At 43.5% G+C, this 127,386-nt stretch overlaps 1 protein-coding gene across 1 annotated transcript; it reads right to left on the reverse strand.

Moving 5' to 3' along the window:
* Positions 1-25,796: 25,796 nt before the first annotated feature.
* On the reverse strand, positions 25,797-121,674 carry DAW1 (dynein assembly factor with WD repeats 1). Its single transcript, XM_077488508.1, has 13 exons — positions 121,577-121,674; positions 113,967-114,039; positions 107,898-108,042; positions 83,771-83,829; positions 80,633-80,755; positions 79,293-79,392; positions 70,634-70,741; positions 51,094-51,200; positions 49,029-49,131; positions 40,331-40,445; positions 36,815-36,891; positions 27,038-27,200; positions 25,797-26,115 (listed from the first exon to the last, which is right to left on the reverse strand). Exons 1-13 carry the CDS (start codon positions 121,614-121,616, stop codon positions 26,081-26,083), a joined length of 1,248 nt encoding a protein of 415 aa, XP_077344634.1. The 5' UTR covers positions 121,617-121,674; the 3' UTR covers positions 25,797-26,080.
* Between the last annotated feature and the right edge of the window lie 5,712 nt (positions 121,675-127,386).

The following is a 127,386-nucleotide window of genomic DNA, read 5'->3' on the forward strand; positions in this document are numbered from 1 at the left end:
CATCGGTCCACAGAACTTGTTTCCAAAATGCCTCAGGCTTGTCTATATGTTCATTTGCAAAGTTCAAACACTGATTTTTGTGGTGAGGACGTAGAAGAGGTTTTCTTCTGATGACTCTTCCATGAAGACCATATTTGTACAAGTATCTCTTTATAGTGGAATAGTGTACCACAACTCCAGTGTCTGCCAGATCTTTCTGGAGGGATCGTGCAGTCAAACGTGGGTTTTGAATTGCTTTTCTCACAATCCTGCGAGCTGTTCTGTCTGATATTTTTCTTGGTCTTTCAGATCTTGCTTTAACTTCCACTGTTCCTGATGACTGCCACTTCTTAATTACATTCCGAACAGAGGATATTGACATCTGAAAACGCTTTGCTATCTTCTTATAGCCTTCTCCAGCTTTCTGAGCGTCAACTATTTTCAGTTTCAGTTTTCTAGACAACTGCTTAGAAGAACCCATGGTGCTGATTGTTGGGGCAAGGTCAGATGAGTCTTGACATCACCTGGTCTTCCCAGATGATGATTGAGAACAATCCATGACACTGGCAGGTCTCAGCTTTGCAAAGGGGGTAGTGCATGCTATAAATTCTGCAGGGTGCCCAAACTTTTGCAGACGCCATTTATTTGTTTTCTGTAATTTTAAAAGTGTAAATGATGTAAATAAAATCTAACTTTTTTTGACATATTATAAGAATGTCTAATCTGTAATTTGATGCCATTTGGAGATTTTTCCATCTTTCCTTGGCTTCGTTATGCACATTAATACACATTTTTACCTGGGGTGCCCAAACTTTCGATCCCCACTGTATATCCTAATGGGGCCATAATTGGACCAATTTAAGTCATAATAGAGCATTAATGGGACCATTATATATCATAATGAGGCCGTTTTATGGCATAAGGAGTCCATTATATGGCATAATGGGGCCATAATAGGACCATAATCATAATGAGCCCATTATATGTCATATTGGTGCTTCTATATGTCATATTGGGCCACTATACCTCATAATGGGGCATTAATGAGGCCATTTATGTCATAATGGGGCCAGAATGTTATGTGGTCATTATATGCCATAAAGAGATCATAGTGGGGCAATAATGAGGCCATTATATGTTAAAATGGGAACATTATTTGTCAAAATGGGGCCCTTATACAGTATGCCATAATGAGGCCATAATAGTGCCATTATATGTCATATTGGGGCCATTATATGTTATAATAGTGACATTACATGTCACAATTGGGCCACTATAAGTCAAATTGGGGCCATTATATGACATAAAGGGGTCATAATGGGGCCAATATGTGTCATAATGGGGCAAATAAATGTTGTATTTCATGTCACATTGGGGCCAATATACTGTATGTCATAATAAGGCCATAATGGGTCCATTGAATGTCATAATGGGGCTATTTTATGCCATAATGGTGCCATTATATGTCATAATGATGATATGAGGTCATTATATGTCATAAAGGAGTTATTGTATGTCATCATAGGGCCTTAATGGTGCCAATATACAGGGGTTTCTACAAAATTATGGAAACAAGTATGGTAAAAGAACAAAATTGCTACCTAATATGGTGTTGGACTGCCTTTGCCATTCAAGACGGCCTAAATTCTCCAGGGAATTGACAAATATAAGCCTTGGATGGTGGATAATGGAATCAGATACCACTCTTCGTGCAAAAATCTGGGTCACAATCCTGCACAATGTCCTTTTGTCTCTTTTGCTCAGTTGGTGTTTATCAGATGTTGTTTTCATGGAAACTGTTTATGCCGTTATAACTTTTAATACTATACCTCACAACACCACAAATAAATTGGAAACTTCGGTCTAAGAGGCACCAGCTAAGTGGACACCAACAATTTGCCCTCTTTGAAACTCAGTAAGCTCTGACATGACTCCATAGTACTAGAAGCGCACGTAGTGAATGACGAAAGTGAGGCTTCCCACCTGTTAGCTAGGTGTCTCATCACACAGCAGAAGCAAAAGAATGTTACATCACTTCTGCTTTCAACATGAAGCATGTCTTCACTTTCACACCTGCAAATCATGTAGTGTTTCCATATTTTTGTCCAACCCCTGTTATAATAGGGATATTACCGTATATACTCGAGTATAGGCCGACCCGAATATAAGCCGAGGCCCCCAATTTACCCCCAAAAAAACTGGCAAACTTATTGACTCGTGTATAAGCCGAGGGTGAGACATGCCTGTCCATCCCTGTGTGTGTGTCCGTCCATCCCTGTGTGTCCGTCCATCCCTGTGTGTCCGTCCATCCCTGTGTGTCCGTCCATCCATCCCTGTGTGTGTGTGTGTCCATCCATCCATCCATCCCTGTGTGTGTGTGTCTCCATCCATCCATCCATCCCTGTGTGTGTGTGTCTCCATCCATCCATCCCTGTGTGTGTGTGTCTCCATCCATCCATCCCTGTGTGTGTGTGTATCCATCCGTGTGTGTGTGTGTGTGTGTGTGTGTGTGTGTGTGTGTCCAGCCTACCTGTGTCCCGAGCCTTTGTCCCGAGCCTCCGTCCCGTGCCTTGCCTCCTTGCCTCCGTCCCGTGCCGTGCCTTGCCGCCGTGCCTTGCCTCCGTCCCGTCCCGTCCCGTGCCGTGCCTTGCCTTGCCTCCGTCCCGTGCCCTCTTCGTCGGCGCCTCGGCGGCCATTGTAAAATTCAAAAGCTGCGCCGCCGCCTTCGCCTGTGATAGGCGGAACACTGAATTTCCCAGCAGCCTGTGTTCCGCCTATCACGGACATCGTATCATCCTCGTCCGTAGTACGAGGATGATACGATGTCCGTGATAGGCGGAACACAGGCTGCTGGGAAATTCAGTGTTCCGCCTATCACAGGCGAAGGCGGAGCCGGAGGCGCGGCTTTTGAATTATAGAATGGCCGCTGTCTGTCTGCTCGACACGCTGATCGAGCGGGCAGACAGCGATGACTCGAGTATAAGCCGAGGGGGGCACTTTCAGCCTCAAAAAAGAGGCTGAAAATCTCGGCTTATACTCGAGTATATACGGTAGTTGTCATAATTAGACTTTGGAAACTTAACATTAATAGATCACCGGGACCAGATGACTTGCACCCAAGGCTACTTAGGGAACTCAGTCAAGTAATTGTCAGACCATTGTTTCTAATTTGTTCTGACAGTCTACTGACTGGAATGGTACTAGCTGATTGGAGAAAAGCCAATGTAGCACCAATATTTTTGAAAAGTTTTATTTATTACTTTTTAAAAATAACAGGCACACACAAGACCCAATGGGCCACACGAAAAGAAACTATTTACATCTCTTCAGCTTTGACTCTTCCTCCTCCTCCCAGACCTTCGCTCAGTGAAAGATCAAAATAATAATAATAAGGCCACCTTTTCTCAACAAATAGTCAATGGTACATTTAGATATGTCAGATAGTTACATACAGGATAAAAAACCCACTGCAGGTGCATTCTATTAGATATCACTAAATCAGCCACCGTAGTTTCACTATTCAGCCAACTGCCCCACACTTTATCAAATTTTTGTGGTATGCCCCTGCTAGTTAATGTGGCCTTGTATAAAGGTGCAGCCCTATTAACCAAACACGTTCACGCTGATACAGATAGAGGATTCGGCTTTTTCCATGATGACATCATTTTCCTAGCGTAATAGATTAGGATCGTCAGCAAAGTACGAGTTACTCTCTTTGGGGCTAGATTGTCCACCAGTCCCAAAAGGCACACCTCTATAGTGGGCTGTATAGGAATGGCTTTTACTTCTGCTATATATTCTGTGACCCCCTTCCAAAATACTTGAATGTTCAAGCAATTCCAAAAGTTATGCATGAAATCGGCAGTGAGGGAACTGCACCACCAGCAACGAGGTGACTGGGTAGGGAACATCTTAGCCAATCTAACTGGAGTAAGATATATGTGATGCAGGAATTTAAATTGAATGAGTTGGTCTCTAGCAGAGACCAATCTAGTAAAATTAATGTCCCATACATCGTCCCAGTCATCCCCATCCATCTGGGAGAACTCCTCACCCCACACCGCTCTACACTTTGCAAGGAGATCTCCCCCCTCACTGAACAGTTGTTTATATATTGTAGACACGGCCTTGTCCAAAGTGTCCTCCCTCAGTAAAGACTCAATATCACTCATTTTCAGGGTGATACCAATATCTCCAAATTGGGCATTGTATGCATGTCTGAGCTGAAGATAACGAAACAAGTGAGTGTTGGGAAGATTAAACTTAGTTTTCAGGGCGTCAAACTGTAGAAGTTTCCCACCGCCGTAGCACCAATATTTAAAAAGGCTCCAAAATACATCCCTGGGAATTACAGACCAGTTATGTCACGTACACATGATCGGACTATCCGGCGGACCAGCGTCCGCCGGACAATTCAACCATGTGTGGGCTCCGGCTGACTTTTTCTTCCCAAAAGTCGGACTTTGAAAGAAGTCTTGACTCAAAATTGTCCGCCGAACTCAGCTTTCTGGCGGACAATCCACTCGTCTGTGTACTAGCCTGCCGGACTTTCCAAATGAATGGACTAGCCCACACACGGACTAAAGTCCGTTAATTTTGAACGTGACTTCAGGTACGACGGGACTAGCAAGATTGACACCTCCCAAGCCCCGTCGCCTGGCATGGGTTTTAAGGGTAACCCCTATGCCAAAAAATGGCGTGGAGATGCCCCCAAAGTCCATACCAGACCCTTATCCGAGCACGCAGCCCGGCCGGTCAGGAAAGGGGGTGGGGACAAGCGCGTGCCCCCCCTCCTGAACCGTATCAGGCCACATGCCCTCAACATAGGGGGTGGGTGCTTTGGGGAAGGGGAACGCCCTGCGGGCCCCCCACCCCAAAGCACCTTGTCCCCATGTTGATGAGGACAAGGGCCTCTTCCCGACAACCCTGGCTATTGCTTGTCGGGGTCTGCGGGTGGGGGGCTTATTGGAATCTGGGAGCTCCATTTAATAAGGGGGCTCCCAGATTCCAGCCCCCCACCCTATGTGAATGAGTATGGGGTACGATGTACCCCTACCCATTCACCTAGGGGAAAAAAGTGTAAATAAAAAACACACAACACAGGTTTTTAAAGTAGTTTATTAAACAGCTCCGGGGGTCTTCTTCCGACTTCGGGGGTCTTCTTCCAACTTCTCTGCGCTCTTCGGTTCTCTTCTCTGCTATTTTCTTCCAGCTCTTTTACTAGCCTGGTCTTCTCGTTCGCCACTTCTTCTTCCTTCTTCTTTCTTCTTCTCTTCTTCCGATGCTGACACAGCGCTCTCTTCGGCTGTAACGCGTTGTGCGGTGACTTATATAGGCATAAAGGGTGGGGTCACCGGGTGATGTCACATGGTGACCCCGTCCCTTATGATGTCACAGCCCCAGGGGATGCTGGGACTCTGACATCATAATGGGTGGGGTCATTAAATATCATAAGGGGGCTATAATGGGGCCCAATAATGTCATAAAGGGACCATTATGGGGCCATTACATATCATATTAATTTTATTTGATAATAGAACCATTATATGTCATATTTGGTTTCAATGCTCCCATTTAATGTCATAATGGGGCCATTATATGTCATAATTGAGACATATACTGTATGTCATATTGAGGCTATTATATGTTATAATGGGGCCATAATGTGGCCATTATATGTCTTAATGGAGCAACTATATATCTTATTTTAAGTCATAATAGGGCCTTTATATGTCATTATAGGTCTATAATAGGGCCATTATATGTACGGCATGCGCCGTAGACAGCTGTGACTCTCTTTTAGTAAATATCTCCTAAACCGTGTAGGTTTAGGAGATATTTCTTGGACCTACAGGTAAGCCTTAATCTAGGCTTACCTGTAGGTCAAAGTGGTTTGTAAGGGTTTACAACCACTTTAAGTGGTTAATGACATTGGCTGTATGTTTAGAATTGTTGTCCTGCAGCAGAATAAATTTGGGGCCAATCACACACCTCCCTGGTGGTATGGCATGATGGATAAATATCTGCTTGTATTTCTCAACATTGATTCTGACCAAATCTCCAACTTCATTTACAGAAATGCAGCCCCAAACTTGCAAGAAACCTCCACCATGCTTCACTGTTGCCTGCAGACACTCATTATTGTACTGCTCTCCAGTAGGGATGAGCCGAAGACCCCCCAGTTCGATTTGTAGCAGAACATGCGAACAGGCAAAAAAATAGTTTGAACACGCAAACACCGTTAAAGTCTATGGGACACGAACATGAATAATCAAAAGTGCTAATTTTAAAGGCTTATATGCAAGTTATTGTCATAAAAAGTGCTTGGCGACCCGGATCCTGCCCCAGGGGACATGTATCAATGCAAAAAAAAAGTTTTAAAAACTGCTGTTTTTTTGGGAGCAGTGATTTTAATAATGCTTAACCACTTGCAGATCGGACCATTTTGCTGGTCAAAGACCAGACCACTTTTTGCGATTCGGCACTGCGTGGCTTTAACTGACAATTGCGCGGTCGTGGGACGTGGCTCCCAAACAAAATTGACGTCCTTTTTTTCCCACAAATAGAGCTTTCTTTTGGTGGTATTTGATCACTCCTGCGGTTTTTATTTTTTGCGCTATAAACAAAAATAGAGCGACAATTTTGAAAAAAACGCATTATTTTTTACTTTTTGGTATAATAAATATCCCCCAAAAATATATAAAAAAACATTTTTTTCCCTCAGTTTAGGCCGATACGTATTCTTCTACATATTTTTGGTAAAAAAATCGCAATAAGCGATTATTGATTGGTTTGCGCAAAAGTTATAGCGTTTACAAAATAGGGATAGTTTTATAGCATTTTTATTAATCATCTTTTATTATTTATTTTTTTACTAGTAATGGCGGCGATCAGCGATTTTTATTGTGACTGCGACATTGTGGGGGACCCATCGGACATTTTTGACACATTTTTGGGACCATTGTCATTTATACAGTAATCACTGCTATATAAATGCAGTGATTCCTGTGTAAATGACACTGACAGTGAAGGGGTTAACCAGTGGGTGGCAGTGTAGGGGTTAAGTGTTCCTAGGGGTGTGTTACTAACTGTGGGGGGGTTGGGCTTTCATTTAGTGAACACTGATCTCTGCTCCAATCACATGGAGCAGAGATCAGCGTCACTAGTTGCTAGGCAGAATGGAGAAATGCTGTGTACTCTGCATTTCCTCCATTCGGCCGCTCCGTGAGACGATCGCGGGGATGCCCACGGCGATCGAGTCCGCGGGTCCCGCGACCGGACTCACGGGGGTCCCGACAAGTGCGGGAGCGCGCTGCCGGCGGCGCGCTCCCGATGGCAGGGCGGCATTGAATATTGGACGTACCTGTACGCCAATATGCCTGCCCGTGCCATTCTGTCGACGTACATCGTCTTGCGCTGGTCGGGAAGTGGTTAAAGTGAAAAAATAAAAGTGAAATTTATAAGTACTTGTGGCTATAATGAATTGTCGGTCCAGGCAATACACATAAAAGTCACTGAAAAAAATGGCATGGAATTCCCCCACAGTTCACAGGGGAATTCCCCCACAGAATTCCCCCAAAGGGTCTGGTAAGAATATTAAAGGGAACCCCCCAAATTACATACCAGGCCCTTCAGGTCTGGTATGGATTTTAAGGGGAACCCCGAGCTAAAATCTAAAAGAAAAATGGGTGCCCCCCCAAAAATCCATACCAGACCCTTATCCAAGCACGCAACCTGGCAGGCTGCAGGAAAAGAGGAGGGGACGAGAGAGCGCCCCCCCCCTCCTGAACCATTCCAGGCCACATGCCCTCAACATGGGGAGGGTGCTTTGGGGTAGCCCCCCATAGCACCGTGTCCCCATGTTAATGGGGACAAGGGCCTCATCCCACAACCCTTGCCCGGTGGTTGTGAGGGTCTGTGGGCAGGGGGATTATCGGAATCTGGAAGCCCCCTTTAACAAGGGGACCCCCAGATCCCGTCCTCCCCCTTGTGTGAAATGGTAATGGGGTACAAATGTACCCCTACCATTTCACAAAAAGAGTGTGAAAATGGTAAAAATGACATGACACAGCTTGGGACAAGTCCTTTATTAAAAAATAAAAAAATAAAAATGTCCCACTAAGACTTCTTTTTCTTCTCTTGCTCCGCCGAGCAAAAACAAAGAAAAGAATGCGACCGACCTGCCTCCGCACGGGAAATTCTCTATGGCTTCCCCGTAGTCAGAGGGGGTGGGGCCACCCAGTTGCAGTTATAAAAGAACTGTCAAAGCGGAGACTCATCATATGGCGATCTGGTAATGGACTGTGGGGGAATCCAATGCCTTTTTTTCAATGACTTTTATGTGTATTGCCAGGATCGACAATTTATTATAGCCGCAAGTAGTTTTAAATGACCTTTTTTCCTTTAGAAATTTAATTTGGCTCTCGGACTGTTCTAAACACAGGAAACATGCACCACTTTACAGGCATAATATAGACACCCTCTAGGTACGAAATTTAAAGGAATATTTCACTTTTATTGTTTCACTTTAAGCATTATTAAAATCACTGCTCCCGAACAAACTGCTGTTTTTCAAACTTCTTTTTGCATTGATACATGTCCCCGGGGCAAGACCTGGGTCCTCAAGCACTTTTTATGACAATACCATGCATATAAGCCTTAAAAATTAGCACTTTTGATTTCTCCCATAGGCTTTTAAAGGTTGTTCTGCGGCTTTCGAATTTGCCACGAACATCCCAAATTGTTCGCTATTCGGCAAACAGGCAAACACCCGATGTTCGAGTCAAACTTATGTTCAACTCAAACATCAGGCTCATCCCTACTCTCCAGCCCCGTGGTGAACAAACTGCCTCCGGCTAGAGCCAAATATTTAGGATTTTGACTCATCAGTCCAGAGCATCTGCTGCCATTTTTTTGCACCCATTTTACTATGTTTTCATGCACAGTTGATTGGCTTAGCCTTGTTTCCACATCAGAGATATGGCTTTTTTGCTGCAATTCTTCCATGAAAACCACTTCTGGACAGACTTCACCGGAAAGTAGATGGTGTACCTGCATCCCACTGGTTTCTGGCAGTTCTATGCTAATGACACTGCTGGACAACTTCTGATGTCGAAGGAATGTAACCATGATGTGTCTACCATCTGCTGCATTAAGTTTCCTTGGCCAACCTCTACATCTACGGACTTCAACGTTGCATGTTTCTTTGTGCGTCTTCCAAAGAGCTTGAACAGTACATCTTGAAACACCTGTCTGCTTTGAAATCTTTGCCTGAAAGAGACCTTGCTGATGCAGTTTAACTTACCTTGTGTGCTCAGTCTTGCCATGATGTTTGATCTGTGATATGAAACTATCTTCCACAACCTTAACTAAGTAGCAGAGTTTGGCTGTTCCTCACTTAGTTTTAAGCCTCCTACACAGCTGCTTCTGTTTCCGTACATGACTGTGTTTCAACCTACTTTTGAAATTGATGCTTGGTGTAACTGGTTAATCCAACACCTGAATTTAATCCTACAAAATCCCTGATTTTGTGCAAGTGTACAAAGTATGCAAGTGTAGGAATTGCTACTGGTTTGAAGCCAAAGGGAAGTCATACCAAATACTGATTTGATTTAGATTTTTTTCTTCTGTTCGCTCACTTTGCATTTTGTAAATTGATAAAAATAAACATTAAAATATATAATTTTTTAAAGCATTCTTGCTTTACAGCATTTTTTCACACCTGCCTAAAATCTTTGCACAGTACTGTACTAAATTAGGCCATAATGGGGCCTTTATTTTTATAATGAGGCCATAATAGGGCCATTTTATGTCATATTGGGGCCATAATGGAGCAATTATATGTCATAATGAGGCAATTATATGTCCTATTGGTGCTAATATATGTCATAATGGGGCCACTGTATGTCATAAGGGGGGAATAATAGGGAAATAATATGTCATATTGGTGTCATAACTGTGCCATTATATGTCATGAGGGGGTCATAATATAAAAAACGGGGCCTTAATGTGGCCATTTTATGTCATTATATTATGTCATTGTTGCCAATGTCATAATGGAGACATATTTTTATCGTGACACTATAATGGGGCTGATATATCTCAATATGAGGCCATTACATGTTATAATCAGGCCATTCAATTTCACAATGGGGCCATTATATGTCATATATTTACCTCAATGGGGCAATTATATGTCATAATGGGGCCCTAATGAGACCATTATATGTCATAATGGGGCCATTTGATATCCTAATGGGGCAATTATATGTCATAATGGGGCCAAAATGTGTCCATTTCATGTCACAATGAGGCTATTATATGTCATAGTGCCACCATGATGGGGCCATCACATGTCATATTGGTGTCATAACTGTGCCATTTTATGTCATGAGGGGGCCGTAATATAACACAATAGGGCCATTATATGTCTTATTGTTGCCATTATATGTCATAATGGGGAAATTTTTTGTCATAATAAAACTATAATGGGGCCATTATATGTCAATATGAGGCCATTGTATGTTATAATCGGCCCATTGAATTTTACAATAGGATTATTTTATGTCATATTTGAGCCTCAATGGGTCCATTATATGTCATCACCGAGACATATATGTCATAATGGGACTCTAATGAGACCATTATATTTTATAATGGGGCCATTATATATCATAATGTGGCAATTATATGTCATAATGGGGCCAAAATGTGGCCATGTTATGTATCAATGGGGCCATTATGTGTCATAGCGCTGCCATTATGGGGTCATTATATGTCACGAGGAAGCCATAATATAACACAATATGGCCTTACTGGGGCCATTATATGTCATATTGAGTAATATTGTTGCCAATGTATGTCATGATAGAGCCATTATATGTCATAATGGGGTAACTATGATGGGACCATAAGGCTGGATACACACCTATGCATTTTTAGTGCTTTTTGCAGATTTGCAATACAGTCCAGTTAACATGGTTTCCTATGGAACACGTTCTGTAGTACAAATCTGCAAAATGCACTAAAAATGCATAGGTGTGAATCCAGCCTAATAGGCCAAATATTTGTCATAATGGTACCATTATACAGTATGTTATAATGGAGACATAATGGGGCCTTGAAGAACTATCTGCACCTAATTCATGCCAGCATTTGTACCTGTGTCAGTAACATTACCAACATATGCGACAAATTCAGGTAGTCCTTACTATCACCACTATAGGAATCTGTTGCTATGAGAGCAACACATTCTTAAAGAATTACCACCAGCTATCAGATTAGTAAACTTCTGGTAATTAAGACCAAATCTGAGCTTTTGTACAGATGTATGGCAGTACTCACAGTGCTGTATCCCCAGCCCCATTTACTGTAGCTGTCAGGTGAGACTTTCCAACCAAAAGCTAAGCCTAGCACACAACAGGCGATTGAAAGCTTCAGATGTGCATGTTCCACAATGGGACTTTGTAGAGGGGGGTGTCTATCCCCTCCACATAGGTATAAGATTACACACAGCTCTCTGCTGTGCAGTCCATCATGTCAGATCCCTCTGCCTTCCGAAGGCTGGGAAACATCATCTGATTTGTGTTCTATGGAAGAGAAAGGGCTGCAGATAAACAGGTAGAGTTTATGGGGGAGGATTTGCTTCATTACATTGTTTCACCTGGGATTAGCCACTTCCTAGGGGTTATATAGGAGAATATAACTTTAATCAACATGGGGTGACTTCAAAAAATCAAAAGCAGGTTCCCTTAGAGTTTGTAGCACCACAGGATCCCTGCACCCCAGTGGTCTAATATGTAGACCTCAACTTTTGCAGATAGAGTCAAAGTCTTTCCTGGTCCTGGTTGATCAAACAGCAATCTCTAAAGGATGGTTTTGGTGTCCAATATTAAACTGTGGGACTGGGGCAGACTAGTGCCAGATTTGACCGAAGGTCAAGATTTACTTACCAGAACTCAGGATTATGATTCCCAAGGTAATGCCAAACTCTTCATATATGTATGTGCAGGCATTTCAGGGTGCCTTCTTTTGGTTGTTGAGGCCACACTAGCTATTGTAGTGACAGATGCACTTTACACTATGTCTGCTAACATCTGTGCCTTTATGCAAACCTTTAGTTATTAAAACTACATAGAATGGTCCAAATTATATTGGGTATTTAGATTTTTGTTGTCAATCCCCTTTAAGCACCAAATACAACTTTAGGGGCATAAATAATAATATAGCTAGTTTACTTTAAAGTGCCAGTCTATGCAGTTTTAACAATATCTGATACCCTACAGGTTGGCTCATCTCCTTATCTGATGGACTTCTGTGCTTGGGCTGGAGGAGAAATATGCATTTTAATGGTATAGAAAGACCTCCGTAATGGACCGGACCTGGCTAGCTGCAACAAATGTTCCAAATGACTGATCAATCACAGTTTAGATTACTTGTGTTGTAGGGCTGCTTGCTTGAATAAACACCATCATGTAGTAATGAGCAGAAGTGTAAGCAATGATGCACATCTTTTATTGTGAATTCAGCTTGTATATTAACCTTGTCTCCCCTTACAGTTATCTGGTTGGAAACGGATAAACAAAATATAAGAAATGTAAAGAGGAATATATTTTCTTGAGTTGTAAATTCAAAAGCCTTCAAAAGTATACAGATGGATTGATAAAGAGATATTGTGCATTTGGACAACGTTTTAACATGCCTCTACACTCCAGTCAACTGGTATTCAAGGTTTTAACGGTCATGTGAAACACATTCTAGTAGAACTTTATAGAAACCACTGTGGTGATAACAGAAAAGGTCATAACATCAATCAGTAAGGACCGGGGGGAACTTAAGGCTCCTGGGCCAAGTTGTACTTTTTTGTCATCAAGTTGAATTAGGTGGAAACAGAACAGGAATGGGGCAGTAAAGAGAAGGGAGAAAAGGTTGGTGAGTAGAAATATTAATAATATCATTAAAGAGGGATTTAAAAAAATTATTAAAAGCCAGCAGCTATAAAATACTACAGCTGCTGACTTTTAATAAATGGACACTCACCTGTCCCAGGGTCCAGCGATGTCGGCAGCTGAGGCCGATCGATCGCTCAGCTCTCGGCTACTGCCGCTGCCATTCTAGGTGAGGGAATCAGGAAGTGAAGCGTTGCGGCTTCACTTCCCGGTTTCCTACTGTGCATGCGCGAGTCGCACAGCGCAATAGGAATGGTCTGCGCTGTCTCTGGGACCCGTGTGTGTCCCAGCAGACAGCACGGCGGGACAGAAAACGGCATAGACTCCCGTGGCAGTCTATGCCCGGAAGTGGGTGCAAATACCTGTCTTAGACAGGTATCTGCACCCCCCTCCCCCTTGAAAGGCGCCAACTGTGATACCAGAGGGGGGGGGGGTTCGATGAGCGGAAGTTACACTTTAGGGTGGAACCACGCTTTAACTGTCTTAACCCACTGTCCCACTGTGAGAGTAGAAATATCTTCCCACTCGGCTAGTATGCAAATTCTTGCACGGTTTAGGAGGTGGATTAATAGGGAATATTTATAAGGTTTGCATTAGAGAGAACTGAGATGTAGAACGCAAGCAGCAGGGTTATCCACCAAGGACAGGCCTATGACATTCTGAATCAGGATACACACCTCTCACCAAAAAAGGACTTCATCAGTGGGCATATGGTGGCAAGAACCCACTGATTCCTCACATCTCCAGCTGGAGGGGTCGGTCTTGGAAAATATCCACTGCACTCTAACAGAAACCCTATACCACCTAGTTACAGTGAGGGAAAAAAGTATTTGATCACCTGCTACGTATGCCCACTGACAAAGAAATGATCAGTCTATAATTTCAATGGTAGGTTTATTTTAACAGTGAGACACAGAATAACAACAAAAAAACCCCCAAAAATACGCATTTCAAAAAAGTTATAAATTGATTTACATTTTAATGAGTGAAATAAGTATTTGACCCCTTCGCAAAACATGACTCAGTACTTGATGGCAAAACCCTTGTTGGTAATCACAGAGGCCAGGCATTTCTTGTAGTTGGCCACCAGGTTTGCACACATTTCAGGAGGGATTTTGTCCCACGCTTCTTTGCAGATCCTCTCAAAGTCATTGAGATTTCGAGGCTGACGTTGGCAACTCAAACCTTCAGCTCCCTCCACATATTTTATATGGGGTTAAGGTCTGGAGACTGGCTAGTCCACTCCAGGATCTTAATGTGCTTCTTTAGGAGCTATTCCTTTGTTGCCTTGGCCGTGTGTTTTGGGTCATTCTCATGCTGGAATACCAATCCATGACTCATTTTCATTGCCATGGCTAGGGGAAGGAGGTTCTCACCCAAGATTTGACGGTACATCGTCCCTCTGATGTGGTGAAGTTGTCCTGTCCCTTTAGCAGAAAAACACCCCCAAAGCATAATGTTCCCACCTCCATGTTTGATGGTGGGGATGGTGTTCTTGTGGTCATAGGCAGCATTCCTCCTCCTCCAAACACGACGAGATGAGTTGATGCCAAAAAGCTCGACTTTGGTCTCATCTGACCACAACACTTTCACCCAGTTTTCCTCTGAATCATTCAGATGTCCATTAGCAAATTTCAGATGGGCCTGTATATGTGTTTACTTGAGCAGGGGGACCTGCGGGCACTGCAGGATTTCAGTCCTCTATGGCGTAGTGTGTTACCAGTTGTTTTCTTGGGGACTATGGTCCCAGCTTCCTTGAGATCATGGATAAGATTTTCCTGTGTAGTTGTGGGCTGATTCCTCACCATTCTCATGATCACTGAAACTCCACAAAGTGAGATCTCGCATGGAGCCCCAGACCGAGGTAGATTGATAATTATTTTGTGTTTCTTCCAATTGCAAATAATCGTACCAATTGTCTCCCTCTCACCAAGCTGCTTGGTGATGGTCTTGTAGCCCATTCCAGCCTTGTGTATGTCTACAATCTTGTCCCTGACATCCCTGGACAGCTCTTTGGCCTTGGCCATGGTGGAGAGCTTGGAACCTGACTGATTGCTTCTGTAGACAGGTGTCTTTTATACAGGTAACAAGCTGAGATTAGGAACACTCCCTTTAAGAGAAAAATTAAGAGGAATTGGTAGGTGTATGTTCAAAAGCCTGGTCTGTCCAATCCAAAATTAAACAACAGAAAAAAGACCTAGTGCTCGAGGCATGGTGTAACCCCTCCCCCTCAGGATTTTTAATAGGCAAACCAGGTAATTGATTTTTACCAAATCACCTGGTCTGCCTATTAAAAATCCTGAGGGGTTACACCATGCCTCAAGCACTAGGTGTTTTTTTCTGTTACTCCCTTTAAGAGAGTGCTCCTAATCTCCGCTCGTTACCTGTATTCAGGGCAGGACTTAGGGTGGTGGGGGCCCCTGGGCTTGAGTCACTTTCAGGCCCTACCTTCTATACATTATCATAGTTAAGGGCGTATAACATGAGCCAGCGTATAACACGCACACCACAAGTTTAGGCGGGAATTTTAAGGAATAAAACTTTTAGGAGGGAAGTTTAAGGAGAAAAACTTACATTTAAATGCCCATCAATGCAGCCTTATCAGTGTCCATTTGCAGCCTTGTCAGTGTAGCCTCGTCATTGCAGTCCTGAAGTTTAAAAATGGCGCCGCTGAGATACAGAGTCCTGTGTAGCTCGGCGGCTCTCGGGTCCTCTTGGCGGCTCCGAGCGGAGCCGGGACTGCAAGAGGACCGGAGCCGAGAGTAGTGTACTCAGCCCGGCACACACTCACGCTCAGTCCCTGTGTTATGTCCATCACAGTTCGGGACTGGACGTGACTGTGAGCGGAGCTGAGCAGAGTACACTCGGCTATGTATCTCGGCGGGGCCCCCTATTGGGCGGGGCCCATGGGCTTGAGCCCAGTCAAGCCCAATGGTAAGTCCTGCCCTGCCTGTATTGTAGACATTTGGGAGCCAGAAATCTTGCTGATTGATAGGAAATGAAATACTTATTTCACTCATTACAATGCAAACAAATGTATAACTTTTTTGAAATGCATTTTTCTTGATATTTTTGTTCTTATTCTGTCTCTCACTGTTAAAATAAACATACCATTAAATTATAGACTGATCATTTCTTTGTCAAATCAAAATCAGCAGGGGATCTAATACTTTTTTCCCTCACTGTAGTTTGTATCCTGACTCTTAAAATCTACAAAATCTACTAGATACAGGGGAATTGTTAGCAAAATTCACTCAAAAGCCCATATTTCAGAAGCAAAATGTTGGTTAAAGCAGTTGTAAACACTCACATATACCCAGTGAAGTGAATAGCCTCAGATGATACACAGAGATGAAACAAATCCTCCTACATTTTACTTGTATGTCTGCTTTCTACACTCTTTAGAAATTGCAGATCATGTTAACAATCTTTCTCCCTCTTTCAGCAGCACATATGGGTGGGTGTGGAGGGACACTGGCCTTACACTGTGTGAGCTGATTATTGGAAAAGGACACACCCCCCTATACATAGGCAGAGGAACAATGGAACATGCAGAGTTGCAGTCTGAATAGACAAGCTCCCTGCTTATCTCCCTCTAAGCTCCATCCCTGACACATATTTTAAGCTCATGTGTCTGAGAACTTGTCAGAAGTGACTCATGCTGATGACAAAGGAACAAAGAATCAGAGAGAAAACACACTTAGAGCTTTGGACAGAGATAAGTAAACACTACATGTATATGTGCTTAGTTCAAATTTCATGAATGGAGTTTACAAACACTTTAAGGTCCCTTTCCCACTTAAGGAGGAAAGAAAGCAGCCCTTGAATACTAAGGAAAGGAGTCCTTGAATACTATATGACTGGCAGTTATCTGAGAAAAATCAGTATGCTGGGATTTTAGAGAGCTCAGAAAATGTCTGACTTGCATAACTGGCCAATGAGGGATCCATGTATGTACCATCAATGATTTTCAATCTTCTCAGGGAGAGAAAGTCCTATAGTCTAATACCCTGTTGAGTGAAAGGGTAAAAACATGGGTTTGTGTAAACCAGGGAAAATTCCAGATTACCATCAGAAAGATATTCCAGGAGTTCAGAGAGATGCAACACAATTTTGCCAAAATCCTCAACCATAGAGCCTATCAGGGGATGTTTGATTGCCTCATGGCTAGACGAGAGGAGGCAAGGGAAGAAAAATGAGTGGTGACATCTCCTGCTCCATAGTCACCCATCCTTTGGTCAAAGCATGCTTACAACAGTCAATCACCCTGGAGAGATGCAAAGCTTGATGATAGAGAAGTAGGGTAGGCCAATGCCCCCCCTTGTGTTTCTGCTGGGTGAGAACTGTGTGGTTTGCATGACTGAACATGCTTACTGGGTGATATTTTTGTTTACCCAAAAAATTATTGTCAGCATACAAAACACTAAAGTCCATTTGTTCATTAAACTAAAGGCAAAGTAGTCTTTGTTCTCTAAATTAAACACACAACCAAGAATACATGTAAAACAGTGCTGCAAGTCCCAGCAATAATCATCCACGGTGAGTGCATAAAATCCGTTTTGTTATGCTGGTGAAAAAAGGAGTCTCATTCAAGAATATGTCTCATCGAAGCATATGTCTCATCTTCAACAAAGTGTAGACAATGTAGCTAAACCTCTCCGTGATAACTCTATGGTTAATTCACACACTGTCTAAATACAATGTAACCACTACAGCCTCCGATATATATATAAAGGATAAATTGAACGAATCCCCCATATAGATTCACTTCTTACCGGACCGCAGTGGGTTAATCATCGTATCACACTCTGGCAGTGTTGGACTTGTGTATACCATTTCACCTCGTGTTCACCGGCTTCTCCTCTGAGACACACACTGGTAGTGAATTGCTAGCAGGTGGATCGGAGCTCTGATCCTGCAGACTCATTCATATGGGGATGGGAAAACAAACACTTCATAGCGTAATCCCATTGATAACTTTTATCAAAATACATCCCCCCCCCCCGTAGCAAGTACACTTACAATCTCAAACAGCAAGTTAGAGCACTGAGCACAGTTAAAACTTCTGAATAAGATCGTGGTGTTTGACATCAGCTTGACGGCGAGATTATTCAGACTTTGGCTTGACTTCATAATAGATCTAATTCCAGGATAGTCGTATAGCCACGAACTGACGCGTTTCGTCATCTAGGACATCATCTGAGGGCATTAGATCTATTATGAAGTGAAGCCACAGTTTGAATAATCGTGCATCAAGCCGATGTCAAACACTGCGAGACATATGCTTGAATAAAACTCCTTTTTTCACCAGCATAACAAAACGGATTTTATGCACTCACCGTGGATGATTATTGCTGGGACTTGCACCACTGTTTTACATGCATTCTTGGTTGTGTGTTTAATTTATTTCATATATGATATCCTTCTATCTTAGGAGGAGCTTTTTGACAACCGCTCAGTTTTTTCCTTAATTCGGACATATTTGTATGTATTATAGTTGCTATTTATTAATAATTTAGTCAGGAGGGCTTAATACTTGTAGTCAGTGATTTTGGGGAATCTACAGTCTTTTTAAGTCTTTGTGCTCTTAAAAGTTGCATAACTCTTATAATTTGCATATCTTGTAAAGTAAACAGTATTATTTCTATGTCATCCAGGAGACCTCAAAACTATTTATAGCTGCATATTGATATAAAGAAATTAGGTCAGACACGGATTGCAAGTTGAATAATCAAATTTTCACTATCATACGGCCAAATACAGGTGATGCAGCTGACACATTAATTGTTTGTATTAATTAGTCCATATAGAGGTTAAAGTAGATGTACCCTGACTGATGAATATTTAGTTTACTGAAGCATTGTGTATTATGAACTGCCATGAAAAAAAAATGATAAAAAAAAGGAATTTTAACTTACATGGAAATTCCTTATCTTGGAGTACAGTGCAGGACCGAGGACTTGGCACAGGATCCTGGCAAAAACCTGTTGGGACTGCCCCTTGTGTCCATATAACCCTGCTCACTCTAATATTTTAGCAAGCAATAAGGAGTGATAAAGACACAGAGAGGAGGAGCCTGTGTTCTTTACTGTACTTCAAGATAATGAATTTAAAAGGTATGTTGATAAGTGGGAAAAATTTTAACTCTGTTTTGTACCCCTTTGAGATGACAGACTGGACCCAGAGGGTCAAAATGTCTCCAATCCAGACTGGTCCAAATGCCAACAATGTCCCTCATTCTAAAGAGTGGGGGCACCCCTTCATTGTAAGGAGGGCTTCTGACTAAGCTTGGTGAACCTAGCAGCCCATGGCTTGCAAGGAAAGAAAGAGTCAACCCTTGGTTTTAACGTTGATGCCTGGGGAGACCAAAGAGAACTTTTTAGCTGAGCAGAAGTAATAGCCGTAAAAGTAGGGATAGGAGTACATTTCCCCTAGTGACATCCTTGATAAATGTATCAAGGGATTCCCACAATAAGTGTTCAGCATCAAAAGGCATACATAAAAGGTACTTTTCACAAGCAGGTTCAGCAGACCAAGCTTTTAGCCACAAAATCCTTTGCATATGCACGGATAAGGGACTTGGTGAAACACATTCTCTGGAGCATTAAAGTATTACTAAAGGCAAAACTTTTTTTAGTTTTGGGATGAGTGGAGGGGTTTAGAGCACCTGTCATATTGCTGCTCCTCGCTACGGACACCGAAAAGGCGTTTGATAGGGTGAGCTGGCCTTTTCTATTTGAAACCCTAAGATGCATAGGATTGAAAGAGTGAATGATGAGCTGGATTTATGCCATCTATTCCTGCCCATCGCCCCAAGTCAAGGTTAATGGTTATCTCTCGTCCACATTTAACATAATGAATGGGACGAGACAGGGGTGTCTTCTGTCACCACTATTTTTATTCTCACCCTCGAACCTTTTTTGTGCACTATCAGAAACAACCCAGATATCGAAGGCCTTGGTCTAGACGCCACCCTGTCCCCAAAAGTAGCAGCTTTCGCTGATGATCTACTCTTCTTCTTGGCGAAACCCCTGGTGTCCATCCCAAACCTGCTCAAGGAATTGTAGACATACAAGGAATTATCACATTTCCCAGGGGGGCGGTCCCTTTGGCTATAACCCCTCACCCTGCTTCCTGCAGCTCAGTTCGTAAAAAAGCAGCACAAACATAAATAGGAGGGGAGGGTGCTGTGTCCCTCAATTAACTTCAGAGAAAAGGATTTTGCGGTGAGTACAAAAATTCAATTTTCTCTTTCATTCATTGATGGACACAGCTCCTTTAATTCTTGACCTTAAGGACGTCCCCACGCAGTGTCAAAAAATAAGGGGTGGAAACAGCAAAACATAACTTCACCCACAAAAATAGGAACACCTCAACAGAGGAGTTGCCATCTTAAATGGCCACCATCAAAACCAGCAGCCAACTTATGCATCAAAAGACAGGTTTACAACAAACTTGTAACTTAAAGAAAGTGTAAATTGCAACCTTACACAGCCGCCTGCAAAACCTTGCGGCCAAAGCAAGCATCCGAAGATACGTTTACGTCAACTTTGTAGAATTTAGTGAAAGTGTGAACGGACGACCAAGTTGCCACCTTACACACCTGGGAGACAGAATCTTGATGTCGGAAAGCCCAGGAGGTTCCAATCGCTCTGGTGGAATGAGCCGTGACAGTTAAAGGGGGCACCTGATCAACCGAGAAATGGTGGACGACGAGACCGTCAGACCTTTTTTCGGACCAGCCACTGCTACTGCTGAGTCTGACTTCTGAAAGGGAGCCGTAGCAGACAGATACACCCGTAGAGCCCGGACCACGTCCAGGGAATGTAAGGCAACCTCTTTCGGGTGTGTCGGCTTAGGACATAAGGATGGTAACACAATGTCCTCATTTAGATGGAATGTCGAAACCACCTTTGGAAGGAAAGAGGGCTGCTGACATAGCACCGCCTTATCCTTGTGGATGACCAGGTAGGGAGACTTGCATGACAAGGCCGCCAACTCAGAAACCCTCCTGGCAGATGTAATAGCCACTAGAAAGACTACTTTCTGAGAAAGGGTTAACAAGGGAATCTCCCTAATGTTCTCAAATAGTGGTTTCTGAAGCGCCGATAGCACCAGATTCAGATCCCACGGAGGTAGCGGTGGTAAAACCGGAGGGACTACGTGTCAAACCCCTTGCACAAAAGTGCTCACCAGTGAGTGTGTCACCAAGGGACTTTGGAAAAAGAGAGCTAAGGCTGATATCTGTCCCTTGATGGTGCTTAAGGCAAGTTTCTGATCCACTCCTCGCTGCAAAAGCAGCAGGATCCTGGAAACCGAGTATGTGCACGGACGCCACCCCATCTCCTCACACATGGAGATGTAAGCCTTCCACGTACGATAACTCTTTCGAGAAGATGACTTCTGTGCCCTCAGCATAGTGGAAATTACTGAATCCGACATACCACTGTCCCTTAGTACCTGATTTTCACTGGTTAATACCAGTGACGGTAAAGCAGGATGAAGTATCGGACCTTGAGATAGAAGGTCTTCTCACATCGGCAGCCGCCAAGGAATTTCCGCCAACAGTCGTACTAGGTCGTTGTACCAAGGACGTCGAGGCCAATCTGGAGCAATCAAAATTACCATAATCCTCTCGGCCTCCACTCTGCGCAGTAGACATGGTAGAAGTTTAAGTGGGGGAAGGCATAAATCAGTCAAAAATACCTTCATGGAGCCATCAACGCGTCTGAAGCGTCCGCCCAGGGGTCTCTTGCCCTGGACACAAACCTCTGCACCTTCTGATTGAGCTGAGAGGCCAAGAGGTCCACATCTGGTGTGCCCCACCTTAGGCAAAGGACCTGCAACACCTCCGGATGCAACGACCATTCCCCTGGGTCCAGCATCTCACGACTTAGGCAGCCTGCCTGCCAGTTTTCTATGCTCGGAATGTATATGGCCGACAGGGCCGGCACATGCCGCTCTGCCCACTGGAGGATGTGAGCGGCCTCCCATGCTGCGGCCGAGCTCCTCGTTTCTCCTTGATGGTTGACATATGCCACTGCCATGGCGTTGTCCGACTGGATCCTGACCGGACGCCCCTGTAGCCTCCTGGACCATGTGGAGAGGCACCATCCGGTCGCCCGAAGCTCGAGCACATTGATCGGCAGTTGGGATCCTTCCCGCAACCAGAGGCTCTGGGCTGACTGTACACCCAAAACTCCCCCCAACTGGTCAGGTTGGAGTCTGTTGTGATCACCGTCCAATGGAGAGGAAGGAGTGATCTCCCAAAAAGAAGTGCTGGAGACCTCAGCCACCAGAGAAGGGAATCCCTGACTAACTGGCTCACCCAAATTTGACAATCCAGGGATAATGGAGATTTGTTCCATTTTGACAAAATCTTCTTCTGCAAGACTCGAGTGTAAAATTGAGCGTACGGTACGGCCTCGAAAGTGGCTACCATGAGGCCCAGAACTCGCACGCAGAAGCGCAGCCATGACCACCTGCTGTTCACCCACAACTTCACCGCAGCTTGAAGAGTCTGCAGCCTGTCTGGAGGGAGAAAAATTCTCGCTTTCGAGGAGTCCAACAGTAAGCCCAGGTACTCCCAGGTGTTGAGTCGTCACTAACACCGACTTCTTTAGGTGCAACACCCAACCAAACTCCCTGAGAGTCTGCATGGTGATCACAACATCCTCCTTTAATTCCAAGGCGGAAGCTGCTCTCAGAAGGAGGCTGCCTAGGTAACCCACGATTGCGATTCCACGTTGCCTTAACAGCACCAGAATTGGAGCTAATACTTTGGTAAAGACCAGGTGTGCTGATGCCAGGCCAAAAGGGAGAGCCACAAACTAGTAGTGCTCTTCCCAAATCGCAGAAACTTCTGATGCCTGAGGCATATGGCTACATGTAAGTATGCGTCCTGGATATCCAGGGACGCCAGGAAGTCCCCCTGATGGAGTGCAGCGACCACAAAGCGAACTGATTCCATCCTAAACCTTTGCACTTTCACAAAGCTGTTGAGGGCCTTCAAGTCCAGGATTGGACGTACCCCTTCCTTACAAACAGATTGGACTACAAACAGATTGGAGTAAAATCCCTGAAACCTTTCCAGCGTCAGTACAGGTACATCAACCCGCGCAGTAGCAGAACCACAAACAGGGCTTCCCAAGGAGCCGGAAGTAGAGGTAGGTTGGAGGGAAAAAATATGTTTGATGGACAAGAAAGAAACTCTATCTTATATCCCGATGAAACCAGTTCGCAGACCCATTGGTCGAACAGTAGAGAGGTCCAGTCGAGCAGAGGCAAACCTTCATGCGGTAACATTTTTGCTTGCAGACTTGTTTGGCTTATGAAACCAGGGACGCTTTTGTCCTTCAGCAGTCACCTTGTCGGACTGGGAACACTTACCTGCCGACCGGGGTGGGTGAAAAAGAGGGAACTTGCCTGCGGCGTGGCTCCTTACCCTTCCTGGAATGTGGGAGCAACGTGCTCTTCCCACTGGTAACATTTTTAATAATGTCATCCAGCAAAGCTCCAAAGAGCCTCTCAACTTGGAAGGACATATCCGCCAGTGCTTTTTTAGATGCCCGGCCCGCAGACCAGCATTTCAGCCAAATCAGGTGCCATAGCACCACTGTTGATATTGATGCTCTAGAGAGCATGTGGACCGTATCCAGGGCTACATCACAGACATACTTAATGCCATACACCAACTGGTCTGCCAGCTCTACACAGACCGGGGGAGACTGTTCTCCAATTCATGGTGCAACAACTTTGCCCATTCAGTAAGCATCTGCGTCACCAAGGCTGTGGCCAGCACAGGTTGTAATTCTGACCCCACTACCATAAACATGGACCAGGCCACTGCCTCAGCCCTCCTGTCGGCAGGGTCCTTGAAGGCAGGAGTCCCTTCTACCAGAATCATGGTTACTTTAACCTGGATACCGGGGGGTCAATGACAGGAGGAGACGTCCATTTTGTCAGAAGGTTCTCCTCAAAGGGGTAAGGCACCGCCATTCTTCTTGGGACTGAAAAGGCCCGCTGCAGACTTCCCCATTCCTTGTAGATGAACTTATCAAAATAAGTCAAATACAGAAACACCTTAGGCGTGCGGGCCGGTTTGCGGGACCCAAAAGACAGAGGTTCCTGCTGCATCCTGTATCTTCAGGGTATCCCGCACACAGATCCCACCCTCTTAGCTGCTCACAGACTGAGGGGCCCCTCCGCAGGACTCACCACCCTGACCGAGTGCTGCCCTGTGCTGCCACTGACCGCTCTGCCCTGTTTCATGCTCAAAGTGATCAGAGTGAAAACCACGCTGTTCTGAGGTACAAAGACCCAGCACTAGAGGTAAAAACGAGCTGAGGCCGCCGGCTGTCCTTAGCAGAAAAATCAACCATGAAAATGGCTGCCGAACCTTCTAAAAAATGGCTGACAGCCCATACACTGAAGAAACTACAGGAAAATGGCTGTGTCTCCTGAAGTAAATTTTTACTCAGGCGCCTCACAGCGAAGAAATAAGGGACAGAAAAGTGAAAACGGACCCTAACAGACAGCACAGCCCCCCCGCCAAAGCCCCTCCGAAGGACCCCCGGCCTAGGTACATACACCGCACCTCATGCCCAGTCACACAGCGGCCCCAGCAGGGGAAGGAGGGAATGAGGGATGGGGAGAGAGGAAAGGGAGAGTGAGAGACCCTCTAGTCGACTTCCCAGGGAATGCCCAGCTGGTCTATCTTGCCCGAGGCAGGGAGAGCCGTACTTATCCTTCCTGTCTGGATTGCTGGACGCATTCCACCACAGACCCATCACCCGAGCAGTATGGGGTGGCTGTTGGCCATGGCACACTGTGACACGGACAGCAGTAGCCAGGTCATATGTGTGCCCCAGAGCATAAAGCTCACCAGCCGCCCCTGGAGCAGAAGGGCCATGTCATGGCTAACCCAGCGCATAGCTAGGGTCTGCTCACGCTTGATGGCCAGGCTGGAGAGACTACAAGGATCTATATTATCCAGCCTGTCACCCAGCTGGCTGTGGATTGTAAATCACAGGATCAAAAATTGTAGAGAAAATGAAAAGAATCCCAGGACCAATGGTCCCCTCAGGGAGCCAGGTCCTTCTCCTACACTAAGCAGAATAAAACGGAGCTGCAGGAAGCATGGTGAGGGGTTATAGCCAGAGGGACCGCCTGAGCGGTGCTGTGCAGTCTTGCCGTTTTTACATGTGCTACATGTTCTGCCTAGTCCTCTCCTGAGGTGGCGTGATAACCCTAAAGTCAAGAATTAAAGGAGCTGTGTCCATCCATGAACAAAAGAGAAAATAGTTTTATGTATATATTTCTGTAATTTTTCTTCACCAACTTAGGCTATTGTGTTCTGATCCATAACATATAATTCAGATTAATAAAAACATTGAACTAAAGGCTGTAATGTAACAAAATAGGTAAAAAGCCGGGGGGGGGGGGGTGAATACTTTGGAAGGCACTGCATGTCTCCACAAATGGTCGCCCTTAGTACATATCTAATAAATAAGGGTGCTAATACCATTTGAACATCCTGCCTCAGTTGTCAGCTTTAGAGGGGAGCCAGCAGTCAATGACTGTTATTTAAAGTATGTTATTTTCAATTCAGAAGATGGTGGCCAGAGACAGATATTATTGATCGTTGCTTTATGACATTACTGTATGCTGAGAGAACTGGGGAAATCTCCCAGTAATCTCTGCAATGCATACACTGAGCACATTTAGAACGCATGAGCAAGACCTGACCCAAGTTACTAGATTTTCCAAAAATGTTCCATCACACTCTGACTTTTCAATTTACTAATTTACTAAATCCAACTTTGTATGTTGTTAGTAAACTCTTGAAGAACAAATGCAAGTTACATCCAATTTAAATATGTTAAGATATTTTAATGAAAAATAGTTTTAAAACACTAATATAAAAAGTCAGCTTTGCAAAGTAAAAACATCAATATACAGGAGCACAAGCAATGTCAACATAAAAGATCCAGACAGATCTTCTACTGGAGTAAATAACTGGAACACTCTGTGATAGTAAATGTAATACCACTCATGGAGAGGATGCTGGATGAGGTCAAGATTCAAGATGAAACAATCATTATGCGTGTCATATTTTGGCTTGCTATTTTAGATGGAGGATACAGAAACAACACCTAACGCCATATTCTGCAAGTGTTGTCCTTACTCCCTGTCAAGAAAAAAAAACATATATTGTCCATTAATACATTATATGAAATCATATACTTTTATTAAAATAAATACTATTTTAAACTATTGTCCTGGAAGAATATATTTCCATCCAGTTAAATGTCTGTGAAAGTTCTCATTTACCCAGGTCATGGTACTGTATATCTAGTTGTACTTATATTCAACTGGACTTGTTCTGTAATGTTAAAGACTTTTTGTAGATTATAAAAGCCACTTCTTCCATTCTAGTAAGTGTCAGGAAAATGCCCCAGCATTTGTATACACACAGGTAGCACAAATACCTTAAATCCACCTCCATGGAAAGGCAGATGTGATTGTCCAAGAATAAAGATAGAAGGTGTGAAAATTTTGGATCCCCACTGTTCTAGTTACATAATCTCATCCTTTGGTGTCAAGAAGGCTTCAGAACAGTTAGGCCCCTTTCACACTGTGCAGACTCAAGTTAGGTCAGCAAGGGGATCTGTCTGCTGATCCCCTGCTGATTAGAGTAGAGTAGAGTGGACAGATGACAGGTCTGTGTCTGCTCAGTTTCTGCAGAGTGGACATGGACACAACCTGCTGTGCTCTATGGGTGGTCAGGTGTAAACAGACTCCACGGTCTGTTTACATCCGACTGCCCTCCGATCCAATCTGCTTAGACGGAATGGGGCAGATCCCCTTCCGTTTTTGTTTTTTTAACAGACCGGATCGTATTTGGAGGTAGGCAGGGGTAATATATATATGAACTGTTCTTTATATCAGATGAGTCACCTTTAGCTTGCCACACATTTCTGATTGTGCAATCTCCTTTAGATCTATAGTATGTAGTACAATTACATATTACATACATTACATGTTGCTAGAGCTAAAGGAGAATGCAATAAGATTGTACGTCCAGGTTGGAACATAAACAGCAGACTTACCTGTAATGATGGTGTTTCCTTCATAGTTGAAAGCACAGGAGAAAATCTCATCTGTGTGCCCTTCTAGTACCTGAACACATTGTCCTGTCTGAGGGTCCCACAGGCATGCAGTCTTATCTGAACTGGCCGTTAAGATGCGGGAGCCCTGGGCATTGAAGCAGATCTGGAAACACAAAAACAAGGTGATGGTATTAATATGTACATTTTACATGTTAATGTGCACTCTGAACTAAACACATTTCTATAATTATAGAACTCTTTCATGACAATCTGGGATAATAAATCAGCAAGATTTCAAGTTGTAGTCCACCAGGGGATAGCCTAAGGGTGCAAAACAGCAAGGTAGGCAGTAACCTGCAATTCACAGCAGGGAAGGCTAAACACTGCATTAGACAAAATGAGAAACAATTGTGACCACGTTATGGAAAAAACATAACTAAAGCTACAGTGCCTTGCTGCAACACCATATATCCCATAAAAAAATATTCAGTCTAACTGTAAGCACTTGGGCTTATACTTCTCATCAGAACAGGCTATACTTTTATCTGTTTTAAGCAAACAAGTATCGCAGACCATAGTGTAGGTATTGTGGATAGGAATAGGAGGAAAATTGACTGGCACCATTATCCATCCCTTAAATGTCAAAGAGAACCAGTAAACATGTATTGGATGGGATTTTTGAGGTGCAAAATTATCAAAAAAACATGAAGCTGTTTAACTGGTAAATTATTATTTACAATTATCATTAAAAACAATTGATATGACAATGCTGTATACATGTTGTAAAAATTGAGAAAAGATCCCTTTACATGTAATCTTCTACACATTTCACCACCATAGCTTCATCAGGAAGTACATGTAAAAGATGTTACTAAGCAGAAAAGAAAATGACAAAAATTCTAAAATTATATAACTTGAGTACAAACTGATCATGCACAAATATAATTTTTGAAAACAGTCAAACCCACCAGGAAAGCATTAATCCATCAAATCAAGACCTGGCCCACGCACCATACATCCGATTGAAAAAAAATGTCATTTTATTTTCTGCTCAGTTACATCTCTTACCTGTACTTCCCGATGAAGCTATGACGGTGAAACATGTAGAAGATTACATTTAAAGGGATATTTTCTCAATATTTACAACATGTACTGTATATAGCATTGTAATATCAATTTTCATTGTTTCTAAGGATAATTGTAAATAAAAATGTACCATTATAACAGCTTTAGGCTTTTTTGAGAAATTTGCACCATGAAAATCCCATCCAATACATGTTTACTGGTTCTCAATTATCTCAGACAGCACCCACTGGTCACTGTAAAATGCTGACAGTTACTTGCTGCTTCAGTATTGCTGGTAACACTCTAGTTTGTTGTTTATTGTCTTCTAACCACACATATGCTGCTTTCATGACTTTAGTGGCAAGTATGATTTCACACCGAAACAGTATTGGCCAATCTATTCAGTGACTCTCTCACATATAGAAAATATCATGTCAGTTTCTGGCTCTTACCTTGCCTACAGCTCAACAAATACATATGATGTCCATGACTCAATATTAGTCAGATTGGACAACACTGTCACATCTACAGCCGTAGAAGAAAGATCACAGCACACTGTACTGCACAGTGGTAGAAATGAATCTGACATCCCAGAACACACAATACCCTTTGGTTATGATTGCAATTTGACCTTTAAAGTCCGTCATTCTGGAAATTCAGTTCCCTGGTATTGCTCAGAAGTGCCACTCTGGGAATCAGATTTTCTATGTTAATTTCTGGATCTCCAATTGTTATGAGTTCTATTCATATAGATATTGAAAATGTTACTTATTTCTCTTGTATGAATACGAGATTTCTAGTTTTGTATATTGCCTTCTTTCTTGACATCTTTCTTTACACCCAAAAAAAAAGATTAATAAGCAGATTGAACTATAAAAATGAATCTGACACATCTGAAAACCTTGATCGTTTCTTAATCCTTCCTTCAAGATGATCCAGAGGAAAGGAGTTGTCCACTCACCCCTCTCTCCTGCTCATCTGCCAATAGACATTCCTCTGAACAATTTGCCTGTTCTTTCAGGATCCAGCCTTATTGTATACCTATGCTTACACTAAGCTTCTCCATCCTAAAGGTTCTTTCACACAGAGCAACTCTGCTCCGTGAGCGGATCTCCTGCTGAACTGGAGCCAAATGGGTCAGATATCGGTGTTTTAAAATCCATGCCCACTCAATGTGTGTGTCTGCATTTACACAGCGGACACAGGTGGACTTGTGATGGCTCTATGGGAGGTCAGATGTAAATGAACTTGTGTCAATTTACATTAGACTACCTCCGATCTGTCGTGTTTAGGTACTTTTCTTCTTCTAGACCTAGACGGACTCAGAAATAAGTGGGTGTAAATGAACACAAAGAGCTGCATAGAGTTTTTGATTAGTCCACCTGAAAACCAAACAGATGGAGCTGATAGAATGCCCATGTGAAAGGGGCCTTAGAACCCACTCTGATCAGCAGGGGATCTACTCATAGATCCCCTGCTAATTGGACCTGAGCTGGACAGATGTCACATCAGTGCCCATTCAGTTTATGCAGAGCAGACACTGTTAGACACCACTGAGCACTATGGGTGGTCGGGTGTAAACAGACTCCGCTGTCCGTTTACATCAGGCTACCTCCGATTTGGTCCTCTAGAGCTAAGTCCCTTCTGTTTTTTTTTTTGTGAATCTGATCGGATACGTAGGTAGCCAGGTGTAAACAGACACAAATCTGTCCGTCATTCTGGTCAGGTCTGTCTGAAAAAAAAAACTGATAGGCGAACCTGATCCAAATGCCAGTGTGAAAGGGGCCTAAAGCTCCAAGCTGTATTAATGATCATCCCCTTTCCCTAAAGCAGTGGTTTCCAAACTGCGTCCTTGGTGCCAGACACAGCCCTTTGCTTGCTTTTATCTGGCCCTTGAGGCATTATTCCTGCCACTGACATCAAAAATGGGGCACTATTGCACTACTGACACCAACTTTTTCTCCCCCTAATACCAAAGATCAGGCATGGTTTAGTCCCACTGGGCACACTCTGGCCCCAATAGGCACAATCCAGCACGTTTAAGTCTGAAGGACAATAGCCTGGCCCTTTCTTTAGACAGTTTGGAGACCCCTGCCCTAAAGGAAAGAAAAAAACAATTTGTATATGCCCGGAAAAAGAGCAAAGGAAAGAAATCATGTGGTCTGTTTGGCAGTGCAACATTCAATCACATTCAATTAGAAGATCTCTTATTGCTAAGAGACGCATCATATATAACTTTTTCTTTTAGCTGTACAAGCGGCCATAGAATAATCCTGTTGTAGCTCACAGGAATTTTCCATCAGAAAAACCTCAGCATACCAATGTATGTGTAAAAAAAACCCTGCAGTGGCCTTGTCTCTTTTACATATTATATTTATGAGATGATATCACAATAACCTTGTAGATGAAGCGCTTATCAAGTATGTTTGTTAGATCCGTAGCACAGAACAACTCAGCATTAAATTTTAATTTAAAAAATGATTTTTTGATGGCAACAAGAAATGGAAGAAAAACACTCATGGTAGACTAAGCAGACAGTAAGCCTGAAGTAAAAACAAAATCGATGCCAGTATTAACCAATCTTATTCACCGTTTATTGCACCTTTGGTCCAATTTATTAATCAGCTACACAAGAGGGAAGCACAGAGCTATTGTCCATACTATCTAATCAGGATACTTGTTTTATATTTTCAAAATGGTCTGGATGGGTGTTATAGGTAGAAGCTCCACGTCTGTGAATTTTCCTTTTAAAGTCTGTAGGTGAGCAATATGACTAATTTTTAATACTTTTTATAAAAAGTCTTTACAAGTACCAGTCAGGTGACAGTGTGTAGTGGCTGGTTATTTGGGGTGAAAATTACAGAGAAAGAGGGAACGCCATCATTCCTTTAGGATAGTTTTTATCCATGTAAAACTGGCAGAAGCAGTAACAAATCTTCTTCAGATCTACTTCAAACAAAAAGGCACAATTAGTAGCAAAGACGAATATAGAACAAGAATGTAGCTCTTTCAGACAGATTAAACGATGCTGGCTCTCCTTAAAATCCAACTCCGTGGGTTAGGACAGAGGAAGATTTCTAAAAAAAGAAGAATCGCCACAAGGGACATATCGTACTAATAGGAAGTTATGTCCTTCCAAAAATCCTTTTATTGAAGCTTATATGACAAGTGGCTGACAGATGGAGCAGGAGACAAAAAGGTAGGCGCATTTCACGCAAATGTTAGCGCTTAGTCATAGCACTAACATTTGTGCGAAGCGCGTCTACCTTTTTGTCCCCTGCTCCATCTGTCAACCACTTGTCATATGAAGCTTCAATAAAAGGATTTTCGGAAGTGCAGCTGCCCGGAATCATTTCCTCATGTTACACAGAATGCGAGCTGGGCTAGCACCCGACTAGTGTGTGTGGGAATAACCAGAGACTCACTCACCAGCTTTTCTTGTTTCAAGGAAGTTATGTCCCTTGTGTTGACTTTTCTGTCTTTAGTTTTAGCGAAACTTAGGCTTTTAACGTTATCCCTTGCAATGCTGCTGCACCCACATTGTAAGCGTTAACAGCTTGTTTATTTCTAGGTGAGAGAAGCACTTTTACCTACCTAAACCCACCCCCCACCCCCAAGCAGGAGGTGCTCCTCCATTCTCCAGTGGCAGACTGTCCCGCCATAACATCCAACGCAGGGCTATAGACCCTGCATCACTCTTGATAATGTTGGCACCTTAAAATGCTGGTGCTTGGGAAAGAAGATACCATGGAGAGCTATGTAACACCACAAAGGAACAGGGAATGGGTAAATAAATCTTATTTTCTGTGCATCAAGACCTTAACAAGCATTTAACCCCTGCTGGAGTTGTGCCTTAAGCTCTTGAAAGGATGATCTTATTGGTCACAGTAACCCTGCAAATAACTGATCTTTTGATGGGTGGCAATAGAGTAATCATCTGATGGAACGCCTGGCACTTTCTCTCTCAAAGTCCCTAGGGCTCTAATGTACTGTCAGCTGAGGGGGTGAAGCCTGGCTGTCCCTAATATAACCAGTCCCTGTCTCATTTATTTCCTTATTTCAGGACCCCCATTGTGATGCACATTGTGCTAGTTATATCACATCTACAACTAAAATGACCACCGAAATCTCACAAGTACTGTCAGAACTACACACAGGCACTTCTAAGATGGTACCCAGATCCCATGGCAGAGGATACAAGTCCTATGCTAAGCTTCCTCTAGCACCAGTAGTAAGCAGCAGTAGTTTACTACAGAGAATTAAAAGGAATGGGATTTAGTGCTCACATCATTTTCCAGCATTGCTAACCTGACGCAGTGGCATCAGTGCTCCTTGGGCCTACCTTCCAACCACCTACCTACAAGCATCCATGCTCACATACGCAGTGAGTACATGGCTTGCGGACAAGTAAACTTTCCACAGCACATGTACTGTTTATAGTAATGAGGAAAGAATAGGCATTCAATGTGAATTATTGATAAGTATGTTCAGAGATCGGTACACAGTATATTCTAGAGTCATCCCAAAATTCACATGACAAACCTACAAGTTAGCTTTTCCTCAATACACACATAATCAGCAATTTTTACATATCACAGCACAGGTTGAACTTGCAAACAAATCAGCAGTCGCCTGATTCCTTGAATGAATCATTTATTATTGTCAGTTTACACAGAAAGCAAAAAACAGTCTGTTAGCAGAGTACGGTATATGGGACATTCTTCAGAGCCTGCAAAAGATAAGTGGATGCTTACAGAAAAGAAAAGAATGGCTGACTGAAAAGGCTCAAAGGTAAGGAGAAATATCCTGCATGCCGTGTTCACAAAGCAGAAATAAATAGGATGCTGCAGCATACCATTAAACTAAACCAGCATAAATAATGGGTGCCACACGCCAGGGATGCCCCCCTTCCCCCCTAATTTTTGTACTCACTCTTGAACCCATACTATGCAAAATAAAAGCAAAGCCTGACATTAAGGGCATAAATGTTCTCAACAAAACCTGTAAAATTGCAGTATATGCGTATGATATTCTTCTCTTCCTCACTGATCCCATAACCACCATCCCCAACCTGCTTAAAGACTTTATCCTCTTTAAATCTATCTAACTTGCAGATAAACTTTGCAAAATCAAAAGCACTAAACATTCCCCTTCCTTCCACACTAGTTTCTCAGTGTCAGACAAATTTCCAGTTTGAATGAGAACCACAAGCCCTTAATTATTTAGGTATACAAATCCCAGCGAAACTGACCGAATTGTGCGACAGAAATTATGTACCAATAATCAAAAATATCCAACAAGACCTCCATAAATGGACATCAGGGAATTTTTCATGGTTTGGTCGTTTAGCGATCATAAAAATTAACATCTTGCCCAGAATCTTATATCTTTTTCAGACAGTCCCAACTAAAATCCCCTTGTCTTTCTTCACTAATTACAAACAAATCTGCAGGAGTTTCATTTGGGCGACTGGATCCCCAAGAATTAGTTGGAACCAAATGACTCTCCCCAAATCGAAAGGGGGATTGGGCCTCCCTGATCTAGACAAATATCAATGGGCATGCCATCTCACCAGAGTGATAGATTGGCATATCCATATATCCACTAAAGAACGGGTTACACTTGAGGATTCCTTTATGCGAGTACGCTATAAATTGTACCCTGGATTGACTTCAAGTCAACACCGAGGGCAAATCTCATGCACCCGCTTACAGGCGCCACACTTCTTACTTCCAAAGCAGCTTGTAACACTTTGGAGCTTCACCCGTCACCTGGTCCAATGACACCTTTAGATCAAAATCCTAACTTTCTGCCTGGCTTCTCAGAAGAGATCGGGTCTCTCACTTACTTCGAATCACCACTTAGAGCACAACAAACGTTTCAGAACAATGCTATAGTCACCTACGCCACTTTATCCTCTCGATTCCCAGAATAAAACATTCCCTTCTACAAATTTTTACAAATCAGACACTTTCTAAACGACACCAAACCTCTCACACATTGGTCCAGAGACTATACCCATTTTGAAGCACTGTGTGCTTGCACAGACCGGAAGGACACCTCATCTCTTCGGTATACACCCTTTTATTCGACAGATATGATCCTAAATCCAACCCGATCAGCCAAAAAGGAGAGAGAGAACTTACCTTAGGCCTACCCAAGGACAAATGGGAACAAATTTATGAACATATTCATAATGGATCCATTAACAGCTCAGCCCAAGAAAATGGCAATAAAACGTACTCGCGTTGGTATCGCACACCTAAAAGAATTCAGGCATACCACCCTAGTGTCTCCCCACTATGCTGGAGATGCAACTCGACCTTGGGCACACTACTGCACATCTGGTGGGTTTGCCCACACCTACAACCATTCTGGAAAAAAGTCCATGCCACCATTATCCAAATCACTACGTACACACCAGATTTTTCGCCGGCCTAATACCTGCTCCATCACACATCTATCCCATACTTGGCATACAAAAAATCACCAACACTCCACCTCATTAACGCCGCAAAACAATGTATACCTGTACTATGGAGAAGCACCACTCCTCCCAAAATTGCTGACTGGCTGCAATGTGTAGAACGCATAGCAGACATAGAAAACCTAATACACCAAGCGAGAGAAAATCCAACAAAATATCGGAAAACGTGGGCTTGCTGGATACACTTCCGTGAATCCTTGTATTTTAAGGGGCTACAACGCAACGCATGACTTCTTCAAGTAGTGAAATAAACACTTATACCATACTTAAGCTTACATGTTCCACTGAGACTAAAGTTCCGCCCCCCCAAACCTACCTCTCTTTCTCCTTCCCTAATTTCACATGATAACCCTCCAGGCAGTATGGAGAAACTATCTACACATAATACTGCCCCAAACTTCATAAGCAGGACCTACCTAAAGGTAATATGAAAAAATACTCTGACGGCCCCCTATCTACGGCTTATTTTACCAAACCATCCTACTTATGGTGAAGGCCAGTTTAGCCAACGAGTAAACCATTGCTATGGATTTTAATCTTAACATCTACAACCTTCCATCCCTAACACAGTATGATTCCTTTTGGGGTGTTGGGGATGTGAGACGGCCCGCTTTGGTTTACCAGATGCTCTGGTACAAGCCTTCTGAGGACTACCCTCCTATTCCTGTCCCTGGAATAGTAGAGAGTGATATTTCACAGCCTGCAAAGGGTTTTCTAGCCACTAATCAAATTCTTTAGATTTAGGGTATGGGGTACAGTTGCAGTGGTCACTTTCTGTACCCTATACCCAGTACACACCACACAGCACCCCACACACCATACCCAGTACACACCACCCCACACACCATACCCAGTGCACACCACACTGCACCCCACACCATACCCAGTACACAACACAGCACCCCACACCATATCCAGTACACATCACACCTCACAGCACCCACACCATACCCAGTACACCCCACACAGCACCCCACACCATACCCAGTACACACCACACACCATACCCAGTACATACCACACAGCACCCCACACAGCAAGCCCACACAATACCCAGTACACACCACACAGAACCCCTGACCAAACCCAGTACACACCACACAGCACCCCACACCATACCCAGTACACACCACACAGCACCCCTCACCATACCCAGTACACACCACACAGCACCCCTCACCATACCCAGTACACACCACACAGCACCCCACACCATACCCAGTACACACCACACAGCAGCCCACACCATACCCAGTACACACCACACACCATACCACACCATACCCAGTACACACCATACAGCACCCCACACCATACACAGTACACACCACACAGCAGCCCACACCATACCCAGTACACAAACATAGGTTACAAATCACTGACAAACATCAGAGGGATAACAGCATAACAGCAAGACTAAGCAGAATCAAGTTTCCCACTGTGAAATCTTCCCCCCTACTCAATGAATAAAGGCCACATCTGTGAAATAGCCTCAGCTGGAAAAAACAGAACCCACTTGATAAGAGCCCACCACCCCTCCCCCCCCCCCCCCCCGAAGTGACATCACAATAGCAAAGGAACACATTTTGCGGAAGCCTATTGGGTATTTAGGAGAAGTAATAGTCTGTGAGGCAGGCTGAAGAAGGGGAGTTCCCTGAAATGCACTCTTGTGCTATTGTGACGTCACTTCTAGGGGGCAGGTTCCCATTTAGCAGACTCCAGGGTGGATTGGGATGGCGGTTGCTGTGACACGCTGCTGCTGTCATTTTCCAGCTGAGGCCAACAGGTGTGGACTCTGCTCACGGGCCAGGGCAGAAGGTTTTACACCAGGACACTGGATTATTCTGAGTTCTGCCGATATGCCGCTATCCCTCTGATGTTTTTGAGTGATTTTTAATCTATTTTTTTTATTATTAAAATCATTATTCCTTTACTACAATATTAGCCCATTCTATATTGCTTTTCCCTGTGCTTATATTTTTAATCCAGATTCAAGAGTATTAATGAAACCAAAAAAACAAATACTTTGGTCATAAAAATAGAAGACAAGATTCAGTAGAGAGGATCATGATAAAATGATAGAATATCATGGGAATAGGCACTGAGGTAGATAAAGGTGCTGCTAATAAACAAATGAACTTGCACTAGTTCAGGGAGTGGTGCTTTAGTCCATGAGGTCTCAAGGAATTGGATTTGACTGAACATGTACGCATAACACAACTCACCTTGGATATTTCACCATCATGCCCTTCTAGCTTGGCTAGACATTTCCGGCTGGCTGCATTATACACTCTAGCTGTTCCTGTTAAAACAGATTACAGGTATAAATACTATATAAAAAAGACAACATCTTCAGATCAAAGTGTGTTCTATGAGTAGTAACATAGTACTCTTTATATCGTTATGGTTCCCCATCATTGCACGGTGCTGCAAAAAAGAAAAATATAACCTTTTTCAATTTCCAATGACTGTATCAAATAATCCTAGCCTTCAGCTAAAGATTAACAGAACATATTAATCCTTAGAAGCTTTCTTAGTCCGCTATCAGCAAAGTGCTGAAAATTGCATGTAATCGCCATATAAACATTTGAAAGGCACTTGACTGAGTCAGGGGCAGATAACTGCAGAGTACTCAACATGAATCATACTATTCTCACTGTATGTAATTCTGCTATTTACAGGAAATTATAAGGTTATATAGAAAGGGGTTATTTTTATCATTAAATGTATATACATGACTAAATTTGGAGGAACTTTGAAATTCTTTTCACTTTCTTGTTTGACAGCTCTTACCATTATATGCTTGGCTCCCTGCACCAACAAAAATTATGTTATTTTTGCAAATGGTAAGCATACAGCTTTCTTAAATGTGCAGTGTTCCTGAAAATGTTTTTTCATGTATTTTTTTGCTTTTAACCAATCCAAGACCAAGCCTATTTCTGACACTTGCTGTTTACAAGTTAAATCAGTATTTTTTGCTAGAAAATTACTTAGAACCTCCAAACATTATTTTATCATTTTTTTAGCAAAGACCCTAGAGAATAATATAGTGCTCATTGCAATATTTTATGTTTTGTTGGAAAAAATACACTTTTTTGAATTCAAAAATAAGAAAACTGTAAAGTTAGCCCAATTTTTTGGCATATTGTGAAAGGTGATGTTACACCGAGGCTTTAAAATTGCACGCACTTGTGGAATGGCGACAAACTACGGTATTTAAAAATCTTCATAGGTGATGTTTAAAGTTACCAGTTTAGAATTACAGAGGAGGTCTTTTGCTAGAATTATTGCTCTCTCTTTAACGATCGCAGCGATACCTCACATGTGTGATTTGAGCTCTGTTTACATTTGTGGGCACCGGCTACGTATGTGTTTTCTTTGGTGCACGAGCAAGTTGGGATGGGGGCGCTTTAAAACATTTTTTTTTTTTTTTTTTTTTTTTTATTTAACATTGTCCCTTTAAAACAAAAAAAAAAGATTACTTTTATTGCTGTCACAAGGAATGTAAACATTCCCTGTGACATTAATAGGCAGTGACAGGTACTCTTTATGGAGGAACCTGGGGTCTAAAAGTCCCCAAACCCTCCTCTGCACTTTAAAGTATTCAAAACGCCAAAATCGACATTTTTTAATACTTTGACATTTTTTAAATCAACGCCGTTTGCAGCCAATTAAACCAGGTTACTACATCAGAGATATGATCAAAGCCGATTTTGTCTTCGTTCGGGGTCTCCGGCCAGGCGGCAGATGTGGTTGCTCGGTTCTCCCGGTGGGACAGGAGACCCAGGCGGAGTGTCGGAAAGGGACATATAGCATATAGCAGCATTATTTTTATAAACACGGGGCATATTACATTAATAAATAGAGAGGATGGTGTAATTTCAACTATAAATTAAGCAGCAGGTAGGAAGCAGTGCCGCACAGACACAGAGCTGACAGGCAGGGAGGTGGGGGGGAGAACACAGAGGAAGACAGGAGAGGGTTGCGGATGATGGAGACACGGTGTCAGGCTCAGCAGCCATGATACACCATGGTCAGTTTATGGGGGAGGGTATAGCAAGGCAGGATCACCAAGGTATTACAGGTGTTAGAGGGGTCCAAATTACACAGCGCATGCACTGTGCTGTATAAAATGCTTTAAGGGAACAGGATTTGTCATTTTTTGGGGGTTAACAAACACTTTAACCCTTAGGGAATAACTCACCAAAAATGATTTTGTTTTGTTGCAGAGGATGCCTAAAATCTGATTTGTATCTTAGTTCTACACACAAGCAGGAAATTACATTCTTGGAGGTGTTCTGTTCACCAAGGGTGTACAGAAAGCCTGCAGGCTGCCATATTGCATTGAATTATACAGAGAATTACAGTGCTGCAGTTTGAAAAGGAAATAAAAAATAATTTTAAATAATATTAATATGGCTTGTCTAGAAATAGTATTTACTATAGATCACTTGGCTCTCTGTTTTCATGGTTGCTCTGAGCTGGGTACGCACTTACACATCTGGTGGAGTTGCCCAGTGTGTGCAAGAATGCTCGCTCTCTCACACCAGACCAAGCAATGGCCCTCCTAAACCTAAGACCAGAATTATTAACACATAAACAATTTAAACTACTCATTCAGCTCTTAACAGCCACGAAATGGACGATATAGCTAAAGCTTGGAAATCACCTACATTGAAAATAGCACAGACTAAGCACAGAATGACCAGCACTGTGTTACGCAAAGATGGATGCTCTGGATAAGGAAAACCTTAGCATATTTGACAATTTATGGACACCGTGGATTACACACTGTCTGCCGTCAGGCTTCGAAGAATAGGTACTTTTACTTTGGTGTAAGAAACTGAACTGTACGTCCTTACCAGAGTACTATTGGGGTTAGTTCTACCTTCGGGGCATCCTCTGGGACTGTGACATCATAATGGGCGGGGACATCATCCGGCGATGTCCATATATAAGTCGCCGCACGCCGCATCCCTGTCATTGTGACCAGAGACAGACCCCCGAAGTCGGAAGAAGAGGGCTGCGGCGAACAAGAAAGCCGAGCTGTGCAATAAACTATTTTAACCCTTGTGTGTTGTGTTTGTTTTACATTTTTTTCACAGGTGAATGGGTAGGGGTACATTGTTATACTCATTCACATAGGGTGGGAGGCCGGGATCCAGGGGCCCCCTTATTAAAGGGGGCTTACGGATTCCGATAAGCCCCCCGCCCGCAGACCCCGACAACTAACGGCCAGGGTTGTCGGGAAGAGACCCTTGTCCTCATAAACATGGAGCTAAGGTGCTTTGGGGTGGGGGGGCGCACATTGTATAAATGATCAAATACTCTTTGTTCTCAGCTGCATAAGGATCTGAGGAAAGAGAAGCAACAGCAGCACATTGATCTTCCCAATAACTGGCTGTGCAAGGGGGAGGGGGAGTCTGATCATTGGAATAGAGCAGGTCGAGTTCCTAGCACAGCTAGGGAATACTGACCATGCAGAGCTCTCATGCCTAGCATGGTAATTTTTTTAAAAGGAAAGCAGAGGGACTGGCAGGAACACCAGGAATTTCACACAAAAAAAGCAATACAAAGAGAGCAGGATACTTTTTCATAAAAGTACATGGTACAACAGGCACATATCGGGGGTATAAAATGTTGGGTTACATCTTTTAAAACAGGTATAACCTGCACTCAGGGATTAACACATAGGATTGAGAACATTTAATAGAATAAGGATATTTATGAGTCAGACTAACCATCAGCAGAGGCTGTAGCAATCAGCTGGCCAGTGGAATCAAATGAGACATCCAAAACCTCATCTTCATGTCCAGTCAAGGTAGCCACACATTTACCACTCAGGGAATCCCAAAGCTGTGGAAAGAAAAAACATTAACATAAAATGTGGGAAGAACAATACACATCAAATTTCTTCTAGTTTAACCAACAAAAAAATCCTTTTAAAATGTGGAGCTGTTGAAATACTGCCTTTGCTTACCATCCCTTCAATAAGAGAGAAGCTACCTTGCTGAGCTCTCCTGTTTTTTAGGCTGCGTTCCTACTAGTGCGAATTGGATGTGGGTTTCCCCGCATTCCAATTTGTATTACAGGAGATTGTGACCGGCTCTCAATGGAGCCAGTTCACATATCTCCGTTGCGGCTGCAGGGCGGCTTGCATAGGAGTCCTCTACGTCTTTGGATCCATTTCAGGGCCGAATTCAGGCAACAATGTGTCCCTGATTTGTCCCTGAATCGGAGAACAGGAACGCACTGGACCCCTGCTATGAGCCGCATGCAATCTTAGTGTGAACCCAGCCTTAATATCTTGTGCCTGTGGTCAGCCCCTCTACTTGAACACATTACCTGACACATCATACCCCAGTGGTGGTCTAACTGAAAAGGGCCTCAAGTAGGTTTCCCTGAAATACTCCTCAAAAGACCCCAAATGGTTTACTGGTAAATTCTGATTCAGCCATTCTCTTATATTACTATGCACGGTTTCATATTAGACTTATTATTATATTATATTATTAATAAACTTTGGGAAACAATGCTAGTTCAAGCCTACCTGTAAGGCCTTAGTTTGTCTATAAGAAAGCATGGAATCTGGGACAGTTAATTGCATCAACAGTTGTAAAGAGGGCTGAATACATAAGGGGTCCTGTTAGATGCAATACCTGCATGACATGCTAAAAGGTCATAAACATGTACATGATAGTTACCTTTGATATATGTAGTTATTCTTAAGCCCCCCCCCCCCCCATTTTTTTCCCTTCAATTCCCCTAATCCCCCCTAATATCCTAGTCGCATGTCCTTGCAGGCACATTTCTTCTCCTATCTCCCTGTCTTTTCCTTCTTGCGGGTTGTTGTTTTCCCACACTTTTCTCTGATAAAAGAAAAATTTACTGCAGGCGGATACCCCATCTGCATACATTATCCTATGTGTCCCATACCCTTTGTGTCGAGGTGATTCAATATAATATATTTGTTTCATATGTTGGAAGGGGTTTCGCTTACTGATGTTATTTACCTGCAATCTATAACTCTGTGGAAGGATTCAATAAAAGCTTAAAATGAAAAAAAGGACGTCATAAACACCCATTTTTACAACATTACAAGGATTTTCACAACAAGAGTTTAAAGGGTACCAATTTTGGGGGGATGCAAATGGTTAAACCAGATTGGCGATTACATTAAGAAGATGACCAGAACAGAATGAAAATGGATATATGAATTGAACAGTATTGCACCAGCAGGACTGAATACAGATATTGAGCTGTATGCATTTGGATTATTTTATCATACTTTTTTTCCTATATATCCAAGATTTAGGAGGAAACAATACAGGGGCTTATTTTACAAATTTGTTTTGCAATACGCTTGGATATCACTTTATGTTGTCATTTTTGTATAAAAGTTTATTGCACTTTGAGAAGGGCTAGTGGTGTCACCATGACAGAATTGGCACCTCTGATATTTATTTAGTCTATAGATAGCAATTGCAGGCTGATCTATTATTTGTAATAAACCTAAGCACTGGTACCCGTGACAACAACATCCCAGCATTGATACCTGTAACCACAATATTAACCCCCAGCATTTGCGTCATTCACTGCAATTACAACCCCCAGCATTGTTGGGGGGCATCCGGGTAGATGCTGTTACCCACTGCCACATCCTGCACCCTTTTGCAGACTAGAATTAGCAATGAGTTATCTAAGATCTGCACCAGCCAATGACTGTAAAATGAAGAAGCAGCAGCAAACTGCAGAAATCACTCTGCTTTTTTTCCCCCTATCAGGAACCTTACAGCAGCATACAATGCAGTAGAGCCTGTCTGGCTTAGAGAGCTACCATTCTTTCTTCAGTGCCATTGTGCTCAGGGATTACAGGAGAATGTTACAAAGACAGATTTGGGTACATTTTGCAGCTCTATTTAAACATATACCTTTCCAGAGAGAAATCTGGAGTTTGCCATTGCTATTTCCTATTCTGCAAATGCTAGCTGCCTGACTGTCATTTATTTATTTCAGGTACTTATATAGTGCCATCAATTTACGCAGCGCTTTACATATACATTGTTCATTCACATCAGTCCCTACCCTCAAGGAGCTTACAACCTAAGGTCACTAACCCACATTAACTAGGGCCAATTTAGACAGGGATCTGTTTTACCTATCAGTATGTCTTTAGGAAGCCCCTGACCAATTTGCAGCCAAAGGACCAGGCCCCTTTTTGCGATTCTTTAACTGACAATTGCGCGGTTGTGCGGCGTGGCTCCCAAACAAAATTGGCGTCCTTTTTTTCCCACAAATAGAGCTTTCTTTTGGTGGCATTTGATCACCTCTGCGGTTTTTATTTTTTGCTCTATAAACAAAAATAGAGCGACGATTTTGAAAAAAATTCAATATTTTTTACTTTTTGCTATAATAAATATCCCCAAAAATATATATAAAAAACATTTTTTTTCCTCAGTTTAGGCCGATACGTATTCTTCTACATATTTTGGTAAAAAAATATCGCAATTAGCGATTATTGATTGGTTTGTGCAAAAGTTATAGTGTTTACACAATAGGAGATAGTTTTATAGCATTTTTATAATTTTTTTTTTACTAGTAATGGCAGCGATCAGCTTTTTTTATTATGACTGCGACATTATGGCGGACACGTCGGACATTTTTGCCACATTTTTGGACCATTGTCATTTATACAGCAATCAGTGCTATTTAAATGCACTGATTCCTGTGCAAATGACACTGGCAGTGAAAAAGTTAACCACTAGGGGCCGAGGAGGGGTTATATGTGACGTTGTGTTTTTGTTTTTTTTACTGTAGGGGGGCGTGGCTTGGCATGTGACGTCACTGATCGTCTTTCCCTATAACAAGGAACAGATGATTGGTGACAGCCACACTAGAAAGCACGGGGAGAGGTTTGTTTACACAGACCTCTCCTCGTTCTTCAGCTCTGTGACTGGATCGTGGGACACCAGTGGCGATCAAGTCCCGCGGCCACGGTCACGGAGCTCAGGACCGGGTCGCTCACGTGCCGCCGCCGGCTCGCGCGCGACCAATGGCTGGGTACTTAAAGAGCAACATACAGGTATGTGCTTGTGCCCAGCTGTGCCATTCTGCTGACGTAAATGTGCAGGAGACGGTCCTTAAGCAGTTAATAAATCCTTCATTGTTTGCAACCTTTTCATGGACATAACAAAACTCCGCCCTGCTGGCCTAAATACTTACATTACAACCTTGCTAGCTAGCCAATGTAAAAATCCAAAGGCCTTGGTTCCATTCACTATCTACATTGTTATATACACTATATCAGAGATATGCAAATAGCAGACCTCCAGCTGTTGCAGAACTACAAGTCCCATGAGGCATAGCAAGACTCTGACAGCCACACGCATGACACCCAGAGGCATGATGGGACTTGAAGTTTTGCAACAGCTGGAGGTCCGCTAATTGCATATCCCTGCACTATATTGTGAAAAGTATTGGGACGCTTGCCTTTACACAAGAACTTTAATGGCATCCCAGTCTTAGTCTATAGGGTTCAATATTAACTTGTCCCATCCTTTGCAGCTATAACAACTTCAACTCTTCTGGGAATGCTGTCCACAAGGTTTAGGAGTGTGTCTATGGGAATGTTTGAACATTTTTCAAGAAGCGCATTTGTGAGATCAGGCACTGATGTTGGACGAAAAGGCTGGCTCGCAGTCTCTGCTCTAATTCATCCCAAAGGTGTTCTATCAGGTTGAGGTCAGGACTCTGTGCAAGCCAGTCAAGTTCCTCCACCCCAAACTTGCTAATATATGTCTTTATGGACCTTGCTTTGTGCACTGGTGCCCAGTCATGTTGGAACAGGAAGGGGCCATCCCATAATTATTCCCACAAAGTTGGGAACTTGAAATTGGCCAAAATGTCTTGGTATGCTGGCACCTTAAGCGTTCCCTTTACTGGAACTAAGAGGCCAAGCCCAACCCCTAAGAAAACCACCCCACACCATAATCCCTCCTCCACCAAATGATCTGGACCAGTGCACAAAGCACGGCCCATAAAGACATATATGAGCGAGTTTGGGGTGGAAAAACTTGACCGGCCTGCACCTCAACCCGATATTACACCTTAGGGATGAATTAGAGTGGAGACTGTGAGCCAGGCCTTTTCATTCAACATTAGTGCCTGACCTCACAAATGTGCTTCTGGAAGAATGGTCAAACATTCCCATAGACACACTCCTAAACCTTGTGGACAGCCTTCCCTGAAGAGTTGAAGGTGTTATAGCTGCAAGCGGTGGGCCATCCTAATATTGAACCCTACGGACTAAGACTGGGATGCCATTAAATCTCATGTGCGTGTAAAGGCAGGCGTCCCAATACTTTTAACAATATAGGGTATATATATGTGTGTGTGTATGCGTGTGTCCACAAATACCCTTTGATGTCATGCACTACCCTGTTTTTTTTTTTCTATTCCCCCTCCTTGCTCCATTCTTTTTTTTTTTTGCTTGTAACCTTATGCTCAGATAATACTAATTTCAGCACAATCAAATACAAATTTTCCAGCCTGAAACAAAAACCTGATATAGCAATTGCCTTTACCTTTGCTATCCATGAGTATACTTGAGTATTGCAATGTACCTTTAAAGGTGCGGTGTCTCATTTTATGTTGTTTTCTAGGCCTTGCACTTCATGGCTAATATAACCTGCCTTGGTTCAGCTAACTGGGCTCTGTCTTTTGTATGACCCTCAACTTCCAAATGAATTAAAAAATACCACATACGTTGGTAAGATACCACAAAAAATACCACATTTAAAATTTCCACTAATGACACAAATGCCACCTCTAATTTGCTAATGCAGTCTTTCTATACAGATGATTGAAGGTACATGTCTCATTCCAACAACATATCCCAAAAATAACAGGATTATCCTCTCCTGAAGGTGGCGTAATAACCCTATGGTCAAGATTAATGGAGCTGTGTCAGTCAGTGAACGAAAGAGAAAAAAGGATTATTCCTAATTTCTGGTCAGTGGGTGGAATTATGTAAATGATGTTTATATACATAATGTGCAAAGTACTGCTTAGTATTATTAAAATAGGAATCATTTTATGGGGAAATATGATGGGATAAGACAAGTGAATACCTTATGTTCTAAGAAGGATCTACCATGCTATGCACTGGTCCAGTTGGTATACAATGTTCAATTACACAGGCAGATTATCAGATTTTCCATTGTTACAGACTGAATAGCAATGGGAATGATCTATGTCCCTATGTAAAGAGATTATCACAAAATATTTCAATCAGAAAATACACTCATAATCACACCTTGCTTTGCAGCATCAATACACAAGGAAACAAACCCCTTATTCTTAGAAAAGCTTTATAACGGTCTCACACTGCCTGTTTTATGGATGGGCGAACAGTCAATTTACAAGCTTAATAAAGAATTCAGTACCGTATTTTTCTAGCATTCATCTAATGTACTATGCCCTGGTCGGCTGCCAATATGAAGAACTAATAAATGACTTCGGAGAATTTCCATTCCATTCAGACAATTATTTTCTCATGTGATGCCAGGAGAGTTAAACAATGAAAAAGGCCTGTGTACATCCTGGGATGGAAGACGCAATGAAGTGATCGCCTCTACTTACTGTTTTATGAGCTGACTTAACACTATAGGGAAATGTGAACACTGATTATTTCAAGCAAATTTCCTCCTACAAAAAGGAACCCTGCTCTTGACTATACATCCATCACAGCTATCACCTGGACTGCGGTCAATACAATTATTATTAGTATTGACCAGAGCTTCAGTACACATTCCCAGTCTCGTTTCTTCTGCACAAGGTCAGAATATATTGTGGAAATAATGAAGTCAATTTGTGGCTGCAGTTTTCCAGTGCCTGCTATCTTTTACAGAGTCATAAACTTGAGTTATCTGCTATAAAGTGCTTAAATCAAGGCAGTATTTCTAGAGGTAGATCAAGCAAATCCACTTGATTTGCTTAAGACTAAAGGTGTCCAAAGGGAGGGATTTAAGAGAAGCTGGAAGGGCACAATAGCTTATTACCCTCAGGGACCTGTGTCTGCCTAAATGTGGTGGGCACATCAAGACACTTCCCAGTATACTCTATACCTGTCTTAGGGATACAGGTATAGTGTATACCTATCTTAAGGAGGTTTGTACTGAAAGCCCAGCACTCCCTTGCTATTGCCCTATATGTAGTTTGTATGTAGATTCTCTACCATGTATAGTAGTAGTAGATGTGAATATTGGGTATAGAGAAGCTCATCCAAAGATCTGCTTGTTTATTTGCAAATAATAATTTCTCCCCATGTCTATATGAAAAAAATAAGATAATTTAGAGGTGGGGAGAATACCGGGAAAATATTATAATGATATAGTTTGCGATTTCTGGCTTAAAGTGGTTTTGAAGCCTTAAGGTTTTCCACCTTAATGCTTTCTTTACATTAAGGTGAAAACCCTTCTGTGCTGCAGCTCCCTCCAGACCCCCCCATTTTCTTACCTGAGCCCAATCTGATCCAGTGATGTGCACAAACCCAGTATCTCTCTCCTCACTGGACATGTTGATAGCCTTTGGCTCCCGCTGATATCAATCAAATACTGTGACACAGGAAAGGAAGGCAGGGCCGTCTCCTGCTCTCTGTGTCAATAGATGCAGCAGTGGGACTCAGGAGCGAGACCGCACAGGTGACCCCAGGGAAAGCGGATTTCCGTGGGGGCATGGGACCCCAGAAGTAGAGGATCAGGGCTGCTCTGTGCAATCGTTTTGCAAGTATAGGCATGTTTGTTTTTTTATGAAAAAAAAAAACCCCAAAGGTTTACAACCACTTTAAAGCAAATTAGGCAACAGGAGATATGCTTAGTCATCATTATTCAAATAGTACTGCTGAACCTCCAAGACTGCATTCACACAAGCTAAAAGGAGACGCTTAGATGGCAGTGTACAATGTACCCCATACTCATTCACCTAGGGTGGGGGGGCCAGGATCTGGGGGCCCCCTTGTTAAATGGGGCTTCCAGATTCCGATAAGCCCCCGCCCGCAGACCCTGACAACCACCCGGCAAGGGTTGTCTGGAAGGGGCTCATGTCCTCATCAATGTGGGGACAAGGTGCTTCGGGGTGGGGAGCGCAGAGCCCCCCTGCCCCAAAGCCTCCACCCCCTCATGTCGAGGGCATGTGGCCTGGTATGGTCCAGGAGGGGGGGGGGACCCTCGTTCCCCCCTTTCCTGACCTGCCAGGCTGCGTGCTCGGATAAGAGTCTGGTATGGATCTTGGGGGGGACCCTCACGGCATTTATTTTGGTGTGGGGGTTCCCCTTAAGATCCATGCCAGACTAAAGGGTCTGGTATCATCTTGGGGTGTAAGCTCAAGAAATTTTTTTTTTACATTTTGCCGGGGTTTCCCTTCAAGATTCTCAGCACACAAGTCACACCACAAGTCGGATCATCTTGATCCGACTTATGGTGTGACTTCTATTCAAATCAATGGGCTCCCATAGGGAACCACTGATTTTGAATAGCAGCAGAGAAACGCTGGACGAGGCTTAATGCTGTGTATACAGCATTAAGCCTCGTTAAATCACATTTAACACCCTTTACTGGTGTCTGGCATTTTTAAAGGTCTAATGCTGAAGCCTCAGAACACGCTGGTCCTGGGGTTTTGTGGAGCTTAAAAACGCCAATGCCTGTTACAGCTCAAAAATGCCATGGTGTGTATGAGGCCATTGAATAACATGGAGTGGCGTTTTAAGCTGCAAAAAAAAGCTCAAAAACACTGCTGTAAAAAGTCTGTGTGCATGAAGCCTAACTGTCATCACATAGATCATACCCCAAAATGGATATACTCCAGGGTATGTATCAGCCAAATTCTTGCATTAGCCAAATACAAGCATTTTATATGAAGAGCCATAAGTTATAAACCTAGCATGGTACTATTATTTGTGCTACATTGCAGGTGTTTAAATAATATATTGAAATATAAAATCCTATTTTTTTTAAATTTAAACACAATACCCTCTTCAAGGTCTGGATTATGTTTTGATTGTCCATGATTGCTGAGTCAGTTAATCTCTTATTCTCAAGATATTGCATTTTATTTATTTATAATGTCATTTACTAAAAAAAATAAAGTTCTTCGAGTTCTACAAAGCTGACACAAAGAGATGAACTGAACAATAATCTAGAAACGATAGGATCAAACTAAATATCTTCCATCAAAACTGGGACTACACTGAAAATATTACAAGTTGCAAATCAATGCCAACAGTATTTCTGTTGAGGATTAAGCAAGTCTTGCAGAGAACATCTGCCATGACCATCCATCTCTAGTTTTGCATTTTTATTACATATTATTAATACTGTAATCCCAAAGCAGTGTGGAGTGGTAAGAGGCAGAAAGCACAATATTAGTGTGTTATATCCATACCCTGCAAGTCTTATCCATAGAGGCAGTGGCAATGAGGGAGCAGTCCCAATTGAACTGTGCACTGCTGATCTCTCCTCGATGACCTATTAGGGTGTGAACTTTCCTGTGTAGGAAGAAGAATATATTATATTAGGGTCTGCTGTTCCATATTAGCCATGCATACTGCAAAGTGTAATTAAAGCCCAAACTTTGATTTGGGGGGGGGGGGGGGTTGTAATGCAGCCTGTGCCCCTGTTAAGGAGATCCATCCTCCCTAACTGTTTTAGTGACCATTGTCAACAGAACTGAAAATGAGGGAAAATCCAACATTTTCAGTTTTCGCCAGAACAGGAATAGAGGGGAAATCTTACAATGGTGACACTTTAACCAATAACTAACAAAGAGGGCAATGGTTTCATTTTGGAGAGATTTCCTCTCACTTCCTGCGGTGTCCACGGGACAGGTAATGAAGAGCAATCACACCAAAGAAACACAGACAGCTTTTAAAAAAAAAGAACCTGATAAGAGTGCCCTGACGAAGTCCACTAATGGTGTTGATGAAACACATTGGCAAGTTAGCCAGGACTACCTCTAATGCCACGTACACACGATCGGAATTCTTGTCAGAAAAAGCTCTGATGGTTTTCCCGATGGAATTCCGACAGAATTCCTCTCAAGTTGTCTTGCCTACAGATGATCATACCAAATTCCGATCGTTTAGAATGCGGTGACGTACAACACGTACAACGGGACTAGAAAAAGGAAATTCAATAGCCAGTAGTCAATAGCTTCCATCTCGTAGTTGAATCTGAGCATGCGTGAATTTTGGACTGTTGGAATTGCATACACATGATCGGAATGTCTGATAGAAAGTTTTTCCGTCTGGAAAATCGAGAACATGCTATCAATTTTTGGCTGGCAGAAATTCGGACAGCTAAATTCCAACGGAGCATACACAAGGTCGCATTTTCCGATGAAAAGCTCTCATCTGCCTTTTTCTGGCCGGAATTCCGATCGTGTGTACCCGGCATTACTGGAGTACAAGGATGGGTTACCTATATTTAAACTAAATTCTACAGAGGTCATTTTGGAACAGTGTATCTTAACACTGGAGGCATGGAAGTACAGTATATGAAGTTGGAAAACAATGACTGAGTGTACAGTAGCGAGGGGGGCTCTCTTCCTGTTTATTTCTGAACCATGCAAAAGTAGGCGCAAACAACTAAAACTCCTAGGTATAAAGGAACGGAGTCAAGAATTATAGCAGGGAGGGGGAGTGGCAGGGAGATGTTGCTGTTTAAGGATCCAAGAGATATAAAAAAACTGAAGCTGACTTATGCCGCGTACACACGATCAAATTGTCCGCCGGACCACAGTACGCCGGACAATTCGATCGTGTGTGGGCTCCAGCGGACTTTTTCATCGTAAAGTCCGGCGGACTTAGAAAGTCGTTTTAACTCAAAAATTTTCCGCCGGACTTGGCTACAATCCGTTCGTCAGTGTGCTAGTCCAGCGGACTAAAAATGACGCATACTCTGAAGCCAGTACGAGAAGGAAGTTATTGGCTACTGGCTATTGAACTTCCCTTTTCTAGTCCCGTCGTATGTGCTGTATGTCATCACGTTATAAATCGCCAGACTTTCTGAGTGTCCGTGTGTGGCCAAGTCCATTCGTTATAAAGTCCGGCGGATTGTTTGCCGGATTGTTTGCCGAACCAAGTCCGCCGGACAATTCGATCATGTGTACGCGGCATTAGACCACCAGTCACCAATACAATATTTGTGGGTGGGTTTTGGAGTTTCTAAGACAAACTGTATAGGCCTAAAATCTTCTCTAAATCTCCCATGGTTCTATTTTGCTCTTGTAATACATTATCCCTTAAATATTCAATCTTTAAACAACAAAAATGAATAATTAAATAAGATCCAGCTACGAAGAAATATTCAGGCATGACTGGCTGTAAAGCGGATTTGCAGACATCATTTTGATCCTGCATAGAAATGTTATGGCGCTATCTTTAAAGTATTAAATTGCATATTTAATAGCATACAGCATATTTACAAGGGCAGGCCTGTGAAAAAGGTACCTGCCGGAAGGAATGTCCCACACAGACACTGTGTGATCAAAAGAACCTGTGATCAGCCGGTCTCCGGTCGTGTTAAACGACAATGAAATTATTTCTGCAGAATGTCCCTGGAGAAGAAAAACAAGATCACAAATTAAATAAGTGCCAGAGTATATCATTCTAAAGCAATGCAGACAGTTCTACCACGCCACACATTTTACACTGTCAGTCTTAATAATGACAAAGTGTAAGGAGCGAGGTGCTATGTGCAAAATGCAGTACCCATAGAAAACAATTAGCATCCATCTTGTACTGTCTGTTCGGCAGTGAATTTTGACTGATTGGTAAGGAAAAAAAAAAAATATATATATATATATATATATATATATATATATATATATATAGATAGATAGATAGATAGATAGATAGATAGATAGATATGGTGCAAAGGAATCAGTACCAAAATCAAATGTCAAATTAATAATATACACTGTGTATCTAATCTAATTATTATTAATTACATGCTTCAGTAATCTTGCTTAAAGGGCTTCACCCGAAGTGATACTAAAATGCGTTCACCAGATCGCCTCAGCCACACAGTGACCTCAAAGCATGACTAATGGGAAGGACTCCTTAATTCAATGCTGTAGCTCCTTTATGCATCCCATTCTTCCTACTCTGCCCCAAAGTACATCACCAATCTTGTTTACAAATATCACCCAAATTGTCCTCTCCGCTCTTCTCAAGACCTCCTACTCTCAAGCTCTCTCGTCTCCTCCTCCCATGCCCGTTTCCAGGATTTCTCCAGAGCCTCTCCCATCCTCTGGAACTCACTACCTCCACCCATCCAGCTATCCCCTACTCTTGCTACCTTCAGGCGATCCCTGAAAACTCATCTCTTCAGGAATGCCTATCACGTCCCACTAATCTTGTACCACTTCCATCAGCTCATTCCCCACAGTTATAACCTTTTGTACCACCTGCCCCACCCTATTAGATTGTAAACTCTTCTGAGCAGGGCCCTCTTAATCCTTTTGTATTTTATTGTATTATAACTGTATTCTCTCCCTTTTATATTGTAAAGTGCTGCGTAAACTGTTGGCGCTATATAAATCCTGTATAATAATAATAATAATAATTCCAATCAAGCAATCATATATGGAGGAAGCTGGGTCCCAATCTACTTTACAGGTATACAAATGTAGGGGTCTTTACCTTATAACATCTCTCCACTGCATATATCAACTTGCATCAAGTAGGTCTGTCAAATAGCTCCCCAATAGGGATGAGCTTCGTGTTCGAGTCGAACGTACGTTCGACTCGAACATTGGCTGTTCGTGCGTTCGGCGAATTCCGAAAGTTTTGGCCGTTCGCGTCAAAATTCGAGTGACGCGCGCGCGGACCACAATGCACTGCGTTGGCGCAGTGCATTGCTGTCCGATGATTGGCCAAGCATGCACTGTGACCCCGCATGCTTGGCCAATCGCAGCGCCGGCAGCGAGGAGAGCCATGATTGGCCACAGGCAGGATGCCTGTGGCCAATCATAGCTCAGACTGTGTAGTGCACGCCCCACACTATATAAGGCCGCCTTTAAGGCCGCCTCCTGTAGTGTGTTACTTTGCATCTGAAGCAGTGGGTGTTCTGTGTACCTTCAACACAGTACACACCAATCGTTTTTGGCTGATTTCCTATCTTGCTGCTGTGTAGTGGTTGTTGTCTGTGCCCTGACCGCAGTATACACCACTATATTCACCTCACCTATATAGCTAGTGATCTAGCTTTAACCACTTAACAACTGCCCATTGCCGATTAACGGCTTCAGGGCGGTTGTTTAACTCAGAGAGGCCGTTAATTAACGGCCTCCCAGAATTCTGCTCTCGCGTGCCCCGAGGTGTGCGCACTCGAGAGCATCCGTGACCGCCGGGTCCATAGGACCCAGCGCATCACGGTAAACGGCCGCTCATAGCGGCCGTTTACCACGTGATTGCTCCATCAAATGACGGAGTGATCACTTGGAAACAAACCGGCGTCATGTTATGACGCCTGTTCCTCCCTCCCCTTTCTGTACCGATCGGTACAGCGGAGGGGAAAGAGATCGGTGTCAGCAGCGATGTGGGCTGCATCTGCAGTGCCCACATCGCTGCTCACCGAATTTAACCCCTCAATTCCCTGCCAATACTCTGCAATACCAGTGCATACTCTGCAGTACCCTGCGATTACTCTGCAGTACCCCTCCATTACTCTGCAGTACCCCGCCATTACTCTGCAGTGCAGTACCCCGCCATTACTCTGCAGTGCAGTACCCCGCCATTACTCTGCAGTGCAGTACCCTGCCATTACTCTGCAGTACCCCGCCATTACTCTGCAGTGCAGTACCCCGCCATTACTCTGCAGTGCAGTACCCCGCCATTACTCTGCAGTGCAGTACCCTGCCATTACTCTGCAGTGCAGTACCCTGCCATTACTCTGCAGTACCCTGCCATTACTCTGCAGTGCAGTACCCCGCCATTACTCTGCAGTGCAGTACCCCGCCATTACTCTGCAGTGCAGTACCCTGCCATTACTCTGCAGTGCAGTACCCTGCCATTACTCTGCAGTACCCTGCCATTACTCTGCAGTACCCCGCCATTACTCTGCAGTACCCCCCATTACTCTGCAGTACCCCCCAATACTCTGCAGTACCCGCCATTACTCTGCAGTACCCCCAATACTCTGCAGTACCCTACTATTACTCTGTAGTACCCCGCCAATACCCCGCCAATACTCTGTAATACCCTGCCATAAATTGCCATACCCAGCCATACTCAGAGATACCCAGCCATACTCGGTGATACCCTGAAGTACCCAGCCATAGACGCCCCCCATCCCTCACCGCCCTCCGGTGCTTCTACCAACTCGCCAGTACGATCAAAGCCAGAATCTTTTTTTTAATTTTTTATTTCAGGCTTCCCAGCCTAGAGGTGAGATGTGGGGTCATATTGACCCCCCAGATTTCACTGTAAAGAGGACCTGTCACCCCATATTCCTATTACAAGGGATGTTTACATTTCTTGTAATAGGAATAAAAGTGATCAAAAATATATTTTTGGGAAAAAAAATGTCAAACTAAAATAAATAAAGTTAAATGAACAATAAAAAAATAAAATAAAAATTAAAGCGCCCATGTCCCCATGTGCTCGCATGTGCCACACATGTGAGGTATCGCCGAGAATGTTAGAGCGAGAGCAATAATTCTAGTCCTAGACCTCCTCTGCAACTCAAAACATGTAACCAGTAAAAAAATATTTAAAGCGTCGCCTATGGGGATTTTTTAAGTAGCGACGTTTGGCGCCATTCCACGGGCATGTGCAATTTTGAAGAGTGACATGTTTGATATCTATTTACTCAGCATAACTTCATCTTTCACTTTATGCAAACATTGGGCTAACAAGTGGTTAATAATAGAGCTTGCAGTCAGTAGTGTTAGGAGATAGTGCGTGCTGTCTGCGTGCTCTGTACCCAGTACATACCGCTATAATATAGGGCAGGCCCCTACTTTCAAACATCCAACTTACAAACATCTCCTACTTGCAAACGCAAGGAGACAGCAGCAAGTGAGATGAAAAAAGATGGACGACAAAACAAATTATACAGGGGTGATAACCCTTCCCTATGTTTTCCAAAAAGCTTAAAGATATTTTTTTTGACTGGAGCTACACTTTAAAAATGTACCGGTTGAAAATGACAAACAGATTCAACTTAACACAACAAACCTACACAGTCCCTGTCTTGTTTGCACCGCCTGTATACTGCTGTTCTGAGTATATAGGGCCTGGGGGCCACACGCATTTCCTTTTTTTAATATGGGTACGGGGTTCCCCTTAATATGTGTACAAGACCCAAATAGGCTGGTAATGGGCAGGGAGGGCTACCCATGCCATTTTTCTGAATGATTTTCAACCATATTGCAGGAACCAGATATAACATTAAAACCGCAAGCAGTTTTAAATGGTGTTATTTCCGTTTAATGTCATTTTGTGCAGGGACTGTTCTAAACACGGGAAACACGTGGCACTTCACAGGCATACTATAGACACCCCCCAGGCACCATATTTAAAGGAATATTTCACTTTTTTTTTTCACTTTAATCGTCATTAAAATCAGTGCTCCCGCCAAAACGGTAGTTTTTAAAACTTTTTTTTGCAGTGACCCATGTCCCCTGAGGCAGGAGGCAGGTCGCCAAACCCTTTTTAGCACACTATCTTGCATATTAGCCGTTAAAATTAGCATTTTCCAATTCGAACGTTCGAGTCCCATAGACTTCAATGGGGTTCTAACGTTCGTACCGAACGCGGGGGTCGTTCGCAAGTTCTGGTGCGAACCGAACCGGGGGGTGTTCGGCTCATCCCTACTCCCCAACAAAGAGCCACAGAAGGCAGGATATAGTGTAATACTGCATTATGTTTTATTGCTTAAAAAGAGACTTACATAGTCCAGCATGAAATCACAAACAATCCGCTCAGGAGGAAGCAGAAACCGGTCCGACACCGGTATAAAACTCACAATGTGCGTGGTGCATCTCAGCTATGCAAGCAATAGTATAGGGCTCCTATGGTTGCAAGTGTCAGGCCTCACCAGAACATGTGTCATCAAGAAGTGGGTTTGACTCAATTTTCTCGGAGCCTAAATAGCAGCAAAAATGGCCGCAATTGGTCAGGATCATTAACAATGCTTTCCGCAGACAAAAAAACATAAAAAGTTTTTGGACTCAGCAAAAAAACTATTAAAAGATGGATTCTGCTTACCCTTAGGGGATATACAATTACTTAAAAGAAGTGCATCAGAAATACTTGTAAAACATAATTTAAAAAATAATGACAAAACTGCTCCAAGTTGAATACAGCCTAAGGAGACATTCCCTACTGATAGTTATGCAGACAACCTCATAAATTATGAACATAAGAGAAAAAGAGGTGCCAATACTACCATAGTTAACATAAATGGAAATCTAAACATTTAAAAATGTAAAAATAAACTGAAATCAGCTAGGAAAAACTATAATACATACTATACAGGCACCCTCATTGCCCTCTAGCAGACAAGAGTGATATCACAATCCATATATCCAAATAGCTGTTTAGGAAAAAATTGCTCATACCCAGCCACATGGATATTAGGAAACACTCAATAGACATGTAGATGAAAACTCCCAAAGACCATGCCCAAGCCCATTTGCCACTGCGGGCAATATAGGCTTGGCAAACAGATGGATGAAAAATGTTTTATGTTAAGCTTTCTGGAAAAAATGTCACTGTCTATCATGGTATCAAATTTTTTCAAGAATCTGGATAGAGCAAACTTCAAACCCTCCTGGAAAGTGTGCAACTCTTCCTCAGTGAAGACCTCCTCCGCCAGGTTGAATATACCCGACTCTAGCTGTCTCTCTTTCTTTTTTTGTCTGTCTCCTCTACAGCTTCTTTTCTTCCTTCTGTTCACTGTGCTTATGGCGGGGTGTAAGTGGCCCTGTAGGGTTCCTTCCAACCCCTCCATTCACCCGACTGCTGGTAATATTGATCATCATACCCTTGTGGAGAGGGTCTAGCAAAACCTCTCCCCTTTTCCCTCCTCTAAAGGGTCTCCCTCTATATGGTCTCCTTTGAGGAATGTCTATAGTAGGGTGGTGGTGGTGGAGGTGGATCTCTATAATAGGGACCATCACTATAGTAATCAGCATTGCTACCTTGATAGAAATAGTTATTACCAGCTGTCAATAGCCTGGCTGTTCATATCTCCTGGGGGTGTTCGCCCTCAAAGATAGAAATGTATTCTCAGTGGGGACTCTATACTGTGGAGACTCAATACCCGGTCTCCTAGATGTCCCCACTAGTGATGGCCGAACGGTTCGCCCGGCGGTCGTTTCGCGGCGAATTTCCGACTTTCGCCGTCCGCGGGTTCGAACGCCTTTTTCCGTCGTTCGCCCCGGCGGACTTACGTGTTTAATGTATACAAGAACTTTAACCTTTCGTGACACGTTTATCATGTGTTACAGGACAACCAATTGAGACATGACAGCTCATGGACACTTGGACATTCCCCCTAACCTATAAATACACCCGATCCGGTGGCCATTTTACATTCTTTCTTCTGTCACTGTAGGGAAAGGATCCTGTGTGGAGTAGGGACAGAGAAAACGCTAGCTATTTGGTACACAAAAGTTCTTTTCAGGACTGGTATAGGTGTTAGGTCAGCAGCCTGAGTTTCTTTTGTCAGTTTAGATAAAGGGACAGAGCGCTGTATGCTGCTATTTTAGGGACAGCTCAGCCAGATTAGTCTTTCTTCATCATCATCATCATCATCATCATTAGCTGTTACTATCAGGTCCACAAAAGAGCTGTTCCAGCTAATCGTTCCAGCCTACTCTTTTTTGCCAATTTGTATAGGGACAGGCAGGAAGCAGTGTGTCAGGCAGTGAGGATAATTTTAAAGACTTGCTGTTACTATTAGTTCCACAAAGGTTCTTTTCAGGACTGGTATCAGTGGTACGGTAATAGGCTTGTACACGTATAATATTCTTTCTTCCAAATATAGAAAGAATATTATACTTGACTGCTGCCCTTCTGCTGCAGTCTGCTAATCATTCACAACTCACTTGTTCCACAAAGCTCTTTATCAGGACTGGTAACTTGGTCTGTCTAGGGTGCTACGGTACATAGGCTTGGGTGCGGTACAGTCTGCTGTTCTGTAAGGACCGCTATCGGTCCACAATACATAGGGTTGCCGTGCACTACTGCTGACCGCTGCCCTATACTGCAGCAGTCCTTCATTGGTATAGGGACTGACGTACAGTCTGCTAATCACTAACACACAACCTGCTTGGTCCACAAAAGTTCTTATAAGGACTGGTAACTTGGTATAGGGTGCTACGGTACATAGGCCTGAGTGCGTTACAGTCTGCTGTTCTGTAAGGACCGCTATCGGTCCACAATACATAGGGTTGCCGTGCACTACTGCTGACCGCTGCCCTATACTGCAGCAGTCCTTCAGCGGTATAGGGACTGACGCACAGTCTGCTAAACACTAACACACAACCTGCTTGGTCCACAAAAGTTTTTATAAGGACTGGTAACTTGGTATAGGGTGCTACGGTACATAGGCCTGAGTGCAGTACAGTCTGCTGTTCTGTAAGGACCGCTATCGGTCCACAATACATAGGGTTGCCGTGCACTACTGCTGACCGCTGCCCTATACTGCAGCAGTCCTTCATTGGTATAGGGACTGACGTACAGTCTGCTAATCACTAACACACAACCTGCTTGGTCCACAAAAGTTCTTATAAGGACTGGTAACTTGGTATAGGGTGCTACGGTACATAGGCCTGAGTGCGTTACAGTCTGCTGTTCTGTAAGGACCGCTATCGGTCCACAATACATAGGGTTGACGTGCACCACTGCTGACCGCTGCCCTATACTGCAGCAGTCCTTCAGCGGTATAGGGACTGACGTACAGTCTGCTAAACACTAATACACAACCTGCTTGGTCCACAAAAGTTCTTATAAGGACTGGTAACTTGGTATAGGGTGCTACGGTACATAGGCTTGAGTGCGGTACAGTCTGCTGTTCTGTAAGGACCGCTATCGGTCCACAATAGATAGGGTTGACGTGCACCACTGCTGACCGCTGCCCTATACTGCAGCAGTCCTTCAGCGGTATAGGGACTGACGCACAGTCTGCTAAACACTAACACACAACCTGCTTGGTCCACAAAAGTTTTTATAAGGACTGGTAACTTGGTATAGGGTGCTACGGTACATAGGCCTGAGTGCGTTACAGTCTGCTGTTCTGTAAGGACCGCTATCGGTCCACAATACATAGGGTTGCCGTGCACTACTGCTGACCGCTGCCCTATACTGCAGCAGTCCTTCATTGGTATAGGGACTGACGTACAGTCTGCTAATCACTAACACACAACCTGCTTGGTCCACAAAAGTTCTTATAAGGACTGGTAACTTGGTATAGGGTGCTACGGTACATAGGCCTGAGTGCGTTACAGTCTGCTGTTCTGTAAGGACCGCTATCGGTCCACAATACATAGGGTTGACGTGCACCACTGCTGACCGCTGCCCTATACTGCAGCAGTCCTTCAGCGGTATAGGGACTGACGTACAGTCTGCTAAACACTAATACACAACCTGCTTGGTCCACAAAAGTTCTTATAAGGACTGGTAACTTGGTATAGGGTGCTACGGTACATAGGCTTGAGTGCGGTACAGTCTGCTGTTCTGTAAGGACCGCTATCGGTCCACAATACATAGGGTTGCCGTGCACTACTGCTGACCGCTGCCCTATACTGCAGCAGTCCTTCATTGGTATAGGGACTGACGTACAGTCTGCTAATCACTAACACACAACCTGCTTGTTCCACAAAAGTTCTTATAAGGACTGGTAACTTGGTATAGGGTGCTACGGTACATAGGCTTGAGTGCGGTACAGTCTGCTGTTCTGTAAGGACCGCTATCGGTCCACAATAGATAGGGTTGACGTGCACCACTGCTGACCGCTGCCCTATACTGCAGCAGTCCTTCAGCGGTATAGGGACTGACGTACAGTCTGCTAAACACTAATACACAACCTGCTTGGTCCACAAAAGTTCTTATAAGGACTGGTAACTTGGTATAGGGTGCTACGGTACATAGGCCTGAGTACGTTACAGTCTGCTGTTCTGTAAGGACCGCTATCGGTCCACAATACATAGGGTTGCCGTGCACTACTGCTGACCGCTGCCCTATACTGCAGCAGTCCTTCATTGGTATAGGGACTGACGTACAGTCTGCTAATCACTAACACACAACCTGCTTGTTCCACAAAAGTTCTTATAAGGACTGGTAACTTGGTATAGGGTGCTACGGTACATAGGCTTGAGTGCGGTACAGTCTGCTGTTCTGTAAGGACCGCTATCGGTCCACAATAGATAGGGTTGACGTGCACCACTGCTGACCGCTGCCCTATACTGCAGCAGTCCTTCAGCGGTATAGGGACTGACGTACAGTCTGCTAAACACTAATACACAACCTGCTTGGTCCACAAAAGTTCTTATAAGGACTGGTAACTTGGTATAGGGTGCTACGGTACATAGGCTTGAGTGCGGTACAGTCTGCTGTTCTGTAAGGACCGCTATCGGTCCACAATAGATAGGGTTGACGTGCACCACTGCTGACCGCTGCCCTATACTGCAGCAGTCCTTCAGCGGTATAGGGACTGACGTACAGTCTGCTAAACACTAATACACAACCTGCTTGGTCCACAAAAGTTCTTATAAGGACTGGTAACTTGGTATAGGGTGCTACGGTACATAGGCTTGAGTGCGGTACAGTCTGCTGTTCTGTAAGGACCGCTATAGGTCCACAATAGATAGGGTTGACGTGCACCACTGCTGACCGCTCACCTATACTGCAGCAGTCCTTCAGCGGTATAGGGACTAAGAGTTTTGTCACAGGGTCATTTAAAAAATGACATGCAGAGGAAGAGGCAGGCCCTTCCGCAGGGGTGGTAGGGGTAGGGCAGGAGCAACAGGCTTGAGCCAAAGTGGGAAGTTGCAGAAGGTGCGTTCAATTACTTTAAAGGATGCACCAGACTTGGTTGAGTGGCTCGCTCAGCCTTACTCTTCTGCACCCTCCTCATCCTCTCGATCTGCACCCTCTTCTTCACTCTCTGCTATGTGCACCCCCAAAGACACTACCACCAACAACACGACCACCACCACCACCACCACATACCTTCCGCTTGAGTCACTGGAATTATTTTCCGATCCATATCAAGAGGACATTTCTGATGCGCAGCCACTCTTGGTATTGGATCAGGAAGAGGAGGTAGCAACAAGCGCTACTCAGCAGTCTGACGCCAGTACCCAGATCAGCCCAAGGAGGAGGTTGGTCCCCGGTGTTGCTGCCTACTCTACTTATAGCGGTGGGGAAGGTGACGTTGATGATGACGTGTCTAGTGATGTCACGTGGGTGCCCACAAGAGAGGAAGAGGAGGGGAGTTCAGAGGGAGATATGGACCAGCAGATAGGGAGGAGAAGCAGCAATGACTTACATTGCACAGCAGGGACAAAGCAGACTGCAAATGTATCAGGAGCGAGTCATCGACCATGTACGGTCACATCTGGCGCTCCCAGGACACCGGCACATGGCTCCGCAGTGTGGGCTTTTTTTAACGTGTCCGCTGCTGACAATAGCGTTGCCATCTGCAATCTTTGCAGTCAACGCGTTAGTCGCGGTAAGCCCAATACTCACCTAGGGACGACCGCCTTAAGAAGGCACATGAGCAGCCATCACCGAGCCCAGTGGGAGCAACGGAACACACAAAGCCACACTGCAGGCTCTCACCGTCCAGCCTCGTCTTCTACTTCTCCTTCTCCTCTCTCCTCACAATTGTCCTCCACTCCACCTTCCATCACGCCAAGCTCACATTTTTCTGCAAAAAGGCAGGCTTCCGTGGGCCTAATGTTTGAGCGTAAAAAAATGATGACGCCGGATAACCCTCTTGCCCAACGGTTGGCGGCTGGCTTGTCAGAACTCATAGCCCGCCAACTACTGCCATATAAACTGGTGGACTCGGAGGCCTTTCGCAAATTTGTGGCCATTGGAACACCACAATGGAAGGTCCCAGGAAGGAAGTATTTCTCAGAGAAGGGCATCCCAGAGCTATATGGCCATGTTCAGCGGCAAGTGAATGTATCTCTGGCACACAGTGTCGGTGCCAAGATACATCTGACCACAGACACGTGGTCTAGCAAACACGGGCAGGGAAGGTATATCAGTTTTACTGCCCACTGGGTGAACCTTCTGACGGCCGTCAAGCATGTAACCCGTGGCACCCGTGTAGATTTGGTTTTACCGCCACGGATTGCATGCAGGCCTGACTCTTCTTCTCCTCCTCCTACTCCATCCTCCTCCCTCTCCTCCTCAGCTGCCTCCTCCTTTTCCGCTGCTAGCGTCTCTTCCACTGCACCGCCCAAGCTCCCCAGAACCTATTCCACATGCCAGGTGAGACGTTGCCATGCCGTGCTGCGTCTGTTGTGCCTGGAAGCAAAGAGCCACACTGGCCCGGCACTCCTTTCAGCTTTGCGTTCACAGGCAGATGAGTGGCTAACACCGCTCAATTTGACAGTTGGTAAAGTGGTGTGTGACAACGGTGCCAATCTGCTTAGCGCATTGAAACAGGGCAAAATCACGCACGTGCCGTGCATGGCACACGTCTTAAACTTGGTCGTGCAGCGATTCCTTGTCAAATACCCTGGGGTCCAGGACATCTTGCGGCAGGCAAGGAAAATCTCGGCCCATTTCAGAAGATCTTACACGGCCATGGCTCGCCTTGCTGACATTCAGCGGCGACACCATCTGCCGGTCAGACGTCTTATTTGCGATTGCCCGACGCGATGGAACTCAACCTTCTATATGCTTGATAGGCTGCTCCAGCAGAAACGTGCAGTTAACGTCTACCTGTATGAACTCTGCGAAAGAAACGGTTCTGGGGAGCTGGGTTTTTTTTCACCGCGCCAGTGGCTGCTCATGCGCGACACATGCAGACTTCTGCGGCCATTTGAGGAGATCACCAAACTGGTCAGTCGCAGCCATGGCGCCATCAGTGACATGGTACCTTATGCCTTCTTTCTGGAGCGTGCATTGCGTCGTGTCATTGATCAGGCTGTGGAGGAGCAGGAGCGGGAAGATGAGGAAGTCGCAATGCTGGATGAATTCCCAGGGGGGGCTACTCTATCTGAGACAAGTCAACAACAGGAGTCTGATGAGGAGTCAGAGGAGGATGGTGCCGGGGCGGATGAGCAGGAGCAAGAAGAGCATGCTTTAAACCTTTCTGGGATCCCTGTTGTGCGAGGATGGGGAGAGGAGAATGAAGAGGACGACATTATCCTGGATGATGAGCAGGAGCCAGGCCACCACACCGCTTCCACTTTAGTGCAAATGGGGGCCTTCATGCTCCAGTGTTTTAATAGGGACCCCCGTATAAAAAGCATGAGGGTCAAGGACCAGTACTGGGTGGCAACGTACTTAGACCCCCGGTACAAACACAAAATGGCGGAAATGTTACCGCCGTCGCAGAGGGCTGTCAGAATGCAGCACTTCCAGGCCTTGCTTCGAGAAATGCTGCATTCTGCTTTTGCGTGCGCTGGCAGAGGAGCAATTCCCACTCCCAGAGAAGGATTTGCGGGTACCAATCCAACAGCGCCTGCAAGAAGAGGCCGGTTTGAAGATGTGTTGGTGACTTCGGATATGAGGTCATTCTTTCAGCCGACCCATCGACAGGTGTCATCCGGATCCAGCATCAGGGAACGCCTAGACCGTCAGGTGTCCGACTACATTGGGTTAACGGCCGATGTGGACGCTCTGAGGAGTGATGAACCCCTAGACTACTGGGTGGGCAGGCTTGACCTCTGGCCAGAGCTTGCCCAATTTGCAATCGAACTGTTGGCTTGCCCCTCATCCAGTGTCCTGTCCGAAAGGACGTTCAGCGCAGCAGGGGGGATTGTGACCGATAAGCGTACTCGCCTAGCTCACCACAGTGTTAACTACCTCACATTTCTAAAAATGAATGAGGCATGGATCTCGGAGGAATTCAACACATGTGATCAGTAGACCATGTATATGTCTATAAACAATTTTTGGAATCAAGCACACAGACCTTCTTAATTCATTTGGCTCACTTCCCTGACCCAAAAAAGCACACCGTACTATATGCCCCTACCCTCCTCTTTGAAGAGGTTGAGCGGTGTCATATTTCTACTGGGGCTGCTTATTATGAGGGGTTCCCACCATCCCTGTGCTGTGCTGACTTCCTCCTGGGTGTTCTTATTATGAGGGGCTCCCACCATCCCTGTGCTGTGCTGACTTCCTCCTGGGGGTTCTTATTATGAGGGGATCACACCATCCCTGTGCTGTGCTGACTTCCTCCTGGGGCTGCTTACGGTGCTGCTGTCAGCGCTGTATGTCACGGAGCTGCTGTCAGCGCTGTATGTCACGGAGCTGCTGTCAGCGCTGTATGTCACGGAGCTGCTGTCAGCGCTGTATGTCACGGAGCTGCTGTCAGCGCTGTATGTCACGGAGCTGCTGTCAGCGCTGTATGTCACGGAGCTGCTGTCAGCGCTGTATGTCACGGAGCTGCTGTCAGCGCTGTATGTCACGGAGCTGCTGTCAGCGCTGTATGTCACGGAGCTGCTGTCAGCGCTGTATGTCACGGAGCTGCTGTCAGCGCTGTATGTCACGGAGCTGCTGTCAGCGCTGTATGTCACGGAGCTGCTGTCAGCGCTGTATGTCACGGTGCTGCTGTCAGCGCTGTATGTCACGGAGCTGCTGTCAGCGCTGTATGTCACGGAGCTGCTGTCAGTGCTGTATGTCACGGAGCTGCTGTCAGCGCTGTATGTCACGGAGCTGCTGTCAGCGCTGTATGTCACGGAGCTGCTGTCAGCGCTGTATGTCACGGTGCTGCTGTCAGCGCTGTATGTCACGGAGCTGCTGTCAGCGCTGTATGTCACGGAGCTGCTGTCAGCGCTGTATGTCACGGAGCTGCTGTCAGCGCTGTATGTCACGGAGCTGCTGTCAGCGCTGTATGTCACGGAGCTGCTGTCAGCGCTGTATGTCACGGTGCTGCTGTCAGCGCTGTATGTCACGGAGCTGCTGTCAGCGCTGTATGTCACGGAGCTGCTGTCAGTGCTGTATGTCACGGAGCTGCTGTCAGCGCTGTATGTCACGGAGCTGCTGTCAGCGCTGTATGTCACGGAGCTGCTGTCAGCGCTGTATGTCACGGTGCTGCTGTCAGCGCTGTATGTCACGGAGCTGCTGTCAGCGCTGTATGTCACGGAGCTGCTGTCAGCGCTGTATGTCACGGAGCTGCTGTCAGCGCTGTATGTCACGGAGCTGCTGTCAGCGCTGTATGTCACGGAGCTGCTGTCAGCGCTGTATGTCACGGTGCTGATGTCAGTGCTCTGTATTACGGTGCTGCTGTCAGTGCTCTGTATCTCCTGCACCCTCTTGTTTGCCTACCCTGGTCCCTGACCTTCCCTCTCCTCCATTGCCTTCATTAGCTCCATAGTCCTGAATTGTCAGAACAATTTCCCAAATAAAAAAAAAATGCTTGTAGTTATCGATCCCAAATTCACCTCATACATGTATTATGCTATTGTCCAGGTGGTGGGACTACGTGCTACCCCCTAATAATTACCCCGTGGCCGCAAATTCGACCTAAAGGTTTGCGAAATTCGCCTCCCATTGAAGTCAATGGAGCCCGCGGCGAACGGTCGTTTTCGCGAACGTTTGTGTCCGTTCGCGTTTCGCGTTCGCGAAACGTCCCGTCGGAAGTTCGTCCATCACTAGTCCCCACTAAGGGTCCACTTTTCCCTGGGAGATCCTGCTCGGGACCATTCTTAGATGCCTGAGTACCTTTTCTATGTGCCTCAAATTCCCTCTCTTTAGGTGGAGGGTTCAGCTTGGAGCAGTTTTGTCATTATTTTTTAAATTATGTTTTACAAGTATTTCTGATGCACTTCTTTTAAGTGATTGTATACGCCCTAAGGGTTAGCAGAATCCGTCTTTTAATTGTTTTTTTGCTGAATCCAAAAATGTTTTATGTTTTTTTTGTCTATGGAAAACATTGTTAATGATCCTGACCAATTGCGGCCATTTTTGCTGCTATTTAGGCTCCGAGAAAATGGAGTCAGACCCACTTCCTGACGACACACGTTCTAGCGTGAAATGCATACAGGTGAGGCCCGACACTTGCAACCATAGGAGCCCTATACTATTGCTTGCACAGCTGAGATGCACCATAAACATTGCGAGTTTTATACCGGTTTCGGACCGGTTTCTGCTTCCCCATGAGCGGATTTGTTTGTGATTTCATGCTGGACTATGTGCGTGTTCTTTTTTTTTTAAGCAATAAAACATAAAAAACAGTATTACACTATAGCCTGCCTTCTGTGAGTCTTTGTTGGGGAGCTATTTTACAGACCTACTTGATGCAAGTTGATATATGCATTGGAGAGATGTTATAAGGTGAAGACACCTACATTTGTATACCTGCAAAGTGGATTGGGATCCGGCTTCCTCCATATATGATTGCTTGGTGTGAATGGGATGCACAAAGGAGCTACAGCATTGAATGAAGGAGTCATTCCCATTAGTCATGCTTTGAGGTCACTGTGTGGCCAAGGCAATCTGGTGAGCGCCTTTTGTTATCACTTCGGGTGAAACACTTTAAGCAAGTTTATTGAAGCAGGTTTGCACTTTATTTTTCACGGTGTTGGAGCATACACAAGAAGATTTGTTCACATATGATTATTATGGACATTTCTGATGGTTTATTTTATTGTGCACTTTATTAATTAGATACACAGTGTATATTATTAAATATACATTTGATTTTTGTACTGATTCCTTTGTGCCCTTTATATATATATATATATATATATATATATATATATATATATATATATATATATATATATATATATATATATATATATATATATATATTGTGGAGCCGACACCAAACACTTTCCCTCTCATGATTGTTATGTGTCACTACATTTGGGCTAAGAATTCTGTTCTTTGCATTGTTTATTTATCCATGCGCTCGGTCCCCTAATCTATGAGCAGGGTGCCGGATGCATGGATTCCAATGGGGGCGGGGGGAGGGTTGAAGAGCCAGAGGCTCTAATAGGCTTTAAAAAAGAGTGGGCTCGGGGCGCAGAGCACTGCGATTCAAACCCACCCAGTTATGTGACAATAGTGAATGAATATTCGCTATTGTAACACTGATTCTGCCTCCCAGCCAATCAAGAAGCGGGTCCTGAGACCTGGGGGGGGGGGGGGGGGGGCATGAAGGTGGTTGACTGTGCACTGGTTGTTTTAAAATATATTTTTGAAGGGTCGTGGCATATAGCATCTTTGAATATAACGGAACATGATGGAATACAACATCTTTACACAAAAGTGAGCAAAGCAATTGAGTACAAGATTTATTTTACCAACTAGGTTCTTTCTTAATAATATAACAATGCTTGAATTGCAAGGGTGGCCACTCTTAAATAAATGCTGCCAATTTTTATCCTTTTACCATCTGCCCTTTGGGGAATGATGATGTGTTTGCTTTAACCTGATGTGCATCCAGGTTTTTATGCTACTGCATCATGAGGCCTGAATAGGGTTGCCACCTCATCCCTTTAAACCCAAACAGATATTAATTACACAGGTTCTGAAGTTAATTTAGAGCAGATAAGGCACTGAGTGCTAGTTCACACCAAGTTTTTTCTGCAGTAAAAATGCATGCACAGTGTTTTCCATGTATTTCGATGGCTCAGTTCCAGTCAGTTTCCGGTGCAGAAAAATTAAGTAGAGCTTGCTGCATTTTTTCTGCACAGAACTGTACTGGAACATAGCAAATTGTATCAAAAATGCAACTGCGTTGGAACTGCATGTGGTGTGAACTGTAAGCAAAAACTGATCTTGAACGTATATCCGGAGTGCATTTTTGTGGTGTATACTGGCCGTAAAAATGCATGCATAGTGTTTTCCACGTATTCCAATGCCTCTAGTTCGCACCGGTGCAGTCAGTTTCTGGTCATTTTATGCTCTGGAAACTGACCTGGAACTGACTGCATTGGTGTGAAGTAGAGCCATTGGAATACATGGAAAACACTGTGCATGCATTTTTAGTGCAGGAAAAAGCACACGGAACGGCATTTGGTGTGAACTGGCCCTAACTGAGTTTAATTACCACCTTAATCAGCCACAGAACCTGTGTAATTAATATGTGTTCAGGTTTAAAGGGATGAGGTGGCAACCCTAATGCCGCATACACACGGTCGGATTTTCCGATGGGAAATGTTGGATGTGAGCTTGTTGTCGGAAAGTCCGACTATCTGTACACTCCATCGAACATTTGCTGTCGGACTTTCTACCAACAAATGTTTGATAGCAGGTTCTCAAATTTCCTGCCAACAAAACTTTGTTGTCGGAATTTCCGATTGTGTGTACACAAGTATGTCGCACAAAAGTTCATGCATGCTCGGAATCAAGCAGAAGGAGCCACACTGGCTATTGAACTTCCTTTTTCTCAGCTCTTCATAGGTCTTGTTCGTCACCAGGTTTCCACGTTCATAATTGTTGCCCAACATTTGTGTGACTGTGTGTATGCAAGACAAGTTTGAGCCAACATCCTTCGAACAAAAATCCACGGTTTTGTTGGCGGAAAGTCCGATCGTGTGTACGGGGCATAAGCCTGAACAAACAGGCTAAATTCAGTAGTCACAAGCAGTAAAAATGAATCAAGTACAGCACGGTCAGGGGCAAGCCAGGTATTAACACCACTCAGGGCAGATATGGAACCAGATGTGGAAAACAAAGCAAAGTAGGGTAGCAAACCAGAGGTCAGTCAACTAGGTTTTTATTCAAATCCAAAGGCAAAGATTGGGATTGTAGCAAGGATCGAATAAAGCAAAGCAAAAAAAACACAGCAGGACCTGCAACTGTTCAAATTTTCTAAACCTTTAAAGGCCCTGCCAAAGTGATATAGAATGAAGATACCCCTGTATAGGTCAACTAAACAAAGAAAGTTTTTTGTTTACTTCTGAAACAACCTAACTTTAGTTGCCAACTTTCTCCTGAGGCTCTTGTTAGGTAAAGGACATTTTGTTGTGGACAGGATGTCTGAAACAAACAATTTATCCAACCCGCATCTGTGATAATATAAGGAGGCCATATGTATATCGCCAAGTAGGACTGTGCAAAGAGAGCTTTATGTGAAAGAACAAAGATACTGTGTATAAATGCTTTGCTAGAAGCCTCAATTGACGACAAACAGGGTGACCTGGCAGAGATGGGTTTGACACGTTCTTCCCTGCGGTCTGATTGAGGTGAGTGGGTGTTCAGCTATAAACCATCATCTAAATAACAGTTCAGGGGAAAACAGAAGTACAGAAATTATTTTATGTTTCTATAATGGATGGTAAACAATAAAAGATCTCCCCTGTCTACGAGATAATAAAAAAAATTATTTAATTGTATTATGCAAAGTGCTTTCGTTTAGATCACATTTTTATATTTAATACCACTCTTACATTCGGCCGTAAACTTTTCCAGGAGCAAAATATTTTGTAAAATTGTGTCCAAGTCACCCCCAGTGATGGGAAAATTACCCCTTGTACACACCATAAAGTTGAATCTATAGGATTTGATGACATCAATGCATCAGTAACATAATTGGATTTACGGTATTTACCATTTGCAGGGTTGTGATGATCATGTTCCCCTCAGGCAGTCAAGCCACTTAGAACTTTAGCCTTTGCCTGTGAAGATGCTTGTAACCGATGCTTCATTGATTTAAGACTGCACAATTCTTTGTGCCCAATAATAATTATTATTATTATACAGGATTTATATAGCGCCAACAGTTTGCAAAGCGCTTAACAAAATGAAGGCAGACATTACAATTACATTACAATTTGGTACAAGAGGAATCAGAGGGCCCTGCTCGTTAGAGCTTACAATCTAAAAAGGAAGGGTCAATTGATACAAAAGGTAATAGCTGTGGGGGATGAGCTGATGGAGGAAGTAAAACAGTGAATTAGTTAGAAGCAGGATGGGCTTCTTTAAAGAGAAGGGTTTTCAGGCATCATCTAAAGATGTATAGATTAGGGGACAGTTGGACAGATTGGGGTAGGGAGTTCCAAAGAATGGGAGAAGCTCTGGAGAAATCCTGGAGGCAAGCATGGGAGGAGGTGACGAGGTCTAAAGAGGAGCGGAGAGCGGCTTGGTTGGTATTTTGGGACTAGATCAGTGATGTAGCTGGGGGCAGAGTTATGAATGGCTTTGTAAATTATTGTTAGTACTTTGAATTTTATTAGTTGGGTGAACGGAAGCCAGTGGAGTGATTGGCAGAAAGGGGTGGAGGACACTGAATGGTTGGTAAGGTGGATGAGTAACCTCAATAATAAGGTGGATGAGTCACTTCAATAATAACAATGTCTATGACAGGAGGATCTTTCTCACACTGCTCCAAAACAAAACAATGTAACAGCAGCAGACCACCCTGATCCTGTGCATGTAGCAACCCCACAGTTCAGCTACAACATACATTTAGATTGTGACAGATCTGTTCATTGTTCAACCAAGGGAGCAACATATCAATACTGCTCTACACAGTACTAGTAACTGGCAACCTCCTACACTGTTCATAAGACTTATTTTGTTATGTTGAGAGCGTCATACTCCTGTTCAGGGGTGGAGCAAGAAAGAAGAATCTGGTTGTTCACAGCCTGACATTGCCAGAACCATTGCTTTAAAAGTTCAGCAATTATACTGTGTTTTAAGGGGTATCAGCCTGGTGGGCTATTGAAGTGCACTAACTGTGCCTCAAGCTTGTACGGCTGACCAAACTAAAAAGGTTTGGGTGGTAGAGTGGAGTTTGTAGACCACTTGAACCATGATGCAATGATAATTTTGTTCATTGCAATCTTTGTTCTTACTAAATTATGAATAGCTAGGAAGTATGTTAATAGTTGTAACTTACACTCAAGGTGAGAGCTTCTTCTCCAGTCTTTATGTCCCATAGCTTTGCTGTAGTATCCATACTCCCAGTTGCCACCAGGGTACTCTGGGGGTTGAATGCTAAGCAAACCTGGAAAAAAAAGTTTGTGCATCATGTATTATCTTAATTAACTCATTATTACCTTTCCAGTCAAGAATAAACTTTCAATACAAAAAGAAGATCACACAGTAAACTTTCATTAGTATTAAGAACATTAAATATGGTAAAATAACATGAATCTGTTAAAAGAAACATCTTCCATAACTGCTACATCTGGTGGTGGAGCTGGGAACTTATGGACAGAGATCCCATTAGACCAGGGTTAGGGAACCTCGGCTCTCCAGCTGTTTTGAAACTACAAGTCCCATGAGACATTGCAAGACCCTAACAATCACAGGCATGACTCCTAGAGGCAGAGGCAAAATGGGATTTGTAGTTTCAAAACAGCTGGAGAGCCAAGGTTCCCTACCCCTGCATTAGACCAAGTGTGTCCAACCTTTTGACCTTCCTGGGCCACATTGGAAAAAGAGGAATTGTTTTGAGCCGTGCATAAAATGCACTGACAACAAGTATAGCTGATGAGCGGTTCCTCCTGCAGCCCTCAGCGGGTAGGTGTAGCCGCTGGGCCTTTTCACTATAATCACAGGTTGCCGGTGGCTGCACCTATTCACGGCTCTTTGTACAGCTATCGATTACCTGCAGCCAGCAGTGATCACCGCAGGTAATCACTGGCTGTATAGAGAGCCACAAATAGGTGCAGCTGCTGGTAGGTAAACTGTCACTTTATTGAATGGGGCTGGCAGTTGCACCTACTGGCTGAGAGTCACAGGAGGAACTTCCACTACAATTTGCATTGGCAATAATCGTTATTTTGAATGTAGCCTATTTATATGCTGTGTGGGGAAGTGGTGGAGAGGCACAATTGAATCTGAGGGCATGCAGCCCACTTCAGCACACCCTAGATTCGGCCATGCAGGATTTACTTACCTGGCGCCCCCTGCATCTCCAGCTTCCAGTGCTATTGCAAACGTGCCAGTGCCTGCATCCCTTCAGATATGCATTTGACTGGCTTGTCAATGTAGGCTGCCAGGTGCTATGTTTGCGTGGAAACCCCTGGAGATCCTACATACCTGCATAGACCAGGCTTGTCTGTGTCAGCTGCCATGGCTGCTGTGCTTGCACGGCATCTCTGGTGTTTCTCTAGATGGACCGAGGCCTGAGGGCCATGGGTTGGATGCCCCTGCACTAGACTATCCAACATAAAGAGCCAGATGCTGTTTCACCCTGCCAACACCTGCCCAAACTGAAACACCATGTACACAAAAATCTCACAAAAACCTAGCATACCTGTGAACACATTCTATGTCTAGCAAACTGGCAAACATGGAATTTGTGTTACCAGTGTCTCCTGTCTAGGAGACAAAGCATTGTTTGTTTGACAGCTAATGTGTTTTCTGCTAGCCTTGTAAAATCTGTTATCCAGACTGCTCATGCCACATGCTGAAAGATTGCTGTTGTAAGCATCTCAGAGTGATTATCGCCACTCGTCCATATGACAGCTATTTATTCCTTTTTTTCATTATGCAAATGCACAACGTGAAACGTGTATGTAGCAGTTATCTAGCAACATGCAAATCGTTCTCAGATTGTATCACAAATTCATCTATAATCTAGAATTTTTCTTTACTTATTTTTTGTTATATTGGAGGATGACCAGATGCACCAACATCTTACTATAGGGCAATACTGCTACATACTTCTTCCAATTAATATAAAATAATAAAGCACAACACCACCAAATATTCTTTTTCATTTATGGCTGTAGCATGTCAAGGTTCGGTCTTTATTACTCTTTGTTATCCTGTTAAGGAGGATCTTCACTGTTCCTTCCCCCCTCATTTTTTTGCTTCTCCCTCTTACCGGGTGGTGCGAGATACTTACCCACCCAGAGGATCCAGCGTTGTCCCGGTGAGATCACTGCTCAGTTCCGTGCCACTATGTTTTTTATGACGTCAACTGGCTTTTCTGGAGTAAGCTGCCGCGCCTCCCAATGATGCAGAACTGGGCACACCCCTCTCCACTTTTGTGAATGAAGGGCTATGCCTCCAGGAGGCATAGGGAGGACTGTGCACATTGTTCACAATGAGGTACATAGAGGGGCTGGGCACTGGGCAGCACCATTTAAAAAAAAAAGGACATCGCTAATCACTTAGAGTAGGGGAGGAGGGGTGGCGAGGAGAGAAGTACCTACAGAGGATGAAGATCCGTTTTAAGGAGACACATTCACACAGGTGCACAATAAGCTGCATTTAGATCTGTAATGTACTGTATATCTATCTGAACACAGCAGTATTGTGTGCTATGGGCCCATTTATACAGCTCCGCTTTGGTCCATAGTGTCTAGCTACATAAACCAAAACAGAAAAATTTGCAGCCATGGCTCGATTTTGACCATATTTTATACTGTATGCATGTATACATTTGTGTGAATGTTTACATGAGTATAACGTACAAAGACATGTCTAGTGTGGATGTGAGCTTGTTGTCGGAAAGTCCAACCATGTGTATGCTTCAGCGAACATTTGCTGTCGGACTTTCCGCCAATAAATGTTTGATAGCAGGTTCTCAAATTTTCCGCCAACAAAACTTGTTGTCGGAAAGTCTGATCGTACACAAGTCCGTCGCACAAAAGTTCACGCATGCTCTGAATCAAGCAGAAGTAGCTGCACTGGCTATTGAACTTCCTTTTTCTCGGCTCATCGTATATCTTGTATGTTACCGCATGTGACCGTGTGCATGCAAGACAAGTCTGAGCCAACGACCTTCGAACAAAAATCCACGGTTTTGTTGGCGGAAAATCCGATCGTGTGTACGAGACATAAGAGTTGTGCTTCACATGTTACCTACCACATGCCAGTGCTCTCCTGTATGCAGTTGCATGCTGGGGAAGCAGGCTTAGGGTGGTCAACACCAACAAACTCAATAAACTGATTTGCAAGGCAAGTTATGTTGTTGGATTAGAGTTGGAGTCTTTAAAACCAGTGTTAGAGAGGAGAATGTTGTCCAAGGTACGTTAAAATTTGCACAACTCCCACCCACTCCACAATACGCTGGTAGGTCAGTGATAGATTGTTACAACCATGATGCACCACAGAGCGCCACAGGAAATCATTTTTGCCTGAGGCCTTCAAATTATATAATTTTTCTGTGTGAGTGCTGGATATAATGATTTAATCTGGTATATAAACCAGATTTTTATGTCGTTTTTATATTATATTGGTATTAGGTTAACTATGTGTTGATTTTTGGTAATGTTAAAGAAAGTGGTGTAACATTTGCATTTTGATAGTTTGATTATTTTTCAATTGTTGTTATTTATTTTCTGTAGTATTTTAATATGATGGTAGGGTTTATTACAGTATAGTACTCATTTTGTTAAATTTGGTATTAATTGCTGTTACTGGTAATTGTATTGCTGTTATTGTGCCTTGTTTCCATTTGTTGTGATTTTGTATCGTCTTCGTTGAATATAAATGCATCTTAATAATTTCCATTTGGGATTAATAAAGTATTCTGAATTTGAACCTATAGTACATAGGTGAATAATACATATATTCCTACCAAGGGTAGATGATAAATAAATGCTGCTGACATATTTCAGCACTTCTGTGTCCTGCACCCACTAATGGATGTTCTATAGCAGTGATGGCAAACCTTGGCATCCCAGATGTTTTGAAACTACATTTCCCATGATGCTCATGCACTCTGCAGTGCAGTTGAGCATCATGGGAAACGTTGCTCCAAAACATCTGGAGTGCCAAGGTTTGCCATCACTGTTCTATAGGAAGATGTGTAAAGATCTAAATGTGACATGGTGGGCTCCACCCTCACTTGAGCAGAAGTATTTACTACATTCTCATCAAGTGACACATTTTCTCCACAACAGTAGAAATGCCCAGTAAAGCTCACAAAACATTAAAAAATGAGCACTTCTTCTACACCTGTGAAGACTAATGCTTTACTGAGGGCAAATATCCACTTCATACACACTTACAAAATAAAACATTTAATAAATTCCAGCACAACCAAAAATGTCAGCAGATCAAAATGTAGTACAAATTACCATCAGGTAAGTACCTGGAATGATGCCTGATTGGCAGCATTGTGCAATAAATGGGATTTTGACTTTGGGAAACTGGGGGAGGAGGGTGGGAGGAGAGTTATCCTCTAGGGGGGTTTCGGCTTTTGTACTGCGCTTTATTACTATATACAGTCTCTCACAAAAGTGAGTACACACCTCACATTTTTGTAAATATTTTATTATATCTTTTCATGTGACAGCACTGAAGAAATGACACTTTGGCGGTTATTTACTAAAGGCAAATCCACTTTTTGCACTGCAAAGTGCACTCGGAAAGTAAAGTCGCTGTAGATCTGAGGGGGGACATGCAAGGAAAATAAAAAACAGCATTTTAGCTTGCACATGATTGGATGATAAAATCAGCAGAGCTTCCACTTATTTCAGATCTACCCCTTAGATTTCGAGCGACTGCACTTCCAAGTGCACTTGCAGTGAAAAGTGGATTTATCTTTCGTAAATAACCCCCTTTGCTACAATGTAAAGTAGTGAGTGTACAGCTGGTATAATGGTGTAAATTTTTCTGTGCCCTCAAAATAACTCAACACAGCTCCCTACCATTGTAAGAAATGTAAGCACAACCCCCAAGTTTCCAAGACCACCCAGTCAGACCCATATGGAGAAAGCCAACTACTTTTACTTTGATAACCCCTTTATGTAACGGGTCCAAGATTTGAAACATATTATTATTATTTGCACCATCAAAAAAAAGGATTTGTGTAAACTCACATAACTCCATCCTAAGAGGAACATAATAGTATAAAATGTTATTTATATATATTTATATATAATGTTATTATTTATATATATATATATATATATATATATATACATATATATACATACACATACACACAGAATCTCACAAAAGTGAGTACACCCCTCACATTTTTGTAAATATTTTATTTTCATGTGACAACACTGAAGAAATTACACTTTGCTACAATGTAAAGTAGTGAGTGTACAGCTTGTATAGCAGTGTAAATTTGCTGTCCCCTCAAAATAACTCAACACACAGCCATTGATGTCTAAACCGCTGGCAACAAAAGTGAATATGCCCCTACGTGAAAATGTCCAAATTGGACCAAAAGTGTCAATATTTTGTGTGGCCACCATTATTTTCCAGCACTACCTTAACCCTGTTCGGCTTAGAGTTCCCCAGAGCTTCACAGGTTGTCACTGAAGTCCTCTTCCACTCCTCCATAACGACATTACGGAGCTGGTGGATGTTAGAGACCTTGTGCTTCTCCACCTTCCATTTTAGGATGCCCCACAGATGCTCAATAGGGTTTAGGTCTGGAGTCATGCTTGGCCAGGCCATCACCTTTACCTTCTGCTTCTTTAGCAAGGCAGTGGTCATCTTGGAGGTGTGTTTGGGGTCATTATCATGTTGGAATACTGCTCTGCAGCCCAGTCTCCAAAGTCACATGACACCGGGGATAGAAAATGGCTAATTGGGCCTAATTTGGACATTTTCACTTAGGAGTGTACTCACCTTTGGTGACAGCTGTTTAAAAAATAATGACTGTGTGTTGAGTTATTTTGAGGGGACAGCAAATTTACACTGTTATAAAAGCTGTACAATCACTACTTTACATTGTAGAAAAGTGTAATTTCTTCAATGTTGTCACATGAAAAGATATAATAAAATATTTACAAACATATGAGGGGTGTACTCACTTTTGTGAGATACGGTTTGGCGGATTGAGAAGGTACTATATCCTCTGTGGTGTTTTTGTTGTGTATATATTTTTTGAGGCACCTACCCCCTTTTCAAATTGCATTTCATATTTGACCTTGGGTCCTGCTTTAAATGCTTTCAAACTATGTTTTTTTGAGTATTCAAAGGACTCCCTAATTCCAAATATTGATGATAACCGGTTACAACTAGTTGCTTTGTACTATGGACATTGTGCATCTGTAATAGAATGTTAATAATAAGAGAAACTCTAGTGTATGTAGGTGATATTTATCGTTTTTTTGTGTGATTTTGCATGCATTTTTAGGAGTGAAGTGCTCTTTTTGGTCCTATATACCTTTTTTATGGGAGCGTCTGAAAACGTGCGTAGCATGTTTTTGCGCATTTGTTTGCACTCACGCTTAAATCAATAGAGCCAAAAAAGTGCACACAGGCAATATTAATGCATTTGTGTGAGATTTTGCATGCATTTGTAAGAGTAAAGTGCCCTTTTTGGCCTCACAGACTTTTTTATGGGAGTGCCTGAAAACGCACATAATGCATTTTTGCGCATTTGTCTGCAGTGGATTTAAGTGCATTTAAGTCAATAGGGCCAAACTTGCCCCATTCTGATACAAAAATTAGCTCATATACATTTTGGAACTTCAAGCGTTGATCTATAGGCACCTTGACGCTTGAACGTGAACAGGCACAATTTAAAAGCATGGGATTAGGCTTGTTGACTGTTTTAGAGCTCTGAGCTCAAGGGTGAATGAGGGGGCTTAGAGTCCGAAGATAAAAAATAAGTTTGTTGCTAATGTGTTTCCTGTCCCAGACTATATATGTTTATTTCAATGAAGCTGCAAAACATGTTTCAGTTGTAAACAAGTAAGCTGATATCTCTTTAAGAAATTGCACATAAAGCAAATGTGATATTGCTAACAACACATGTACAAGATGTCTGTGTATCTGGGAATTAATCCAAACTATATTACAATCAATAGAATAAAATATATGAGATGAGAGGAAGGCAATATGGCTTAATTATATGTAGCTACAAAAGGCCCTTGAGATTCCACCATACAGAATGCAATAAAGAACAATTCAGTTGTGGCGTTATGGGATATTGAGGGATCTTTAGCATGAATCAAGCCCTTTAGCTAAACAATCATGCCATTATATTAACAACTCTCACTGCAGAATATTATTTATATTAAAATGGTTTGTTTTCCAGGACCAGCGGCTGATAGCGCTAATCGCAGGGCTTTTTTATGACAGAAAACAAAAGAAAAGTAAAGTGTTTAAAGAAATCATCTTGACGTGTAACCTATTTATATTGCTTTACTTAATACAGGTATTCATATAGCACTGACAACTTACACAACCCTTTACATAGTGGACATTCTCATTAGTCCTTGCCCCAAGGAGCTTACAATCTAAGGATTTATCCCACATGCATACATGCACTCATACTAGGGCCAATTTGGAAAGGAGACAATTAACCTATGAGCATATATTTGGAGTGTGGGTGGAAGTCCACACAAGCAGATGAGGAATATGGAAACACCATGCAGATAGTTTTCTGACAGATATTCAAACTGATATTCAAACCAGTGCTGCAATACAGAAATACTAACCACTGAGCCACTATGCTGCCCAACCTATCCCTTATTGCTTAGCTTGACCCTAACCCTTAATTCACATTTGAACCCTAACACTTATCCTGACTCTTAAAAATAACTATCATGACTTACCCTGAATCCAAACGCTTCACCCCAACCTTAAAGTGAACCCATTTCACGTTAATACCCCCTCTTCATGAGCACATACTCAACTTTCCTTTGTTGCCTGACTGCTCTGGTCATCTGGCATGTGCAAGAAAGGCAAAAGCCCTGCTTAAGATTGATCTTTGGTCAGAAAATAAACAGGGCTGCCTGTCCCGTGTCCCCCCATGTGACAGTGCTGGGCCAATCAGCAAGCACTAGTGCTGTTACATGGTAGGAAGGGAAGTCAAGTCACATGCTCCCCCATAGCTGCTGGGGGATATTTTTGGATGGGAAATCCTCAGAATTGCATTACCCTATTACCTAAAATGAAACCTTACAATAAATTAATTCCTAAGCCCCTTTCATACTAGGGCGATGCGGGCGCCGGCAGTAAAACCGTCTTTTTAGCGGTGGTATTCGGTTGCTAGCGGGGAGGTTTTACCCCCCTGCTAGCAGCCAAGAAAGGGTTAAAACCACCGCAAAGCGCTGCTGCAGTGGCGCTTTGCCAGTGGTATAGTTGCGCTGCCCCATTCATTTCAATGGGCAGGAGCGGTAAAGGAGCGGTATACACACCGCTCCTTCACTGCTCCAAAGATGCTGCTAGCAGGACTTTTTTTACCGTCCTGCCAGCACACCACTCCATTGTGAAAGCCCTTGGGCTTTCACACTGGAGTGTGAGGAGCGGCTCTTTCAGGGAGCTTTGCAGGCGCTATTTTTAGTGCTGTAGCTCCTGCAAAGCGCCCCAGTGTGAAAGGGGTCTAACACTTAAGCTCTACCTTAAAATTAATTCACAACACTTAACCAGAATCCTAACACTTAACCCTTGAAACCTAACTCTTAAAACTTGATTCGATACCTAACCGGAACATTTACCCTAACCCGTAAAATGATTTCTTAATCCTTACCCTGAACCCTCGAACCTTTAGACTGGTAACACATGATTAATTACAGATTTGATCTGTTAACCTAAAACACTTGCTTGATACAACATAGCAATGATTGATTTGGTAGAATTAAATCAGATTTTTCCATCAGCTACAGTTTCAGGGGGTTACTTACTATTTCTGCAGTGTGCCCCTTGAAGGTATGGTAACATTTGCCTGTCTCAGAACTCCATAGCTTGCAGGTTTTATCAAATGATCCCGTGGCTATTTTGTCTCTGTTGGAAGGGAAAGGATTTTTTCATATTTAGTGTAACACATCTCTTTCAAAATATGACTATACAATATACAGTCCTAAATGCTGTCACCTTGCCCCTTGTTATACACACTTTTCCCGCAATCTCCCACCGCTCCCTCTTCCATGAAAGATGATGCTCAAAGCCCAAATCCAGGAAAAGTTAAAATCCTCTCTTTTAGAGGGCTGCCCCCTGCACTACTAGTGTTAGGGGCTGGAAAAAAACAGTTTCACCAAATAGATCCACAGTAGTAGAGTAGACAGCACTCCCCTATGCTTCAGTGGTGGATTGCTCCTTGGTGTCCTCCTGTACAATGTAGGTCTATGAGCCCTGCATTGGTGGTAATGACATCGGGAGCATCCGACCCAAGAGCATAGGGGAGAAAAGGCTGCGGGGACCAGCCTTGCAGCATGGTGGATCCTGTGAAATAGGAGGACCAAATAAGTAAACCTATTTCTTACAGTCTATTATATATTTAAATGAGCATTTGACCCCACTGCAAGGAAGGATTTTTACTTTCCCCAGAGTCTGGCTTGAAATCAGCAGTGTGGGTGACTTGGTGTTGCAGTGACTTCGCTCGCTTGGTCATGTAACAGGATTGGGATTAGGGATTGGCTTCCAGGCCGGAGCAGGTCAAATGCTCCCACATACCCGGAAGTACTGGGTAGTGCCATCGGCTGTAGCAGAGGAAGAAGAGGCAGGGGGCATGTATGCAAGGTGAGCATAAATAGTTTTCCCTTTTTTGCCTGAGCGTTAGAAATTTCTACTTAAACGTCTTTGGCACTACTGTAGTCCAAGGAAAATGATGTCACTGCTCCTCTGTGCCCCATGGGTCCCTACTTATTCAGTGCACATAAACATCCTCCTCCTTAGTAAAGCAATTGGCAATTTTATACAACTCAGAAAATGGTGGTTTGCAGCAGACTTTTGGATTCAGATAACCTACTGCGAGTATCAAGGCCAGATAGGGTTTGTCTGCTCCCTACAAATAATAAAGTATACAAACTGCAGCACACCGCTGAATTCTTTTTTCATTAGTTGAATAAGCTTTTTTTGTTGCTTACACCTCCTGCCGAATAGTATTCCTTCTCCTCTGTTAGAGGAGGCCAAGGCAGGGCAAAATGACAGTGTCTTTGCAAAGAACCCCCTCAACCCCAATTTTAGAATAATATTTGGTGTTATTTCACCCCCTCTTAAAGCATTATTTTCTGCCATTACCTACCCATAAGGATTATTAAATTGGATGGCATAGACCACATTTCGATGGCCTTCCAAGGTATGCAGCTCTTCTCCTGATGCTGTGTCCCAAACTTTACAGGTTCGATCATAACTGCCAGTGATGAAACTATACAGGAAAAAAAAAAGTGTGGATTTCAGGAACAGTCAACGTGAAAGCAGATATATCAGATCATACATAGCAAAGTCCTATCTGGATTTCATGGCTACATAAAAGTACAGGTCTAAATAGGTTAGACTGTTTTATTAAGGTTTTAATAGAAGGTAGTTTACCTTTATAATGTTAACATTCTTTGTTTTCCAGTGTTTCCCAGACATTAATGGGTTGCATATCCCCATCACAACCTTTGACACTTACAATTCTGCTGTTCAAAATCTGGAGAAATTTTTAGTGTTTCATTTGTCACTAGGGTTGAACCAATCCTGATACTGGTATTGGTGCTGATACTAGGCTTTGGCATGAGTATCGGTACTCGTGCAAATGCACCAATAACTGAAACCGATACTTTTAGGCTCGGTGCTGTCAGCGGGATTCCCCCACTGACAGGTGAAATGTAAAAAAAAAAAAGCCAGCAATGATTGGTTATTAAGGAGTGGGGCCGCTGTGTCCCTAACAACCGATGACTCATTCAGCTGTCAGTGGGGTTCCCCTGTTGACAGCTGAAGTGTAAACTGAAGTCCCGGCAATTGAAGCTGTCAAAAAAAGAAAAAGCAGCTGGGCAATGTTTATCAACAACACTGCTCAACCAAAAGATAAAAAGAGACATTGTTTCTTTTTGTATCTTACTATTTTTATTCATCTACAGATCAAAGGGATGAATTTCAATCTGCAGGTGAAGTCAGTTTAAAGCAACAATATATATATATATGCTGGCTGCCTTCGAGGGGACAGGAAGGAGGGGGATGAGTGGTGTACACACAGGAGTATTTCCTGTTTACACGGCAGCCTCTGTAATAGGAAGTCCCGTCTCCTGTGCTGCCATTGGATGACTGTTCTATCCATCATAGGAGGCGGGACTTTCTATTAAAGAGGCCTCTGAGAAAACAGGTGCTTTTCCTGTATATAATCTTTTGGTGCTCATCCCGCCCCCCTCCCTGTCCCCTCCAAGGCTGCAGATGGATGGGCATCAATCAGGCTGCACTGATGGCAATGGTGAGTCTGCATTCATGGAAATGTGGGTGCTGCATTACTGGCAATGGTGGGTGCTGCATTCATGGCAAAGGTGGGTGCTGCATTCATGGCAATGGTGGGTGCTGCATTCCTGGCAATGGTGGGAGCTGCATTCCTGGCAATGGTGGGTGCTGCATTCCTGGCAATGGGGGGTGCTGCATTCCTGGCAATGGGGGGTGCTGCATTCCTGGCAATGGGAGGTGCTGCATTCATGGCAATAGTGGGGCTGCATTCATGGCACTTCTGACCCTTTTTCCCGAAACATCCCTCTTAAAGTGAAGGTGCGTATTATACGCTGATAAGTATGGTATATCCAAATAGCACACCCAAGCTCGTCTCTTTACTCACACACAGCCACAAAGGCAACAGAATTCTTGTTGGGCAGTGTATTAGTGCTCGAACTAACATACTTAGACTGAATTTCAATGGACACCCCTGCCCTAGAGAATAAAATGGTGATCGCTCCAAAATTTTTGTGTCACAGTATTTGCACAGCAGGCTTTCAAACGCAATTATTTGGGAAAAAATACACTTTCATGAATTTTAAAAAAAAACATAACAGTAAAGTTAGCCCAATTTTTTTGTATAATGTGAAAGATGATTTTACGCCGAGTAAATAGACTTGTGGAATGGCGACAAACTACGGTACTTAAAAATATTGAAACATTTCTACAGGTTACCAGGTTAAAAGTTACAGAGGAGGTTTTGTTCTAGAATTATTACTCTCGCTCTGACGATCGTGGCGCTACCTCACATGTGTGGTTTGAACACCGCACAGGATGGGATGGGGCGCTTAACATTTTTTTATTTTATTTTTACACGGTCTCTTTAAAAAAAATCTGATAATTTATATTGCTGTCACAAGGAATGTAAATATCCCTTGTGACAGTAATAGTCAGTGACAGGTATGCTTTATGGAGGGATCTGGGGTCTATAAGACCTCAAATCCCTCTTTTGCACTTAAAAGTATTCAAATGCCAAAATCAGCTTTTTGCAATACTAGGGGTTGTTTCAAATCTGTACAATTGGCAGCGGAGTAAACCGGAAGTAACCGTAACCGGTTACTAGATAGGAGACCTGATCAAAGCCAATTCCAGCTTCATTCGTGTGTCGGCTGGTCCCTCGGGCCTCCCAGTGGGACAAGAGAGCCTCGTAAGGTGGTAGGAGGGGGGACACCCCCTTCTGCACCTTAGGATTGGTTGTTATCACTAAAAAGCCAACCGCTGGCTATAAAAAACGGTATAACCCCCTTCAAGCCGAGAACGCATATTTGCATAGGGTCAGTGTGAAGGGGTTAAATGTTCCTCTGTTCCCCTTATTAACCCCTATTGTACTATAATCAGCCGTAATTAACTCCTTATTCTCCTTCTCCATTTAATTACTATTTTCCTGCTGATTTTTATTTGTTCACTTCTATTTTTTAAATTATTAATAATTTAAACTTTTTTTTAGTTTGCTTTGTTTGTTAATATTTGTACATCTTTCCATATATTTACACGTTTCACAAAAATAAATGTATTTAATTTGTAAATAGCTTTTCAATGCTTTGTACAATTGCTGATAGATAAAGTATAAACAAAACAGTTGCAGTAGGTATCGGTAATTGGTATTGGCAAGTATTGAAAAAATTTTTTATTGGTACTCGGAAAAATAATGGTGTCAGTGCATCCCTATCGGTCACCACTAACCATGCCACTTCATTCCATGCTCAGCCCCAGCCCCCTGGACCTCTACTGTATTTACAGCAATTTCTATAGGGTTCCAGCAGCCACCACTAACTATGCCACATGAATCTATGTCCAGTCCCTGCTCCCTGAATCTCCAGTCCCAGAGGTCGGTCAGATCGTCCATTCTCAATACATCATCTTATATGGTCTATAGGCAGCCTATGAACCTACCATATCAATCAGGCTTCAGGATAAATAATACAAGACTAAAGTGAGCGCATCTTACCTGGAACCAGATTTATTAAATGCCACATTGGTAAGAGGTAATATGTGAGCTCGCAGGACCTAAAACAAGAAAAAAGAGCTTGTTAAGCCAATGCTGATATAGACACAAACATTTCACACGCTGGAGAAAAGACATTGATAAATAAATGCCCCCAGCAGGACTCCTTTGTTAATTTGCCTGATATGTCGCCTCATGTATATATAGAAATCACACGTTCCAAACAATTCTACATACTAGAGCAAAAATTGTGACAAATGATAGCGAATTCTTAGGCCGTATAATGGTTAATGCAACGTATGTTCATTTTGCCTATCTTCTCAGAGAAAGCAAATAACTTCCCACATTCTATATTTAAGATTTCAATTCATTTTTTTTTTAGGTGCAGCCTATTTAGATGTGGAAGAAAAATAATTTTTATCTCACATTATATTAATGGCAGTAAAAATTTCCCTTCTCTCTTTTAAAGTTCCCTTTGTATTGCTTCTCAGTGGCTTTTTATTTTCCCTCAACGTAGTTAGTGGATGTTTCTAACCCTTTAAAAAAGAAACCCATTACTTTGGTAGCTAGTGATCTGTTATGCTCTCTAATATAAAATAACCTATTTACCTGGTGTCACTGGTAAGTCTTTTTTTTGTTACATTTTAAAGCGGAGTTCCGCCCAAAAATGGAATTTCGACTTTTCCGGTTCCTCCCCCCCTCCGGTGTCACATTTGGCACCTTTCAGGGGCGAGCAGATACCTGTCTAATTCACTTCCGGGCATAGATACCTGAGCCACCTGTGGGTATCTACGCCACTTCCTGCACCTTCTCCGCCCCACCCCAAGCCCCACCCCCTGCTGTCTTCTGGGAGACAGACAGGTCCCAGAAGACAGCAGGGACCAGTGGGATAGTACTGCTTCACTTCCTGATTCCCTTACCGAAGATGGCGACGGCAGCACCGACAGCTGAGGGACAGATCGGCTCCGGGTGCCGACATCGCGGGCGCCCTGGACGGGTAAGTGTCCTTATTTTAAAAGTCCGCAGCTGCAGTATTTGTAGTGCTGACATTTAAAAAAAAAAAGGGCCCCCTATAATGGTAATTTTATGTATGGGGCAGTGGTCCTTTATTTACCTGGGTAAAATGAGCCTTAGTTTGGTGGTTTCTATTCTGTTACGCTCCCTAAAATAAAAACTCTTTACAACGGTGTTAGTGGTAGGCAGCTTGATATATTCATGTATTTAGAGTTTCTTAAAAACTGGACATAAAGGTAAAAATTGGAAATCAAGGTACCCTAAAATAATCCCTTTACAATGGTGGTTTATGTTCTGTTACACTCCCGATAATAAAAACCGTGATCACATTAGTACATTACATTAGCTTTTTATACTCATGTATTAAGAACCCCTTCAGAATGGAGGACAGATCCCCCTATAGCCCTTCATTTTGGTGGTTAATGGCCTCTTATGCTCCCGTGAAAACAAAAGACCCCTTTACACTGCTGGTCACTGTATCAAATTTACTTGTGGGGGTTTCTGTGATGACATTGCAAAGATGAAACCAGTAGGATAAGACTAAGTTGCATATGTCACCAGGTCAGAGAGAGCCAGGCTTAGTGGCATCAGGTGGAGGGAACCAGTGTTTTAGCAGCAGTCTTGGTAGATAAGACAGGCTAATGCTGATTATCATAGTGCTTGGCCCCAGGGTGGATTTGATTTAAATCACTAATAAAAAGGCTTGATTTAAATCAACTCGATTTAAATCATCATTTTTTAAAGAGCCGCTGTCATCTCTGTCCCACAGAGGCTCCTCCTCTGACCCGCTGTTGACTCACCGACAGTCCCATTCACTTTAATGGGAGGGCTGATAATGCAGCAGTGACACAACAAGGTGAGGGAATGTGGCGGCAGCAGGTGAGTGGATGCCCGCTAACAGGTGCTGCTATGATGGATCTGAAGTGACAGGTGCTCTTTAAATGTAAAGGACTTATTCTTGCTGGTAGTTAGAATCTTTAATATTTGCAAACAAAATTAAGGCTTCCTGTTTAGAATAATAAGATGTCAGGTTAGTAAACCAGCAATATGAGAACTGATTCAATCATACAGTTTGTAGTGTACATAGATTTGCAAAACAATGGGATAAAGGAATATTCCCTAATCTCATGGTTACTGTGAAATTGTGTGAATGTATCAATGCAGTGCATGTTATTTCAGCTTGCAGAGCTTGGATTCATTGAATGAGTTTACCCAAAATGTAAATATTGCAGAATATACAGCCTCATGCTGCATAACTAAGCTCCATTTCATGCTGAATAAACTAAATTATTAATGTATATTAAATAGAAAACTATATTTAGATTAGAAAGCATTTTATAATTTTATAAATTTATAGAATTTAGATTAGAAAGCATTTTATTAAAATAAATTTGATAAAAATCAAAAATATCCAATTTAAATATATATATATATTTTTTTTTAATCATTGATTTTTATCCACCCAGCTTGGCACACTTTTTGAATGTGAGTTGGTTTTATCAGGCGTGATACACTATCAGCTTACTTTCTCGTGTCCTTTTGTAATTACAGTAAACCACTGATGATCCATGAGAAGACATGAGTTGTAAGGAAATGGAAGCTCTGTCTTTATGTTTGGGATTAACATATGGAGAGCTTTGAGGCCATTGAGACCTTTTTGATTTAAGGTCCTTCATAGCTGGAGGGCTTTTCTAAAGGTGGACCAAGAGTGCTGTGGGAGGACCAGACTGAGAATATCATTGTGGTGAAGATATAGAGGATATAAACCACTAGTGATGGATTCACTTAATATTAACAACATAGTGGCTTAGTGGTTACCTCGTCTGCCTTGCAGCGGTGGTTTTTGGTTTGAATCCTAGTCAGGACACTCTCAGAATGAAGTTTGCATGTTCTTCCTGTGCTTGCATGGGTTTTCTCCCATACTCAAAAGACATGCTGGTAAGTTACCATATTTATTGGCGTATAACACGCACCCCAAGTTTAGGAGGGCATTTTAAGGAAAAAAGTTTTAGGAGGGAAGTTTAAGGGGAAAAAAAACGTACATTTAAATGCCCATCAATGCAGCCTTATCAGTGTGCATCTGCAGCCTTGTCCATCATTGCAGAATGATCAGTGTCATTTTCAGCTTGCCCAGCATCATTTTCAGCTTGCCCAGCGCCGTTTGCAGCCTTCCCCAGTGTCATTTGCAGCTTGCCCATTGCCGTTTGCAGCCTTGCCCACGTTTAAATTTCCAACCGGCGAGACAGACCGAGCAGCGCCGCCGAAAAATACCGAGCACCGCCGAAAAAGACCGAGCAGTCGCTCGCTATTTTTCGGCGCCGCTCGCTATTTTCGGCTCACAGACAGTGGGAATCGGCGTATAACGCGCACCCACGACTTTCCCACGATTTTAAGGGGGAAAAAGTGCATGTTATATGCCGATAAATACAGTAATTTGCTTCTTTCCTAACTGGTCTCAGTATGTGTGTATATATATGATATATATAAGGAACTTAAACTGTGGGATACTTGAGTGCGGGAATGGATATAAACATACAGTGCGTGTAAATTGTCAGCACTATAAAAACATCTGTAATAAATAAATATTTGAAGTTTTCCTTGAAATAAGGACTTTTTCACAGTGTTTCTAACACACAGGAATTATATTTAGTAGATAGTATATTTATGAACACTTATATTTTCTTTACCATAAACCATACATGCTGCTTTATAATGTGTGTATTGATGGTGTAGGTTATCTGTTTGATGGCAGCTACACATACATCCTGAACTGAAAGCCAGCAACTGAGGAATTTATTTTACAGAGGGTACTGCAAAAGGAATACTGATGGGCATTAATAGGGTGAGTTTTTTTTTAAATCATATAAAGCTTTCACCAGGCTGTCTACCCCTCAGAAATTAGAACACCTGCAGGGAAGTGGCGGCTGGTGCTCACATTTTTTGGGTGGGGCACAAACAAACTGAAAAATGCTGGAAAAAAACAACATCATCAATTGCAGCGTCGCTGTGCCCATCAAATGCAGCCACCGTGTCCATCAAAGTAAGCCACTGTGCCCATCAAACGCAGCCACTGTGCCCATCAAACGCAGCCACTGTGCCCATCAAATGCTACCACTGTGCACCTATTTTGAAGCCCAAAAAGGGGCCAGGCACCTGAATAGGGGGTGGCAGCGGCGGCCATGGATAGATTCATGAATCTATCCATTGGTCATAGAGAGGGGGTGGCTGGAGAGAGGGGGTGGTGACCGTGCGCCCTTGTGGACGCACTGCCACTGCTGCAGGGACTCCTATGGTGGTAATAAAAATGATCTACTATGCATGGGACTTTGAGAGTGCCCAGACTTATATACAGTGCATCCAGAAAGTATTCACAGCTCTTCACTTTTTCCACATTTTGTTATGTTTCAGCCTTATTCCAAAACAGATTAAATTCCTTATTTTCCTCAAAATTCTACAAACAATACCCCATAATGACAATGTGAAAAAAGTTTATTTGCAATCTATGCAAATTTATTAAAAATAAAAAATGAAAAAGATCACCTGTACACAAGTATTCACTGCCTTTGCCATGACGCTCAAAATTTAGCTCAGGTACATCCTGTTTCCACTGATCATCCTTGAGATGTTTCTACAACTTGGGAGTCCACCTGTGGTAAATTCAGTTGATTTGACATGATTTGGAAAGGCACACAACTGTCTATATAAGGTCCCACAGTTAGCAGTGCATGTCAAGCAATGCAGTCCAAGGAATTGTCTGTAGACTCATGAGACAGGATTGCATTGAGGCACAGATCTGGGGAAGGGAACAGAAACATTTCTGCAGCACTGAAAGTCCCAATGAACACAGTGGCCTCCATCATCCATAAATGGAAGAAGTTTGGAGTCATCAGAACTCTTCATAGAGTGGGCCGCCTGGCCAAAATGCGTGATCGGGGGAGAAGGGCCTTAGTCAGGGAGGTAACCAAGAACCCGATGGTCACTCTGACAGAGCTCCAGCGTTTCTTTGTGGAGAAAGGAGGACTTTCCAGAAGAACAACCATCTCTGCAGCACGCCACCAATCAGGCCTGTATAGTAGAGTGGCCAGACAGAAGCCACTCCTCGGTAAAAGGCACATGATAGGCCACCTGGAGTTTGCCAAAAGGCAACCGAAGGATTCTCAGACTACGAGAAACAAAATTCTCTCGTCAGGATCGAGGGAAAGATGAATACAACAATGTACAGAGAAATCCTGAATAAAAAAATGCTCCAGAGCGGTCTGAACCTCAGACTGGGGCGAGGGTTCATCCTTCAACAGGACAATGACCCTAAGCACACAGCCAAGAGACTACGGGACAACTCTGTAAATGTCCTTACGTGGCCCAGCCAGTGCCCAGACTTGAACCCGATTGAGCATCTCTGGAGAAATCTGAAAATGGCTTTGCACCGATGCTCCCCATGCAACCTGAAGGAGCTTGAGAGGCTTTGCAAAGAAGAATAGGAGAAACTGCTCAAAAAATAGGTGCGCCAAGCTTGTAGCATCATACTCAAAAAGACTTGAGGCTGTAATTGGTGCCAAAGGTGCTTTAACAAAGTATCGAGCAAAGACTGTGAATACCTATGTACATGGGATTTTTTCCTTTTTAATTTTTTTTAAATTTTCAAAGATTTCAAACAAACTTCTTTCACATTGTCATTATGGGGTATTGTTTGTAGAATTTTGAGGAAAATAATGAATTTAATGTGGAGTAAGGCTGTAACATAACAAAATGTGGAAAAAGTGAAGCGCTGTGAATACTTTCTGGATGCATTGTATAATATACACCACCGTTAAAACTCATAAATCTTTTCAAATTCTTTAAGACATGAAGAGGTTGATTTACTAAAACTGGAGAGTGCAAAATCTACTATAAAGTGCTGATGTCTTTTATCACATTTACACAAGTAGTTTTAAGGATTTACAATGGCAACTGCTTGGTGGTTTCATTTGTTAAAAAGGGGCGAATTTTAGAGATGTAGATGAATTCTCCAAACTTTTGACAACGATTGGACTTGAATCTAGGATTACCCCTAGTACCCTGGCGTGAGGGGAGAGACTGATAGTTGCATTGTTGATTTTGATGGAAAAGTCGGTGGGGGGGGCACGGGCATTTTAGAGACATTTAGTTTAAGGAAGTGGTATGACATCCATGCTGATATGTCAGTTAGTAAGTTAGTAAAGCGAGAGGAGACTGAAGGAGTGAGGTGGGGAGTAGACAGATAGATTTGGGTGTCATCGGTATAAGTGGTATTGGAAGCTGTGGGCGGTTATCAAGTGACCAAGGGAGGAAGATGTAGATAAAGAAGAGAAGGGGTCCAGAGCCTTGGGGGACCCCCACAGAAAGTGGTAATGGAGAGGAATAAACAGAATTGTAGGTGACACTGAAGGAGCGCTGTTATAGGTAGGTAGAGAACCAGGATAGAGCAGAATCTCGGAGACCAAGGGAATGTAGTTTATTAAGAAGGAGCGGGTGGTCAACAGTATCAAAGGCCGCAGAGAGGTCAAGTAGTAGGAGTATGGAGTACTGGCTGTTGGTTTTAAAATAAATAAATAAAACCACAATAAGTTTACATCCAATAAATAATGGAACAACAATGCATGCAATTAACTTTATGTACAGTGCAAATCCTATTTTAATCCTAGGTCAGGAGCTCCTTCAGTGTTTCTTTTTTTCTCTCCTTCCCTTTTTCTTTCCCTTTTTTCTGTTTCTAAAAAAAAGAAAAAGAAAAAAAAAACACCTATCGTGGCGTAACAGAGTGACGTAAATTTAATTTATGTTAAAGGGATATTCCTTGAGGCCCCTCTAAGGCGGCAGGCCATAGACTAAGCAAATTTCTTTCTCCTGCCAAGCCATTGCATTGTACCAGTGGGGCTGGGGAAGCCATCCCCACCGGGAGAAGGCATTGTTTATTGCTAGCGTCTATATCAGCCACTAGCGTTAATCGCATCTAAAATCCGACAGGCTGGTTATACCCAAGTTGATCAATCAATCAACTTGGTATAGTCAGCCTGCCTATGCATGGTTCAAACCGTCTATGACCGGCCTAAGGCTAGGTTCACTCCTAAGCGTCTCTGTGAGCTCCACATGTGTGGTTACAGCAGCCCTTTTCCCCTGAATGAGCTGCTGTGCTTGTGTATCATGCAGGAAAAAGGTTCCTGCACTTTTTTTTAAAACACAGGCAGAGGGAAATTGTATTGTGCTTTTGCACCATGCGATTTCCCGCAATCCAAAACCTGCTGCATTTTCAGGTGCATGGAGGCACTATTAAAAATAGCTCAAGCTCAGCCACCTGCAAAGGAGCAGAGCGATTTGGCTGCACGTGGTTCAGGAACAGGCACGGTTTACACACTGTCCTTCACCCATCCGCACAAGTGTGAACCTAGCCTAAGTCATGCGTATCATTATACCTTACACATACCCTGTAATATACCGCCAACCCACTCCTCCCCCCTTCCCCGCTCATATTTATCCTTCAGTGTATTTGTGTTTTTCCGTCCTTCAGTGTGTTTTTTCAAAATCCTTCAAACCATTTGTTTGAATGCAATTAAAGACATTAGCACTTTATAGTAGGGTGGGAAAGTCAACAATCTACTGTGAAACCATTTATTCATTTTTATTGCTGTATATACTGTGGATTCCCAAATAATCAATGTTTGGCCAGAATTTAATGGATTTTTAATGTCTTAAAGAATTTGAATACATTTATGAATTTTTAACAGTGGTATATGCTATATATAAATCTGGGAATCCTTAAAGTCCCATACATAGTGGCTCTTTCTTGTTACTTGTAAATCGATGGATGTTGGGGTCCACTTATATGATTCTTGCAACGTATATTTATAGGATTGCTATAGTGGTAGTTACACCATGGCTTCACAGCACCATGCATTGCCATAAAGCTGGTCTGACATGCATAACTGTCCATTTTCTCTCTTTGAAAAAATGCCAATATACAGGGAATTGCAGTTGGCTTGTATAAAAAAAATAAGGTAATATGTAAAAATATATTTAGGCATTTTAATGCATAACATAGCTGGTTACATGGAAGTCTGTTCATATCTGCCAGCACTTCAACTAATGCTGTTTGATCATTTGTATATCCAGAAATTGAATTTTTAGCCCAGAAGGTTGATAGAAGGAAAAATAAGGGCCCATTCAAAGAGATGATAAGATGCATTTTGCAGAAGGAAGCCTTTTCCCTGGCACTTGTAGACATGTTTCTGTATTGTATAATAAACAACCTTTATTTATCTCCATGGATGAACAGAACTGTCATTTACACAGTGCAGGTATGCCCACTAATAGACATCGGTGTGCCCAAGAGCTTGTTCCAACACATTTTCTTTTACTTCCAATGTCCATTACTGTCCATCCCCATGCTGTGTGTAAATGACAGCTGTGTTAATCCCTAGAGTGGAACAGAGCCTATCATACGGTGCAAGAACAGGCATAGAAGTGGCAGGCAAAAAGCTGTGTCTGCAAAATGTTATTCATCACTCATCTGCACAAGGCCCAAATGTTACTAATCAATTAAATTGCCCTTTTCATTAGGCACAAGGCCAAGGACATAAAAGCAGGAGAGGCAGCTGTCCATATATCACCCCAAGTAGACACAAAGCAGAAAGATTCTTCACGAATCATATCAGAGTTTAAGAGTCAGAGGCATTAGCACATTCCCACTATAAGTTGCTGATCACTGCCATTACTACTATAAAAAAAATATCAATATTCCAGTATATAAACCACAATCCTCAACCCAAGGGCATATCTCTATTTTATTCCATCCTCCAACACAAAGAAAAATTCTCTAAAATGCCCCAATGCAGCAATGGGAAAAATACTTACAATCCAAATTTTCAGAGGTCCAGTGGTTGAAAGCCCTACGCTACTCATACACAATAACACACTGCGTTAACCACTGGGAGCTGGCCCAGGTCTAGGTGGTGCCTTACCCCATATAGACTGGTCAAGTTCTTTCTAACTTATTCCCCTCTTTGCTGGAGAGGTTGCGGGCAAGTAGGTACCATTTTCCATATCCTATGAACCTGTAAGAATTTATCCAGTTTTTCACACCAGACCTTTCATCTAATCTCTAGACTCACTAGAATACTAATACCACCAGATCTAACCCTATTAATACTGAAAAAATCCCCATCCAATATCGTCAGGTTCTGTTGGCGGTCAAGTTACTATTTACCAAAATGTGGAGTAAGACTGGCGCCCAATATATCAGAACTTATAGCTATAGTCAATCTCCATTATACATATGAAGGAATGCTTTTTGGAATAATTGGACTTTGGCTTTATCTACTAGGCCAGGGATAAGCAATTAGTGGACCTCCAGCTGTTGCAGAACTACAAGTCCCATGAGGCATAGCAAGACTCTGACAGCCACAAGCATGACACCCAGAGGCAGAGCATGATGGGACTTGTAGTTTTGCAACAGCTGGAGGTCCGCTAATTGCATATCCCTGTACTAGGCCATAACTGATATTACCCAATAGTTGGTACCATCTTTTTGTTGTTTTTTCACTATTTTACGGTTTCATCTTTTATAGTTTGCACCCTCTTCTGTACATTCTACACCACCTACCTATTCCCTCCAGGACAATTTAATGTTCTCCTGTTATTGAATATTACTTGTATTGTATACCAACCCATGGGGTTATTCCGTGTAAACTTTTCAGAGATAGATTTTTTGGCCTTTTCTCACATGTTGTTTGTACATGATTGTCCTAATTAAAACTCAATAACAATATATTGTTAAAAAAAAATTCTAGTATATATACACCATAGTTTGTAGATGCTAAACCTTTCCCACAAAATAATCAACATAAACTTATTGTTTTGTTTTTTTTAGGGCTGTGGAAATTAAAGATTAATTCCTCGAATAATCAATTAATTTTTTTGATTGATCAAAATTCTTTTGATTGGTACTCACCTCCCCGCCGGCTTCCGGGTCTTCAGGGAGTTCCATCGGAGATCCGGTGACATCACAGACATCGACATCACTAGTGACGTCGAAGTTCTGATTGAACATAGCGTGCACGTGGGAGGAGCTACACATGACGTCACCCGCTGCTGCGTAGTTTGTGTTTGAACACAAAAATTTAATCTTATACTTAAGCGATGAGCACTTAGATCTTTTCTTTCTACCCATGACCTGGTGTCCTTGCTGAGATCTAAGGAGACGTAAGAGAAGTTTATGGTCCTTGTTAACCCTTTTGATACCCGCTTGCATGACCCCCTGTTGGCACAGGGGTCAATGCCATAAGGTGAGAGTGATTAGTTAGACCGGAGGTGGAGATATTGTCACGCTACTGTGGGAAAAAAAATACTGGATTGTGGAAACTAACTAGTGTCGGGTGATTGTATATAGTGTATACCACATTTACCACTGACTAATGCAGATTTGCAATGCAAGGAGATCAGCTAAAAGTAGTTGGATCTGTATGTGCATTATAATTAATCGAAATTAGTCGATTAATCAATTTAAAAAAAAAACGATTAATCGAACATGAAAATATTAATCAGTAACAACCCTAGTTTTTTTATTACAATACATTTTAGCCTAAATTTATGAAGACTTTTTTTTTTTAAATAGGATACCGGTATGTTTAATAGCAGAAAGTAAAAAATATTGTTTTTTTCCCCCCTCAAAACTCTTGGTCTTTTTTTGTTTATATAATAAAAAATAAAAAACCCAGTGATGATCAAATACCTTAAAAAAAGCTCTATTTGTGTAAAAAAAAATTATACCACTTTCATGGCTATTACCAGTTAAAGTAGTGCAGTGCTAAATAGCAAAATATGACCTGGTCATGAAGTGAGTAAAACCTTCCAGAGCTCAAGCGGTTAAAATATGAATTCAATGAGAATAAATATATAAAAATGAGTAAAATATATCCAAAACTTATATATGTATCACTTTTTGAATGTATTATACTCGTTTGATATATTTATTCTCATTAGGTTCATATTTTAATCAGAATGTATTGTACTTTTTTGTAAAACGGAGAGAGGTTCAGACCTCTATCAGATTTTCCTGAGGATATCTATAAAACTTGAAGTCCATGGTGCAGATGTATATCATTTAATAAAGTAATTTCTGTATGTAGACATCTCCTGCCTTCACAAAGTCTTTTCCTCTTGTGGGTCAATAAGGATGCTGTCAAGGAGTCAGAGATTATTAAAACAGCTATATGTAAGGATTCTAATTTCCCAGAGGGACAAGCCGCACTGCCAAAATTCTGCAGCTGTAAACACATTACAAAAATTGAAACATATCTAAAATCAAGTGTGTATTTTAATGACTAAGTGCCAAAGGCCAATCAAATATTTATTTTCAGCAATGTGTATGTCAGAACAGGTTAAATGTCAAGTTTATCTGATCTGTTCTGCCAGCATTTAATAATCTCCCATGTAATACTTTCAATAATTTTTTGAAGCCTAGGTGAAGGCTAATTGGTTTCTTGTTTATCGCCAAACTTTTATCCCCACTTTACATATTTTTTAGGAATGTGTCAAAAAATGCATAAGACATGTACACATTACATACATGTATACATGCATAAGCTACAGGCCCCCCAAGGCACCCTGGTATCTGTAGTCCTATCACTGACTTATAAGTGACTCCACAGTGGAAGAACATGCATTCTGATGGATAGCTAGAGGGCAGATGGACTGAAGGGAGCCCACCCCTTCTTAAAGGCACAGGGGCACACTGAACACCCAGTACATAGCACAATGGCTGCAAAGGTGTCAGTGTGTTGCCTGACTAGTACATCAACAGTACAAAAAGGTACAGATGACGTCCAGTGACGAAACGTGCAGGGCGTGGCCTAGCGTACACACTCTCTTCCACAAGGCGGCGGCGGTGTTTTTGCTACCTGTGATACTACGAACGTTTTAAACTACATATATGTGAGTAGCCACTTGTTATACACAATAAAGGCATTGATTTGAAATACAGTTTTGCACTATGGAAGTTTCTCTTTACATATGAGCAAATGAGGAACAATTGAACAGCATACCGGACCAGCTTTATATAGCGACACAGGGGCTCACACTGTGGAGGCAAGGTAACCCCTGCAGGGGCAGGGGAGCTGGTGAGTGCGGAAATTTGCTTCACGCATGGATAACGCACCGGTTCTGTTCCAGTATACACTAAAGCACTGAGCACGAGTCACTTGTATTGATTTTTAGGGAAAATTCTTGGAAGAAAAAAAACCTTTTCAGAAGGAATGTTTTTTTCCTTGAGGACTTCTTTCCAAAAAAAAAATTTCCAATTTTTTTCTAATTGATTGTTTCCAAACTTTTTTCTTTTTTCTATTGTGATAATTCTTCTTTGCAATTGTTATAATTTTTTTCCAACTGTTTTGATCCCTTTGTAAATCTGAAAAGGTTTTTGGTGCACTTTATAAAAGTTTGTTTATATAAAGTAAACGTAAGCCAGTCAGGCACCAGATGCACTAATTCACACTGTAGCACGTTAGCACTTTCTTGCACAGCAGCTATTTCATTTATTTAATTCTATTATGTTTATTTTATTGCCATATAAGTTTTTTGCAGATTTTTAATGAATTTTTATAAATATATATTGTTTTCACTGCGATTCAGCAATACTAACACTTGTGAAGGTTGAACATTGGTAACCCAGTTTACATGCGATTTTTTTATTTAATGCGATTTTCACCTATGAGTTGTAAGCGATCTATTCCACCAGTATAGGAGAGCGCCGTAACTACCCTTTTGTTTTCAAAAAGGTAAGCCACTGCCCCCACCTATAACTGGCCCTTGCAGCAATGAGCATTGGAGGGCAACATATGTTAGAAAAAAGCCAAGGAAAATTCCAAGCTCACTTACTGACCAGCTTGCAGACAACCAAATTAATCTGTCTAACAGTATGCGTTAAAAACAGGTGTTTACTCTGCACATATTTGCAAATACATGTCTAAGCTACAGGCCCTGCCAAGGCACCCCGTGTTTGTCTTGACTTAAAGGGGAAGTAAACCCTGATGGGTTTACTTCCTCTTTGTCTCCCTGCAAAGGTAAAGCTGCATGCTGCTAACGGCGACAGTGCGCCTGCGTGCCGCTGTCTACGGTGCATGCGCCATAGACAGCTGTCACTGTCTTTTAGTAAATATCTCCTAAACCGTGTAGGTTTAGGAGATATTTCTTGGACCTACAGGTAAGCCTTAACCGCTTCCTGCCCGCCCTATAGCCGAATGACGGCCTTAGGGCGGGCGGCTTCCCTCGCCTGGCCGTCCCTGGACGGCCTGGTGTTTACTTCCGCAATGCGCGCCGCCGCGGGCGCGCATCGCGGAAGTTCTGTGTTTGCCGTGTCCCCCGGGGACAGGCAAACACAGATCGCTGTAAACGGCCAATCACAGCGGCCGTTTACAGCGTGATCGGCGTGTCCAATGGGAGATGATCTCATATGTAAACATATGAGATCATCTCTCAGCGCCGCTCTCCCTCCTCACACAGACAGCGTGTGAGAGGGGAGAGAAGAACGGCTGCAGCAGCCGTCAATGTAAAAAAGAAAAAAAGAAAAAAAGTAAAAAAAAAGTTAAAAAAAAAGTGCCATCCTCCCCCAGAGCCATCCTCCCCCAGTGCCACCCCCCCCAGTGCCATGCCCCCCCCAGTGCCATCCTGCCCCAGTGCCATCCTGCCCCAGTGCCATCCGCCCCAGTGCCATCCGCCCCAGTGCCATCCTGCCCCAGTGCCATCCTGCCCCAGTGCCATCCGCCCCAGTGCCATCCGCCCCAGTGCCATCCACCCCAGTGCCATCCACCCCAGTGCCATCCACCCCACCCCAGTGCCACCTGCCCGCAGTGCTATCTGTCCCCAGTGCCACCTGTTGTCAGTGCCATTTGTCCCCAGTGCCATCTGTCATCAGTGCCACGTATAAGTGGCATCTGTCATCAGTGCCACGTGTTATTAGTGCCACATAGTGCCATCTGTCATCAGTGCCACGTATTAGTGCCATCTGTCATCAGTGCCACGTATCAGTGGCATTTGTCATCAGTGCCACCTGTCAGTGTCACGTGCCATCTGTTGTCAGTGTCACGTGTCATCAATGCCACTTATCAGTGCCATCTGTCATCAGTGTCACGCGTCATTGGTGCCACGTATTAGTGCCATCTGTCACCGGTGGCACGTATTAGTGCCACGTGTCATCAGTGCCACGTATTAGTGCCACGTGTCATCAGTGCCACATATTAGTGCCACGTGTCATCAGTGCCGCGTATTAGTGCCACGTGTCATCAGTGCCACGTATTAGTGCCACGTGTCATCAGTGCCACATATTAGTGTCATCTGTCATCAGTGCCACGTGTCATCAGTGCCACGTATAAGTGTCATCATTGCCACGTATCAGTGCCATCTGTCATCAGTGTCACGTGTCATTGTCCTGGTATTTCAAAAGTGTAATAAGTAGTCAACAAGTTAGATGTGTAATTTATGCTTCTAGAACACGTGATGGCGCTCCCTGCATGTTGGGCCTCTCTATGTGGCCAGGCTGTGAAAAAGTCCCACACATGTGGTATTGTAATACTCAGGAGGAGTAGCAGAATTTTTTGGGGGGTGTCATTTGTGGTATACACATGCCACGTGAGAGAAATAACCTATTACAATGACAATTTTGTGGAGAAAAATAAAGAAAATGAAAAATCTTCATTTTGCAAAGAATTGTGGGAAAAAAATGACAACATCAAAAAGCTCACCATGCCTCTTACTAAATACCTTGGAATGTCTACTTTCCAAAAAGGGGTCATTTGGGGGGTATTTGTACTTTCCTGACTTGTTCGGGTCACAAGAAGCGAGATAGGTCACCAGTACATCAGATGTGATCAATTTTGTGCGATTCGCACCACAGCTTGTAGACTCTCTAACTTTCACAAAGACCAAATAATATCCACTAATTTCGGTTATTTTTACCAAAGATATGTAGCAGTATAAATTGTGGCCAAAATTTATGAAGAAAAATTAATAATTTGCATAATTCTGTCACAGAAACAAAGAAATATGCGTTTTTTTTCAAAATTTTCGGTCTTTTTTCATTTATAGCGCAAAAAATAAAAACCCCAGAGGTGATCAAATACCACCAAAAGAAAGCTCTATTTGTGGGAAAAAAAGGACACAAAATTCATTTGGGTACAGTGTTACATGACTGAGTAATTGTCATTCAAAGTGTGAGAGCACCGAAAGCTGAAAATTGGTCTGGGCAGGAAGGGTGTTTAAGTGCCCAGTAAGCAAGTGGTTAATCTAGGCTTACCTGTAGGTCAAAGTGGTTTGTAAGGGTTTACAACCACTTTAATGCCTTGCCATAGAATGCATTAAGGTGAAAAAATATTTACCTTTACAACCCCTTTAAAGTAGAACTATAGGCAAAACTTTTTTTTTTTTTTTTCGTTTTTGGAAAGAGCATAGGAAAGTTATAACCCCTGTCAGATTTTTTTTTTCCGACATCTATGTCCCTTTGTGGAGATTTCCCTTAAATTCCTGTCCCATAGCTACTGTAAACAGGAAGTGAGGAAATCCCTGCAAATTAAGGGAATTCCCTGGGGACCCCCAGGTCACCAGAACTAGTGTCCCGATTGGAAGATTTCCCCTCTATTACTTTTCTGGGGACATCCCAAAGTTTGGTATTTTCTTTTACTTTCAATGATAATGGTAAACAGGACAAATAGAGAGGGTGTAACTTCCTAACGGGGGCACAGACAGTAATAAAAACTCACAGGTATTCTACTCCCTCTACACTCTATCCACAACTAAAAAAAAAAGTTTTGCCTTTAGTTATACTTTAATACCCACCTTTATGTGTATGGAGAACAACAAATGACTATTCACTACATATGGAGTTCTGCCTTTATTTGGAGCAAGGCTGTTGTTTAGGACTGCTGTCCAATGACTGTGCTGCTATAGAGCAGCACACACAATGAAATGTTTACGAATATACAATGGGCCATATTCTTGAAGAGTTCATGTGGCTTGGAGACCATGCGTTGACTGGCTGCTTTTCACAGTGTACAAATTCCTGTGAGGGAGGGGCAATACTTTGACGTAACAGTTTTACCTTTTTATACATTTGACTTCCTCTGATTTACATCTGTGCAAGGGAGACAAGGAGCCATACATATCCGTGTTGGGTTGAACCCCTTATTAGTCAATTACCTCCTCTGGACCACAGGTGTTTCAAACTATGGCTTTCTAACTACCACTTGGACTAGCTAAACGGTTTGTTAAAGCATTTAAATTGCACTGCATATCTCCCTATAGTGGTGCGGAACAATTCTTGCTCCAAATGATCTGTGATCACTCATGGACAGAGACGCCATACATAGCCATACCAGTAAGGCAGATTCATTTCTCCAACAAGTTTTCTTAAAGGGACATTCCTGGAAAATACAGATGAATGGATCTTCAAAGGAATTTTCTTTTTCATGCGCATGATGTTGTCAATATATGCTCTAGGGGCGGCCACCCTCCCTAATTCAAGCAATATGTGATTAAGTATATACAATATATGGAGTATTTAGATCAGGGGTAGGCAACCCTCGGCATGGGTGCCACAAACGGCACGCAAAGCCTCTTTTGCCAGCACCCGACTCCCTCCCCATCAGCAGAGCAGCGCAAGGAAGTGTCAGTGAGACAATAATGCATTCCAATCACAGAATTGCCCACACTGCACCTGCACTGGGGGGGGGGGGGGCACTGCGCCCCCACACATTGTAAAATATGGGAAATATTGTTTGGTTCTTTAACTTTGCTGTAGCTGCGATCGTCGGCTTTTGTGATGGGGAAGAGATTGGGTGCAGTTCTGATAGGGGAGGTGGTCCCTGTTTTCAGGAGGAGGAGGACTGTCATTGGCCATTGCTAAAGCCAATCACAGTCCTGCTAGCCCCGCCCACCATCTGGAGGAAGATGACGCACTTGGTTTCCACTACCAATCTCAGAAAGAAGGGATTTCAGTGTGATTGAGAAAACCACAATCAGGTGACAGTTTGTGGAATTACTGTTGAGCTTCTGGGAACTTTGTTGAAATTATTCCTGAACCTTTTCATCACTTATTACTGTACCCCCCGGCGCTCTGTGTCCCTTTTAGCCACAGCCAGTATTCTGCGCAATGAATATCACACCCAACCACTTTTCCTCAGCTGCGGGGCCCAACTTATGATCCTGCACACAGGCTCACTGCTTTCAGAAAATGTCCCTGACCTGAGCTCATCATTGTGCATCCATTCCAGATGCTTGTATGTGACACCACATACATTACATACAAGCACGTGGGCTGGGTGCAAGAGATGGGTCAGCAGGATGAGTGGGCAGGACAGGTAGATGTGTCATCTCTGCTTCCTTTCACCACTCTGCACATCACGCATATCATAGATGAGAAGAGGTTACAGTGGTGGGGCAGATGTGCAGGGAGGTACAGTGGTGGAAGAGATGAGAAAGGGGGTTCAGCAGTGGGACAAAAGAGTAGGGGGTAAAGTGATGGGCCAGATGGGCATGTGGGTTCAGTGTTGGGCCAGTTGAGCAGGGGGTAGAGCAGTTGGGCAGATGTGAAAGGAGGTGTATTGGTGAGACAGATGAGCAGGGGGTTACAGTGGTGGGGCAGGAGAGCAGGCGGAACAGAGGTGAGAAAGATGTGCAGGAGGTACATTGGTGGGGGCAGATGAGAAAGTGGGTTACAGTGGTACAGCAGATGGGTTCAGTGTTAAGGCAGATGAGAAGGTGATTCAGTAGTGAGACAGAAGATCACGGGGATATGGCAGTGGAGCAGATGTGCAGGGAGTTACAGTGGTGGGGCAGATGAGAAATGGGTACATAGATGGGGCAGATAAGCAGGGGGGTTACAGTGGTGGGACAGATGAGCAGGAGGGGTTCAGTGTGGGGCCAGATGAAAAGGGGGTTACAATGGTGGGAAAGATGAGTGCTGGGGTTCAGTGTTGAGGCAGAGGAGAAAAGAGGTACATTGGTGGGACAGATGAGCAGGAGGTTACAGCGGTGGGGCAGAGAAGCATGGGGTACAGAGGTAGGGCAGATGTGCAGAGGGGTGCAGAGAAGAAAGGAGGTACATTGGTAGAACATATGAGCAGGGGGTTACAGTGGTGGAGCAGAAGAGCAGGGGGAACAGAGGTGGGACAGATGTGCAGAAGGTACAGTTGTTGAGCAGATGAGAAAGAGGGTTACAGTGGTGGGACAGATGACCAGATAAGTTCAGTGTCAGGACAGATAAGAAGATGATTCAGTGGTGGAGCAGATGTGCAGGAGGTACAGTGGTGGGGCAGATGAGAAAGTGGGTTACAGTATTGCAGCAGATAGATTCAGTGTTAGAGATTAGAAGGTGATTCAGTAGTGAGACAGAAGGGCATGGAGATACGGCGGTGGAGCAGATGTGCAGTGAGGTACAGTGGTGGGTCATATGAGAAAGGAGGGACATTGGTGGGGCAGATTTACAGGGGGTTACAGTGGCGTGACAGATGAGCAGGGGGGTACAGAGGTCGGGCAGATGTGCAGGGTGTTACAGTGGTGGGCCAGATGAGAAAGGGTGCTAGTTTGGTGAGGCAGATGAGCTGGGGGGTACAGTGGTGAAACAGATTTGCAGGGGGTTACAGTGGTGGGGAAGTTGTGCAGGGGGTTACAGTGGTGGGGCAGATGAGCAGGGGGGTACAGTGGTGGGGCAGATGAGCAGGGGGGTACAGTGGTGAAACAGATTTGCAGGGGGACAGGGATCTGAGGTGTTAGGGAGCAGGAATTGGGGCTGATCTGAGGTGTGAGAGTACAGAATGTTAATTTCTCACTACTAAAGTAGTTTACAGCATTTTGTTTATAAAAAATCCTTTTCGTGATTGAGAGTGTGAAGTTGACATTTTTTTGTTATAAAATCGGCACGCTCAATTTCTTTGAAAACATTTTTTGGCAACCTGTGCTCAAAAGGTTGCCTATCCCTGATTTAGATTGATTGATAGGCCCACTTATTTCCAGACATTCAAATTTACATTGATGATAGGAGCAGGCTGGCCGGAAAATGTTTTAATATGTCTTGTGATATGTGTTTTTTTTTTTAATATATATTCTTGCAATAAAAGTAAAATGTTTGTACATTAACGGGGGTAGTCTCATGCTCACATTTGTCCTCACCCCCCTTTCCTCAGGAGATATGATAAGACTTTGGGTTATTTACCCGATTTCAGAATCCTTTATATATATTTTTTTCAAAAAAAAAAAATTCTGTAGAGGGAGGAGTTGAGCATTATCCACATTATTCTGTTTTTTTTTTTTTCACATGACTACTCCCCCCCACCCCCCTTAAACATACCTGAGCCCCATCTCGATCCAGCAATGTGCATGAGAACAGCGGCTCTCCCGGGTCTCGCTCTCCTCATTGGCTTACACAGCAGCGGGAGCTGTGATACTGAATTTTGGGTTTTCACTAGCTGTAAAGCCATAATCATCAAAATTAAAAAAAAATGCTTGAAATATATCACTCTGTGTAACGCATCTATATAAAATATGTGAGTTTCGCTTTGTGAATTGAATTACTGAAATAAATTAACTTTTTGATGATATTTTAGATTTATGAGATGCACCTGTAAATAAAAAAGTACACAGAAAAGCCTTTGGGTTTTGTAGGCTGCACTGTGATATAAAACACTTTATTTTTTACCAAAAACCCAAAACAATGATAACCGGTGACACTTCTAATGTACCACCATACTCCTTGTTTCCATCACCGTCTGCTTTTTATTCTCAGTGTCTCATTGTTCACGGACTTTCTCTATGCTCATACCTTTACACTTTTCTTCTATTTTTGGGTATTCTTCGACATATAAATCCCTTTTTTTTTTTTTTTTCTTTTTTTTTTTTAGCTCCTTCACTTTACGTTTCCCATACTTTCTGTGTAACCTGATTCTTCCCTTCTTCTCATTATCTCACCCACGCCACAAAGCTCCCTTCTTTCCATTCATCTTTATCTGTAGGACTTTAATGATGTATCACTGCGGATGCTGAATTTTACCATTTCAGCGCAGTTACAAAACTGACACAAACTACAAACAATTCTCCGTAATAATATACCGTATATACTCGAGTATAAGCCGAGATTTTCAGCCTCTTTTTTGAGGCTGAAAGTGCCCCCCTCGGCTTATACTCGAGTCATCGCTGTCTGCCTGCTCGATCAGCGTGTCGAGCAGACAGACAGCGGACATTCTACCATTCAAACGCCGCGCCTCCGCCTCCGCCTTCGCCTGTGATAGGCGGAACACTGAATTTCCCAGCAGCCTGTGTTCCGCCTATCACGGACATCGTCTCATCCTCGTACTACGGACGAGGATGAGACGATGTCCGTGATAGGCGGAACACAGGCTGCTGGGAAATTCAGTGTTCCGCCTATCACAGGCGAAGGCGGAGGCGGAGGCGCGGCGTTTGAATGGTAGAATGTCCGCCGAGGCGCCGACGAAGAGCGGCGATCCTGGCAAGGCACGGGACGGAGGCAAGGCAAGGCACGGCACGGGACGGGACGGAGGCAAGGCACGACACGGGACGGAGGCAAGGCACGGCACGGGACAGAGGCAAGGAGGCAAGGCACGGGACACAGGCTCGGGACACAGGTAGGCTGGACACACACACACACACACACACACACACACACACACACACACACACACACACACACACACGGACACACACACACAGGGATGGATGGATACACACACACACAGGGATGGATGGATGGATGGAGACACACACACACAGGGATGGATGGATGGAGACACACACACACAGGGATGGATGGATGGATGGATGGAGACACACACACACAGGGATGGATGGATGGATGGACACACACACACACAGGGATGGATGGATGGATGGACACACACACACACAGGGATGGATGGATGGATGGACACACACACACACAGGGATGGATGGATGGACACACACACACACAGGGATGGATGGACGGACACACAGGGATGGACGGACACACAGGGATGGACGGACACACACACAGGGATGGACGGACACACAGGGATGGACGGACACACAGGGATGGACGGACACACACACAGGGATGGACAGGCATGTCTCACCCTCGGCTTATACACGAGTCAATAAGTTTGCCAGTTTTTTTGGGGGTAAATTGGGGGCCTCGGCTTATATTCGGGTCGGCCTATACTCGAGTATATACGGTAAATGAAACATAAGGCACACTGCCATATCCCATATCTGCACAGAACAAACAACCGTTCTCTCATATTTCGTATGTGAAATAACGCATGAAGGAAAATGATGTGTTAAAAATGGCCAAAATATGCATAAACGTACGCAGTAACATACATCAAATATGCAGGTTACTGCAGAAACGTAACTGATAAAGGGCATGAAGGCTCCCAGATAGACAGTGCTTGTAACAGAAGTCATATGCATATGTACATAAGGCTAAAATAACAATGTAACCTCTTCTAAAGCTTTCCCTGTAGCTGAGATAATTAAGATATTAGCGCTATTTTTATTTATTTTATTTTTTATATCCATCCTCTTAGCATTAAATTCCTCATTGACTTGTAATAGTAAGCTATTTATAAAACAACAGCGCCCTCTACTGACTATATATATATATATATATGTACATGTCCCCAATAAAGCAAGTGCAAAAGGATCTGTGACCTTGCAAGACCAGATAGAAGACTCCAGAAAAAAGGTATGATTTCACAATTAAAATAAAAGCAATAAATAAAGGTGACCTGTCACCTGATTGGTGGGAAGGGACATACACCCTTTCACACAGCACACAGAAACAGAGCTGAAGCTATCAACCTGCTGAAGGTGCCTCCCCTGTCACCATTTTTCTCTTGGTATCTGGAAAACTTGTCACAAGTGAATTATGCTGATAGCAGAGGCATGAAGCAGCAGACAGAAATGCCACTTAGTGCCCTTACTTGTACACTATAGTTTTACAATGCCTCATGGGATGTTTAGTTCCACAACAGATGGAGGGCTGTAGTTTGGAGATCCCTGAAATAAAGCATGGATGGATGGGGGCGTTTGCTTTAAATAATAAAAATGAATGAAATAGTGTTTTTGGTTTGTGGTGCTCAGATGCAGTGAAGATCCTTCAAAAGCCCTAAAAATTTCATCCAGACTTGCCATTTGAATGGAATCCCAGATGTAATATAGACAGGTTTCATTACAATGTGTACATTTATTTTCAAACAAAAAACACAATTGGAATTCATTCATTAACCTCCCTGGCGGTATGATTATTTCTGATTTTAGGTGCTGAAAGCGGTACAATTATTTTGCATGCAATCTCCAAATTCCAGGCAGAATAAACAGTATTTATAATATAAAAGTGCATGCAGGGCACTGCACAGACCACTAGGGACAAAGGGGATGTGTATTTTTTTTATACAGTACTGTAATCTGTAAGATTACAGTACTGTATGTGTTTTGTGTATTTTTACTTTTTTGAACTTGGTGCCGATCTCCGCTCCCGTGTGTCGTAACGTCGCAGGGAACGGCACTCGGGCACTGTGTGAATCGAGCGGGGGACAGCTCGCACACACAGCACGGAGGACATCGCTGGATCCAGGGTACAAGGTAAGTAACACTCCCTGTATCCAGCGATGCGATCCCGAGTCTGGCTCGGGGTTACCGCTCGTGGTACTGAAATTCCAGCCCGAGCCAGACTCGGGATTACCGCCAGGGAGGTTAATAAAAAAAAAATCGATTCTGTTCTTTTGACTTTTCTCATCAGTACAGTCAAAATGAACTTCAGTTTATTGTTACTAACTATTAAAAAAAATCGAATGTTCCAAAAACAAATGTTTTCGAACAAAGAGCTATTGGTGTATGGCCAACTTTAGAGTGTTTTTAATATAGAGGCTTCTCCAGGTTTGGGAGATGGCTGTAAACAATCCTAGGGGGCTCACTGTACATGTGCAGTCAGTGGTGAGAAAAATTTGGACTGTAAAATGTAAACTACAAAGCAGGCTGTGGGTGTGTTGCTCAGCTAAGAATGCAGTTGTGAGAGGGGTAGTTTAGGATCAGGTAGCAAGGGGGGTGAAAATGCAACATTAACCTCCCTAGCGGTGATCCCGAGTCTGGCTCGGGTTGGGATTTCAGTACCACGAGCGGTAACCCTGAGCCAGACTCGGGATCGCATTGCTAGATACAGGGAGAGGTTACTTACCTTGTTCCCTGGATCCAGCAATGTCCTCCATGCTGTGTGATCGAGCTGTCCTCCGCTCGATTCACAGTGCCCGAATGCCGCCGAGCTCCGTTCCCTGCGACTTTCCGACGCATGGGAGCGGAGATCGGCGCCAAATTCAAAAAAGTAAAAACACACAAAACACACACAGTACTGTAATCTTACAGATTACAGTACTGTATAAAAAAAATACACACCCCCTTTGTCCCTAGTGGTCTGTCCAGTGCCCTGCATGCACTTTTATATTATAAATACTGTTTTTTTCTGCCTGGAATTTGGAGATTGTCCATAGCAACCAAAAAGTGTCTCTTTATGTCAAAAGTGATTTTAGACCAGCTAGAAAACAGCGATAATAAATTATAATCACTTGCAGAATTGAGCGATAGCGATTTGTGGGGAAATTCGTCATCAAACACTAAATCTAATGACAGCAACAATTCTGCAAATGAGCAAATTTCAGTGTTTTTGGATTTGATTACATTTTTGAATAATTTTTATTATTATTTATTGTCATTATTTATTATATTATAAATTTTATCATACCCGGGATGTCTGCTAGACTTTGGTTTGAGCAGATTTAAGTGAGTTATTCCTAAGAATTTCAGACCTACAATATAAAACGCCAAATTTCCATGCAAAATAATTGTACCGCTTTCAGCACCTAAAATCAGAACTAATCATACCGCCAGGGAGGTTAAAGAAAAAAACATGTGGAAACGAGCATGAATTGTAGAAATGTACTGATTTACTTTAATCGTAATGTTGTGCATGAAAAAAATATTTTTATTAATCATGAAAATATCACCATGCTGAGCAGAGGCATGACCCAGCACACACCAAGCTCACCTGGTGTTCAACAAAAACGTGGGCACTTACCTTGAACAGATAAAACTTATGGTGGTCTTGTTGTCCTATTTTTTCTTGCAATCTTAGTAAGAGTTGTTTTACTTGCTGGGTACGAGAGGCAGTAATAAGAGGCTCAGCTTTCTGTATTTCATCCACTAGCAGATCCACATTAGTGCTAAATGGCGAAAAAAGTAATAAGCCATATTTGTATCAAAACAAGTACATTTACCAATGTACATAATGTGTAATAATATTATTGTAAAATGCAAAAGTAAGCAAATTGGTCTTGCTTAGAGGTTATGGACATTTCTACACATGGAAAATGTTAACAAACATGTGATACTTTTAGGGCATTTGCACACTGTGGGGGTTATTTACTAAAGGAAAATACACTTTGCACTGAAAGTGCACTTGGAAGCAGTGGCAGAACCATAGCGACCCGTGGACGTAGCTGTGTGACGCAGCAGGGGGGGGGGGGGGGGTTGCATGGAGGCTCGGTGGGTGGGTGGCCAATCAGCGGGTGGTGGAGCAGAGAGATGACATCATCTCCCACCACCCGATGCCCGCTTTGCAAACTGGCAGTTGCGCCCTCACCTCACTGTGCAGGCAGCAGAGAGATTACATCATCTCTCTGCTGCCTGACTCAGACTGGGAAACAGACGTGACAATCCCCATTCCCCACCTTAGCAGGAAAGTGATAATCCGCAACTTGTGGCAGGTGACGTGGCAAGTGGACAATCCGCAACGGGTGGCAGGTGACGTGGCAAGTAAACAATCCACAACAGGTGGCAGGTGACGTGGCAAGTGGACAATCCACAACAGGTGGCAGGTGACGTGGCAAGTGGACAATCTGCAATGTATGACAGGTGACGTGGCAAGTGACAATCCGCAACTTGTGACAGGTGACGTGGCAAGTGACAATCCGCAACTTGTGACAAGTGACAATCTGCATCTGGTGGCAGGCGATGGTGGCAGGTGGAAAGGAAAATATAAAACAGAATTTTAGCTTGCACATGATTGGATGATAAAATCAGCAGAGCTTCCCCTCATTTCAGATCTACTCCTTAGATTTAGAGCGACTGCACTTCCAAGTGCACTTGCAGTGCAAAGTGGATTTGCCTTTCGTAAATAACCCCCTGTGTGTAGTGACTTGTGCTTTTCTGCACAGGTTCGACTCAGGTCACTGCAAGGGCACACAGGGGGGGATTTACTATAGCTGGTGCAGCTGTGCATAGTAACCAATCTGTGTGCAGCAGTTTTAGTAAATCCCCCTCAAGGTGGGGGTGGTTGATTTACCAAAGGCAAATAGACTGTGCACTTTGCAAGGGAATTTGCGCCCGAGCTTAGTAAATGAGGTGAAGCCTCACTTTGCAAAGAATACCCAATCATATGCAAGGAAAAAAAACAGCACATGATTGGATGTTGGAAGTTAGCAGAGCTTCCCCTCATTTAAAAAGCTCTGAAAAAAAATTACCTTGTTGAGTGCAACTGCACAGTCTATTTGCCTTTAGTAAAACAATGCCATTGAAAGTTATGGTTTTCTATATGCTTTTTTCACAACACATTGGGGTTTATTTAATAGAAAGCTAGAGAGTGCAAAATAAGTTACACTTCTGCAGAGAAACCAGTCAGCGTCCAGTTTTTATTGGCAAAGCTCAATTGAACACGCTGAGGTTAGAAGCTGCAGAGCTGTGACTAATTTTGCACTCTCTAGCTTTAGTAAATAAACTCCAATGTTTTGTACATGTGTGTAACAGTGCATTGCTCTAAAATGCAACCTGTCCGCATTTTAATGAGTGAATAGTGCCGTGTAAAGAATAGGAGGGGTGATCGCTCAAGCTAAAATCGTTTTTTGTATGTGTATATAGGAGTAAAGTATCTGGTGAGTGGTGCAGCAATTGGAGTGATTCCTAGGGGGTGTGCACTGATATGCAAATAATTACAATGAAGTGTCATTTTTTGTGTCATTGTCCTTTGATTCTTTTCTAAATTTCCTTCATCCACGTGTTTGCTGTTTTTGGCTAGTAGAGGTCACTGGTTGTAACATTTTTGTCTCTTGTTCTGCAAAAACGATTTTTTAAATAAATGTATTTGGTGGTACTGCTGTGATACCAGCTAACATTGACCAGTTCTCCTAACAAGAAATTCAGCCCACCCAGTTTGCAGTCCCAAAAATGTCAAACTGACAAAAACCTTTATTTCTGACCCCCAATATAACCCTGGTAAACATGCAATTAAAGGTATAAACCAGTTTTTATAGACAAAATTAATGAACCAGAAATGGTTTAAGATGTTTTGCAGCACCCTACACATCCATGTTTGTCATCACTCTCGTGTTACCCCTTGCATAACCAAACTACTGCATAGTCTGAGTGACAGCTTGTTCATGGCAGCCTTGTTGTAGTTTACAAGACCATCATCGGATAAGTTATCAGAGGCTCCATAACGATGGAACCTTTTCAGTGTTTTTGTTCATTCAACAAATGTTCTTCCTCAAGGCCGGATTCACACTGGTACGACATATGCTCCGACTTTGGGAGCACATGCCGTATGTATAAATCAATGGTTCCCTATGAGAGCCATCTTAACTTGTTCGACACAAGTCGGTCCAACTTTTGTCCTACTTCTGCCTATTGAATTTACTTAAAGTTGGATCAAAGTTGGATCATCATCTTGACTGATCTGACTTTGGCATGAGACTTTTGCTCTGAGGATCTTGAAGGGGAACCCCCATGCCAAAATTTACAAAAAATGGCATTGGATTGAACCCCAATTTCATACCAGGCTCTTTGGGTCTGGTATGGATCTTGAGGGGAAACCCCATGCCAAAATAAAACTATATGGGGTCCCACCAAGCCCATACCAGACTCTTCGGTCTGCTGTGGATTTTAAGGGGAACCCCCACACCAAAATTGTAAAAAACAAACGGAGTGCGGTCACCCCCAAGCTCCATATTAGATCCTTATCCAAGCATGCAGCTTGGCAGGTCAGGAAAGGGGAGGGACAAGGGCCTATTCCTGACAGCCCTGGGCGGTGGTTGTCGGGGTCTGCGGGCGAGGGGTTTATCAGAATCTGGAGGCATCCTTTAACAAGGGGGGCCCCCAAATCCTGGTCCCCCACTCTATGGGAATGTATATGGATACATTGTACCCCTACTCATTCTTCCAAAAAAAAGTGTCAAAAAGAAATAAAACCAGCACACAGGTTTTTGACAAAGTCCTTTATTAACTCAGCTCCAGCGTCTCTTTTCCCTCCAGCGATGTCTCCATCCTCTGGTTCTTCTTGTTGCGTTGATGTCTTCTTCCTCTGGTTCTTCCCTCTGGTTCTTCACTGTGCTGATGTCTTCTGCCTCTGCTGGTTCTTCCTCTGTTTTTTTTTCTCTCCACTGTCTTCTTCCTCTGCCGGTTCTTCTCTCGACGCTAGTTCCTGCTGCAAATGTTAGCTTCAGCGTTTGCCTCTACTTAAATAGCCATGAGGCGTGGCCATTCTATGACTTCATCCGGAGGCCCTGCACCGTGTGACATCACCACCCCATCATGCCCAGTTTTAGTAAATGACCCCCATAGTGTATTACTGGCCAGATCACCAGGTGAAAATACAGGGAAAAAAGCCTTAGAAAAAGAAAATGAATGCAGCCATCATATCTAATGTTTAGTAAGCTGCAATATATTACATTTGTGGTTTTGGGTTTAAAACCACTTTAAAAAAAACGTTTACGTACAAAAAAGCATACAATTATTAAAAACCAACAGGGACACGTTAAACACAGGGAAACACCTTGCAGTAATGGAAACTAAGAGCACCAAAGTTATTGGACCACTGGCAAATGGCAATGAGGAAGCTCAGAAGTGAAAACCAACAAACATCCTCTACACATACGGACCTTTCACCTCCCCTGAGCCCCCAATTTTGGGTAACCCATGCTTTCAATCAGGAATGAATGATCCTAAATTTGATATACTTATTTGTCGGAGCTCTTCCCTTTTGTTGCATTCTGTTCAAGAAAATTGGTCGATGACAAGCAGTGAAATAGTAATCAATTTCTCTGACATTTTTGGATTTCCTTCACTGTGTTAAGCTGGGTGCATAGTATCTCCATAATATATCAGAGAAGCTTTCTGAGATAAGAGACCTGACCAAGTTTGAACAGACCTGTCTTGAAGGAAAGTCAATGAGACATTGGTTATCTCATTCCTACTCCTTGTTAACTCTGGCTAATTTACCAAAGGACCTTCCTTTCCTTAAATGATGGGAAAGGGGTTTACAAACCAACTTCACTCAAACTCAAAAAGATAGAATTTGTATTATTTGCACATCGTCTTTTTTTTTTTTTTTTTTTGTGTTTGGGTGGTGGTAGTGTTCTTTTAAAGAGGGAAAGAGAAAAAAGGGAAAACTGAATAATAAGCATACATTTCTATCTTAATAGGGTTTTATAATTTAAGGAAAATCAGTTGAGAAGACATATTAGAGAGCCATAGGCTGCAATTGCTAATATTTAGTTAAGCTGGACTTAAATTTGTAAAGTGTATACATTTCTTTTTTTGGGGGGGGGGGGGGGTTGTGGGATGTCTGGTAATACTTTGGATGTATAGTGATGTTGAATTATTATTGAATATAAATAAAGAATTCTGAACAAAAAAAAAAAAAAAAACCTGGAAAGCCTTTGCAAATGAAATGCTGTGGAAAGCCTTTGCCCTATGCTCAATGTAAGTCAAGTAATGGCATTTAACAAGTGAGCGGCATTAAACACAGAAACAAAAATTTAATATATTGCAACTTATAAATTATTGGATGTGGTGGCTGCATTAGTTTTCTTTTTTAGGCTTTTTCCAGCTAGTAGCACACCTCCTGTCTTATTGTGTCTCTGCTCTGGATCAGGAGCAGCAAAGGTGACACCTTTGGACACTAGCACTGTCAGACTGGGGAAAGCATAGTGTTAGACTGTCAGACTTAAGGGCAGTACACAACACACGGGCCAAATATTGGATGGCATCGGCCGGTTCAATAGAATCTGGCCAACATTCGACCTGTGTGTACAGCAGCCGGGTCGACAGAAGCCAGCCACCTTCTGTCAAAAGGGCATGACCATAGAAGGTCTGCCGATCAACTGAGAGCATTGACCGGTGTGCTGGTGGGGGGGGAATAGGGGGTCGTCCCCCTGTCACAACACAACAGCTCAGCAGGGGAAGCCACTGTACTAACATTTATTGATTGTTAGTCCAGCAGGTCCACCTGAGCTCTTCAGGTTTCTTTACGTTCAGCCCGCTAGGTTGAACAATAAGAAGGTACTAGTGCGTACCAGGCTTTAGATGTATTTGACTAACATATTGAAGCCGAACACCAGTTAACATGTTTAAAGCAGTCACAGCACCAGTTTTTTTTTCGGGATAAAACTTTTACATAAATTAATAGAAGCTGATGATAGTAAGGACCCGTCAGTGGTAAATGGTTTGTCTAAACTCTATAACTGCTACATTGTCTGGACAGCTTGTTCTGGTAAAGGATGTTGAAAAATATCAGACTGAAGCCCCACACACACTATCAGATTTTCTGCTGATTTTTGTCTTCAAATTTACCAAAACCATGTAGTGCGAGGGCCTGCCTGATTGCATACAAATTGAAACTCCTAAGGTTTGACCTCATATTATATGATTTTGGTAAATCTGAAGGAAAAAATCTGCAGAAAATCTGATAGTGTGTATGGGGCTTTACTGGTCAGATCACCTGGTGAAAATAAAGGAAAGAAGCCTGAAAACGAATGCAGCCACCAACATCAATCAGTTGCTTCTTTCTATTTGTAACTTCAATATTTCCCATTTAGTTTTTGGGTTTAATACCACCTTAATTTGTACAGCTGCCCATACTTTGCTGTTATATTCAGATATGGTAGTGCATATGACACTAAAAAGAAGATGTCCTATAAAGTAAAAAAGTGACGGCCCATACGACGATCTGTACTAACTGTTCCCATGGAAACAATTTGAATAGAAGAGGATAGTCTGGTGAGATTTCATCCCATTCCCCTACAAATGTGTGTATTTACACTGGAGAACAATGATAAATCTGGGCGAATAGATGGACTAAGGTATGATCACTTACTCAGGAGAAAGTTCCAGTAAATCAATGGACTTGGTCTTCAGCTCTCCACCTTTTTCATACTCCAAAATGATCCCTGAAGAAAAAAATAACCCCCCCAAGAAAAAGTTATTAGTCATTATTTTACACCTCACACAATGTTTGCATTGTATATACTCCTCTGTGTTTTATGCTGTCTAGGAATCAGCTGTTCAACAAACAACAGGACAAACGACTTAATCAGCAGATTGCATATGTCCCCAATGAATGGAGTCACTGCTGCTCTGAGCCTGTGTGCATCATAGACAAAAACATTTCTGATCCGGCTAGCGTTTGGGCCTCACAATCACGCAATATGATTTCATTTATGGTAAAGGGCTATCAAACTAAAAGTAAACTGTTTACATTTTCAGTGCATGCTGATGAGCTCACCTTGGGCCCACGAGCCACATGTGGCCTTCAGAGCCCTCTGATGTGGCCCTCAACTTCAAACCAAGGAAGCACTTCCATCATATCCTGCCAGCTTGGTGCACTTTCTGAAAGCACACCAAAACTCCTAAATGCAGGCGTTTTGGTGCACAATCAGAAAGTGTACTACACCCACATGATATAATACGAGACTATGGCAGCTGCAGCTAACACACAGGAAAGTGTGGGTAAACTGCAGCGCATTAGTGTAAAAGCAGCCTTGTAGGGGCTCAGGACAGCAAGGGCTTGTTTACATGTGCAGTTTGGGGAGGGGGGGGTTAAAGTCGCAAAGTTGAGACGTGTTTTTACTAAACCCCCCACAAGGGGTTGCAATGGTGATTCTGTCCTATGCTCCAGGGGGCCCATGTGGCCTCCCTGTCACATTCTGTTTAGAGGTCGACCGATATATCGGCCGATATTTGCCGTTTTTTAAATAATCGGCATCGGTCGATTGTGCTGATAAAAAGCCGATTTAGAACTGCAGTGGGACTTTGAATGACTTCTGTATAGAAGTCAGTGTAAGTTGCCTGAGTCGTCATAGAAACGTCTTTCCTCCTCTCTGGGCAGACTGCCAAGAAAAGAACAAAATGATACAATGTTTACACTTCTGAATGAATGAAGTCATCTCTGTGTGTGGAAGTTCTCAGTTTAACCATTTAAAGACTAAATCTTTTCTGACACTTGTTGCTTACAAGTAAAAATCCTGTATTTTCTGCCAGAAAATCACTTAGACCCCCCAAAAATTATATATATTTTTTTAGCAGAGATCCTAGGGAATAAAATAGCGGTTGTTGCAATATTTTATGCCACACGGCATTTGCACAGAGGTCTTTCAAATGCATTTTTTTGGGGAAAAAAATACACTATTTAAAAAATAAAAATAAAATAAAAACAGTAAAGTTAGCCCACTTTTTTTTTTTTTTTTTTGTCCAAAAGTTTTGACTACCTGTTTTTATTTAATATATAGTTTTTTTTTTTAATCTAAATCAAACATACAAGTAAACTGATTGGAGGTTTGTTTTGTTTAATGTTTAAATGTAAGAAATTTTCTGTATCACTTATGAAGACTGCTTTCACACTGGAGCGGGCAGGCGTTGATGGTAAAACGCAAGTTTTAGCGGCTCTTTACCATCATTTTAGCGCTGCTATTTGGCTGCTAGTGGGGCACATATAACCCAGCTAGCGGCCAAGGAAGAGGTTAAATGCGCCCATGAAGCACTGCTGCCAAATCGCATTGCATGCGCTTCGGCAGTGGTGCCCATTCATATCAATGGGCAGGAGTGGTGGAGGAGCGGTATACACCACTCCAAATGTGCTGCTTGCAGGACTTTTTTTTTTAAGATCCTGCCAGCGCATCGCCTCAGTGTGAAAGCACTCTGTCTTTCACACAGACTGCAGGGGAGCCATTTTGCAGGCACTTTACAGACACTATTTTTAGCCCAAAAGCGCCTGAAAAACGCCCCAGTGGGAAAGGTGTGTTAGATCAAGGGGGATTAAAAAAAATAATAATATAATAAAAAAGGAAAAAAATAAATAAATAAAATCGGCCTAACATATCGGCCCAAAAAAATCGGCATCATATATCGGCTATCGGCCGCCATGATTTCTAAATATCGGCATCGGCCAGAGAGAAACCCATATCGGTCGACCTCTAATTCTGTTTTTCACTTGGACAAGAGGAGCAGCATATACAAAAAAATACCCCCTCCATTTTGCTCCTGCAACTGCTGAAAGCCGACTTCTCCTCCTCTCCCTCCCACCAGCATTCAGCAGCTTCAGAATGAAAATGTTCATTATGCTATTCTAAATAAGAAAATCGAAAACTCTAAACCATCTCATTTCATTGTGGCACTCAACCAGTTACTGCATCAAGAGAGGTAGAAGCATCCAAAAAATGTGGGGCATCTTGATTGAGTTGTTGCAGCGCTTTTACATATCCTTTCCCTTTTGCATTTTTTCCCAATGCATGCCTTACTTTTTTTTAGAACGCACCAGTGGATCATAGTAGTGTGAACCGATCACAAAGGACACAAGGCAATTTTCCTTGTCAAGGAGGTAGAACTGTGAAGGGCACAGTAAGTAACGCATGTAGTGTAAACTTGCCCCAACAAGCACTCAAAAAGACAACCAAAAATGTCTAGCAATCCCAATGCTGCCACCATACAGGGCTGTCTTAATGAGTGGGCACACATGGGCACTGCCCAGGGACCCCTGCACTTTCCCCAAAGCAGCTGGTCCTTGAGCCTACGCTGCCCCGAAATTAGGGGCCCCATGATGGCAGAATGACACCTATTATTTCACAGCCAGAAGTGAGTGGCAGGGCCGGAAAGCACCAGTGATGCTCTGACCCCACTCTATGCAGCTTGAATTCTCAGGACTTGAAGGTGGTAGGAGCTGGAGTGGGTGCTGCTGAGTTGACAGCACTGAGAGCCCACCTGCAGAAGTAGCATTGTGGATGGTCTTATGGTGTGCCCAGCTGTCCAGCACTGTTTGCACCGAAGGGCTTTGAATGGGATGGAATAATGGTGCTGAGGGATATTAAGGGTGTATGGGGGAAAACGGTGCTGAGGGGGGATCTGGGATGTATAGGGGGTAGCAAAGCTTGGGGTAGCTTGGGTGACTATAGTGCTAGAGGTATCAGGGGTGTAGAGAGGCCACAGTGTAGGCGGTATCAGGGATGTAATGGAGTCACAATACATGGAATGTAACTCCTCATGTTGTTCAGTGTGATATCTGTTAAAATTACAATACAAACTTTTTCAATCCTAAACCCTAAAACAGCCTTCCCAGAAGAGTTGAAGCTGTTAAAGCTGCAAAGGGTGGACCCACTCAATATTGAACCCTACAGATTAAGACTGGGATGCCATTAAAGTTCACGTGCGTGTAAAGGTAGGCGTTCCAATACTTTTGGTAATATAGTGTAGATGGAACTGTTGGGCCCAGGATTTAGGCCAGTGCGAATTGGAATGTGTTTTTCCCCACATCCAATTTGCATGATAGTAGATTGTGACCAGCTCTGAATGGAGCCAGGTTAACACATCTCTGGGGCGGCCACGGAGCACATTGCACAGTCTCTCAATGTGTTGACGCCATCACGTGACTATTGGGCGCCCGTTTTGCCGGCCGGCATTTAACGCTGTTTTAATTGGTTTGTTTGTGAGTATGTTTTTTATGACTTAATAAAATGTTTTGTAAGTGGATTTACGCTATGGGAGTTTCTCTTATCCACATTCTATGAGCGATCCTGTTATTGGAGGTCGTTTGGAAGGGTTTGATGCTGTCCTGATTTGATGGTCCCTTGGGAAATGATATATGCTCAGATCTCTTTATGGTTTGGTAAGCGTGCATTCAGATTGTTAACCAGCACAGTGGTGGTGAAGGAAGCCTATACTATATACAGAGCTTAACTGGAGGAATATCTTCAATCCAATGGACTGTTGCACTTATTTTTCTTCTTTCTGAGAGCACTTTATTGGGCAAGTTTTTTAATTTATTTATTTATTGATGTTTGCACATTTCTATCTTTAAGCACCTTATAAGTTTATTAATCATATGTATTTATTTGTTTGTATTTATTTATTTGACATTTCAATGAGTTTTGCCATCTATTTATTTATTCGATATTTAATATTTATTTTTTGAGTGAAACTGTTTATATATTGTATATGCATTAATTTCGTATATGTATCACGATTGATTTTTATTTGCTTATTATTTTTCTTATTATTTTTGGCAGTCACAGTAGACGGTGGCTGAATTTTGTTAGGGTTTACTATATGGGAGAGCGCGGTTGTAATTTTCGTGTCTTATGGGTGTGTATCACATCTGAATAATCGCTGCTTCCAGGCATTTAGAATAATTTACTTTGTGTTTGTTTGTCTGTTAGGCCAGCGCAGTATTTTTCTTTCTTTTTTCCTACATTGCACAGGGGTCCTGTGCATCTTTGGCTCTGTTTCAGGTCAGAATTAGGGCAAAAATTGGGCCTGATTTGTCCCTGAAATGGAGAGCAGGGACGCACTGGACCCCTTCCCTGAGCCGCATCAGTATTAGATGTGAACCCAGCCTTAAAAATAAGAACAGTTGAGCCCGAGATCTAAAAATAGATCAAACTGTTGAGTGCAGTGTCTAGAAATAGATTGAACAATTAAGCCAAGAATCTAAAAATAGATACAATTTTCATGCATCTCCAAAAGGCTCAAAGATGAAGAAAATGTGTCAAAATGTGCTCAAAAGTCCCCAAAAGAGATACAACAATGCTTAAAGTGGAAGTTTAAAGTGTTAATAAACAAAGGACTCTGCATTCACTATATCTGGTCTCCCACAGTACACAGAACATGGAAATGCAATTATTTAGTAAATATAAACCGCAAAAATACCTTTTCTCATCAGCAGTTCTGTGACTTCTATCAGTGCCTGGTTAAAGCTTGTAGGAGGAGTTTTCATTCTGCACTGGCTGTCCTATCAGGATGCAAAAGCCCTGACCCTCTATCTGGACAGTGCTGATTGGCCCTGTGCTGATCACATGCACTCTCCCAAGAAAAAAACAAACTCTCTAGTAATACACACCAAACTGAGGATGTGCAGAGTGACTCCAAGGCTCTGAATTATCAGGAAATTTATTGGGGACAGTTGAAGAAGTGGAGAATCAGAGAAGACAGGATCAAACAGCCTTTGTACACAATGTAGATGATTAACCCCTTAGGTTCCACAGTGAGTAGAACAAGCATGCTTTACTGCATATACAGACTGATTTCACTGTTGTGGGTTTAGTAACACTTTAAGCAAGAAAGAAATGGCAAACGGGCAGGATTTTAATGCAAAAGAGACATGCAATGGTGTTAATTTACTGAAGGTAAACAGACTGTGCACTCTGCAAGTGCAATTGCTCCAGGACTTTGTAAATGAGGGAAAGCTCTGATGATTTTCATCAATCATGTGCAAACAAAAATGCTGTTTTCCCCTTTTCCTAGGGTATTCTTTACAAAGTGAAGCCTCATTCACTAAACACTTCCAAATGCACAATCTATTTGCATGTAAATCACCCCACTGATCACAGGCTGCAATGCTCTGCAGTCTGCAGACTTTCATGCAAATATCTAACACATGCACACGTTTTATTTTATTAATGAGGGTGTATTTATTAAGGTGGACTCTACCTTGAATGGGGGTGTATTTATTAAGGTGGACTCTACCTTGAATGGGGGTGCATCTATTAAGGTGGACTCTACCTTGAATGGGGTGCATTTATTAAGGTGGACTCTACCTTGAATGGGGGGTGCATTTATTAAGGTGGACCCTACTTTGAATGGGGGTGCATTTATTAAGGTGGACTCTACCTTGAATGGGGTGCATTTCTTAAGGTGGACCCTACTTTGAATGGGGGTGCATTTATTAAGGTGGACTCTACCTTGAATGGGGTGCATTTATTAAGGTGGACCCTACTTTGAATGGGGGTGCATTTATTAAGGTGGACTCTTCCTTGAATGGGGGTGCATTTATTAAGGTGGACCCTACTTTGAATGGGGGTGCATTTATTGAGGTGGACTCTTCCTTGAATGGGGGTGTATTTATTAAGGTGGACTCTACCTTGAATGGGGTGCATTTATTAAGGTGGACTCTACCTTGAATGGGGGTGCATTTATTAAGGTGGACCCTACTTTGAATGGGGGTGCATTTATTAAGGTGGACTCTTCCTTGAATGGGGGTGCATTTATTAAGTTGGACTCTACCTTGAATAGGGGTCATTTATTAAGGTGGTCTCTTCCTTGAATGGGGGTGCATTTATTAAGGTGGTCTCTTCCTTGAATGGGGGTGCATTTATTAAGGTGGACTCTACCTTGAATGGGGGTGCATTTATTAAGGTGGACTCTTCCTTGAATGGGGGTGCATTTATTAAGGTGGGCTCTTCCTTGAATGGGGGTGCATTTATTAAGTTGGACTCTACCTTAAATGGGGGTCATTTATTAAGGTGGTCTCTTCCTTGAATGGGGGTGCATTTATTAAGGTGGTCTCTTCCTTGAATGGGGGTGCATTTATTAAGGTGGACTCTTCCTTGAATGGGGGTGCATTTATTAAGGTGGACTCTTCCTTGAATGGGGGTGCATTTATTAAGGTGGACTCTTCCTTGAATGGGGGTGCATTTATTAAGGTGGGCTCTTCCTTGAATGGGGGTGCATTTATTAAGGTGGGCTCTTCCTTGAATGGGGGTGCATTTATTAAGGTGGTCTCTTCCTTGAATGGGGGTGCATTTATTAAGGTGGACTCTTCCTTGAATGGGGGTGCATTTATTAAGGTGGACTCTTCCTTGAATGGGGGTGCATTTATTAAGGTGGACTCTTCCTTGAATGGGGGTGCATTTATTAAGGTGGGCTCTTCCTTGAATGGGGGTGCATTTATTAAGGTGGGCTCGTCCTTGAATGGGGGTGCATTTATTAAGGTGGGCTCGTCCTTGAATGGGGGTGCATTTATTAAGGTGGGCTCTTCCTTGAATGGGGGTGCATTTATTAAGGTGGACTCTTCCTTGAATGAGGGTGCATTTATTAAGGTGGACTCTTCCTTGAATGGGGGTGCATTTATTAAGGTGGACTCTTCCTTGAATGGGGGTGCATTTATTAAGGTGGGCTCTTCCTTGAATGGGGGTGCATTTATTAAGGTGGGCTCGTCCTTGAATGGGGGTGCATTTATTAAGGTGGGCTCGTCCTTGAATGGGGGTGCATTTATTAAGGTGGGCTCTTCCTTGAATGGGGGTGCATTTATTAAGGTGGGCTCTTCCTTGAATGGGGGTGCATTTATTAAGGTGGGCTCTTCCTTGAATGGGGGTGCATTTATTAAGGTAGGCTCGTCCTTGAACATTACATAAGACCACATGAAAAGCTCTGTACATTCTACAGAGTGTGTCTCACAACCCCCATCAGACCCCATATTGTACCCCGTACAATGAACCCCTTGATGCTTCTGCTGACATATGACTGTGCTTTCCATATGAGAATAAAGAACAAATAACAAGAATTGGACTTCTCTCTGCATTGGCCCTCCAGGCTGATCCCTGAGCTCTCTATTAATACAGGCATCTGATCAACCACAAAATCGGCCAGCCTGCCAGACAGCTTCTAAATCACTTTTATCGAGCCAAACGTTTACTTTCCTTCCCTCCCTCCCGTCCTCACCTGGCGGATAATACCGGAGCAGAAACCTTCTCAGCCGCATCTTTCTTCCTCGCTGCCCGAACTCTGGTTACCATAGATACAGGAAACATTGCTTCCACGCAGGCGCGGTGTTTATTTTCAGGACGCATGCGCACTTGTAGAGCAATAACATGCGAGGTGTAAAGTAGTGGGATTTGGGAGAGGTGGGGTGGTGTGCTGGGTTGGAAGAGTGTGTATAAAGAAAAGGTTCGAAACAAGGTGAAAAGAAAAGTGCTAGTACGTGTATAATAGTGATGCAAATCATGAACTGAATAAATGTTCTGCATGAAGCATTAGTATTGAATATCCAGGATAATCTCCCAGATAAGTGTCACTTTTGATATCTGAGGGCACAAAAATACTTCACACCTTCTGTGATGTCCACCATTATGTGATAAAAACAACTTACCACAATAAATTACCTCACAGCGCTCATTCACACACGTGCGGTGACCTTGGCTAAACCTACACACAGAAAATATACTATATTACCAAAAGTATTGGGGCACTTGCCTCATAAACAGTGCAGCTTAAGAGTCCTTTACCACCTAGACAGCCCCTCGGTCACAGTAAAGCACCGCTCGTCTTAGTGCCGCTGCAGAGCTGCTTTGTGAGTGGGAGCGGGTGCTTTTAACCCCAAAGAAGGGGTTAACAGGGGGTTAAAAGTGCCAGTGTTGCGGCTTCAGCAGCGCTGCCTATTCATTCCAATGGGCAGGGCAGTTTGGGAGCAGTGTATACAGCGCTCCCAAACCGCTCCCAAAGATGCTGCTTGCAGAAGTTTTTTTCCCCTCCCACAAGCGCACCGCCCCAGTATGAAAGCACACAGGCTTTCACACTGGGGAGGCATAAGAGGCGCTTTACTGGAGCTCTTATTCTTTCTGCCTGGAAACTCCCCATCCATGTTAGCCAATGTATCCATGCACATTATGGCTTTTTCAGGCATTTTTCAGGCCTTTTTTAGGCATATGCTTCTACAGGCAGAAAACAAAACCCACCAAACTCATGTTTTTGAGATGAGCTAGTGCCGCAAAGAGCTCAAAGAAGCTCGAAAAGGCGCAAAAACGTTTGTTCCAGCGTTTTGTTATGTTTATACAGTGGTTAGGAAAATACTCTAGGAGGGTTTGTGGGGAAAAAAAAGCTTATGCTCAAAAAAGCTCAAAGGAGTTTGAAGAAGCTCAAAGAAAACATGCACAAGAGCTCAAAAAAGCACATGCTTCTTCAAGCTGAACTAGAAGCTCAAATGCCTGTAAAAGCAGCTTTTCTCTTTCGTTCATTGATGGACACAGCTCCTTTAATTCTTGACCTTAGGGTTATCACGCCACCTTCAGGAGAGGACTAGGCAGAACATGTAAAACATGTAAAAACAGACTGCACAGCACCGCCCAGGGGGCGATCCCTCTGGCTATAACCCCTCACCCTGCTTCCTGCAGCTCAGTTTTTTTGTGCCTAGTGTAGGAGAAGGACCTGGCTCCCTGAGGGGACCATTGGTCCTGGGAATTTTTTAATTTTTTCTGCAATTTTGATCCTGTGATCTACAATCAACAGCCGGGTTGGGTGACAGGCTGGATAATATAGATCCTTGTAGTCTCCCCAGCCTGGCCATCGAGTGTGAGCAGACCCTAGCTACGTGCTGGGACGGCCACAACATGCCCCTTCTGCTCCAGGGGCGGCCGGTGAGCTATATGCTCTGGGGCACACATATGACTGAGCTACTGCTGTCCGTGTCACAGTGTGCCATGGCCAACAGCCACCCCGTGTGATGGGTGATGGATCTGTGGTGGAATGCATGCAGCAATCCCGACAGGGGGGGTAAGTACAGCTATCCCTGCCTTGGCAGGATGGAGCAGCTGGGCATTCCCTGGGAGGTCAACTAGGGGGTCTCTCACTCTCCCTTTCCTCTCCCCCTATCCCTCATGCCCTCCTCCCCCTGCTGGGGCCACTGTGTGACTGGGCATGAGGTGCAGTGTATGTGCCTGGCCGTGGGACCTCCGGGGTGGCTCCAGGCTTTGGTAGGGGGCTGCGCTGGCTGTTAGGGTCTGTTTTTTCTTTTACTGCCTTTTTTCCTTCACTGTGAGGTACTTAGGCTATTTGACATGAGGAGAGGCCGCAGCGCAGGCTGCAGCCATTTTGCTGTGACCGTGGCCATTTTCCTGTAGTCTTATGCAGTGTATGTGCTGTCAGTCATTTTCTAGAAAGTTCGGCTGCCATTTTCTTGGTGATTTTTTTTGCTAGGACAGCCGGCGGCCATTTTCTTGTAGCCTCAGCGCGGTTTACCTCTAGTGCTGGTGTCTGTGTACCTCAGAATAGCATGGTTTTTACTCTGGGCACTTCGTGACTGACACAGGGCAGATCTTGGATGGCGGCAGCACAGCGCAGCACTCGGTCAGGGTGGTGAGTCCTGCGGGGGGGGGCCCTCAGTCTGTGAGCAGCTAGGAGGGGTGGGATTTGTGTACCTTGCCTTAAGTCCCTAAGTTGTGGCAGGCGATTGTGGGTCAGCATGGCGTCAGAAGCTGGCGCTTCTTCCCCAGACATCCCTGCTATTGCAACCGGCTCATCTGTTCAAAATTCAGTGCCTATGGCGCTTTGTCGGCGGTCCTGGAGACCTTTGTTGCCAGGGTGGAAGCAGCATGTGTGCGCAAGGGGGGTGAAAAATGCCCCCTGCCCCCCCCCCCCATCTTTTGGTGAAGAGCTCTGATTCAGACCGCGGTGACTGGCGGCCCCTGTTCTGACGCATCAGAGGATGCAGACCAGGACCGTTCGGACAGTGAGAATGACTGTGTCTGGGTTAGCGCAGGAAAGAGGGCTAATAGGAGCACTTATCACTGCGGTGCAGGATACCCTGAAGATACAGGATACAGCAGGAATTTCTGCTGAGGTAGCAGTCCCTTTTGGGTCCCGCAAACCAGCCCACATGCCTAAAGTGTTTCCGTATTTGACTTATTTTGATAAGTTCATCTACAAGGAATGGGGAAGCCCACAACGGGCCTTTTCAGTCCCAGAAAGAATGGCAGTGCCTTGCCCCTTTGAGGAAAGCCTCCTGAAGCCTCCCCGGTATCCAGGCTAAATAAAGTAACCACGATTTCGGTAGAAGGGACTCCTGCCTTCAAGGACCCTGCCGACAGAAGGGCCAAGGTAGTGGCCCGGTCAATGTTTATGGAGGTGGGGTTGGCATTACGACCTGTGCTGGCCACAGCCTTGGTGTCAAAGACGCTTACTGAATGGGCAAAGTTGTTGCACTGTGAATCAGAGTAGCAACAGTCTTCTCCGGTCTGCATAGAACTGGCAGATCATTTAGTGCATGGCCTTAAGTATGTCTGTAATGCAGCCCTGGATACGGTCCCCCTGCTCTCTCAAACATCAGTATCAGCAGTGGTGCTACAGAGCCTGATTCGGCTGAAATGCTGGTCTGTGGACCAAGCATCTAAAAAAGCACTGGCGGATATGTCCTTCCAAGGTGAGAGGCTGTTTGGAGCTTCGCTGGATGACATTATTAAAAATGTTACCGGTGGAAAGAGCACGTTGTCCCACAGTCCAGGAAGTTTAAGGAGCCACGCCGTAGGCAAGGGCCCTATTTTTTCACTCAGAAACTGCTTTTTCACCCGCCCGGGTCGGCAGGTAAGTGTTCCCAGTCCGACAAGGCACCTGCTGAAGGACAAAAGCGCCCTTGGTTTCGCAAGCCAAACAAGTCTGCAAGCAAAAATGTTACCGCATGAAGGTTTGCCCCCTCCCGACTCTCGGGTGGGGGGTCGCCTTCAGGAGTTTGCAGCTTGGTGGACCTCCCTACTGTCCGACCATTGGGTCTGCAAACTGGTTTAATCGGGATACAAGATAGAGTTTCTTGGTTGGTAAGGTAAATGAGCCTAGGGATGGTCTGCAATACACCTGGAGACTGCTGCACGTTTGTGGACCCTGTTCCAGCCTGCATCTGGTCTGACACATTTGTGCATCCTGTATTACCAACAAAGCCTATCGTGAGGCCACTTCATGCCAAGCAAGCCTGTTTAAGAAGCACACCTTGAGCACACTGCCACGTGTAAGTTCTGCAGACTTGTTACAGAACTGCAAAGTGCTGTGTTGCACATATGGATACTAGGGTGTTAGCAGGTGCAGTCAGCTTATCTACCACAAGGTGGCTCTGTTACCATTATAGTCTGGTACAGGTAGTGTAGGTGTTAGGTTTATTTTAGAGAAGGCCTTCCCATAATGAAGTAATGGGTCAGTATAGTTAGTGCCCATCTAAATGCCAGGAGAGAAGTCTTGTGAGATGGGGCATGGGAGCCAAACACACCAGAAGCCATAAGGATGTAGTCAGCTACTGCCAAGGGCCCTTAACAGGGCTGAAGCCCATAGTTGAGGTAGTTTAACACCCAGGAGAACCGGCTGTAGTCACCTCGACTCTTGTGACGGTCTGAAGTTGACTGGGAGTGGGATGCAAAATGCCTTATCGGCCAAGCTAAATGTTCTCTGAGGTGGTACTAGTAACACCAGGGACAATGCACAGAGGGTAACACCAGGGACAATGCCCAGCCTAGAAAGGGTTAAAACTGGCCGCAATGCACCGCAGTAGCTGCGTTTTGCTGGTGGTATAGCCACACTGCCCCATTGATTTCAACAAACCGCTCCTTCACCGCTCCAAAGAAGCTGCTGGCAGGACTTTTCCTGACGTCCTGCCAGCGCACCGCTTCAGTGTGAAAGCCCTCAGGCTTTCACACTGGAGACAATGGAGCAGCTCTTTGAGGGCGGATTGCAGGCGCTATTTTTAACACTATAGCGCCTGCAAAATGCCCTCGGTGTGAAAGGAGTCTAAGTGTAAACTCTAGCTTTTCTCTATGTGACAAATGGCCCATAACACTAAAATTCCCCCAAAACATAAAGGCTTACCGTATATACTCGAGTATAAGCCGAGATTTTCAGCCTCTTTTTTGAGGCTGAAAGTGCCCCCCTCGGCTTATACTCGAGTCATCGCTGTCTGCCCGCTCGATCAGCGTGTCGAGCAGACAGACAGCGGCCATTCTATTCAAAAGCCGCGCCTCCGGCTCCGCCTTCGCCTGTGATAGGCAGAACACTGAATTTCCCAGCAGCCTGTGTTCCGCCTATCACGGACATCGTATCATCCTCGTACTACGGACGAGGATGATACGACGTCTGTGATAGGCGGAACACAGGCTGCTGGGAAATTCAGTGTTCCGCCTATCACAGGCGAAGGCGGCGGCGCAGCTTTTGAATTTTACAATGGCCGCCGACGAAGAGGGCACGGGACGGAGGCAAGGCAAGGCACGGCACGGCACGGGACGGGACGGGGGCAAGGCAAGGCACGACACGGGACGGATGCAAGGCAAGGCACGGCACGGGACGGAGGCAAGGAGGCAAGGCACGGGACGGAGGCTCGGGACAAAGGTAGGCTGGACACACACACACACACACACACACACACACACACACACACACACACGGATGGATGGAGACACACACAGGGATGGATGGATGGATGGATGGAGACACACACACACAGGGATGGATGGATGGATGGATGGAGACACACACACACAGGGATGGATGGATGGATGGATGGAGACACACACACACAGGGATGGATGGATGGATGGACACACACACACACAGGGATGGATGGACGGACACACAGGGATGGACGGACACACAGGGATGGACGGACACACACACAGGGATGGACAGGCATGTCTCACCCTCGGCTTATACACGAGTCAATAAGTTTGCCAGTTTTTTTGGGGGTAAATTGGGGGCCTCGGCTTATATTCGGGTCGGCCTATACT

The sequence above is a fragment of the Lithobates pipiens genome, unplaced genomic scaffold (genome assembly GCF_037356315.1).
Source record: "Lithobates pipiens isolate NorthernLeopardFrog02 unplaced genomic scaffold, aLitPip1_a1.2 Scaffold_18, whole genome shotgun sequence".
NCBI classification, from domain to species: Eukaryota; Metazoa; Chordata; class Amphibia; order Anura; family Ranidae; genus Lithobates; species Lithobates pipiens.

Bases quoted from the DNA above. Each gene is read 5' to 3' on its own strand.
- DAW1 (XM_077488508.1), bottom strand. From the start codon at position 121,616: ATGCGGCTGAGAAGGTTTCTGCTCCGGTATTATCCGCCAG. The intron at 83,830-107,897 runs GTAAGTGCCCAC...TTCTTGTTTTAG, and splicing joins ATAAGTTTTATCTGTTCAAG to GTCCTGCGAGCTCACATATT. The intron at 27,201-36,814 runs GTGAGTTGTGTT...TTGTGTTTCCAG, and splicing joins ATGATGGTGAAATATCCAAG to ATCTGCTTCAATGCCCAGGG.